Source organism: Falco peregrinus, chromosome 4 (assembly GCF_023634155.1).
Source record: "Falco peregrinus isolate bFalPer1 chromosome 4, bFalPer1.pri, whole genome shotgun sequence".
NCBI classification, from domain to species: domain Eukaryota; kingdom Metazoa; phylum Chordata; class Aves; order Falconiformes; family Falconidae; genus Falco; species Falco peregrinus.
Window position 1 is genome coordinate 104392399 of NC_073724.1, and position 142749 is coordinate 104535147.

General features: G+C 41.9%; 2 protein-coding genes across 16 annotated transcripts; one reads left to right on the forward strand and one right to left on the reverse strand.

Moving 5' to 3' along the window:
- Window positions 1-2743: 2743 nt before the first annotated feature.
- Window positions 2744-67232, reverse strand: ELMOD1 (ELMO domain containing 1). Of its 9 annotated transcripts, XM_055801630.1 has the most exons (14): window positions 67111-67232; window positions 65024-65071; window positions 39946-40040; window positions 28406-28542; window positions 24720-24865; window positions 24539-24567; window positions 23247-23344; window positions 18874-19003; window positions 15704-15837; window positions 13827-13895; window positions 13520-13543; window positions 11343-11393; window positions 9709-9842; window positions 2744-4125 (listed from the first exon to the last, which is right to left on the reverse strand). In XM_055801630.1, exons 5-14 carry the CDS (start codon window positions 24862-24864, stop codon window positions 3953-3955), a joined length of 987 nt encoding a protein of 328 aa, XP_055657605.1. In that variant the 5' UTR covers window position 24865; window positions 28406-28542; window positions 39946-40040; window positions 65024-65071; window positions 67111-67232; the 3' UTR covers window positions 2744-3952. The 9 variants fall into 9 exon arrangements, with proteins under 9 accessions (XP_055657605.1, XP_055657602.1, XP_055657606.1 ...); XM_055801627.1 differs by lacking the exon at window positions 28406-28542; XM_055801631.1 differs by lacking the exons at window positions 65024-65071; window positions 67111-67232 and adding an exon at window positions 55795-55965.
- A 222-nt stretch (window positions 67233-67454) lies between these two features.
- On the forward strand, window positions 67455-117384 carry ALKBH8 (alkB homolog 8, tRNA methyltransferase). Of its 7 annotated transcripts, none has more exons than XM_055801621.1 (12): window positions 67455-67699; window positions 72345-72485; window positions 75230-75470; window positions 76510-76641; window positions 78056-78151; window positions 79513-79617; window positions 82658-82728; window positions 102004-102110; window positions 106233-106387; window positions 107166-107431; window positions 115312-115461; window positions 116686-117384. In XM_055801621.1, the coding sequence occupies exons 1-12, from the start codon at window positions 67550-67552 to the stop codon at window positions 117253-117255; spliced, it is 2184 nt and encodes a 727-aa protein (XP_055657596.1). In that variant the 5' UTR covers window positions 67455-67549; the 3' UTR covers window positions 117256-117384. The 7 variants fall into 7 exon arrangements, with proteins under 7 accessions (XP_055657596.1, XP_055657597.1, XP_055657598.1 ...); XM_055801622.1 differs by having other exon boundaries at window positions 76582-76641; XM_055801623.1 differs by lacking the exon at window positions 67455-67699 and adding an exon at window positions 67884-68095.
- The last annotated feature ends 25365 nt before the right edge of the window (window positions 117385-142749 follow it).

A 142749-nucleotide genomic window follows, 5' to 3' on the forward strand; every position in this document is an offset into this window, starting at 1 on the left:
CTGTAACCAATTCCTACCTTGGTCAGTCCCTCCAAGTGGCAGAGCTGCAGGTCCAGGTTTCCTCTAGAGCTTGTGCAAGAATGACTCCAACCTGAAAAATCCCACTAGTGGACAACCCTGCAAAGCTGGTCACCCCTGTGGAAGGGTCAAAAACTTCACGTCACATTATGACAAAAATAGACAGGTCAGCAAATGAAATGTTAAAAGCTCACCACAGCCCATGAAGGGCAGGATTAAGAAGGAAATGGCGATACCAACTGCATAAAGGAAACCAATGCGTGTATGATGCTACCGGTGATTCTCTGATTCAGTAGCAGCATATCTGGGTGCATTAACCTGAGCATCAGCACCGTGTCCACATACATCCTGCTCCACCTAACGGCACTTACTCAGCTGGGAACATGCTGAAAATCTGCTGTTCGCAGTGAAGCGCTTCAGCCAGCACCTCTAAGCCATTGTCACCCATCTGTGCCCCACAGGACACACAGCACAGGGCACACAGCGGGTACAGTGCTTTTAAAAATTGCTTTTCCATTAACAATGACAATGGATTAATTCCCTTTACCCTCTACACGACAGGAAATTTTCCAGTCCAGCTTCAGTGCTGCTCCAGGAAACAGCCAGGAGATGCAATTCTCCAAGACAAACCGCATAGATAACATGGACTTTGCTTCTAAAAATAGTGCATAGAAATACCACCAGCACCAGCATTTGAAAAAGTAGCTTCCAAAAGAGCCAGTAAGAACCTCGACAAAAATAATTCTCTCTTCCCCAAAGGAAGAAAAAAGCTTCAAGCCCAAAAGCGATGGGAAGCTGGAGCAGCACTTGCTCTCCTCCCAGCTGTAAGCAACACCCCAGGCGCAGATCCTGCGGATGCTCACAGCGGGTGCGGATGCTGGCGGAGCACCAGGGTTGCTGAAGACAAATCAGTGCCCACTTATGCTGTTGAAGGAGCCATGGCAACAATTTAAATGCACGTTGGCTGAGATAAGGAAGTGCTGTGCTATGGGAAGTGGCTGAATCCGTAAGAGAGAAATACCTGCCAATATTATACTTTCATCAATTATATTTTCATCTGTCTGCCCAAAGCAAGACATATTCTGTACAACATCAGTATGTTATCTTGTATTTTATGAAGTAAATTAGCAGCTTAGATTTACAACGTGGCTGTGCCTTTTTAAAACACCTGCGTTGCATGGCACGCCCATGTAAGTTCATTGCCTGAGAAAAATACCTGTTAAAAAACTAAGGTGCCTAAGAGCTTTACAAGCCGGGCAGGCAGCACTTGCTGCCAGAGCCACACAGGGCCAGGGATGATGTTTTCCCAGCAGCGGGAGTCCAGTGGGCTTCATGGGAGCCTCTGGGAGAGATGTCAGCTAAAGTGCAGCAACCGTAAGGCTGTGGAAAGTTTTTTTGAAAAGATCCAACCTAAATTTTCTCTGCCCTTAAATAAACCAAAATCTGTACCTTGCAGTGAGTGCAAATATTTATTCTACTTTCTTGAAACAACTTTTTATACTTTTTTTTCCTGTTTCTTTCATTTTCTCCTCCCTAGGGAAAGCAGCATCCAGTTCCTCACAGGTCAGTTTGGAGATTTATCAGTAACAGTGTAAATTTTAATTTTTCAAAGAGAAATTTGGGTTTGCATCATGGTAAGAGGCCATTCCTGAAGGGAAGGCAGTGTCAGACACACTGCCTCCCTAAGCAGCACACAGCCACTTTGGCAGTCACCAGGGACATCCTCTGCCCCAGGTTTGACAAGGATTTTGAGGGCAAGGATGTAACAGACCAAAGCTGAAGCACAAGCGGGCAGGATGGTAAGATCCATAGGCATCGGCATGCAAGGGCTCCACAGGAGGAGGAATTTCACACTTAGCTTCATTAAATCCATCTCCCTGCAAGACAGGAAAAACAATCACCCAAACCAGCTAGATTATAATGACACAATCTGACACGGAGCCAGATGACTTTTTCCAACTTTATTTGAAGTTGACACCTTGAGACAAGGCATAACAACTGAGAGGATCACACCAGTAAGAAGGTAGCAGGGACCCTCATGCCTCCTTCCCCTGCAACTGCAGTGCAGAGTATTAAAAATAAACCAGCGTAGCCTAACAAATTGCAAAAGGTATTTAAGTCAGAGTGGGGCAGGGAAAGGAAGCAATAGTCTAAGGTTTGAAACAATGAAAACTGTTGCTAGAAATTTATTTAAAGTGTCGTGATGCAAAGAAGTCCTCAATATCTAATGATTATAAATAACCACCTTCCAAAAATTAATGGTAGGAAGTTAAACAGGCAGTTTTTATTCCTTGCATTTCCATGCAAAATATGCAAGAGTTAATATTTCCAGTTCCATACTTCCAAGTTCATTGGAGAAAACTAATTGTCACAACACCCACAGAGCTTTCCTGATTAACTCCACGAGTGTGAATTTTCAGTACTGCAGAGAAGTCCTGATCCCCATATTAGATTTCTGTCCTCTCATTCTTTTTCTTAAATCCAAGGAGGAGTTTCTCCAAGAACTTCAACCACTCCCATTGCTTTATTTTTTAACTTATAAAGCAATAGTCCAAACTGCAACTAGAAAAGATATAAAGAACCTGACCCAAGGAAGTTCAGATCACTCCTCAGACTAGGGAAGTACCACAAAACTGTTACATCCCCTTTTACCTGACCCATTAGAGTAAAATAGCTTTCATCTGTATTCCTGCATATCTCAAAAATAAAACCCACAGTGCTTCAATTTAGAATGACATATAATTTATTCATATAATTCACAAGTAGTTGGACACTACTCAATTTAATCTCCATATGCAAGTGATTTACACAAACATATAATACTAAAATTGATTGCTTAGAAGGTAAAAAATACCATGGGTATGAAATGCCATGGTAGATGCTGTTCAATATACCACACAATCTCAGTGTCAGACACTTATACTCATTTATGTTTTTAGAAAAAAGCCAGTCTGCCATTTTATATTTTTTTTTTATAAGTAGTCTGGGAAACTCACATGGTTTTGCTTTAAACCTTCTAATTAATTATTCCTCCCAGTTCTTAGGAGCTGAATTGACAACCAAAGCAACATTTTCAGTAGTTCAAAAAAATATACAGATTTTTTCCCCCCTGAATTCACTAAGCAGAATGTGACCAAATCATGTTGCCTTCCAACATGCAACAAAATAGTAAACCCTGTATATTCAAAGGAATGTGCAGGAATTTAGACCATGCTTCAGCGTGGTGGTGACAACAGTCTCATGATACAATTTTTGGCCGCTGCCAGGATGCAGTAGTTGTGACTCTGTTTGTAGTTCACTGTGAATGTATTAGCATCACCAGACCATTTGGTATTCATGCAGCTGTGGAGTCTGATTGTAATTCTGCATAAACTCTTCTCACTGAAACTTGTATCTCATAAGCCTCATTAATTCTGCATTAAGCATATAATGGCTGCATGGAGAAAATTGGACTTTAATGTGTTCGCCTGCATCAGATTAAATTACACACATTATCTTCTAGATGAGGTCCAAACATGTATTTCACTTGAAATGCCAGTAGTTATCTTAAAACATACCAAGAAGTTAAAAAGCTTTCACAATACAAGATCCAGCTACTTTTTCCACATATACAAAAACACAGCTAGAGAAATACAATTCAACTGTCAATGCTGAATTATGAGGAAAGTCTAAAAAAAATAGAAAAACCTCCGATAGCTGGACATCGATCCAGAATGTAACACTGCAATAATGAGGCAATATGAGCACCCATTTAAAATGACAAATCCCCAACAAGAGAAGCAGAAGGGGACCTAGTACGTGTGACAAAGATAGATGAATACCGCACCGGAAACATGCATACAATCATCATGGTCATTCAGTATGCTAGCAATGGTCTAAACAGTGATCTAACACAAGAGTGAGACAGTGTTTCCAAATAAAATCCAGTGAGTAACTACATATTGATTAAACTTTCTGATGCAGCAAAATGAGGGCACAGAGCCATCTCTGGGTTCTGGAGCTGTTTCAAGATTCGCTTGTGAAATTTCTCTCTGACACGATTGAACTCCATTATATCCAGTGGATCCTCTTCAATCCAGAATTTGTGGAATTCATGCATTAGGTAGCCTACAAAATAATAAAGGAGAAGTAGAAGAGATAAATACAGCAGATAATGACCACATACAAAAATTGGAGAGAAAACTGCAATTAACAATTATGATTTCCACAAAGAATCCTGGTCACTGAGGTCTGACACCTTACAACACTATACAGGGACAAGACTAAACCCATTTTGGCAGCCTCCAAATCTGACTGTTATACATCGGCAGAATTTTTCACAATAAATACAAGGAGTCACCAGTCTTGGCATATAGGTACATATACTAAAACATTAAACTAATGCGTATAAAAGCAGGGGAAGATGCTGCTGACACTGCTCCACCAGCCTTTTAGTTATATTCAAGTTCTGCCTCACAGGTATTTCCTCATGGGAACATTGCTTACTCTCCATTAAAAAAAAAAAAAAAAAAAAGAAGGTATTAATTGGTAAAGTTATCACCATGTCTGCCTTTATTAACACTTCCTCCTCATGCACAATTTTACCTTACGTGTGAGTGACCTTGCTGGAAACGTTGTTTAATAGTTATGCCTATGATCCTGAAAAGATGAATGATATGGTGATATACAGAACCACTAGCTTTGGTAAGACATCCCTGTTATAGGAACAAACTTGATTCCAAAGTGATTTTAATATACAGGCTCTGATTCAGTCCTCTACCCTCTCAGTTCTGTGCTGTCCTTGGACTCAAAGACTTTGACGGCGAAAACATTACATTCAGAACTAAGACTTCAGTGAACTGAACCCAATTGCTTAATCCCAACTTCCACAGCAGATGAAGCACTGAAGCAGTATAATTTTTCATCCCAACACAGCAAAATGTGCAAGTACCCCCAAAAGTGAGGGCATTTATTGTAGAAAAGGCTTGATTGCTTTTACACATTTATTTCTATTGTATAACAATTACAACACACATATCTAACTTAAATTTCAAGGTATATTTGCATAGTCTTATTTTTCCTCCATCATCAATTTGATAGATGTCACTTAAGAGGTACTTTAAGTACCTCTTCAAATCTCTTCCATACATTCCAACAGCCACAGGCTGTTTCAATTCAAGAGATTTTACTTTCAAAGAAAAGCACAATAAAACCCCTTTACAAAATAATGTATCACTATATAAAATACGAAATATTTTAGATCTTCACCACCAAAAATCTAGATTTCCAAGATGTATCTTCTGTACTTCAGGAATGACTGTGTTGAGCATGCCATTGAGCAATACAGTTTCACACACTGCTCGTACAATAAGAGAAGGCAACAGAGCCTAAGAGCAGTGAGCCAGCTGCAGTTCTCAGCTTCATGTTATGTCCTCATGGCCAAGAGGGCAGAAGGGTGTAGATGAGGTGACGTGGTGGATCAGTATTTAGGAGGTCCATGTAGTACAACCATTGTGTTCCTCTACCAGTTGGCTAGGCAACATAATTTTGACTTTCCAGTTCAGTCTGGCAGCCTGTAGGCATTTAATGTCACCTAATGATGTCTGGGTTTGAAGGAAATTTGAAGGAAACCTAGGATGTCTGCAGTAGGGAGAGGACAGAAACTGGAAGAGCATAAGAACAGGGATTTGTCAGACTCAAATAAATAATCTCTGGATGAATCATCCTTGTTCCAGGAAAGTTTGTATGTTAATGTTTTCTCCACAATAAAGTCCATTTGATTACCAAGTTTTTCCCAGGATAACCTCAATTTTTTCCTAGGATGGCAGGCAGGGTGCGTAGGAACATCCACCACCTTCACTGGCCCATTACTACACCAGAGACCCAGGCAAGTTTTATCCCATTTCATGAAACTCATACATGCATAGGCTGTAGAGGGAAGAGCTGTCAAAATCAGCTGTCCCTCCAGTCATTACGAAGGACTGGCCATACTGGTACACAGACACACAGGTCCTAGGGCACAGTTCAGGCTCAGCCAGCAGAAGAGTCCCTCCTGCAGCCAAGACTTTGGCAGTAGCAACAAGACACAGTCAAGATACTAAAACATGTCTCTTACTCCCCCAAATTTAGTGGTGGGGGATATGAGATATGTCAAGAAACCAGAAACAAGAGGAAGATACAGAATCACAGAATTGTTTAAGCTGGAAAAGACACTTAAGATCTTTGAGTTCAATTATTAACCCAGCATTGCCAATTTCACCACTAAAGCATGTCCTTAAACACCACCTCTACACATCTTTTAAATATCTCCAGGGATGGTGACTCAACCACTTCCCTGGACCACCTGTTCAAAACCTTTCGTTGAAGAGATTCTTTCCTAATAGCCAACCTAAACCTCCCCTGGCACAACTGGAGGCCATCTCCTCTTGTCCTATCACTTTTTACTTGGGAAAAGAGACCAACCCCCACCTTGCTAAAACTTCCCCTCAGGTAGTTGTAGACAGCGATAAGGTCTCCCCTCAGCCTCCTCCTCTCCAGGCTAAGCAACCCCAGTTTCCTTAGAAGACTTGTGCCCCAGCCCCGCTGCCCTTCCCTGGACACGCTCCAGCCCCTTGACGTCCCTCCTGCAGCGAGGGGCCCAACACTGAACCCAGGGTTCGAGGTGCGGCCTCACCAGTGCCCGGTACAGGGGGCGGTCACTGCCCTGGCCCTGCTGGCCACACTGTTTCTGACACCAGCCAGGACGCTGCTGGCCCCTTGGCCACCTGGGCACACTGGGGGCTCATGCCCAGCCGGCTGTCAGCCAGCACCCCCAGGCCCTTTCCCACCGGGCAGTTCCCAGCCCCCTGCCCCAGCCTGTAGCGCTGCCTGGGGCTGGTGTGACCCACGGGCAGGGCCCGGCACTGAGCCTGGTTGAACCTCACACCACTGGCCTCGGCCCATCATCCATCCAGCCTGTCCAGATTCTTCTGCAGAGCCTTTCTACCCTCAAGGAGATCAACACTCCCACCCAACTTGGGGTCCTCTGCAGACTCAGGGAGGGTGCACTCAAGCCCCTTGTCCAGATCATGGATAAGGATATTAAACAGAACTGGCCCCGGTACTGAGCCCTGGGGAACACCATGTGTGACCAGCCGCCAGCTGCATTGAACCCCGTTCACCACCGCTCTCCGGGCCTGGCCGTCCAACCAGCTGGTTACCCAGAACAGACTGCTCCCACCCAAGCCACAGGCAGCCAGGTTCTCCAGGAGACTGCGTGGGGAAACCGTGTCAAAGGCTTTACTAAGGCCCAGGCAGACAACATCCACGGCCCTTCCCTCATCCACAAAGCCCGTTACCTTGCCGTAGAAGGAGATCAGGTCTGTCAAGCAGGACCTGCCTTTCATAACCCCCTGCTGGCTGGGCCCGATCCCCCGGTGGTCCTGTACGTGCTGCGTAAAGGCACTTGAGATGACCTGCTCCACACCCTTCCTCTGCACCGAGGTCAGGCTGGCAGCCTCTAGCTCCCCAGATCCTCCTTCTGGCCTTTCTTGCAGGTGGATGTCACGTTTGCTGACTTCCAGTCACCTGGTTAGCCAGGACTAATGATAACTGATGGGAAGTGGCGGGTCAGCACTTCTGCCAGCTCTGCCAGCGCCCTTGGGTGGATCCCATCTGGCCCCATAGACTTGTGTGTACCAAAGTGTTGTAGCGGGTGCCTGACCCTTTCCCCTTGGATTCTGGGGGCTTCATTCTGCCCCCTGCCCCTGTCCTTCCGCTCAGGGGGCTGGGTACCCTGAGCACAACTGGTCTTGCTATTGAAGACTGAGACAAAGGTGGCATCGAGTACCTCAGCCTCTTCCTCGCCCTTTGTCACTGTGGTTTCCCCCACATGCCATAGAAGACAGAGATTCTCCTTAGCCCTTCTCAAGTATTTACAGAAACATTTTCTGTTGTCTATTATGGCAGTAGCCAGATTAAGTTCTCACTGGCCTTGGTCCTTCCTATTTTCTCCCTGCATAACCTCACAGCTTCCTTGCAGTCCTCCTGAGTTGCCTGCCCCTCCTTCCCAGGGTCATCAACTCTCCTTTTTTTTCCCCCCTGAGTTCCAGCCAAAGCTCTCTGTTCAGCCCGGCTGGTCTTCTACCCCACGGGCTTGTCTTCCAGCATATGGGGACAGCCAGCTCCGGTGCCTTTAAGATTTCTTTCCTGAAGAAGGACTGGCCTTCCTGGACCCCTTTGCCCTTCAGGGGTGCCTCCCAAGGGACTCTGCCAACCAGGCTCCTAATCAGACCAACGTCTGCCCTCTGGAAGTCCAAGGTGGCAGCTCTGCTGATCCCCCTCCTTACTTCTCCGAGAATGAAAAACCCTGTCATTTTGTGATCGCTATGCCCAAGACAGGCTCCAGTCATCACATTCCCCGCCAGTCCTCCTCTGTTCACAATCAACAGATCCAGCGAGGTGTCTTCCCTAGTTGGCTGGCTCACCAGCTGTGCCCGGAGGTTATCTTCCACACACTCCAGGAACCTCCTAGACTGTTTTTCTCTCTACTGTACTGTATTTCCAGGTAAGGTGAAGTTTCCTGCAGAACAAAGGCTAGGAACTAGGAGATATGGGAGCCAAACCAATCATACTATATACATCAATTCATAAGGCCACAGGCATGTCAGGTACATGGTGAAAAGACAATAAACTTTCCTATCAAAAGATGACCTGAAGACGTGTAAGTGCAGATTTAGGTAGGTACTTACCTGTCTTTTCTTATTTTTCAAGCCAAGCACCACCAATGACAAAAGATTAGCAGCTGAACTGCCCAGAGTTCATACCACCAGCCTACCTAGGGAAGCAACCCAGAAACAACTGCAAAAGTGTGAGCTCTGCTACAGTATGGTATCTGCCCACATAAGATTTTGGGTGAATGAGTCTTATTAATAGCATCCTTATTCTGAAAATTCAGTACTGTTTTAATGGAAGAGATGCACAAGACACTAACATTTGCTATTTATCCAGTTAAGCAATAAGAAAATATTATAGCTGCAAACAAAAATCTGTTATCCAAGTAGCCAGACTTAAAAAAAGAACACCCACACCAAACAAAACCCCAAAAACAACAAAACCTCTGCAGTTGTCGTGTGGAAGAAAGCATGTCTTGACATCTTATTATCAGTTTCTTGCCTATACATTGAAAAATATTAGAAGTTTTGCTCTCAGTTTGCAAGGATACACAGCTAGCCTGTGCTGTAGAAGGGGTACTTAATACAGGGGAAAGGACTAAGAAAGCATTATTTTGAGGAGGGGGCAACTCTACTGAAGGGTGGAGGCTAACTCTTGAATGTAGATACAAATACCTTAAAGACAGTTGAATTCATGGGGAAGCAATGTCCAGAAGCTCTTTAAAGTACATTTAGTTTATTATTATTATTTAAAACCACTCTATGAAGACAGGAAGGTCATTTGTTCAGGCACTTGGTGGGTTTTTTTTTGTTTGCGGGTTTTTTTTGGGTGGTGGCAGTGGCGTTTGGTTGTTTTGTTTCACCCCTTCATTTAGTAGTGGCATCCATCACAACTAAGAACTGAATCCAATTATCATAAATACATGAGAGCAAGACTAGCATGACAGTCTGTGCTGTGTCAGCAGATTATTATTATTTTGTAAAAAGCATGGGTAGTAAAAAAAGTGTTAGCAGAAATAAAAATTACCTATTTTCCACCCCCTGCCCCCCTGCCACTTACAGAATGTCTGCTGAAAGTGAGTTAGTGTTGGTGCTTCTGGAGCAACATTGTAGAAATGGGTCTTCAGAGCTCCACTCACAAGCAGGTTGTATGCCAGGTCTGTTATGTTAATGCCCACAATAGCAAAGGAATAGCTGTAAGAAAAAGAAGCAGCAACATATAAGAAAGAAGTGAACTACAAAATACACTGTTGACACTGACATTGCAGTTTTTGCCTGCTACTAAGGTGTATTAATTCTCTCCTTTGTAGGTTTCCAAGGTGGAGGGTGTGAAAAACAAGAAAAACATCCTGCCAGCTTTGTATGCTCTAATGGCAGTGTTTCCCTTGTGAAACATATGGTTGCAGCGAAAACGGGAGTTTTATCACTATGCCAGGATAGGATTTTCAGTGGAGCCGCACAGATTAATTCCTATGGAATAAGAACAAGCCCAGACATCCCTGTACTCCTACACTTGCCTCTGACACAGGGCAAGCACTCCACACGGTGGCTGTGTCTGCAGGGTGACCCATCATTTGCTATTTTAATCCATCTGTCCCACTGGAATTCATTACCTACAGTTAGGAGCATCAGGTTTCAACGAGTCCTATACAGGCATTCATACAGCTAAAAAGCCTGTGAAAAAGATCCAGCTGAGTCACCTCCAATTTCTTCCTAACAGAGAACTAGACACTCAGGCCAGAAAACAGGCAAAAACCTAAATCAGAGCACACTGGAAACAGAAATAAGAAAACGAGACTCATGAAGCAAACTCCTGCTAAGAGATATCAACAAGAAACGTATATTAAGGCAAATCAGAACTCAGAAATCTGAAGTTATTTCTTAATTTGTGAGCCTGTTGCATAAAGAACTTGACATTTCTGGCAGTGACTATTTCCCAAGAAAACATATAATATCCCACACTGACATTTAGAGATAGAAGCAAACTTGTTTAGTTGTTCAGCATTTTTTCCCCCCTCCTCTAGACACAGCTGTCTAGTTCTATAGATTGTCCTGGATATTTTTTCAACTGTATCTATCATGCAAACCCAAATACTTTCATTTTCTTTAATCTTTCATATATTATAGGAGGAAAAAATAATAAAAGGTCCAGAAGTTAACTGCATCATGAGGCCCACTGGCAAGTTTCACAGAAAAGTGAAAGCTGGGCATTAAAATGTTGTATTACAGATTTTCTGATACACCGAGAAGGAACATGCAGTTCTATACTCATGAATACTGCAACTGTACCAAACCTACTAAAGAATAAAAAACCCCTCACTACAATTTCTTCTGTATTATACCTTCCTGAAAGCAGATCAGAACCTGGCTGTGACAGTAAAAAGTAAGACTCTATCACATTATGTGTTAAGAAGATTAAACAGTTATTCATCACTGCACTATTCATAGCATAGAGAGAAAGCTTCTCCTTGCTACGACTTTTTTGGGTTACTTTTCTCTAATACATACTTCAAACTCTTTTTTTCCAGTAATCTTTGATCAAAATCAAGGTGTGGTTAAGACAATACATGTTAGTACATACACTGAAATTTCCTTTTAAAAGTAACCAGGAAATATCTTTCTCCCCCCTCAAATATACAGCATCATTGTTAACTGTTGTGGTTTTGGCAACTTTAAGAAGATTTTTCAACTTACCCAATTGCCTTATCAAACTTTTTCTTCTCCCATTCAGCTTTGCTGTATTGGCTGAGTAGGGAAAAAAAAAATATTAAATCCAGATATTGCCATGCATTACTAAGTGACAAATATTTTCTTTCCATTTCTTTGATATTATGATATTGACTGAACATGGTATTTTAACTCAATTGAGACTGCTAATCAGATTTAACTCTGCTTCTGACTGAATGCATTTTAGTATAAAAAGACTTGAAATTGTTAACTGGCTTTACAATATTGCTGATAAACTTGTCCCATCATCGCAAAGTATGTGCCTACAACAATGCTCTCAGTAGAAGCCAGTTATTTTCTATATTGATCGCAAAGATGATCCACTTCAATTAAGTCTGAGCTATTCAAAAAATTGAAAATACTACATTTCTTTTCACTAACCAAAGATAGGTTCAGTTTGTCTTTTCAAAGATATACATGACACTCATCACTGGAGGCATGATTCACCTGAGGCATCAAAAATTAACAGTGCTCCCTTGATAGAAAATTTTTATGTCCAGCCAAATTAGAAACCATTCAACAGCCAAAAAAATAAGGAACAGTATTTCCTGTTTGGCACAATAATGCAGAATGTTTCAAGGACACAGAAGGTCCCTCCCTTAAAATAAAATTAGTTGGGAACAGATTGATTTCAGACTAAATTTCTGCTGTTCAACAACATTTTTATTTAAAAGAGTTGCTGCAACCAGCCGACATCCCACTAAACAGATTTTAACATGCTCAAATGGAGCAAGTTTAGCAGAAACCACTGCCTGCATTTACCATCAGCTAAAAGCAGGCACAGAACTGACCCTAACCAGTGGGCTACAACTTAAACATTCCTGTGGGAGTTTTGCCTTGGTAAGGCAGATCAGAGTTTGCAAGCTCGAGATCCCAAATTATAGTTACGCGTGAAAGCGCTGTTCTTGGACTATACTGAAACTACAATAAGTATATATTACACTAAAAACAATCCCCTGAGCTTCATCTAAGTATTGTATTTAGAAACAGCTGCCATTAAGTATTTAAAGTGCCAATAGGTTCACACCCATCCTGAGCTGAGTGTTACCAGGTGGCATACGCGAGGACAAAGCTTAGCATACAGGAATACATCAGTCTTCACTCATTCTCTAAAATCTTAACCATCTTTGAAGGCTGTGGCATAACATCAGTTACAAAACCCCAAGCAAACGCTGAATAATAAAGGTGGCACATGTACACATGTAGGATGTGTACAAGTTCAACAAAACAGAAATTACATTGATCATGAACACATCAGAAACCAGCACGGCTGCTAAGCAACCATACCAGGAGGAACACCATGGGCACCACCAGCAACATCTACCTTCTACTGAATGCTCCTTCAAGAGATAGAAATTGCACATGCTCACACTCCAAGACAGTCTGGTAATCAAACATGTTAATGAAGAACACTAACGTGTTCCAAGTGCTTTTTGCCACAGAATTACCATTGTAAACTGAACCACAAAATACTGAGGAGATCAAAAGCTTCACAGGATTCAGATGTGCACCTGCTATATAGATATCCAACATTACTGGCAGAAAAAATGTGTCTTTTAAAGCAACTGATCACTATGTAACTGGCTAAGAGTTATTTCCTCCCCACTCCCCCAACAATTATGGAATAAATCTTCTACCCACAGATCATTCACAACACAAAATTCCTGCTTCTTGAAGGTACCTGATCTCTCAACAGTTAGGACAACGGACTAGCCAGATTAGACCCATCATTAGTCAAGGCATACAGAGTATGTGACTAGAAATAAAGGGGCTCTTCAGCTGTGCTAAGTCCTTGGCCTCAACTACTTTTGATTATCAAATTAGTCACAGCTGTTGTGATCATAGTGGCACTGCTTAGAGTTTTTTCCTACATGTAAAAGTCACACAAATTTTGTTCGTTAAGCCTGGTACTAAATAGGTCTAAAATACAGTGCTTTAGCTACGTCAAGCAAGCTTGTATACAAGCGTCCTCACAGGCAGCCAGTGCTGCACCATCAGCTACGTTTGAGTTAACTTTAGAGAAAGGAATGTGGATCTCTGTGTTGCGACAGAGACTTTTCAGTTTAACATGCCAAATTGCAGTATGGTTTGAACTTTATTTACATGTATGGTATCATAAAACTAAGAAAAAAGAAAAAAAATACCTTAGTTCCTTCTTAGTGACTTCCCTTCATTATGAAAAGACAAAAGAATTAAAAGAAAGGTAAATAAAAACACAAAATCACTTGAAATTAGAAGACTAAGTGAAAACATTTAACACTTTATTTCTAAGATTTGATATACAAGTTTGCTTCTTGAACTTGATCAGTTTTCTGGATCAGTACTTGAAAACAGAGATCATGTGGCAATACCCAAACATAACCCAACTAGAAGATAAAAACCCCAGCCCCCTTCCCCAAACACCAGCCAGCACACTGCACTCAAGTTATTTTTTCTTGTTGCCAGCATTACCTGTATTTAGGCTGAAGAGAATCACAGAGAACTTCCTGAGCTACCTCAGTGTCCCATTCTGCAAAATACCTGTAGATATATATGGTTAGAATAAATTGTTAAAGAAACAATTTTTAAAAAAATCATTTTAAGTCATACCAAGCTGTCTATGCACACCCTTCTAAATAGTCACTACCTGCGTTATGCAGTATGAGGAGCATTTAACCAGTTAAATTCACTGAGCTACCACTCTGACCCCAAGATGAAAGTTAGAAGCAGCCTCAAATTGCAAGTGCAATCCTGTAAGTGCTTAGTGAATGCGCATTACTGAAGTTCCCTTTCTACCCACCCTACAGAAAATCAGTTGCTTATTACCAGAACATGTTCGCTGCTTATGAGAAAGAGAAAGCTCTTTCTCATCTTGCTCATGAGCTCAAGAGAAAGCAGTTGAGGCTTCTTGACCTGGCAGATTTATTAAGCAAGATAAGAGTTATCACAGGAGACTGAGAATGAAATACATGATAGGGATTCATCTCCAATAGAAGTTCAAAGCCAGAGTCAAGAGTTCAGACCTTCAGCTGAGCTTTACTAGAGAACAACATACGGACAGTAGATGATTTATATCCTTAAGTCTGTAAAAGCAGAAAAGTATTCTTTTTCCCCCTCATTGGGAGATGTTATTTTACCAAATGGTTCTAAGTTATGTAATTACCAGCAGCAGATACAAGGGCTGGAGGAAGTAACAAACATTGACAGATTCCCAAATTACCAACCACAGATACCAACACAGGTACCAACACCTGGTGTGCATCAGGCTGAAAAGTGACGTAAACTCAGTGCTTCATTCTGAATGTCAACAGAAACTGAAGTAGTAGTCCAACTACAGAAACCTGCCATCAGTGGCTGATTTTCAAGTGTCTTTCTGTCCTGGTTTCAGCTGGGACAGAGTTAATTTCATTCCCAGTAACTGGTACAGTGCTGTGTTTTGGACTTAGTATGAGAATAGTGTTGGTAAGACACTGATGCTTTGGTTGCTGCTAGGCAGCGCTCACTCCGAATCCAGGACTTTCAGTTCCCCATGCTCTGCCATGGAGCAGGTGCACAAGAAGCCGGGAGGAAGCACAGTCAGGGCAGCTGACCTGAACTAGCCAAAGGGATATTCTATACCATAGAACGTCATGCTCAGTATATAAACTGGGGGGAGTTGGCCGGGAGGGGCTGATTGCTGCTTGGGGACTGGCTGGGTATTAGTCAGTGGGTGGTGAGCACTTGTACTGTGCATCGCTTGGTTTTCTTGGGTACTATTCCTCTTTTCCTCTCTCATGACAATTACTAATATTTTATTTTAATTATTAAACTGTTCTTACCTCTACCCACAGGTTTCACCTTTTTCTGATTCTCCTCCCCATCCCACTGGGGGCATGTGTGTGCGTGTGTGTATGAGTGAGCAGCTGCGTGGTACTTGTTTGCCAGCTGGGGTCAAACCACAACATTTGCTTAAGAATTCAGCATGAAATTCCCAAATAAGAAAACTGAGCAGTAACATAATCCTCCCACCTACCCAATTCCAGGACATTTTGTTTAATGAGATCTAGATATTGGTGAAAATATACTTTACAGTTTCTTTCTTGTGGGAAAAGTGCCAATTTAACTGTGTCACAGAGAAACTAAAAAAAAAAAAAAGTGCAGTATTTTCAAGTTGAATTAGGAATACTGAAAGAAAAGAGACCCCTTCAAGAAGAGAAACCCTCCAAAAACTGGGCTAGCAAATAATTTTTTTCTATGAAGACCCTAACATTTTTTAAGTTATTCCCACAGACTTGCTAAAAATCTGCAAGTAATGCTGCTTTTCACGACTTCAGACACACATAAACCCATTCACAGAGGAACATACTTACACCAAGTTATATAATCCCAGGAGACCCATCCCTCTAAAGTCTGTTTTAGGATCATCACCTTGGAAACCAATTTCACACCACTGCTTTGAAATCCGAGCTTTCAGTGGGGAATTGGGCTTCAAGCATTTCCACAACTAGGAAGATTACAGGTAAAAACATAATTAAACATCCACATGTTAGTACATCTTTTTCTTCTTTTTAAACCAAGCTGTTACATCACTGCACTGCTATGCCAGCAACCCAAACAAAATCAAATTAAATTCTTGGGGGTGAGAGGGTGGGGGGAATCCCAGACCACTCTGAAGTATTGCAGATGTTTCAGCCATACAAGGCTCTTCCAACCTTATCAGCAGCTGCTGGAACATCTCACACAAGGACTTGTTTTGCTCATGCTTTGTGCATCAAACTAGCCTCTGCCTCCATAAGCAGAGACAGGAATGGACTGGAATTTGGTTATAAATCACTGACAGAAGCAGGCAATCATCTCTCAGTCCCTGAGGCTCTGCAGCAATCTTTTCTCCAGCATCTTTTGCAAGTCTCTGGAAAGGTTATAAATCGAGAGTGCTGACTTGGCTACCACAGTGCTGAAAAGCAAATCTGAGCATGTAAAAAAAAAATAAATATCCATACAAGAATAGTATGTGCCACCTTCATATTTAACTAAGGGGTAAATCATTCATTGATCTTGCATTAAAAAAAAGGACAAAAAAAAAAAGGACAAAGTGATTTAATAAGCCAGATGCTCAGCTGGAATAAATCCACTTAGTTGCACTGGTCCAGCAACTTTAGCGCCTAAATATCATGTTGCTAGGCACCTAGAAGCAGCCTAAATTGACACATCTGACAAATCAATACCTTTCTGTACATCTCATGTGCCATATCACAAACTCATCCTTTCCAAAGTGTGTTAAGAAATCAGGTGTTCTCTGTAAAACATGAGTTGGTGAGTCTCAAGAAATGCACTTCGACAAAACCTACCCAAGGGAAAGAGCTGTATGCCTATTTTCCAAATAAAACCCCCATAAATTTTATTAATTTTAGCAATTCTAACTGCATTTAAAATGAAGTGCCTTAGGAAGGCTAAAATTTTAATGGTTCTCTTTGTAATGACTGCATAAAGCATCGTTGTTTAAATCCTGTTTGCATCTTGTTCATCCATCAATAGTAAATACAGTATTATTCATTAGTTGAAACACATTAAATTAATCTTTCTCTCATTCATAAAGTGCCCTCCTGATAAACATGAATAAATGATAGACACTAGGAACTTGAATTACCCATTGCAGGAATCACTTAGCAGAATGCCTAGAAGGAATGAAAACCAACTGACCTATTCTTCCCCAGCCTGGGTTGAAAACCAAATGAAACCTTTGGACATATTTCTATTTGACATGAGAATTCACAAAAGCAAAATGCCTGCTGTAAAGAAGTGCTAATACACAGGTTACACTGGAGGCAGATGGTGAACTGATACTTTCTTCAACATTATGAATTTTACAGCATAAGCTGCACTGTTTAATCTTCCCTCTTGAGAAATGCTCAGTTTCCATTCTGCTTTTATTCTCACACAGTTATGTTTTTAAAGCACTCACATGACCACACATAATTTCTGACATGACTCTCAGGAGCATCTAAGAACCAGGACCTGGCCCTCAGGCTGAGTGGCCAGGAAGGAGACCACAGCCAGCTCCTTGCTTCTCACCTGTGATCCCATCCTCAGGCCCAACTTTTGTTCTCTGGGCAGTCCAGATGCCCAGTGTATTTAGGAATGTTTTCCTGGAGCCAAAGGCGATCATTAAACCTGCAGCCAGGTACCTGGTATTTTCAGGAACCAATATTGTATCCTGGAACCTTGGAGGTCCCACCTCCAAGATACAGGCTTACTGAGTAAATCTGTGTGTCCTTTTAGTTAAAGCCCACTCCACGCCCGGAGGAGTCCATCTGCTCCATCCTACCTGGTGACTAGAGCAGTCCTTCAGGGATAGCTCTGGATTTTGACTCCTCAGCAAGACCCCCACCTCCCAGCAAGGAGCCAACTTTAAAGACAGCTTTCCAGACACCTACAAGAACTCTTTGACCATTTGAAGCATTTTTCAGATATAGTCATTTGCATCCATAAGTGCTTATGTATGATGCCTACTGGGATTTTTTTTAAAGTACCCAAAAGCCCAAGGAACTAAGGTAAATTTCTAGAATCTCCCACTGTAACTTGTGCAAAGAACTACACTGCAAGCCAGAGCGTGGAAGACAGCTTCATCATCATGTGCTCTAAAAATCCCAGCCAAGGTCAGATGGGGACAAAAGATAAGAAGTGTTTGAGTTTTCAACACTTTTTTTGAAAATATTTTAGAAAACCCAAAAAGGTGTTATGTTTTTATTAAAACCTCTGAAAATTCTGCAAGATGAAATTTTACTTGTAGCTAAGCTCATTATCACTATTTTATGTTTCTTGCCATTTCTCTGAAGCATCTTGCACTAGCTATGGTCAGAAACAGGATAAGAAGAAATACTGGGACTTGCTATTAAGACTATTTTCCACCCCCTTTATTCTTTTCTCAGTTCCTTTCCCATATAAGAGCTCTCTAGCTCTCACTCTGCTTATGACTTCAAGATCATCTTCCTGAAAAAAATAATTTTATCATCTGCTCCAGTGCAAGGCTTTCCTGAAAGCATGAGGTAAGTAAAAGCATTAAGTCACCCTTCCATCCCACACAATGAAAGCTAGAGGTTTGCCATTGGGATACATAGACGGTATCTTCAAAAAATAAAAGAGATTGAAAGGGGGGGAGGGAAAAAAAAGAAAAAAGAAAAAAGACAAGTTTATTCCAGTTAAGAAAGAAAAACACTGTCCTCACACTGAAGAAAGGTGTACTGAAGTAGAACATAGGGCTATTTTTCCAGAGCTTACAGTACAGAGCTATTATCTGCAGTAAGAGCTTGGTATCCAGTGCCTAGATACAGTCAAGACAAGGGACACACATTCATCAACCAGGGAGTAAGCTGCTTGCTTGTCAGGTGTTACACCCAGACCAGATTAATATGCTGTATAGCCTTATCTTAAAACAGGTATTCGATGGAGGAAGGTGACAATACCTCTTGATGTTTTACAGACCTTTATAAACCAGGCTGTTTGGAACCAACATGAATAAAGGATGCCCTTAAGTGCCTACCTTCACAAGCATTTCCTCATGTTGCGGATTCTCTGAATCATATGGCTCTCTGCGCAGCTTTTCAACCTCTGCAATCAGATTTCTGTACCCCACAATCTGCAGCAGGCATGCCTGAAGAGATACTGCCAACCTCAGGGGGAAAAGCAGCAACACAATCTAACTCAATCACATGTAGCCATGAAACAGCACAACCATGTACATACCTATTTAATATATGTTACATACATTATACAGATACATATAATATATGTTACATCAATGAGTTGGTACTCTAACAATTTCATTACAATGGGAGAATCCCCAAAAGATCAATATTAAATTAAACAAGGCCTTGTGAAATGCACAGTGTTATTTAGTGCCTTCCTCAGATGATAAAATTTAGATTTTTTTTTAAACTTTGAACAGTGAATTTTCACATTGAAGTCTCATTATAACTACACACAGCAGCACTGAATGCCTGCGTCAAGCAAATCACCGAATCCTTTCCCCTATTCAAACGGCAGGTTCTCAAACAATGCCCCAAGACCAGAGACACAAACTTAAAAGCGGGGGAGGGGTGAGGAAACTCTGCAGAAAGCTAAAAAAATTCATTTTCCTAGCATGCCACAAAAGCTAGCATAAAAAAGCCAAAACCCCAAAGTAACATAGTTGAAAGATCTGCCTCTAGGCAGCATTTTTTTCTGGTCTCCTGTTAAGAATCACTATAATGGCTCTCTTTCCATTGTAATGCAGATTTTATGTTTCCTTTTTACTTTTCCTGATGCATCATTAAAAAAAATCCACCAAACACACCAAAAAAAACAACTCTGAAAAAACAACACAAAACCCTCATATTTGATGTAGCTCCCAAGGCTCTAAATTACAACAGCTTACTCAGTTTTAGGTTAAGCTTTTATAATATTCAATAGAAGTCATGCAGTACACAGTTGCCACGCTCATAAGAATATTTAATTGTATATGGGAATAAATCCTTTCATTTTTACTAATTTCTGAAATTATATGAATGCCTAATATTAATTTGTAGGGCACAGCTAAATCTATACCCTTGTTGCTCTGTGGAACACAAAGCACTGCACTGATACTAAGCTGCACAAGTTCCTCATCTGTCCTGTTTCATATACAGAAACATTTTGTTTATTCTGTAATACTGTTAGATTTTCTAAGCAGAAGGATTTTCACTACTTATCTTTTTATATTAATCTACAGAATCAGAGATGTCATCATTAGGCCATTTCTCTTGTGGCAATTTTATGCTATTTAGGGTTATAATCCTTTAAGAATAACCTATGCAGTGTCTTCCCTCCCTTTGGTTGTTGGTTCCCCCCCCACGCATCACTCGCTGTACCCTACAGTTTTACAGAAAGGCTGCATTTCAAAGAAGGCTGAAAAGCCTGACAAGACTGCATGTCAATTACTGTAGTGCATCACTAAACCACAGCTTGTAATGTTTTTAACTATTCCATGACCTCAGAGTAGTTTAGAGCACAACACCACAGGCAGTAGCAAAACAGATCAGTTATACTTACTTTTTAAATATTAATCTAAGTTCCAAGTTGCACAACATATACAAAGCAGGCCATATTTGCACTTTATCTAAAGCCAGTGAAATGCTCCATGCAATGTTATTCATGGGTGGTGGGTGGGTGGTGGGTGTGGAATTAGCTTCCCCACTCTCCTATCAGTTAAGCTTTTACTCTCCTTCCTGCCAAACAGAGGATATGCGTGAGCTGCTGATGCCCCACACCTCCTCATTGACATCCCTGTGCTGGTGGCAGCAGTTCTCGAAGCACAGGAGCAACCTGCTTGGACTTGCACAGCCATCACACTCTGCTCCAGGTGCTCCACCAGATGGAGGAGAGTCCAAAACTGGGAGTATTTCACAGACTGCTTCCATAGTTAGTGCACGTGTCACCACCTGGTTACTCAGCCTACTTGTTCCCACCACTAAATATACACATTTATCTCAGAGGCATTGATAAAGGGAAATAACTGCGGGCTGCCTCCTCTTCAGGTCACAGCAATCCCCAGCCTTTAGGAACAGCTCAGTGCAAACACCCCTGGGATGCTAGTTCAGCGCTGCAAAGATGCTACATTAACAAAAATGACTGCATACAGATTTGCAGAAACACATACAGCATGACATATGTCCCCTTGTCCTTACCCCAGGAGATTTCAGTTCTCTACTATGCAAGGGAAGGCCAGAGCTTCAGAACAAGACAGTGTGGATGCAGGGTTTTTTTATGTTCAAGAGTAGGAAAGCCAATGAATTTCCCTTAATCCTGGCTAAAGAAATAGCTGACCGGCTGAAACTTCTCCAAAAAACTTTAGTAAAAAATAAATGGCTTTTACATGTAAACTTTAAGCATCTGCACTGAAGTTTTAACAGAACTGTAATAAATTTAATACAAGGAGCAATTTAGTGACAGGGTGTGCTTCTCTGTATGCTGCACTACTTTTCACAGGCCCCCATTCCTCACTGTTTTGAGAAAATATTTCACCAGACTGCATGGAGTGTATGAGGGGGAATGGGGATGAAAGCTTCAGTCCAGCAAAATGTTGAATGCAAGGGTTCTAGCCCCAGAGCAATTAGGCATTTGTTCTGAGCTAAGCACATGAACACCACTAGCATTAAACAAAAAAAGATAGTTCAGTCGTGGGGTTTTTTTTGTTGTTGTTTTCTAATATTAGGACCAGATCACTCAAAACATAACTTCAGGTTTAAGGGACTGATTCAAGCAAGCATAAATCATTTGCACCCTTGCACTGTCTCTTCTGGAAGACAGCATTTCTTCAGACACCAAAGGCAATGCCATGAGAAGAATCAGGTGGTGATCTCCAGTGTCATACAAAATACCATTTTAATGAATTCCTTGTTTTTCCTTGAATTATTCCACCCAGTTACCCAGGGGTCCAACACTGAGAAGTGAGTACTTGAATCAGCCTGATTGCTAATGCTGCAGTTACTGATATCCACAGGCCAGGCTCTGAACTGTGCACGTTTACATCCTACAGTTTTTCCTTGTATGTCATCTTTGCTAATTTTGCCGTCACTGATATTTTTTTCTGAATTTCAGCTATCTGCATCCTGTGCAATACAAGAGTACCAGAACTGCGATACCCTCCTCAGATGGCCAGCCTTGCAGCAGGGCCTTGCACCTACTTGAAGCAGTTGCTTTTTCATTGCCCTCCCTTTGAAAGTTGTGTGGGCAAGGTCCTGTGAGGAGACACCCCTGGAAAAGCTCTGCGCCCACTCCCAGGAAAACCTCACAGGGCTTCTCATCTATGAAAATGAGGTGCTCTCTTTGTTTTGTTTCTCTTACTTTCTTCCCTTCTTTAATGGTTGGGCTGCTATTTTTTCCATCCAGGCAGACAGTGGTGATGTCCACAACAGTTGTCTCTCAAGTCAGAGAGACACTCAGTGTACTCTGTTTCCTTTATGATCAGTAAAGCCTCATTTTAGGAATACAGAGTTACTGTCTTTTTCACTGGGGGGCAGTGCTGGGGGGTCATTTCTGTAATGAAACAACAAAAAACTATTATATTTTTCCAACTGAGATTTTGGGTTTTGTTGTTGCCTTAGGACCACCTTAACTGTTGATGCTGCTGACCACTTAAAGAAAAGCAGCTATCAATTTATGGATGCCTATGCTGGATTATGTATATCTATTTCAGGTTTGGGAAGAGGAGTGAACTTCAGACTGATCAGCTGAATAACACAACCCTCAACATTTCTCACACAGATTCCTGACCTAGAAAGTTTTGTGCCTTAAGCTAGGGGCTGAGAGGTAAGGCCACCACAAAAGTGGTATCACCTACTTTTGAAATATATGCTTGTAATTACAAAGGTTTGTGTCAGTTTCTTCTTACCACTAACATCTTGTGCCATTAAAATACCAGCTGTATTGTATTATTAAAACTTGTGTTTGGATAATTAAAGGCAGTTTTCAAACATAAAACAGTATACAGTTTATATCAGTTACAACCAGATGACTTCTTCCCTACTCAAAAAGCCACATACAGCCTTGCCAAGAAGCCACCGTTGCCGCTGCCAGGACCCACCTGCCTTGGAGGTATGGGTGCCCTGGGGAAGTGGCCCCCATAAAAATCAATGCATCAACAATATACTAAGAATGATTCAGGAAACAGCAAAATATAAGAGACTCAGGACTTGCCTATTACAGTCACCATACAAGAGCATTCATTTTTCCATCGGCTTTTCGACAGCAAAGCTTAAGTTGGAGTTTTATGCTGAAAGACAGAATTCATCTTCAAATTTTGTGCCACAGTAAGTATAGAGCATCAGTACTCCATAGACCTAGGCACTAAGAAAATTAATAATTCCTGTTTGTTATGTAGGGAAACCATGAACTTACTGTGGATTTATATCTGGATTAATCCTTTTCAGTTCCATGATGTCATCTATCGTTTTCTCAATAGCATCAGGGTGAACACTTACTGAAGTTTGCAGCCGCTAAAAAGAGGTTTTAAACACATATTAATTCTTATGGAAGCTATTAACCAATGCAAGTTAAACAACAGTAAATTTGATACCCCAAAGCTTCTAAGATTAAGAGCCCAGAAGACCCAACTCTCTCTCTATATCCCCCCCCTTTCCAGTCTATTCAACCCTACTGACTAGTTTCAGAGTACTAGCCCCATAAGAACTTCAATTGCTTTACCATGCCCTTGTAGTCTGTCTATCACAGTTCTGTAGCAGCTGCCAGTAAAGATGATCTGCACTAAGGTGTTTGATCACGAAGCAGCTTCAGACCATTCACCCAATTACCCTGGAATTGATAGCCTTCATTTGATGTTTCCTCTCGCAGCACAATATCTTTCCTTTCTCTTGTATATCATTGCACTTTGTAGATGTGCCCCGGAAGTTCAGTATTCAAAAATCAACATGTCTTCCAAAAATTAAGAGTTTGAACTTTCTGGTGCTTAATCTCAGAACTACACAATTGCTTAAAGGCAAGCTTTTAAGTAACATTCTGCCTTTCTGTTTGTGCTAGAAGTACTATACTGAGCTAGAGGACATTGTTTTTGCTAATGCCAGGGTAAGCTTTTCAACATCACTGATTCTCATGCCAAAGAGAAATGGATGACTAAATGATGCTATTTAACATATACACAAATGCTTTGTGAGAAGAATTTAGGTTAGCAGAACCAGTGCCACAGTGAAAGGATGAAACTACAGAGGCTCTTCTCCATTAATATATTTAAAAGGAAAGCAGAGAACAAAGTTGTCTTGGCTATCTAGGTACTGTTGCCTTCAGCCTCTTTTATCCCTGCTTTCCAGACAAAAAAACCCACTGATGTGTAAAATGGGTAAAGCGACTGACTGCAGATTACAGAAAATTTAAGACAGGATGAGGAATCAAGCCAAGAAACCCCTAATTACAACACATCACCCTCATCTCCACCGTGTCCTGTTGCCCCCTTGACTCTATCAGTGCCATGGCATGCCTGTCCCTGGAGCACAGGACACTCTCTGACATTGCCAGATCACCTGCTATTGTGAAAACACTTCTCTTCAGTAGAAGATAATTTTAATGTAAAATCGTATCAAATCTTGAAGTGATTTTGGGGGGTGAGAAAATAGCAAACTGAACAAACCAACTGCACAGGACAACAGAAAAGGTAAACGATTAAATCTTTCACTCACCTTACTTTTTGAACCTTTCAGTGACGCCTCTGAAAGAGAACAGTGTTTGAAAGCACCGTATCAGACAAGCTAAATTTATATTGGATTCATTGAACAATTTATTTATAAGAATGAAGTCATACTATTTTTAGCACATGCAGAAAGGTACAAAGGCATGCAGAACTAACTATTTTGCGGTTACCTATTTTCATAGTTCGGGCAGCTCCAGGTTTGGTATTGTAACAGATCCTTTGCAATTCACATTGACCTGTTAGTTTCCTGACCACAAATTTCAGGCAGCGCCACAAGCATTTGCAGTAGAAGTACAGGCATACCTGGAGAAACATCCTGGCAAAAGAAGAAGCCTGAAAATAAGCATCTTGAGCGGAGTTCACTTCAACAAGGTCAGTACCCAAATAGAAGGCACTTCCTCACCCGAAATTCCCATTGCCTAAGGGCACCTTTAAAGCAAAGCAGCATTCACACTGCAACTCTTACTCTGGTAAGTGTTAAATCATGCTTTTTAGTCTTAGCCAACATGAAAAACCACACACAAAGCACCAGAACTGAAAGCACAGAGTAAGTCAACTCCCGAGTTCTTAAAAGATTATTTCTAAAAAAATTTTGTTCCCTTGAAATAAAAGACCATATAGTTTCCACTAATGCTTTGGGGAAACAGGACCACATGAAAAGGGAGCGTAGTCCACCCTGTTACCTTGGCTGCTGAGGATCCAGGGAGCCACTACACCAGGGGTCCTCAAACTTTTTAAACAGGGGGCCAGCACGCGGATGAAGTGGCAGGCAGTCATCTGCGGCTGCTTGGTTTCCCCCCCCCCAACCCCGGGGGGTGGCAGGGGGGGGGTGGCAGGTGGGTTCTGTAAATACCAGGGGCCGGATCGAGGACCCTGGGGGGCCATATCCAGCCCGCAGGCCGTAGTTTGAGGACCCCTGCACTACACCCTGGCTTAGCTTGGCCTCTGCATCCAGCTGCTGCAAGCAGAGCGGCTGGTTATCCCAACAAACATGAATCGGCAATCATGCCAGGTCCCCCAAGTGAAGAGTGACAACTAAGGAAACCAGAGCTTCCCCTCTTTCAAGAAGGAAGGTGTTTGAGAACTGTCCTGAGGACTGCCAGTTCTCCCAAGATCAGCTGTTATACAGCACTGATGCTGCGCAATTTCTCAGAGTACAGAGCTGACAGTAAGCCAAGCCAGCCCTTATTTAGATACTGTATCTAGCTCTGAGCCCCAGCAATACAAGACAGACTTTGACAAACTGGATGGATTTCAGTGGAAGGTCCCCAAGACTGTGGAGCACAGACCCTGTGAGGACAGGCTGGGAAAGCTGGGCTGTTAAGCCTAGAGCAGAGATAACTTCAGGGGGACCTAACGGCAGCCCCCAGTGCCTGTGTTAAGACCGTGCAGGACACAGAGCTGGGCTCTTCACAGTGGTGCAGGGCAGGAAGGCAAGGGGCAACAGTCATAAACTGAAACATAAGAAGTTCAGCCTAGACATAAGGTGAAACCCTTACGTTCCAAAGCCCTGAACAGCCCAGTCTGACCTCAGAGTTGACCTGCTGTGAGCAGAAGTTTGGATCAGAGACCTGCTGAGATCCCTCCCAGTCTGAACTATCCTGTGGTCCTATGAAAGCCTGAAAAAGGCTGCATACATTAGAAATGCTCTATTTTAAAGTCTGTTAGCATTGCAGCTGCTACCAAAGCCCACATACTGCTACCACAATTACATAACACACCCCAAAAACAGATTTCACGGGCTATAATTTATTTGGACACAATTTAGCTTTCTTGTTTTTACAGCTATAAAGGCACAAATCCTGCCATGTTACTCAATTGCCAACCTCCACAGGGTGCACCAGGTCTTCAGGTGGGGAAGAGGATCCACCAAGGGTCCTTGGATTCAGAAGCACATCTCAGAAAAGGCAAATTGCAAAGACCTGACAATGGGAACATTGACACCTGGATATGATCCTAGGCAACTGGCTTTAGGTGGCCATGCTAGAGCAGGGAGAGGGGACTAGACGACCTCCAGAGCTCCCTTTCAACTTCAGCCTCTCTAGGATTATATTATGGGAGAACATCAACACAGCTTCGATATGTTAGCTTGCCATCAAATGGTCAAAAATAATTTGGTCCATTATGTTCTAAGCCTCTGTGTATGCATATATCATTAGCTCGTTACTTCCTCCACGTGCTGTTGTTGCTTTCAAAAGCAAGTCATTTGTTAGGAGGCTCTGTATTATCTTTTTCAATGGAGTGCAGTGGTTATTCTGAAATACTGAATTCCAGATACTCAGTTCAGTTACAGCTTTAATAAAGCTTGAAGAGCTCCTTCACTTCCTAAGAACATTCTGAAGGGCATGGTGTAGAAGGACATTCAAGGAAGGGAAGATAAGTTAACTCATGTTAATATGTCCACACGGGAGTTTAATCTGCTTTATGTTCACTTTAGTCTAATCGCCTTTGAAGGGAGATTAAGCTAAGGGAACTAAAGCCATTTTATGTTTAAGTGGAGAGCATCCACACAACTATTTAACGTGCTTTAAAAGCATCCACTTTATCTTCACACTTTCAGTTAATTCACTTAACACTCTAAAACGCCTGCATGCAGGCAACCCCCCTTGTCTTTATGCAACAGGAAGCCTCTATTTTAGACAAAGTGAAACCTAAAGAATGAGGAATCACTCCCACGCTGGAACCAAGTTTTAGACAAGCAAAAGTTTCAGCTACTGACACTAAAATATTTGGGCATTATCGTCATCATCTGTCTGTCCTGTGTTCCCACCCCCATCCCAAGGTGGGCCAGAACACACTACTGTGAGGAGTTCTTATGTGCTTCAAAGCAGGTTATCATCTTCAGCACTAAGAACAAGACCAGTTACCAAGAGGCAAGTCCGTCCTCAACCAAGCTGCTATTCTTTTAAGTTCTTAACAGTCAGAAGTGTAAGTCAGTCTCATATAAAGTCAACTAATGCCTGCAACTGCAACCTTTAGTAGCAGCTTGAAAAACCCACAGGCTAACATCAGGCATCTTGGCTTTCCAGTAAACATTTGATATCAGCCTTCACAGATTTTACTAGTCCATCATCCCTGAAGAATCCAAACACAGCCTATTCCTCAGCCTCCTCAGAACATCCCAACTCTGTAGTCAGGCTGAAGGCCCAGAGAAATTAATACAAGAGGTTAATGACAAACAGGCAGGTAGAGTGCAGTAAAACAAAATTCTGGGTTTTCACCATACATTTATAGTAGAAATGTATGGTGCTTTCTTTTGGCTTCCTTTGTTTTCCAAAGGTTAGGTCTCTATTAGAGCAACTCACTACCCAAAGAGCTCATTTATATGAAAGAAGGGAGGAAATACTCAACTTCGTGTTAACAGCCTATGTAAGAAGATTTTCTTCTTATGAGCAAGATAGCTCCCATAAAAACCACAAGCCCTTTGAGAAAGTTCATGCCTACACTAAATTGCCTCCAGGGCTGAAGCATCACAACCCATTTCATTACTTAGAGCCTTGTTTCTTACTGCATTGTGTGATGTGGGTAAAGTTGCAGAGTGGGGCGAAGAAGCTGGGTACCTTTGAATTATATGTTGCCTTTAGGCTCAATGGCAGATTTGCAAATGAAAGGAAAAACTCTAAATGGAATAGAGCTGTGACCACATGGTTGCAACCACCTTCCCCACTAAAGTTTTGCTTTGGCTGCGGTTTCACAAAGATTAATAAAAATGCATCTACTAATAACGCATCACTACAGCACACAAACACTACATCTGTGATACACTAAAATATACTTAGCAGCTATTACTAATAAAGCAAACAAACACTAGTTTTGACTAAGTAACTGATAGAAGAAAATTAGCCTTTGTGGATACCTTCAGTTTTCTACTACTCATCCATCTCAAGCTTACAGTTGAAATCTTCCATTAGTAACATGAATGACAAAAAGTAACACAAGTTTGGTTTTCAAAGGGTTGTTCTTTATAAAAAGGAATACTTGCTTGCAGAAGTCCTGTAATAAAAGCATACTAGTGATTATGTAAGTCAAGTTCTATGTTAGCCACTACACACTTCAGTTCATGTAAGCAAAGTAGAGACAGTGGCAGCTATAAAATAAAACATAGCTTATTGTCAACAAGAGCCTACATGAAGCATAGCTTGAGCCATGTGTCTGACCACAACACTGTGGCATTCATTTCTGGTTTGGTTTAGGAGACAGTTCCAAACCTTCTCTCTGCTCAACCTCTTCTGTGTTTTTGGGTTGTTTTTTTTCTGCTTGCCTTCACAGGTTTTCTCAGTACAGAAAATAGTGTGCTTCACCAGCAGTTTGTGTAATCACATACAGCGATACTTAAGATCCCAAGGTGACCTTTAAGAACTGAAGTATTACAGAAATGAAGGTGTTCCTCAGAGACTTGCACTTTCCTCTTCCTCGTCCTGATACAAGCTCCTTCTCCACCTGTATTACATGCTGCTGTACAGACCTATAGATTTCTGCCTATACAGGCAAAGTGCATTACAAGAATTCATACAAACACCTATTCAGGTAAACCAAAGAAAAAACCTGTATAATAAGATGTTCAGAATAGGTGCACCCCTATGAGTAAAAAAAAAAAAAATAAAATCTATGAAAGGGGGCAGGAGGCCTGCATGGACGAACAAGGAGCTTCTGGTAAAACTCAAACAGAATGAAGTTTACGGGATGTGGAAAAAAGGACAGGCCACTTGGGAGGAACATAGGGATGTTGTCAGAGCACACAGGAAGGCAACAAGGAAGGCTACGGTCCATTTGGAATTAAATCTGGTGGGGGAGGTCAAGGACAACAAGAGCAGCATCTTCAAGTACATCATCAGGAAAAGGATGACTAGGGAAAATGTGGGCCCATTGCTGAATGAGGGGGGTGCCCTGGTGACGAAGGACACAGAGAAGGCAGAGCTACTGCACGTCTTCTTTGCTTCAGTCTTCACTGAATGTAGCCAGCCCCAGGGGTCAGTGCTGGGTCCAGCCCTGTTCAACTTACTCATCAATGACCTGGATGAGGGGACAGAGTGTGCCCCCAGCAAAGTTGCTGCTGATGAAACACTGGGAAGAGTGGCTGATGCACCAGAAGGCTGTGCTGCCATTCAGCGAGACCTGGACAGGCTGGAGAGCTGGGCAGGGAGGGACCTCATGGAGTTCAACAAAGGCAAGTGTAGGGTCCTGCACCTCAGGAGGAACAACTCCGTGCAACAGGGCAGGTGAGGGCACCTCTGCAGAGAAGGACCTGGGAGTTCTGGTGGGCAGCAAGTTGCCCATGAGCCAGCAGTGTGCCCTGGTGGCCAAGGTGGCCAATGGGACCCTGGGGTGCATCAGGAGAAGAGTGGCCAGCAGGTGGAGGGAGGTGATCCTCCCCTCTGCTCTGCCCTGGTGAGGCCACATCTGGAGTGCTGTGCCCAGCGCTGGGCTCCCCAGTTCAAGAGAGACAGGGAACTACTGGAGAGGGCCCAGCAGAGGGCTGCAAAGCTGATGAGGGGACCGGAGCATCTCCCTTATGGGGAAAGGCTGAGAGAGCTGGGCCTGGTTAGCCTGGGGAAGAGAAGAACGAGAGGGATCTTATCCATGTCTACAAATATCTTAAGAGCAAGTGTCAAGAAAATGGGTCCAGGCTCTTCTCAGTAGTGCCCAGCAACAGGTCAAGGGGCAACAGGCACAAACTGCAACACAGGCAGTTCCACCTGAATATGAGGAAGAGCTGCTTCACCTTGAAGGTTACAGAGCACTGGGACAGGCTGCCCAGAGAGGTTGTGGAGTCTCCTTCTCTGGAGGCATTCAAAATCTGCCTGGATGTGATTCTGTGAAACCTGATCCAGATGAACCTGCTTTAGCAGGGGGGTGGACTAGATGATCTCTAGACATCCCCTCCAACCCTGAACATTCTGTGATGCACACAGGCCCAATCAACAAGCAGTTCAATTGCCAAGGATGCTGTATGAGTAGAAACACATGCAGCCATCCTCCCATAAGTCAGGGTTACACATTCCCAGTCATTGATGCCAGCAGTCACTTAGACATCAGAAGCTGCCTATTAGCTCCTGAGCAGTAACCAATGCAACTCAGTATAGTTCTCCCAACTGTGGCTCACAGAAAGTCACTGAGCTCTGAGAAAAATATACTTGTTACTTGGGTTCCAAGAAGAAAAAAGCAGAAAAAATGATCAGAAATGCAAAATATTCTGTAGAATTCACTTGCATGTCTTGAAGAGACTTATAGAATACCACCCAGCACTTAAAGCTACCACAACAATAGCCTGAAGTGCCAGGAAATGTAAAGGTTTCTTCTGTGTAATTAGAAAACATCACTTTAGGGCTGGGATATGCACTTATTTCACCTCTCCTTCTTCCCTGCTCTTCTACCTTTAACTCCTTCATATCTTCCCTGCTGTGTGTCACACTGTTTCTGAGCTCTAATTTTTTGCTAAGAACAGCTTTAACAAATAAAAAGAAATGAAACAAAAAAAAACCCCAACAACAACAGAAAAATTAGGTAGTCAGTACCCTGGCAAGGACTGTCAGGAATGCTGCAAAACCAAAGAAGCAATTGATCTTTATCAGCAATAACGGGGCACAGCAGAGGTTCTGGAGTGTTGGTTTCCATGAGGGAGCAGATGAACAAAGGTGGTTCTACAATTGCTGGGATCCTTGCAAGACACAGAGAAATTTAGAGCCAAATAGAAAACAAATTAAGAGTATCACTGCTGCAGTCACACCACTTCTATTCTCCACAGCACGTGTTGCTTTGCCTGGGGTAAAAAGCACACTGCAACAAGAAGCAGAGAGAACTGAGCATGTTGTTTCACACCCTGACATTGCAAATGGAAGGACAGAAGTGGTTCTCAGCATGGAGTCTCATGGTTTGCCCTTGTCTAACCCAACTGATGTTGGGCCAGTGTGATGGGAATGGCATACATGATGGTTATTAGAATTTACAACTCTTCCCAGTGACAGTATGACATCACGTTTTCATGAAAGCTGGCTTTTTATTTAAAGGTCACTGGCTCTAGACAGCCTTTTCCATGATAAACAGGCAGAAGCAAAACTGAGCAAAAGGTTTCCAAAGTTGTGAAGCTCATTCCTGATGTGAAAAAAATTAAAGATTGATTACTGTGCAACATTTTTGAAACTAATAAAAGTGTTTCATCCCCTCACTAATTTCAGAACCTTAGTATTTTCAAAGCTAGTAAAAAACAGAACAAATACTTTGGGTAAAATGAAAACTTCAACTAAATACTCAGTGCTAGTGACTACACCTACAATTGGGGTGGGGTGGGGCGTGAAAGAAGCAAAGCCCAACAAAATATTTTAAATACTTTAAAATAATGAAATAAAAGTCACAATCTACTTACACATTGTTTTCTTTCCTGTATGTACTCTTTTAGGTCCTATGGATAGGAAAGATTCTTACACAACTATCTTTCCTGATGGACAGACTCAGCTCAGAGAAGGAAGTATTGTACACAAATATTTCCCTCCTTAGAATTCTGATTATAGCTTGAGAAATCAAGGATGCATCAGTTATGGATGACAAGCTATCAACATAGGTGAGTGAGCAAGTGGCACTACCCTGCTAGGAGCTAATTAACCTAGCTATCTTTAGTTTATTTGTATAACTTACAGTGTATATACAAGGTCAAACAAGAAGTAACATACAAACACACCAATCTGCCACAGGCAAATCTGCTATTAGCTCCTTTACAAAACAAGAAATTTTTTTCATTCTTTGCCTTTGCAGACTTGACAACTGAAATCCATCTTATCTCTTCATTTAGACATGAAAGCAAGTCACCGTGGCAACGAAGGAAGACATAAGAGTAGTTTTTAACAGCAGCTTTCCACACATTCCCTACTCTCGCTTTTTGCTTGCTTGATTTTCATTTCATCTGATGTGACTCCAGTAAGACAAATCTTATGCTTAAAATCTGCTAGTGCTTACAGACTGTTTTGCAGTTGATCAAGAGAAGGTGTCAGGTTTCTAGAATTAATGGAAAAAACCTAGGTGTCTGCTACAGTTGGTTCTCCAAGTTGTTATTATTTCAGATGTTTAAGATAAGTTATAGTCAAAATGAAAGTGTCACTAACAGACTCCTCAAAACCCCCATACAAAGATGAAAGCACTGAAAGATTAAATATTTTACTGAGAAACAGTTTTTATGAAATAAGATTTATTTCAGACTTTAGTTATAATTCATATCAGAGCAAGCTGAGAAAGAAAAGAAACCTAGAACAGCTGATTTTATTTAGACATTGCCTTGGAACAAAGAGTCCTGCAGTTCGCTGGCCAACAGCACTCCCCTGAATTTAGCAGTTTAGAGTTATTCCAAGTACTGGACTGTTTTTAAAAAAAAAAAAAAAGCTTCTCATTCCACTGGAAAGCAGCAGCTGTTTAAAACAAGTAGATGAAAACCCGTAGATGAACTTCTGTTAATTAAGGATCCTCCAGTCTAAAATTATATTCTTATAAAAGATCTAGATATCAAAGTAGCTGCTGTTTGTGGAAGCACAGCCCCTTTCTTCACTATTCAGATGTGTAGTACAATCCTGGGAAAGGCAGGAATAAAGAAAGCAATTGAGACTGAGAAATGAGACTGCACAAGCAACTGATTCAATTTAGGACTTATTCTGAAGTTTTGAAATGGTTCAGATACTGTAGGACTTCAGTTTATTAAAAGCAGTCTTACTGCATGGCACCGCAACATGTACCTTCTCTTATCTTTTTAATTGTCTCATTCAATGGCTGAACTTTGTGTTAGAAATGTATTGAGACACATTTTAAATTACTTTTACAACAACAATTTCACTTCCCAGTTAAAGTAGAGACGGTGACTGTCAGCAAAGGTAGGTAACTTCAGAGCTGAGCCATTTTGCAAGAGATAAAGGGTGCCTTTCAGAGTAAGCCTTAAAGAGAAAACACACATACAAACACATCCCCAGCGCCAAAACTAAGCCACCTGCCCCATGGGTCAAGTAAATACACATCAAAAGCAATAAAACACTACGTCATAAGTTTTAAAAGGGATATTAAATACTTGTCTATTGTCCTAAATATCAGTAGGAACAAATTTATCACCTTCATGTAAAACATAGTTTAGCCAGTATTGTCAATAGCATGAAGCAAATATTTTTACTTCCTTTAAATATGAGGATGTACAAGTGTTACTTTGATAAAACTAAGCAATTGCTTCAATTGCAGAAGACTAGTCAATGCTCAAAGTTTTACCTTTCCCATTGCTTTTTATGTAAGGCCCTTAAAGCTCCATATGTTTGTGGATGATAATACAGATTGTAGTCTATACTCAGCCTCAGTGAGACACATCTGGAGTACTGTGTTCAGAGCTCCCCAGTACTAGAGACATAGGCATACAGAAGAGGTCCAACAAAGGGCCACAAAGGTGATAAAGGGACTGGGAGCATTTGTTGGAGGACATACTGAGAGCTAGGGGCTCAGGGGGATCTTACCTATGTGCATAAATACCTGTTGGGAGTAGCAAAGACAACAAACTCCTCCCTGTGGTGCCCATCGACAGGACAAGCAGCCATGGGCACAGACAAATGCAGGAATTACATCTAAACATAAAGGTGTTCTTTTAATTTTTCTTGTTACTGGTTTTAAATTGTAAGAGTCACTACCTAAACTCCAGGTTTGATGTTTTGATTGTCTAGAGCTTAAGAGTGGTGACAACAAGGTTGAGTGTTTATCGGTAAGAATCAGGGGGATGGCGAACAGGGCAGATATGGTGGGAGTCTGTTACAGACTGCCCAACCATGATGAAGAGGTAGAAGAAATATTCTTTAGAGCAGCTGGTAGATCTCACAATTGTTAGCCCTTATTCCTGTGGGGAACTTCACCTTACCAGGTGTCTACTGGAAACACAGTCTAGGAGGTTCCTGGAGTGTGTGGAAGATAACCTCCGGGCACAGCTGGTGAGCCAGCCAACTAGGGAAGACACCTCGCTGGATCTGTTGATTGTGAACAGAGGAGGACTGGCGGGGAATGTGATGACTGGAGCCTGTCTTGGGCATAGCGATCACAAAATGACAGGATTTTTCATTCTCGGAGAAGTAAGGAGGGGGATCAGCAGAGCTGCCACCTTGGACTTCCGGAGGGCAGATGTTGGTCTGATTAGGAGCCTGGTTGGCAGAGTCCCTTGGGAGGCACCCCTGAAGGGCAAAGGGGTCCAGGAAGGCCAGTCCTTCTTCAGGAAAGAAATCTTAAAGGTGCCGGAGCTGGCTGTCCCCATATGCTGGAAGACAAGCCCGTGGGGTAGAAGACCAGCCGGGCTGAACAGAGAGCTTTGGCTGGAACTCAGGGGGGAAAAAAAAGGAGAGTTGATGACCCTGGGAAGGAGGGGCAGGCAACTCAGGAGGACTGCAAGGAAGCTGTGAGGTTATGCAGGGAGAAAATAGGAAGGACCAAGGCCAGTGAGAACTTAATCTGGCTACTGCCATAATAGACAACAGAAAATGTTTCTGTAAATACTTGAGAAGGGCTAAGGAGAATCTCTGTCTTCTATGGCATGTGGGGGAAACCACAGTGACAAAGGGCGAGGAAGAGGCTGAGGTACTCGATGCCACCTTTGTCTCAGTCTTCAATAGCAAGACCAGTTGTGCTCAGGGTACCCAGCCCCCTGAGCGGAAGGACAGGGGCAGGGGGCAGAATGAAGCCCCCAGAATCCAAGGGGAAAGGGTCAGGCACCCGCTACAACACTTTGGTACACACAAGTCTATGGGGCCAGATGGGATCCACCCAAGGGCGCTGGCAGAGCTGGCAGAAGTGCTGACCCGCCACTTCCCATCAGTTATCATTAGTCCTGGCTAACCAGGTGACTGGAAGTCAGCAAACGTGACATCCACCTGCAAGAAAGGCCAGAAGGAGGATCTGGGGAGCTAGAGGCTGCCAGCCTGACCTCGGTGCAGAGGAAGGGTGTGGAGCAGGTCATCTCAAGTGCCTTTACGCAGCACGTACAGGACCACCGGGGGATCGGGCCCAGCCAGCAGGGGGTTATGAAAGGCAGGTCCTGCTTGACAGACCTGATCTCCTTCTACGGCAAGGTAACGGGCTTTGTGGATGAGGGAAGGGCCGTGGATGTTGTCTGCCTGGGCCTTAGTAAAGCCTTTGACACGGTTTCCCCACGCAGTCTCCTGGAGAACCTGGCTGCCTGTGGCTTGGGTGGGAGCAGTCTGTTCTGGGTAACCAGCTGGTTGGACGGCCAGGCCCGGAGAGCGGTGGTGAACGGGGTTCAATGCAGCTGGCGGCTGGTCACACGTGGTGTTCCCCAGGGCTCAGTACCGGGGCCAGTTCTGTTTAATATCCTTATCCATGATCTGGACAAGGGGCTTGAGTGCACCCTCCCTGAGTCTGCAGAGGACCCCAAGTTGGGTGGGAGTGTTGATCTCCTTGAGGGTAGAAAGGCTCTGCAGAAGAATCTGGACAGGCTGGATGGATGATGGGCCGAGGCCAGTGGTGTGAGGTTCAACCAGGCTCAGTGCCGGGCCCTGCCCGTGGGTCACACCAGCCCCAGGCAGCGCTACAGGCTGGGGCAGGGGGCTGGGAACTGCCCGGTGGGAAAGGGCCTGGGGGTGCTGGCTGACAGCCGGCTGGGCATGAGCCCCCAGTGTGCCCAGGTGGCCAGGGGGCCAGCAGCGTCCTGGCTGGTGTCAGAAACAGTGTGGCCAGCAGGGCCAGGGCAGTGACCGCCCCCTGTACCGGGCACTGGTGAGGCCGCACCTCGAACCCTGGGTTCAGTGTTGGGCCCCTCGCTGCAGGAGGGACGTCAAGGGGCTGGAGCGTGTCCAGGGAAGGGCAGCGGGGCTGGGGCACAAGTCTTCTAAGGAAACTGGGGTTGCTTAGCCTGGAGAACAGGAGGCTGAGGGGAGACCTTATCGCTGTCTACAACTACCTGAGAGGAAGTTTTAGCAAGGTGGGGGTTGGTCTCTTTTCCCAAGTAAAAAGTGATAGGACAAGAGGAGATGGCCTCCAGTTGTGCCAGGGGAGGTTTAGGTTGGCTATTAGGAAAGAATCTCTTCAACGAAAGGTTTTGAACAGGTGGTCCAGGGAAGTGGTTGAGTCACCATCCCTGGAGATATTTAAAAGATGTGTAGAGGTGGTGTTTAAGGACATGCTTTAGTGGTGAAATTGGCAGTGCTAGGCTCATGGTTGGATTCGATGATCTTAAAGCTCTTTCCCAACCTAAATGATTCTATGATTCTAAACAATCATAACAGGTTATTCAGAGAAGCTGCAGAGTCTCAATCCCTGGCGATTCTTAAAACATGACTGGACACAGCCCTGAGCAATCTGTTGTGACTGATCCTGTTTTGAGCAAGGGGATTGGACTTGATTTCCATAGCTGCCTTTCAGCCTCACTAACCACAGGATCACAGAATGGTTGAAGGATAAACATACTCTCAAATGGAAAGGTCTGGATGAAAAAAGAGAATTCAGCGATATTAAATACAAAACAGACTTTTTAAAAAGTTGGACAGGAGATATCAAGCTGGTAAAAAGTCATGTTAATGGTCCAACAGATAAATAGTAAGCACAGCAGAAGTAGCACACAAGTTACACCAATTCCTCATTACCTGCACTCACATCTGCAGTATTTTGTTTAGAAGACAAACTGTAGTAGCAGAGCGCCCTAATGCAGCATGCACTTTGATAGTAGCAGCAGAGACTGCAGCATGCCTCCAATGCACAAACCTGACTCACAGCTGAGTGCCAAGTCTGCCTACATGTGAGAGTCTTCCCTTACAAGCTGGATTTTAAAGCTGTTGAAAGTCCTTCTTGAGTCTCCAAGTGAATACCTGTTGTGTGAAGTTACTGCAGGTAAACTACCATCATAACTCAGAGAGCAGTTAAGGTTATCTTAACTTTACAGATGAAAACCCTGCTCCTCTCTATATACATTTTATGGCATTTTCTATGACACAGTCAACAAGATGACTTGCAGTTTGTGTAGACTTAACTCATTGGTTTTAAACACAGAGAGATCTATGCCATTAGCATCTGCTGCTCCAGCGTCTCCTCCATGTTGTGCAACAGCAAAAACACTGTGCCACTGACCAGTCCTTGCCATCAGTACAGCATGTTCAGCCCTGCATCTGATCTTCACAAACAGTTAATCATGCTTTTAGTAAGCTCTGGGGCGGCTGCTGCTATTAGTAATGGACAAATGCTAGCGGACACAGCATACATTAACTTGTTTCCAGCTATTTCCAAGTTGGAAGGCTTAATATCTTTGTCTCACATGTATTATCTCCACGCAGCTCCAAACTTCACTGCCTTATTTCCTATCATATAAACCTGCAACCACAACATATACAACAGAACTCAGTATCCCCAGTGAAGTGCTTTTCTTGGAGGATGACCCCAGTTTATTTCATCTCCCCACGTCTTCTATACTCACAAAATATGAGCAGTACAGTACTCATATTAATTCATGTCAAAGGACTGACGTAAAATAAAATGCCTCTAAGTAACACAACAGCTTTACTGTTTCAACAGTGCTTTCCCATTTGAGGTGCTCTGTATTCCCCACCTCCCAGCCATCTGACTTTCTGTTCAGCATTTAGAATACTGGATTTACCATGACAAAGTTTTAGATTGTACTATTTAGATAAGCAATTGCTTATTGATAAATTGATCTACCTTGGCTACTTAAAAGAAGCTACTACCATCAAGATCTCTCAAATCTTTTAGGATTCACTGACTTTAGAAATACTATGGCAAAAAAAGTAGGAGATAGTTCCTTCAAGACAGCCTCAGGAATCCAACTATTCAGAACAGCACTCTTTCTCCAACATGGAAAAACACCAAGGACAGCTAAAGGAGGGCAGAAACAAGCAGTTTCAAGGTAAAAGCAAAATGTTTACTGTAGTCTGGAAAAGCTGGCAACTTAGAAGTTGTCAGCAGCTCAGTTTCTCCATCATGAGGAAACAAAATTTCATTAGGCTCAAAAGATACCAGGTCATTATGGGAGCAAGCTGTAACACACTCCGTGACCCCACCTGGAGGCTCTCACCCCACCCACAGTATGCTAAAGTCCCATTTGTGCAAGATTCATGACCCACATCCCTTATGGCACCAATCTGTGACCTTGGGTCAGGCTGCTGAGCAAGTCTGCACAAAGAAACAAAGGTAAAAATTGTAGGAGGCAAGACTGTTGAGATGGCAATTACTAGCAGGATCCAAGAAGGAAGGCTCCAAAATGGGGATAAAATTGTGAAAGGAAAAAGCACTGCAGGGATTAGCCTGGCTAGTTGCAAACCATAAGGTCACCAGACCAGTATTGATAGAGTTTGTGGAAGACTGAGGCCCATCCAGGATCTACAGAGCTGCAGGGGCCAATCCTTTCCCTCCTGACTGGTGCCTATCATGGTGGTGAGCATACTAATGCTTTGCCTAATGGCTCATTAAATCTCAGCTGTCTTTTGTGGGTGTTAGCAAATAAGTAATTGCTTTATGCTTTTAACCTGCATATGTTCTGCTTACAGTGTCCTTTTGCAGCTGGCTCAAGATACCTGAGGAAACTGACCCAAACACTCCACAGAAATGCTTAAGCCAAGGCTAGCTTGGCAGCAAAATCATTACAGATGATCAGCCTAGAGATAATGATCCTGATAACCATAACGTATAAGATTTTTTGCTATAAACAGTCTAAAAAGAAAAATATAGTGACAGATGCTCTATACAGAAACATATGTTTCATCCCTCTTGAAAGGTTTTTCCCATCCAGACAGAATATGATTTCTTTGGTTTATAGACAAATTAAGCTCTTGATCTGTATTGTTATTCTAGGAGTGCTCAACTCTCTCCACTGACTATAGAACCAAGACAACATGAACTCTCTGCACCTACAGCTGTTGTCTGCAAATCCCTCATTCTATCCCTAGTTTATACAGAAAGAGCTGCAAGTCATACACAGGAGCAAGGAATAGGCTTTTCTCCCCAAATTGAGTACGATCAGCTTCAAAAACATTTTCACCTTTTCACCAAGCATGTCCCCTTTTGCACTTTCACAAATAACACTCCAAAAATCCAGACAGCAGACAAGAATGGGGAAAAAACCACCCAACATTTTTCAAGTGCTATTGTATGTTACTATTTCTGCTATTTTTCCCCTGATTTATCAGGCACAAGTGATTTGATACATCACTACTCCAATCCCACAAGACAATTCCCACATTCTCTACTTCTATAAAGAACTGGAAAGGAAATGTTAAAATAAAAGTTTTAATTAAATAGCAAAATCTAGGTGAACAGAAAGCAAACTAGTTTACACCACGTTCTGTACTACCGGTAACCACTGAATCACTTAACTGACTGCCGCACAGAAGTAATTAGAATAATGTAACACTTTTGAAAAAAATACAGAACAGTTACCTCAGGAAGTGTTTCATGGTGATGGTTTGGTTTATGTTGCTGGAGTCGTACCCTGTTGATCACCGATGACGTCTTCTTTCCAGGTGATATCAGTGCTGTAAAAATAGAATTGAGATGTATTTACTAACAGGGGAAAAAAGAAAAGTTACTTCAGTTTTCTAAATTATTTTTGAAACAAACATCTATGGAAATTCATAGCAAAGATGTTAAGGAATCTTATGTCAATAAAAACAGACTGAAAAAAACCAACATAATTTGTCCGCACTCCTCAGCCTGAGCATATACTTTGACCAGACTGTACTACCCTTGTCTCTTTTCTGAGAAGTAAAAATTTGAATAAGAGTACAGAAATAAGTGAGAAAACTTGAAGAAAAATCTAGACAGTTTCAAATACTTCTTGTGTTCTTCAAACACATGTCTGGTTCACAGCAGCTTCCAAGCAGCAGTTTGAAGAGACACTAGGCTCACTACTGTTAGAAGCCCTCTGTCCCCCAGAATTTGCAACAGTGCTTAGAGACCTTGGGTAAAAGTAGTACCTAAGCAAAGAGCTACTAGTGGGTTCTGATTTAATTCACTACAGTAGATGTCAGGTAATCAATTTTCCTGGTGACCAGCTTTATTAAATGACACATGAGGTCCTAAAATAGATACAGTTGACCAGGTTGCCCATCTGTCCTGACATCTGGTGTCCTACAGTTAATATTCATTATGATTACCATCTAGCTCCAGTAGAGGAGAGGAACAGGAAGAAACATCATAAATATAACCCTGCCCAGGCACTGCAGACTCTCCCCAGTCACCACCCCCTTACTTCAGGTTTCTAAGATGGAGTATTCACAAACAAGTGATATTTGACTAAGAGATGTAGACTTCTCAGATTACTGTACTTCATTTGCTGCAAAAGGCAACAAAACATCTTTACTTGCTGCCAGAAAACAGGATACCACTACACACCTGCTAGTGGGACAGCTTAATCCAAGACAAAGGCAACAAGATCACACTTTCAAGCTCTATACTAGTACAAACACACACAGGCCTGAGTGAAAGCTATGCTGTTAAGAGACCATTTAAGAGCCCGGGTTGTTTTTTTTTTTTATTATTAGCATTGCATGCAGCATGCTGAAAAGCACCTGAAGGCCTTAAATAACTAGCCTCTTTGGTCACAAAGTTATAGATCTAGAGAACCTCAAATCTATTTTCTTTCACAGGGCCTATCAACACTGAAGAGATAAAAACCTTCTCACCCTACCGTGTTCTCATATTCTTTCCCTTTTGTAACTTGTGAGTTTTATATCATGCTGTTGCCTGCTGACAGGAACAGAACAAGTTTAGAAAAATGCAGCTATCTTGTTGGATTACATCACATACATCTTGCTAAAAATACATAATCCCCGAACAGTGGAAGCTTCATTCATTTATATTGTTTTTGACTGGCTGAATCATGTTACTGTCCCCTGAATACAGCTGTAATTGGTGCTGACTGCAGTGACGCCTGCTTGCAAGGGCAGAGAGATGCTAATATCCAACTCCGGTTCATTAATGAACTGGAGTAGGCAGGCTCCTAACGCTTCCTGCTGCAGCCTTTGATAGGTCTTCAGTGACAGCAAACATAGGAGATAGGCAAAAACTGGAGGGGATGTAACCTGCTCCCATTTCTCCAGTCTAATAATTTGCTGTTCTAAAGATACAGTTTGTGAAAGATTCTCACAGCCGAGTCTCAGCTTTTTAGCATCAATTTGAGCAAAGGAAGCTTCACCACAGTATTTGACCTGTAAGGGCAACAGTGTAAAGAATACACCAGAAGTGCCAGGAGCTGTCAAATCAACCTCCTCTGAAAGTATGTGCCAGCCCCAGCCTCTGAGGTCAGCTCCTTGATTCTGATCAAGGCTTTTGCTGAAAATGATGCTGCTTTTTTACTACTGCTTTAAAGAGAAGAGAAATTCCACTTGCCTGAACTCCAGAACTGGCTTACCCAAATGTGGCATGGTAGGAGCTTCAAGATACTTGCCCTTCAAGAACAGCTACCAGCTATAGCCAATTATAAATTTGTTTTGAATACTCATTAAAAATTAGACTGTTTAAACCCCTGTATTTTAAGAAGTCAACATTGCTGTTCATAAACCCTTGCCTTCTACCCAGAAAGATAAACTCAAAGGAACGTCATTGGTTACACAGAAAAAAACATAACTAAGTGACACCACAAGCATGACAAGTGGTTAAAAGTGCCAATTTTGAATCTCTTTATGAGCACACCCTTGGAATTACAAGAATAATTCTCCTTGCTTTCTCCCTTTTAATTGAAAGGGGGCAGGGTGGGGAAGTCACCAAAGAAACTTTACAGCTGAAGTCCTGATGCCACAGAAGGCAACATCAAAGTTCTCCAGCTTAGAGAGGAACAGTTCACCCTGCAGGCTTCAACAGCGAGTCCCGACAGCACAGGCCCAGACAATAACCAGGTCCACAGAAAGTCTATGGCCTCAAAAGCAGTTTCCTCCACTGGAACACAAAACAATCAAATTCCACCTGACTCTACCAAGAAGATTTCAAGGCCTAGAGGCAAGACTTCCAGCACAAACAAAAGCACAGAAAGCCTATGCTGCTGTCTTCGTTCGTAAGGTAAAAAGTTTAATGTCTGGCAGACAGGCTTTGTAAACGCTGTCATCTGCTAAGTACAGGGATAGAAACTGATGCCATGCTCTGCAATTCTTGCAATAATTCACTTACGAGGACACACACACGACAAAGTTATTGACATCTAGGCTAGATTGGGAAGCCAAATCAGAAGGTGAGAGTTTACGGTCATCTTCAAACAAGTAGGACTGGCAGGCAGCATTCCCCCATTTCCATATACCTCTACTGAATTCCTCCAGGGGAAATCAGTAAAGATTTTCTGTGAAGAAAACAGCCTTTAAACTCTTCAAAAAGACTGTTACCACAATTCACAGCTAAATTCAACTATGCATAAACCTGTAGAGCCACAAGACCTAATTTCTGCCAATCTCTTTTCCTCTCAAAATAGATTTAAATGAAAAAAAGAAATAAAATTCCATACAAAATAAATGAGTACTCTATCTTCCAGTAAAGTTGTTACAGCATCTCAGTGAACAAGAGCAGCTATATAGCTTTGGATTGCATGAACACCACTTCAGAGTTTGCCCAAAACGTTTCAGTCAATTGCCATTACATGTGCTGAGAAAAAGAAAAAAAAAAAGCATTTGTGGCTAGGGAGAGGGACTTGACCTCTTGTCTTCTTAAGGAAAGAGCTTCCTTAGCAAGTTGGACATCTGCAGATCAGGAAGGCTTTAAGGTCCACTTGCAGGAAAAGAACACACATATGTGAGTTTTCTACAAGTGATAGATAATCAGGGTAACAAATGTTTGTAAGCTTTTTGAAAGAGCAAGCACAACAAGTACACAATTTAGCTGAGAAGCTGACAGCAGTTATGGACTTGGGGAGACTGAAATACAAGTTTCTGAAGACTCAACTTCCTGCGCTTCTGTCGGAAAATACTAGACTCTTAGCAGGACACTCAGAGCCAGCAGGTATCCAGTGGGGACCAGCCTGTTGGCCACAGCACCCACCCACCACTGAGGAGCCCGAGTTTGTGCTTTTACATAGTTTCACTAATGTGAACTTGCAGCTGTGTTTTTCTGCAGACTAAGAAAATGCTTCAGCTTTAAGCTATACACATTCACGTTTTCTCAACAAGAAACCTGCGAGAAAACTTCCCCTCTTCTCCTTTTGTCAGCAGCTTTTCAGCCCTTTCTGATTTTAAGTCATGCAGTTGGAGCAAGCCTAAAGACAAGTAGGTTTGACCTTGTTAGCCATCCTTCATTAATTCCCTAGAAGTAGCTTAAGCCAACAACACAGTTCCACTACTGAAAACCCCTTGGCCTTATGTAAAAAGTTTGCTCTTTGGCATGAAACAACTCATGTTCTAAGGCTCCAAGACTGAGGGTGACAGAGCAAGGATGCTGTTTGGATCTCCCATACACTCAAGTTTCTCAGCTTGCAGGATTTTATCCTACACCACACCACTTCCACAAATCAACCTCCTCCTCCCTCCAACACCACACCCACATACCCATTCACTGCCAATTGTTTCATCCAGTTTATCTTCAACTAGACAGGAGTTTCCCTTCCTAAAACTAGCTCCAGCTTTTCTTGGAAGAGAAGCAGTACTACTATTATCACATAAAACAGCAAAACCATCCAAGATCTGTCTCAAAACAGAAATGAAGCTTTCCCTAAATAAAAAAATGTTAACTATTTCAATTCCTGTGACTCTATGATCCTTTACATAGTATAGCAAAACATGCATCAATGTGAAAGGTGAACAATTGCTGGAGGCTAAAAGAAGTCAAGAGTAAGCCTTAAAAGTCGCCTCTATCTGAAACAGAGGGTTTGCTTTGTTTGTCTTCAAGAGACCTGCAGATACACCTGAGTGAAAAAGTTGTGTTATTTAATAGAAATCACGATATTTGCAGAGTAAAATATAAAACCAAACTAGTTTTCTTCCCAATGTTTGTCTTGTAAGCTAATGGCTCACCTGGCATGTTGTAAACATTTTAGAAGGTTTGTATTCTAATTATAAAGAAAAAGTAGCTATGCTGAAGAGGCAAAATCAGAACCATTAAGATGAGCAGGCTGAATATAAGACTTTGTTTAGGTGGATCATTAGATGACAGTTCATCCAAACTTTCCTCCTCACAAAAAAATAAAAAAAGGACGTATGTTTGAAATAGCAGGCAGTAATTGCAACAGTCATCATGAGTGCGGGGGGGGGATAATTCATTTATTTTTAGGTTTAGTTGTTTTACTTTCAGAGTAGGTGCTTTTGAGCTGAATGCCACTACCATGATAAAATTGATTTCAGATTGCAACTTTTCAGTAGCATCCTGGGTTGCCACTTCTTATCCCTCATTCACCTCAAAAGCCTACGTGTACTTATTTGTGAGGGACAAAAATCTGAGCCTTATATCATCAGAAGTGTTTTGCTACCCTACGTTCTTTTATTTTATTTTTTTTTTTTTTTTTGCTGATGGGAATATTGATGCTTCTCTATCCTGAACACTAATCTGCAATAACTAGAATTAGAAGGGGGAAGAATAGCTGATACACATTATGAAATGTCCCTTGAGGTCCTGGTGGATAGCAAGCTGGCTGCAAGCTGGTGGTATGCAAAGACAGACAACAGCACCCCAGGCTGTGTGAACACAAGCAGAGCCAATAAGTAGATTGAAGGAAGGGATTATCTTCCTCTGCCCAGCACTCTTTGGACCACATTTACACACTCTTTAGTTTGGGCCCAAGCAATACACAAAAGACACCAATAAACCGTAGAGAGTTAATCAAAGGCCACAGGTGATGAGGGAGAGGCTAGGGGAGACAGGCTTGTTCAGCTCAGGGCAGAGACAGCTTTGGGAGACCTAGCAGCACTTCCAGAGACTAGAGGGAGGACACTGAGAAGTCTTTGATGGACTCTTCATAGCGGTACAGGGCAGGAAGGTGAAAAACAACATGCATAAACTTAAACAGAAGAGGTTCAGCCTAGATGGGGAAAAATTTTTCCCCCCCAAGAGGAAAGTCAGGCAGTGGCACAGGTTGTCCAGACAGATTATGCAGACTCCATCCTTTGAGGTTTCAAGCCCCAAATGAGTGAAGCCCTGAGAAACCTGACCTCAGATCTGACCCTGCTGTGAGGTTGGGGTGAAGACCTTCTGAGGTCCCTTCCAGCCTTTGATTCTCTTCCCCATAAGAGTGACTGTGGGGGAAGCAATCTCAGATACCCTGAGTTATACTCAGAGTACTCTATATAACATACAGGGAGCTCAAGTCCTTGCTATTTTATTAGTTTAAGAGCTACCAACCTCTCACTATGATCCTCTCTAATTTGTAATATTTTCCATGAAACAAGCTTAGCCTGAGGATGGAACAAGATTACTCCCTCTACCTCATCTCTCCTGACCACTCCATTTGACCATAAACAAGTCATTTTAAGCGACATAAAAATCAAGAATAAGAGTGCACAAGAGTCCTGCCAGTATCAATATAACACACAAAACCCCCAAATACACATAAAACCCCAACAACTCCAGGACCTCAGTTTGGTGAAGCCACACATTCTCAGCAAGTCTTGTTTATCAAGCTATCCCACAGAACAGACATATACTTACTTGCACCTTCCAACTTGCATTCATGCCCAAAGCTGGAATAAAAGTAACTTCAAAACATATTGAAAAACACAGTAAAAACAGAGAATCTTTGACCATCTCAATTACAACATAGTTGCTTAAGTTCTTTGAATGTTATAGGAAGAACAGTGCATAGACCTCTCCAACTCAGAACACATCCTTGGGAAAAGGCTCTCAGGAACAGATTGCTTCAAACCTCAGTTCCATGGAGTTCAAAAGCACTCTGCATGGCTCAGAAGCAGTTGTGCCTGACACCAACAGGTACAGCCCCTGGAAGGACCCACCTCAAAGATCAACAGCGGGTGCTTGTTTTTGTGAGCTCAGTTTCCTGTCTCAGTACAGAAAGGTATTTTCGTTTCCATGTGCCCAAGACAAGGCTATATTAAATTTTAAGCATTCTTTAGAAGAAAGTCTTGGAACAAAATGTCACACTTGATTGATGAAGCTAATAAGCAAGACCTGACTTCAGTCACACTGTCACAGGTAATAAGATTTTTCTCCCCTCTCCTAATCTCCATCACATTGACATTTTAGGTTTCTCTGTCTCACTAGGGGAGTGAGGGAAAGGCTAGGTATGAAGTCAAAAATCATCGAATTTTAGTCCTGTCTAAAAAAGCCTGTGAGCATGAGCACATACAACACAATTAAGCAATATAGAGAAAGAGCCCTGAATAAAAGTTTAAAATCACAACAGAGCTGGGGGAGTGGGAAAGCACAAAAAACCCCTTTCTTCCAAGCCACAGAACAGTGCTTTGAAAGTGTCTAATTCTGTAGTCCTAACTTAGCGCTTCACTTCAGTCCATTACTGCCCCTTTAAAGTGGTAAACAGCATCACAGACAAGACAGAAACAAGCAAGCATCAAGAGGATCTTACAAAACCTGTAAGACAGTCACATAGGACTGCATTTGGGTTTAAGAGAACTTAACTCATTAAGTCTCACATGCCAAATTACCTCTAACACCATCCAGTTCAGCCTACACGCTGCAACTCCTCAGTAGATTTTTGTTGAGCCGTAACCCAGTTTGATGAAGAAAACATCAAACCAAAACTCAGCATTGTAGAAACGTTTCCACAGTTTATTCCTGATCTCTGCCCTTTAAAAGAAAAAGGCTATGGTTATGTACCTGTTTGAAGCAAGATAAATCCCAGAAATTCAACAAAGGAAATGTATACGTACGTAACACATACAGGCATATTTTGCATGTAGAACTGTAGCTATAATCTACTTTTACCAATTTCTATCAGCTCTGCTCTACTACAATGTTGAAAGATGTTGAGGACAAAATTATATGAAGTCACGTCAGGTCACTGGTGAAGACTTCACTGGGTACATTCTATTTCTAATACTAAATACAAAGTTAAAAAGAAGAGGAAGCTCTCCACACCCCAGAGTACTGTGAACTTCTAGAAATGTAATCAGATGCTTAACTTCAACAGGAATTAAACTATTCAAGTACTGTCTCTGTCTATGTTTCCATCCTTAATAAGCTTACTTTTCTTATTGAGGAAAGTGTATTTTATCCAGAAAAGACCCAAGTAGATGATACCTCAGCTGAAACTGAAGTCTCATTTTTGAAAAAAGCCTTCAACCCACAGCAGCTTCCCTCCAACCACTTGATGCATTATAAAAAAGCGTAATTTTTAGCCACTTCTCATGAACTTTCGCTTGACCACTGATGAATACACCCAAGAGAACAGCATCACCATCTGGGCAGCTCATGTGTTCTACATGGTTTGTGGTGCAATGTTTCTGGCCTACTTGACCTGTTTCCAGATACACTACACAACAGCTTGTAGCGCAAGGAAGCCTGTTCTAAATGAAACATCACACTTGGTAGCAACATTCCTTCAGGTTTAGAATAAATCCTATAAGACTGGATGCATAAAATCCAAAGATACTGCCTGGTTAGCTCCCAGACTTAATGCTCCACAGAAGCTCCATAGAAAAAACCCAAAATTACTCTTTCCAAAAGTGAACGACTGAAGCTGTTGGTTTTGTCTTCCCTTCTTAGTTTCCATCTCATCACCTAGATGATAGGAGGTTATAAGAGAAAAGGCAAAGATGAAGTATTAACTTGTCACCAAAATTAACTGAAGTCTAGATTTGCTTTAGAGCCCTACCAATTCCTGACATGCAGCAGTTTGCAAGGGAGGAACATCATCCTAACAATGGGTCACAGAGACCTGCAGTCTCAATAGAATTACAACAGAGATGCTTGCTCTTTCTTTTCCACTGCCTTTCCAACATCTTTTATATTTGCTTGGACCACACAGAGTTAATTCAGCTGTCAGATCAATACAACCTCACGCTGAGCAACAGCCTGAAAGCATGTAGAACTAAAGACTTTCATATTTTTTTTGTTAACTGACAAAAAAAATAATTAAGGACACTAGAGGTGTCAAGACAAAGGCCAAACAAAGCTTTCAAGCTAGAGGAGCATAAAACAATTTATTTACCCAGGAACTTGGTGAAGATTAGACACCATTCATACTGATCTAACAGAAAATTGCTCCATGTGTTGCCTAGTTTTCCTGTCACTGCATCCAGATTACTTTGGCATGCAATCAACAACTTTTCCACAGAGCTCTCTGAGCTAGACAAGCAAGAGTGGGATACATGAGAGCTTCTGTATGTCCTTCTGTAATTTTACAGACATGCTCTTCCCCTAAGACAGGACTCAAGGACAAGGGCCTCCCGTGCAGTAAGCCAGTCAGATAGTGTCGTGAAGTTCCACATTTGAGAAACTGTAAGCATCCTATAGAAAGCGTTATGCACCAGCTGTTAGCTGCCTGCAGTCCTGCAGTCTGCTGAGGGACCACAATAAATGAGCAACATCCTTAATCTGCAGAGAAGAGGACTAAAAATCCCACTGCAGATTTTTTGCAAACCTCATGGCCTACTATTTTATCTCCTGCTTGCTGCTCAGCGAGATGCTCTGCATCCCAAGAGGCAGGAAACCAGGACAGCTCCAAGTACATGACCTTGCTGGAAGCTCTGGTTATGCACTTGCTTCCCAGAAGAATCTGCACAGGGTAGGTTGCTCTGATTTTACCAATGTCTGGGGTGAGGAGAAGTGGAAGAAATAATCTATTTGCTCATGGAAGCAAAAGTTTCCTTAAGTTTCTGCAATAAATATTGCAAACTCCATGCTTTGGTTGAAACAGGTTTAAGCCCTTCTTTAGGGAAATGTTTTGAACAGCAAGATGGTTAAAAAAATAAATATCACTTTAGGGGTATCTTCCCAAAGCTGTTGTTCAGACAGGCCTATACACCAGCAGCTACCAGTAGACTCTTCAACTTGGAAGTCACAGGCATCTTATCAAATTTTAGCTTCCATTAAGAAGAGTTGTGAACAACTGTAAAAGTGACTGTATTAAGATTCACTTCACACTTTTGTAGCTTAAGCTAACTCCAAGCAGCACCAAAATCTAGCACTGCTTCTGTAAGTAGTGGAGAAAGCAAGCTAGGATAGAGCTTGGTGACAGGGACATCCATAGCAAGGAGGGATGCAGCAACACAAACACCCCTCTAACAGGATGAAGCGAGAGGAGAAGGTGATGAAGATCTACAAAAGGTAAAAAAGGAAAGAATGTTTTGAAGGGCAATCAAGTTATACCAGCTAGTAAGCAAGACTTATGAAATACACTTTCAGGCATGGTCCAAGGAACCATCCTTATGGGGTGATTGCACAAGATGCCCTTTCTCAACCAAGTAGGAGAAGTCAGTGGCAAGGGAAATGTGAGGTGCCATGGTGCTCTCCTTCCCTCTGCCACTTCCTGCTCAGTCCTACCAGGTGTTTGCTTTCTTTTAGGTGCCCAGTTTCAGATAAAAAAAGCATGCTGGCAAAGATTTGATAGCAGAAAACTGGAAAGAGGGGAAAAGACAATATGGGAAGAGATGAGAAAGAAGAGACATGAAGACCATTAGAAACTGTTCCTGACACACCATTACCAAGCAGGGAGAAGAACAAAGCAAAGCAAGAAAGAATACAAACTAGGACAGGATGATTGACAGCATTGCCGTAACACACTTATTCCTAATGTAATGCAACACTGAAAGTCTTCCTTCAGCTTCTCTTTCTGCTTAGAATAGTGGGGCATACATTTTTTTATGGTCCTACCCTTTACCTCATAAGTGTAAAGTGATAGTTAAAAAAAATATTTATAAAAGAAAATAAATAAAACAAGTTTCCAGAACACTTGCATCAGATACACCCATAATAAATCACTAATATGAACTGTTCTCATCCTTGAGATAGTAACCTGATGTGCAGACCAAAACTTTCTCCAGGTTCAGTGGGCTGGTTGTTTTCAGTGGTGGATTTTTGGCTTTGATTTTTTTTGGCGATTTTTTTTTTTATTTGGTTGGTTGGTTGTTTCTTGAACTGAATGGTGACCACAATCTTTCTCCCATCTTTCACACTTTAGATCTAGTCCTGAATTGCTTGGTTTGTGTATGATGTTAGCTGATGCTCAAGATGCACAAGAGCACTCCCTTGCTCATGCTGCACCACTCAATTTCCACTGCTGGAAGGAAAAGTACCCCCCAGAATTTCAAATAATCCCTACAACAGAATAAATAAAGGAGAGTTAGTAATAAAAGCCACTCCAGCTAAAACAGTCTATAGTATTAAAAAAACAAACAACACTGCTGAAACATTTTTCCCTTCCAAAAGGAAACCTCAATCCAGCAGTTCTAGGGCATCTTGTTCACATAGGTGCCTAAAGACTCCAAAGATTATGTATAAAACCAACAAGCCCTGACCCAAAACACCATAGGTTGTCAGGTCAGACAAGACTCAAGGAAGAACAAGACTATCTCAGATCCTTGGAGATATTGTTGTGGTCCCCCACCAAATAGTTGTGGTAGATTGCATGGCCTTTTCTTAATTTGTGCATAGGGTATGTCCTGTTTTCCGTATCTTCTTCTGGGAGCTTCCTTTCTCTGCTCCCTTCCTCAAATGGTTCAGCAAGAACTCCTCTTTTCCTCCTTCAATCCATCTGTTCTCCTCACGCTGCCTTAACACTGACAACATGAAGGCCTAGCAAGCCCAAATTTAACAAACCCCACATTGATCTTAGTGTTTCAGAGGTACAACCTGTTTGCTGGCACACAACCAAGCCAATGTTGATATGGATGTGGCTTTGTGAAAGCAGAGTGGGAGAGGGAGTATGAGACTTGCTCTTATAACTGCCTACCAGAGTTATGGAAGAGAACTACATTTTCCAGGACCACAGGACTGCTTTATAGTAAGGTGCCCAATTCCTACCACCTGCATGCCACCTGATCATGCAAATCTTATGAGTGCAGTAACAAATTGTTGCTACACCATAGACAAGTCTCAATACCTGAAGCATCCTGGAGGACAATGAAAGGTAGGGGTTTATTTTTGGTTTTAAATATACAAATAAGACTACTGAAAAAAGGAAAAAAAGTCAGTGACAAAATCTCTGTCTTCAGTACAAACCGGAACTGGCCACAGGAGCTCTTGCTGATCCCAGCAGCATCAAAATTTTGGGGTTCTAGGAAACTTCTCAGTTCACTTTTGGCAGACTCAGACGCAAGTACACAATATGGGCTTATGTGACAGATGGTGTATACACTAAGGAATAACGCCTATGTTTGTGAAATTGATAGCCAGTTGTACACAGTCCTAAATAACCATTTGTTACAGAAACAGCCTTTCTTCCTTATGCACCTTCTGAAGACATCAGTTAACTGTGAGTGGGTTAGCAATGTGATATAGGGAGCTGGGAGACAGTACCTTGTATAACTACTTTTCTTGGTTTTGGTCCTGTCCGTTAATCTCTCTGCCTGAGCATTCTTCCATGGAGAAGCAAAATACATACCTACCATAGGAGCCACAGCTACATCAATGCATAGCACAGACCACTAGAAGTGGTTTCACCGAGGAAAAAAACCCCAACAAAATAGTGCCAAGCATCTGAAATTGAAACTGCATAGATGGGAGAAAGGTGTTTTTAAACAAAACACCCAATAAGGATGCTGGAGTGGCTCCAGCGTGATCCCTGGGACTGAATGTCAGGCCACAGTTGGTATGCTCCCAAAACAGTTCCTCCTTTTTATTGTCAGGTACTCCAAGACTAGCCCACAAGTGAGGCAAAAAACAAAAAGGCAGGGACAACTGAGGGATTTACTTTGAAAACACACGATCTCAGTTAAAACATTAGCGCAGGCATGTATATTAAGACTATGAATGCCTGCGAAGTCATTCTAGGTACAATACCACCAGAGAGGGGAGAGCTCCCAAGTACACACAGTTTCCTACAGACACAGTCATGAGGACCACAGCAACCTGTGCCTCCTAACTCTGCTCTAACAAGTCACAATTTTACCTGCTTGATCTGCCAATTGTTTTCAATTCCAGTCTTAGTACCTCCTGTATTTCTCCTGATCTCCAGGCTCCTTTGTACATCTGTGACTGTAAGCTGGCTGAACCAGAAAGCAGTGCTCAGCCTGAGGATGCGCAGACAGATTAGGACATGTTAAAAACACCACAGCCAACCACTTGGTTCTGCTCAGGTACTACACCTACTATAGGTGCTGGAAACTATCTTCTTGAAGAGCCTCTCAGCTGTAGCAGAAAGCTAAGACGTGTTTGCTCACATTTTGCAGCAGAGTAGGACCTGGCACTCCAGAGCAAACTGCCAGAAATGTTTGAAGCTAACAAACTTTATATAGGGCTCTTCATTGGTTTGATGCTAAAGCGGATGAGAACTGCTCACTCAATTACACCTCAGAGGTACTTCTAAGAAACCCGTATCTTTCATACAAGACTTCGCAATTGACTGGGAGTGCTCCCAGAGCACTCCTGGTTTAATTTCATCAGGAGAGTTCAGGTCTGTTGTAGCAAGACTGGTCTGAGACCTGACCACTGCAAAGCAGCTAGAGAAGGTCTCCAGAGGATGTGTCAGATACTTAAGCTGGATGTGAGCCAAATCGCTTGTGTAAACATATCCATAATTTGTTTCAAGGCAAAGTCAAACAGGTCAGTTTAGCACTAAAATGCTTTCTTTGCCTTGAAAAGGGGAGCTCATGCAGTCCCATATACCACTGACACTTGACTCAGGAAGCTACTCCCGCAGTCTCTGCTGTCAGGCAACTCTTCCCACTACCTGGCAGGTACAAGCAGCATTTCGACCTCTGGCTCAGGCTTGGCAAATTCTGTGGTGCCACACAGCTCAGCACTCAAACTCAGTTATGTGGCTGAGCTCACATCATGTTACATGGATGCTGAGCATGCTAAGCCCGAACCATAGCCTCAGTCCTGCACTACCACAACCACTCTTCACTTTCTTTAGATCAGTCTAAGTTTTAATTTTATTTTTCCTTACTTTGTGCTTCTTTCTTGATTGGCATCTCACCACCTGGCTTCCTTTGCAGTATTCCAGCAAACCACACCCTGGAGGTTACTCTTCTTGCCTCCTTCCCAAAGCTTGCATTCAAGAAGGGTAACACATTTCATGTTGTCTTTTGGCCTACATCACTGAGCAAAAGATTTCAAAGGAACGTCAAATAAAACAAGCTTTCCAATCAAGAAGGCTGAGCAGATGTTCACAAAAAAAAAAAAAAAGTAGTCTTATGAGCCAGAGGGCATTAAGCCCAACAAGATTTGATCTCCAGGCAGCCCAGGCTCGCTCTTCATGCAATTTTCTACTAACACTTCAAATGACCCCTTGGGAAAAATAAAGCTTGCCTGGCTCTGTATATCACTTATGCCCTGTCTGTACAACTAAACAGAATTTTTGTTAACATTGGTTACAGCTGATCACAGCTTAAAAGCCCAAGTTCTCTGGACAGTTTTAAATATAAGATGATTTAAATACTATCGTCAGTCTGGAGCCATACACACGCTAGCATTTTTGCAACAGCATTTTCTCTGCTTCCATCACAGCAAACAGCAGCAAAGCTCAGTTTGTGCATGGGAGATGATGGATAACAAAATAACCACCTAATGCAACATAGCCCCAAAGTTTCTCTGCTTAAGTATAACTTGGCTCAAGGAGCTGTAATTCCCCAGAAAGAGTAACAGAAAGATGTTTGACCAGAGGAAGTTCTTGGGTTCAAGTGTCACTGCAGCTAATGTGATCCTGTCCCACGGCTAATAAAGCCCTGTCTCAAGAGCCGAGCAGGCAAAAGATTCGTAGACACTGGTTACACACTTAGTCCTACCAGGTTTTTACAGTAGCAGAACATTTTTTACTGTATATCAGTGAACCAGCAGGAAAGTTCACAAATGTATTCTGTTACATTATTTTTCTATTGTTTAGTGCTTTCCTGGAAGTATTTTCTGCCAGTTTTCTCTCTAGAGTGATCCATACAGCATCTGATAATGTCACATGATTTCACTCCTGAATTCATAGATGCTCAGAGACAGGAAGCCTATTAGGCTTGGCAATAGATCAATTGCTACAGCAATGTGGGTTTGCATTAGTTTTAGTTGAAATACTGCTTAAAATGATATACATATTATAGGAACTTAACAAGTCAAAAGGTATTTCTAACTCCACCTGTTCAGTTTGGAAAATGCAATGGTCCACTTTAAGAAAGTCAGAGAAAAGCAGGCTCTCTTAAGAATCAGTAAGTCTCCTCTGTGCTTCCACTTTGCTAAATAGGTTAAATAGACTTAAGTACGAAACACCTACCAAATTACTGCACATAAGTCTTTTGCTGTTCTCATCTTAGGGAGGTGAGCTGTTCTTAAAAACAGGCACACTCAACTGCTTCAACTATTCATGGATCTACCAGTAAAAAATAATGTTCTTTAAAAATGCATAATGAAATGTTTAAAACAGAAGACAACCAGTAAGCTTGCTGTAGTGCATAGAGATGATGCAGGGTTTAAGAGATACTATTTCTTCTATTCTACCTCATTTCAGGATAAAATAGGATGGGGGTGTGTGCAGCGGGTAGGAGAGAGAAAAATGAGAATTTACCGGATTTACTAAAGCATGCAAGCCACAAAATACATTTATTTCAGTTTCTAAAATGGCTCCTTTGTTTCAAACGCCTTTGTCACAAAAACCAGCTTCTTGTGATCTGACTGGTGAGTTGACTGAATTGGGACAAAGGTGTTGTTCTCCCCACCCACCCACACACTCTGACATACACTTTAGCTACTCTCTTTTGGCCATTTTCATGGGAATGGTAAGAAAAGCAGAAACAGTGAGGACAGGGAGAAACATAAAAGACTACACACACCAGTCCTAGAGTTAACTGAGGAATAAGTGCAACTTCAATACACAATGACCATGCGGGGTATGAAGGGGAGGTAGGGAAGAGAGTACCATAGAAGAAAAAAAAAAAAAACACCAACCCCCCCAGAAACCATCATTATCACGTCCATACGCCGGTGTACACGAGGTGCAGACCTGCGGGCAGCTGCGCGCCGCGGCGGCGGGGCAGGCGGCGGCCCCCAGCGCAGGGCGGGCTGCCGGGGCAGGGCGCGGAGCCCACTGCGGAGCCGCAGAACCGTGCCCCTGGCTGCCGCCCAGCGCCAGCCTCCTCCAGCCACCCCCTCGAGAATTACAAAAGGTGGGGGCGTTAAAAAAAAAAACCACAAACATTAAAGACCAGCAAAAAAACCCAACCCAAATGCGCAAACCACCCACCGACCCCGCAGTTTCCTTACGCCGCAAGGTCTTCCCAGGGAGAGCCCCTCATTCAAGGGGGCAAAACTTCGCACCCGCGGCCGGGCGGGGGGGGCTGCGGCGGGCAGCGCAGGGGGCTGCGGTGCGACTCCAGGAGCCGCCTCCCGTCGCTAGGCGACCCGCGGGGCCACCGGCAGGGCCCGCCGCCGCGCACTCACCGCTCCGCGCCGCTACATCCCCGTGGCGCGGCGCAGCCGCCGTCCCGGGCCGTCCTTCCTCGGGGGCGGGTGCGGCGCTGCCGCCGCGATGTGGGTCACCCGGCGCGGCACCCGGCGAAGGTGAGGAGGCGGCGGAGGCAGGCGGGCGGCGGTGCCGCCTACCGGCGAGCGCGGGGGGAGGCTGCGGCGGGGCCCGAGCCCGCCCCGCGGGGAGGGGAAGGGGCCGGGGAGCGCTGGCTCCCTGCGCGCCGGCTGCCAGCGGTCCCCGCCGCAGCAGCACCTCTCCCCGCTCTCCGACCTTCCCCCGTCCCAGAGCGAAGCCGGGCGGGCTCCCGAGGCATAACGGCCCGTCCTCCCCACCTGCCGCGGAAAGGCGATACCCGCCTGCGCCGAGCGGAGCCCGGCCACAGCGGTACGGTTCAGGTCCTACAGGAGAGCGGGGCACGTCTCCGAGGTGTTAAGGTCCCGCTTAGCTAGGGTAGCGTTCTGCCTCTGTATCCATCCCACCAACCCGTCAAGGAGATCAGCATCCTTCCTACCCCAGCGGTATATCCCGAAGGCTTTTGATCTCCAAAGTTTAAAATTTGCTGATCAGGATCGCAGGCACGCCAGTCTATTTATATGGCTCTCCCCTCCAGGAGGATAATAACCTGTCTGAAGCAGCTACAGAATCATTTACAGTTGCCCAGTGCTAGTACTGCCTGTAGGCAGTCTGCACTTCTGCTCTTCCTTACTGCTGCACACATCTGTCCAGATGTTCCTCTGAAGCTGTAAGCCAGCTGTCAGGCTGCACTGGCATCCTCACATTGTCCCCTAGTCTTGGGGTTTCAGACATCCTTTGAAAAAGCCAATTAACCTCTTTTCCAAAGTGAATTCTACGTCTAACCTGAAAATAGCTTTCTGCATGCCCGTTACAGGGACATGGTTTAATTTCTCCTAAATCTCCTTTTGCAGTCATTTTGATCGCATAACTAAGTGTCACATTCAAGAAGTATGGTGAAAACACTAGGGTCACCAAGTTAAACATTTAATGACTAGGAAATGCTATTCCTGTTTTACACCCAAGGCAAAGCAGACCAGTACTTGACCCTCCCCCTAGCTAGAGCTATGTAGCTCCTCATCCACTTTTTGACATCACTATGCCCAACACACCTGGCTGGCAGATGCTGTGATCTGCAGAGCTGACTGAGCGGCAGGGACGGGTCTCAGCAGCCTCCACTACGGCTGTGCTGTCCATCAGCAAACAAGGTCCAGTGCTCAAAAGAACCCACTAAATGATGGGTATCAGACTACAGCTTTACTACTTCATGTCTTACTATTTGTGCCATGTTTTGCACATTGCAGTAAGCTTTCAAGCTTAATTCCTTGCATCAATGCTACTAGAAAAGCAGTTTTCTCCTGCATTACAGCAGTGTTTCTTAATACTATATCCCAATGATTTATACTCCAAAACACTGATCTATGCTCAATTCCTGAGCCTGTCAGGAACTGCTCTAGCACAAGGCTGGAGGAGCCACCACAAGTCGCTACAACTCTGAACAGAGTAAATCCAGTATTGGGGAACTTTTCAGGGGCTTTGGGAGCATAGTTCAGTTATGCTTCCCAAAATAAGTTTGGGAACAGAACTTTATGAGACAGTTCATTTATAATTATATAACATGCATCACGAGCAAGAAAAGCCAAATCCATGCTACAGAAGCAGCCTTACCTTCCCAGATGCCATACTCTCGTCCATGAATGTGGAGGAATTTAAAACATAAGCTGGAAAGACTCTGTGACTCTAGTCCCTTACTGTTACAGCAAATTCAGACCAATGGGGTAGGAGTTTCCAGATGGCCTCCTGCCCGTTCTTTAGCATCATGTAGCAGTATACAGCTATACTGTAGTCATGCAGTGCCATTTCAGACTCGACTGATTTTCACAAGACGTTTGTTATCAGATTGCAGTTTGATGTACCCATTCACTCAATATCTTGGGATGGAAGTTATCTGGATTACTATGCCTCCAATGTTCAGCATCATTGTTCTCATGGAAAGTTGAGACAAAACAGCATTTTAAAACTAACAGGAGCCTGGTTTAAAAAGCCCCCAGCACTTTTGATTATAAGCAGTTGCTAAACATTTTACTATGCTGTACTTTCCTTCTAACAGCATAATTATTTTTAATTTATGGCAAATGAAAGAAACTGTGTATGACAGCAGAAATATAGCCTGTACTTAGAAGTGGCAGTGAAAAACACATTAGAAAAAATAGGTACAAGACCCCACTAGTTGAGCAATGTCACACTTTTCCAGCAATAGCTCATAAAGCCTGCTGTGCGTAATAAAAACCAGCAAGGTCACCTGCATGATTAATTTAGCATTGGAAAGAAGGTGACAGAAGCAGCCAAAAAACAGATAGCAACATACCTAGCTCAGATAATGGTGAAAAAAATCAAAAGCTCAAGCCCCTCATTATTTTGGATAGAAGCTCTTGTTGTTGCATAATTTACTGATGAAGACAAGACCGATGAAGAGTACACATGCTATGTCCTTGTAAAGAACCTAATGTGCTTTGACACCACCCAGTACTTTTCTCAGAAGACATGCCACCCAAGCATTATTAATTGAATCACAAGGAGTTACATTTTAGTTAATGCTTTTATAGTGGGTTTTTTGTTTTATTTTTAACAAACAACATCTTTCATTTTGTGACAATACAGATGGTAGCAGAAATACTTTACCTATGCTTGTATTCCTTTACTTAAAACAAACATCAGAAAGAATATATTTTACCTAACAATCCTAGGACTCCTAGAACAGTCTTAAAAGCTGTAATAAGGAATGATAAGGAAGGAATAAAAACAATCCCCCCTATTTACATACAAAACTTTCTTACCTGAGTTTTCAAAATCTATGTTCTACATTATCAACCTGCTTAGGTTTTACTCAAGATGAGGCAGGCTACTCTCAGCATAAATTAAAACCTTCTCAGGCTGCTATCAATCTTCTTCACCTGCCCTGGGTATCCGGGGACCCTTTTGTCAGCTGGACATTATCAGGGTGTGACAAACCACACCCTTGCCTTAATTCAACTAGCAGTTTTCCTGAAACCTGTGGATTGGCTAAGATTTTTTATTTTTTATTTCTTAGTGTTTGATCTTCTGGCTCTATTAGTCCAAGTGTGATTGAAGAGACCATAATACATTAAGCAATGAGTGACAGTGCCATGCATTTAAAAGAAAATTGCTGTAATGGAAGCATACTACTAAGTATAATGATACTTGTGATATCAAAGGAACAATAGTGGATTAAGTACTGCAAGACCAGCTGCTATGTTTCTTTATTACTTTGACCGAGCTGATCAAACATCTTTGCTTGTGGGGACAAGTTTTGCATAAAAAATGCTATACCTTTCTCCTGGTACTCTCTCCTACTGGAACACATGAAGTCTGATTTCATTTTAAACAGCTATTTGCACTCACTCCACAGGAAATGGCATCTCACCTCCTGTCATTTGGAAACCCATATGTTTATATGAAACTGTATGGGATCTTGGTGTTAGACCTCTGTAAGAAATGACCAAACACTGGTATGTGGTGAAATAGAGCCTTTCCAAAGCCAGTAGCAAGCAGATGACAAAAGAATGCTGTGATTAGTGAGTCTTATGGTAACTACAGCTTTTGTTCACAGAAGAATCAAGCTCAGATTACCATAGGTGTAGGATGTCACCAAGCAAACATCCAGCTATGTCTTTTGGGAGGTGTTACACAGTCCAGGTGAATGGGATGCTCAGGTAAAGGTGCAGATGTGAGGACCGTGTTTGTCAGAGCACAGCTTGTCACCATTCTGCACACATGGAGCACCTCCCATATGAGGGAGGCTGAAAGAGTTGGGGTTGTTCAGCCTGGAGAAGAGACGGTCTCTGGGGAGACCTTGTAGGAACCTCCCAGTACCTAAAGGGGGCCTACAAAAAAGCTGGAGAGGGACTTTTTACAAGGGCAAGTAGTTGATAGGACAAGGGGGAATGACTTTGAACTAAAAGAGGGTACATTTTGATGAGATATTAGGAAGCAATTCTTTACTGTGAGGGCGGTGAGGCACTGGCACAGGCTGCCCAGAGCAGCTGTGGCTGCCCCATCCCTGGCAGTGCTCAAGGCCAGGCTGGATGGGGCTGTGAGCAACCTGGTCTAGTGGGAGGTGTCCCTGCCCATGGCAGGGGGGTTGGAACTAGATGATCTTGAAGGTCCCTTCCAACCCAAATTATTCTATGATTCTGTGCATTTAGGGTGTAAGTTACTTGCTGAAAAAAAAAAAAATCAGTAAGGATCATTGCAGGGGAGGAATCCAGTCTTAGAGGCTGCCAGTGGGAGCAGGAATCACATGAGAGGTATACTAACAATAGCAAGCTCTGTAGTGAAAGGTGTATATAGTAAACTGATTCACAGTTCTTGGACAGTACTATGTATGCAGCTAGACAGGTGCTCCCAATATAGTTCTTAGTTCTATGTCAGCACAGCCACAAACTTTTATGTATATGCCTGGAGCTTTATAGTTTACTTCTAATAGATAAAAAAAGACATAAAAGATTCAGAAACAGGCCCTTTTGGGGATCCACGATAATCCAGAAAAAGAGTAATAAACATCTACAGATTTGCTTATATGTAAGAATTATTGCACTTTTGGAGTCATTCGTCTGAGGATACTCATGCACTAGCATGAGTTAATACCTCTGTTTCATGTTTGATACTGCACAACACGTGTAGGAGCCATTTGTTTTTACTCTATACCATCATGCACATCCACACTGGAATTCAATGCGTGGGATCTAGGGTTTATAGTTCATTCCTCCCCATTCCAAGCAGAGCTCAGGAAGTGAGCATGATCCTCAATTATGTGATTCAGTCATGGATTCCTCTATTTGGTCTCCATACTTATTCAAGTAGGTGCTGATTCCATTCCTAGGACAGAGTCCTGACTAACTGACAGGTGTATGGGGACTTCCCTGCAGCTATCCTTCCCCCAAAATGCATTCATTCCTACAATTGAGCTGCTGAACACTATAGAAGTGTGGTGGAGAGAAGGATCAGGCCTTCCATTTCCAGCCTCTAACTTCTATAATTTGTTTGCTTAAGAAATCTGGTTCCCCAAATTAAAACCTACTTTCTTGCTATGTCTGAGTATCCCTTTCAAGCAGCACAATGATTTCATAACCATTGTGATGCTTCAAATCTGTGTCAACAGTCTACTTCAAAACATTGAACAGCTGGCAGTTCCTTATGCCTAGCTCAGGACAAGCATCGAATACAGAATTGTCCTGAGATGATGTATTACATGGCTCTCATGCACTGATATTAGAACAACTAAAGCAGTCTGCACACAAGCTGTATGATCATTTCTTAAACCTCTCTCCTGGTTATTTTGTTCATTTACAGTGCCACACTTCATTTCACTCGTATTCCTTTGACTGAAGATGCTGTAAAGTTTAACATGGGAGACCATAACAAAAGCATGTAGATGATGGCAACGCAAGAGATGAAGGATGTCAGGCTTACTCATATAGCCTTGGAGAAATGACAGCTAAGTGAAGCAGCCAGTATGCTCACTTAGTTTACCTGTCTCTTGAAGCAAAGAATTTTGCCAGAAAGGACTTTGTCTGGGTATGAATTAAGAGCATTTTATGTTACAATGTTTTAATTTACAATGTTCTGTTTGATATTTCTATATAAAAAGTAAAATAAAGTGATGTAGACATGAATTTCAAATATTGTATGTTAACAATGCCTGCTTTTTAATCTTAATAAGTGAAAAAAATTGAATATGCTGATTAACATCAGGCTGTGTCCTAATCTTCTTCACTAAGATGTGTACCAACCATATCATGTCTGCATGAAAAAAAAAAAGATTTGCATTTTTAATAATTTCTTTGAAACTGATTTTGAACAAGGGGAAAAAAAAGTGATGCGATCACTTTTTATCTAGTCTTCATTTATCCTCTGCCATTAATCAGATCCATACTCTGAATGCATATGCTACATGTCATTCAAAGATTACAAAAGTGTTACACAAACAATGATTCACAAAGATTCACAACCCTTGGTGAGTTGGGTAAATATTTATGTAAATGTCATACAGATTGGCAAACTGAGTCACAAAGAAATGGTGTTTGTATAAAAAAATCCACTAAGTTTGGATGCTTTTTTTTTTTTTTTTTTTTGCCTATTCAGTTGAAAAACTTACCACTTCCATTTTTCAGATGTATTGAGGGTACATACAGGTCTAAAGAAGTCAATGAAAACTGAATTGCAAGAGAAGCAAGTGAGGTGACCCATGCTTTTGTGTGGAAAATTTTAACTTACGGTTACACAGCTATTCTTCTTTCAAAGAAGGTGAATCTATTGCATGAGCAACAACTAATGAGACATCCTGAAGATGATGCCTGAAAGGGGTAAAAGGATAGAGTCCCAGTCTAAGGAATACACAGCAATATTCTCTCCAGCCTCACTGGAGGCATGGAGGATCTCATTTACAATGGAAATGTAATCTTTAGTTCTCTGTATGTAAAGAATACTGTGCCTTTAAAAATTAACTTCGCAGATTGTGTCTGGACTGCAAGGCCTGTATTCTTAAAAATGTATTGATCGATGAAGTAGACAAATCCACGGTCTGATATTCCATGATTGTCCTTATATTTATGCCCTGAAATTGTAACTGTGAGAAATTATGGTTTCTGAGAATTTGCAGGAAAGCAGACTGCCTGCCTGGTGTAGATATCAGGGAGGATCCCTGTGTAGGTGTGCATTGCTTTCTGAATGCCTACCAAACTCTTAATTGCTTGTGACAGAACTCAAGTTTTTCCAAGTTAAAGATTTTGACTTGTAGGGCCAGAATAAAATAAGTCCATCAGTAATTAAAAAAAAAAATAATATTGAAGAAGAGATGATAATTTTCCACCTTTGTGCCAGAGAAAACAGAAATATTTTGTCTGAATCTTTCTAACAATGTTGCTTTCAAGGCTAAACTAAACCATGTGTTGCTGGGTTCAGTGATTTGGAGGGAAATCAACAATTTGCACGGTTCTTTCAGCACTTCATACTACTTTTCTGACACCCTGGAACGTGTACTAGACTGGGACAAGAAGATCTTCCCTACACTCTGCCTGAATTGCACAGAAAGAGTCACTTGGGCAGTGAAAGCAGCAGTTCCTCTTCAGCAGAGAATTATCTCCTTTTTAAAGCCTGCATGGTTTTGGAAAGATTTAAAGTCCTACGTCTCAAAGATTGCTTACGGCCAGAGAAAACTTAGAAAATTAAAACTGAGGGCAAAACAACCGCCGGCAGCGTATGGTTTGTTTAGTATTGGTGCATGTGGGACATTGAAGGCTGGGGACCATTCACTGACAGGTTTTATGCGAGCAGAAAACACTGTCAGAAACTGCACTGGGAGCTTTTAGTTGATCTTCATGGAGATTATACATTCCAGTAATTGCTCCTAGGGAATTTACATCCCTTCTTCCTTCATCAAAGTAGGAAATTCTCTGTTGACATCTGTGTGCACATGTTGCAGGAACTTCACAAGAGCTGGAGATTTGGACTGGCAGTACTGATAATGAAAGGTCTTCAGAGTCGCAGCATGCACATCATAATTACAGTAATTTCTGTCTTGTGCCTGAAAGCTCACAGGAATTTTCTGAGGACTCTCCAGGAAGGGATCAAAGATTTTCTGTTTATTGAAGCCTACAGAACTGTGCTCCCAGTTCTAGTGTGATATTAATGGTGAACCAGCAATGTAGGCACACTTTTGCAGCATCTCTGACAACAGAAGTTAAAGCTGTTCCTCGCTGCGCTGACAACACAGGCTTGTACTTCATCAATACAATCTCACAGCATAGCAGAAGTGCTCAATTTAGCTAACCTCTGCCCAGTCCTAAACATTCACGGACTGGGTTGTACTCTGGATGACAAGATCTGTAGCTGCCCCTATAGAGAACTGAAATCTCCCTGCTCAGAAAAAGTTGTGTCATCATGCTAAAGAAACTTGCTCCGCAAGAGGATCGTACCTTGTAATGATGGAAGTGAATCTGCCAATAATTGTGCCTTTGTGCCACAAACAACTGCTGCCAAATCTTACAATTTTATCATAAGATTTACGCTACTTAATGTATTTCTTAAAGTTCCAGTACCCTGAGTCTAGAATTTTCAGGAATTTCAGCTTTTATTAAAGGAAAGTGGATAAATATGTACTCCAAAGTCCTGTGTTTGTGGGAAAGAGCTCGGTGGTATGAATGGAGTGTAGCCTAAAGCTCAGGAATCAGAAAGCATACCAATATTACTTGATGTTTTAAGACTCTTGAGAATAAAAGATTTTTGTTTGCTAGTGTTTGAAAATCCCACTGATTTTACCAGGGCCTAGATTTCTCATATCCCTTTTTGATCTAATGCTGTTGCTAAAAATTTCTTAAGTGGTTTTTTTTTTTTTTTTTGGCTGGTTTTCTTTTTTAGGCAGAAATATGAAATCTTGCATTGAACAGCACAAATGCAGAATCAAAATGACATGCAGCACAGAGCCATCCTTGCTATCTTCCTGAAAAATATAAGCCTTTGGCATTGCAGAGGTTTGTTATGGAGAATTTTTCTATCGCTAGCAGCAGCAGCAGCACAGTTTTGAATTTAGGTCATCAGATATTTGTCAAAGTCCTTAACTATTACACAAATGCTATCCTAAAACAATTCATCTTGTGTCTCATCATTTACTACGGTACTCCTCTACAGTACTAGTCATGGGTGATTTTGAGGTGGATTTTGTGCTATGAGCTTTCTTATTTCTGTAACAAATTGCCATCCTGAAACATATCCAATTTGTCATGATTCTTAAACTGCAGTTTCTTAAGTCAAGAGATTTGATACAGCAAATCCTACTGTCTTCCTGCAATTTTCTTTTAATTGGGTTTGAAAGTGGTGGAAAACCAGAGTATCACATTAGGCTAAAGCATAGCTTGGCTTGCTTTGGTATAAAAGGAAGTAAAAGGACCAGTAACCTCTAGTTTGTTGAAGGAAATGCAAGTGTTTACTTACTATCATATGAAGTTGATTCCCAGGGATTGACGAATGCCTTGACTCCCCCTGAAAACGTGGCAGACAGAAAGGTAGCAGCATAGTGATTATTGTAAATTGCTCCTGGGAGAAGTCAGCAGCATTTTATTTCTCACCCATGAGTAAAAGGGAGCATGACAGTCTGCTTTAGAAGGCGTTTCCTGGTTATCAATTAAAAAAAAAAATAGAGCCAGAACCAAGATTTTCTTATATAAACATTTTTTTTTGCTTAAGAAAACTATGAAAACTTAATTTCAGAGTAGAATATTTTCTGACTTTCAAACCCAAAATATTATCATTACAAAAATGGGATTTTTTAAAAAAGAAATATTGAGATTTCTGCCAAAGCACTTTTAATCAGGGAATATACTAGCATCAAATGCAAATGTATTTGAATCCCTACTTCTGTGAAATATTTTGTGGGTTAGTCAGTGATATTGTTGTTAACCATATGGAGATTTATTTTCACTTGTGGTTGATAATCACTGTGGTATCTGTAGGAGCCTCTACCTGTGTTATCTAGCATGAGAATGGATTGTGCAGTGCTTCAGGGCTTAAATTATAATGGGAATAACTGTTCTAGTTTGACCAAAATAAATTTGTATTAACCCCCCTATAACCAGCCTTTAAATGTTTTCCTTTTAATTGGTGGAATTTTCCCAGGTGAGGATGCTGTTTATTGAAGTAAAATCTTGATGCATTTACAGAGGAAATGTTATTACAATATGCATCACAAATTCTTTACCAATGCCAATCATACAGAGATATTTCAAGGAGCAAATGCATGGTGAGTCTCTTCTCCCCCAGAAAGCAATTTTCAAAATAATAAACCAGAATAAACCCAAAAGATGACTGGTGAACACAGGGTCAGACAGCTGCCAGAACCTTGTGGTTTGTGCTCCGAGAAGTAATGTTCCAGTAGGCCTATGTTTTACTTGTTACCTACCAACAATTGCATCCCAGTGAAATAAATCAACCATGGACAGCCAAGTCAAAGAATGGAGAGTCCAAGGAATCGGGGCTTTGAACTGCAACACGTGCAGAACACAGACACCTTTGGGCAGGTATTTTCCACTTGTCAGAAAAAAAATGGTAATGAATTACAAACTGGTTTCATTAGGATCATCCTTTCAGTAGCTTTCAGGTTTTGTGGTTTCCAGGGTTGCAGTCCTCAGATAACATTTTAATAGAGACAGCAGCTGTTGATATTGCCTGTTTGTTCTTTTCCTCCATTCATTCTGGCTTACAGAAAGACCAGATGATATTAAAGCTTTGCATTGCAGAGGTTAACAAGCTCCGTGCTATACTCCTACTAAGTAGGCAGTTAATATTCACACTTTACATATAAGAAAACTTAAGCAAAAGATCTGTGCTATCACAATACCTTGCTACCCATTGCATGGATCAAAGATGAAGAGTGATAAAATGCCACAGCCTGTGGTGGAAGGACAGAAGTAGGATCACCCTTCTGACCAAACACTGCCTTCACAGGCTGGTAGATGTGCCCCATCAGCTGTTGTAATGAGTTGTGTGCCCAGAGCTCACGATTCTTAGTGTGTTTGTACCTCCTGCACATGAGGCAGCTACGTCCCTGGCACAGGGTATTGTATATGCTTCAAGGGAAAGATTTCTTTTTTTTTTTTTCTCTCCTCTGGGTAAGCACAGCCCTACCTAACAGCATCAGTAGATGGGTAGACTCCTCCGGAGTGTGGATCTGGGACAAAGTTGAGGAGCTGACTTCAGACTATAGGTTTACAGGCTCATCAGTCACCTTACATATCTACCACCTGGGAGTCCCACACCTAACTGATCTTAAGAAATGTTAACTACCCACAAGAGTCTGAAGGAGAAGAGGGAAAAAAATCAGCTCAGTATTTAAATAGGGGGGGAAGTCTTTATGTAATAAGCTACAGTGAGAAGTAAAATATTTGTCAGGTTAAAGCCAGTAAAAGGTAGATAATAATGAACTTCAGTATTTTGGATAAAAAAGGGGGAAAGGACTATTTTAGGGGCATAATATGAAGCTTGGTTAGTCTATGATGACAGAGAAAAACAAAGGGAAGACTTACATGCTCCATCTCTGATTTAAGGGATCCCTTTCTTGCACAGGGAACCAGTGAACTGTAGAGATGTTTCAGTGAGGCAGGTCGCTCAGTAGCCTGGGTTTACTAGGCAGCCTTAGTGGGGTTGCTAGCGTGCTGAAGAGTGGCATAGGGAAATATGCACCTACAACCAGGGACTCGGTCTTCACACGGCCTTGGCTGAATTGGCATGGTTTGTCCTCCTCTGCCCCTAGTGTGGGGCATGCCAAAGGTGGCCTGGTCAGCGATGGCTGCGATGGCAGCCTGTCTAGGCGATAGCCTTGTCAGGTGAGGCCTGGACAGTGCTGTCCTTAATCCACGGTGTGGACATGGCTCCCACCGGCTGGTTTTGGATTCCCCGTGCTGGAGGAGGCTCTGCTGCAAATCGCTCTCAGTGAAGCAGCAGAGCCCGGTGTGGGTCCGAGGGATGGCGCCCCACGTTCCAGCATTGCTTTTTTTCCTGTTGCTGACTCGGAGGAAGGCGGCATTGATGGGCTGGAGGATGGCAGGGAGCTGGCTCTACTTGGAGAGAAAAGGCGGCAAGTGGAGGAGCCCAGAGGAAGCTGGGCAGCATAGGGTGAGCAGAAACAGAGATGGCACCGTTACAGTAAGCGTGTGCCGAGGCAGAAGAGGGCCGGGGGCACCCACCGCCTTCCCCTCGTCGCACCGGCGGTTTCCCTCGGCGCCGGGAGCAGAGGCCCCGCACCCACCCGGGCACGGCCGTCCCTCCTCCGTGCAGCTCCGGGAAAACCCCGCCCTGGTCATCAGGAAAACTTGGCCCAGACCACAAGCTGGTGCCGGGTTTCCTTCGCCGTGTGATAACGGCGCAGGGGCTCTGTCCCGGCAGGGCCCCTCCGGGCCATGCCGCCCACTCCGCAGCGCGGCCCCCCCCGCGGAGGCGGGGCGCCGCTATGACGGCGCGGCAGAGGCGGGCGGGCTGCGCGCCTGCCCCAACATGGCTGCCCCCAGCCAGGTAACGTGCCGCGCCGCCCGGAGCGGGGCTGCAGCGCCCGCGGCTCCCGGCTGGGCCAGGGGGAGCGGGCGGGGGCGGCGGGAGCGCGGGCTGCCCTGCCCGCGGGGCCGGGGCCTGTCGGGGCAGGGTGCTGTGAGAGGGGGACAAGGCCGGGTCGGCCCCCGCCCCGCTGCCTTTATTGTACCCCGCGGCTGCTCGGGGCAGGAAGGTGAGCGCACGGTCCTGTCGTTACTCCCGTTGTTCGTGTTTGTAACGAGTGCCCGAAGCTCATGAATTTGAGGTGTCAAGAGCTGGAAGGCACTGGCAGAGATGGGCTGGGGGTAGCCGCAGGACGTGTTTGGCCAGTTCCGGATCTCTTAAATCGCCCCATCAGGGCTCCTGAATTTTGGGGTTTTTGCTACGAGTTTCGGTGTCTGTGTATACGGCGTCAGCACGTTTATGTTTACGTGCCTGCGGCACACAGCCAAGGCAAAACTGAGGAGCAGGCTGCGAGCCTCCATCGCTGAGCGTGGTGCTCCCTCTGCTGGCAGTTGCCGGTTAGCGCTGCTCCGGGAACCACGCGCTTCCATTTTCTCAAGTGGCTTCTACTGCAAATAAGGTTCAACCGTGACATCAAAGCTTTACGTTAACCTTTGCAGTAATTTCAGCGCAGGCAGTGCTGTTCGAGAGGCCTTCAGGGGCTGGAGCTGGGAGGCACAGCACGTGGGGAGGGGCTGCAGCTTCTTGAGCAGCCAGCGAAAGGCCAGACAGGCGTCTCTGCCGGTTTTAAATGTCGTTGTTTAGGCAGTAGTCTCGCACCTCATCTGTCCTGTGTTCTGTTGTTTAGTTCAGGGGTTTTAAAAGGATGGAAGTAGTCTTTGGTCTTCAGTTTCTGTGCTAGCTGGCCAAATACTGGGCCACAACTTCTTGGCTTTTGCATGGAGGGTGTGGGAGTTTGTGAGGACCTGCCTAAAGGCCTAACTAAACTTGGAGCTGCTTTCCCCTGAGATCAGATGGAGTCTTTGAGGGTGCAGAGGTGTAGATGTTATGGGATGCCTGAGCCTTTCAGTTTGATATCCTTTTTTTATGGCTGGGTTTGTTCTGCAGAGGTTGTGTGCCAGTGGTCTGACTGGTATGGGTGATGTCTACATAGTCTCTGTGCTTCTCCATCTGAACCAGATTTTTATGTTTTCAAACACCCCAGCGTGTGTTTTTACTCTTTCTGTAACCCCATCTCATTAAATCAAGGGTGGGTCTTTCTGGTACTTTCCTGTGAAGTAGTTTGAGACTGTTTGTGCCCCTCCCCAGAAGATAAGAACCTGCGTGTGGGCCATCGGTAAAGCTATTGGTCTCTCTTCACCTGTATATGGTAAATAAAGTTGGGCATGCCAAGCTTTTTAGATCACATTTGTTAATTGGACGGCTTGGTCGTGGTAAGCTTGCTGAGCAAGTCTGCAAACAGGATGAATCCTAGTAAGGGTAACCTATTAGATGCACTTGGGGGAATGTACTTAATGTGCACTTTTTGTGCCTCTTGTGAGGCTTCCTCCTCCGCTGCCCTGGTACCTTTTGCTTCCATTTATCTTGTGTTGTTGTTTTGTGTCTCGCTGTACGTTTTTTTGTCTAGGCAAGTTTGAGATTTCTTGATCATTATTTAACTAATGAAGGTTAAGAGGACTGTTGCTCACTGTGTGTTTAACCATATTTGGAGATTAAATGAAGAATCCTCAATAAGAAAACTATTTTGAACTATTTGTCTTTAGATGCAAATGAGATTTTGTCAGAGAATGAACCATGGCCTGTATGCAAGTCTGCCATCAAGAAGTGAGAACGGGAAAATGATTTTTTAAGAAAGTGCCAAGAGATTCAGGGAGGGAAGGGAGAAAATTAGAATATAAGATATGCAAAAAGACCTTAGTGAGCACTGTTGCTTTGAAGGAAAATGGGAGACAGTTGCTAACAAATCTGTAATAAAAATAATTTTACAGAAATGAAGATTGGCTGTATAACTCATTGACCTTTTCAGCCTCTACACTTTGTTTCTAAAGTCATGTGAAATAATTATTTCAGTAGTCTCCTTTTTCTGAAACTGTGCCCTGTCAGGGTTTTGCCACTTGCAAGATTTCCTTCTCATACATTTTGCCTCCATTGCATGTTATCATGGTTATGATTGAATTAGCTCAGAGTAAGAGATGCTAGGAACTTGCAAGAGTCTGATGGCAGTAAACTGGATCTTAGTGCTTAGTCGTTTATTACTTTTTTTTGGTCAGGCTCAGATGTAAATGTGATCTTTTATATGGCCAGGATATGTATAAAAACCTGAATAAGGCTGTTTGCCCGGGGGTCAGGGTTCAAACTTACAGCTATGCGTGTGCCATCTCCAACTTGATAGCAGGCATCTGAAACTGTTTCAGGATAGAATTGTTGGAGTCTGCCATGCTAATAACTTGGTGGGATGGCTTGAAATTGTTGTTGCCAATTCATTTTCTTTGACAAGTGCTCTAATTCGAGACTGCTTTGAAATTGGGTTTGGGAGTGGAAGAGTAAGGGTAGGATGAAGAACCAACACATGGTAAGTAGTGGCAAAAGACTGAGTTGTCTTTGACAGTATTTATTCTGCTCCTTTTTTGAGGGTTAGAATCTGTTATTTCCACAGAGTGCTTTTGTCATTCTGATTTCCTTAAAAGATTTTTCTCTTTTGGTGCAGTTCGTAGTTTTTCATGTTGATGATAGTAATGCTGCAGCTGTCACAGGGAATACATATTTATAGCTCCTATGCAACTCTCTTAATACTACTTAAACAATTTTACTAGCATATTTACATTTGTTTAAAAGAAAATATTTGCTAAGTCATTCAGTACAAAGTTGCATCAAATACTAATATTAACTTTTTTTTTACTTTTACAATTTTCCTGTTGTTCATTGTCATCTTACTGTTATTGTGTCTGCAGTAGGTATTGGGAAGCAGCTATGCAGTCTTTGCAAGCCAGAAGGAATGCAAGTGGATGGCTGACTATTAGAGCAGTTGACACTTTTAAATAAGTACATATAGTGGTGATTGTCATTGGTTTTGTTGTGTGTTTTGTTTTGTTTTGTTTTTTTAAACAAAAACATTTTTTGAGGTGAAGAGAACATGAGGTGGGAGGATTGTTATCAGACCAATAATAAAAGAATGGAAAAGGACAGACATCTGCAGTTGGATTGTCCAGCTGTACTGTTAGGAGGATTTTTGGAAAAGAAGAGAAGAAGCCCCCAAAATATGGGTAAGGGCTTATGTTATAGAGAGAGAAAAAGAGAAGAGCAAAGCTAGCCATATCAATATGTGCTTTGTTATAGTCCTACATGAGGTCTGAACTCTTCCCTTGGATTTGAAGGGAGGAAAATAAAGTAGGCTCAGAGGCATGTAGGAAGGTACTGGATGGTTGCAATGTAGCAGTAGACCAGAAGTGGCAAAAGATGAAAAGAAAACCTGGAGGAAGCCAGTGACTCAATTAACTCACTGGTAGGTAAATGCTGTGTTGCCGCTAAATTCAATAGTTATTGTACGTACACAGTTTTCTGTTTGTTGCATGACAGGAATGTGATTTTTCTGAAGTTGGCCTTGGGAGATGTGCTAAGTGAGATGTGGAGCATCCTGATTACTAGTGCTTGGATATCCAAATGTTCAACACATTTATCTACTCTCAAAAAAGCAATTTTTGCCAAATGTCATATTCAATTGGAAGTGGCAATTAGGAAAAAGGAGCGAAATAAGCACGGTTGATCTCCAACTCAAGTATTTGGTGAGGCATGAATAACTTGGAAGCTAAGATGATACAAATCTCATGGCAGTTTCACATACGTTTTTTTGTTGTTCTGCTCTAGAGAGACTGCAGAGAGAAGGAAATTAATTGCAACTGCTATGTGAAAATCGGAGGGGCAGGCAGGTTAAAAACTGGAAGCTAGTGTAATGATATTGTGGATAAGAGTGAAGAACAAGAAAAAAACCCTGGAAAATTAAATCTTTATAAAGCTCTATTTTTGGGAGGATAAAAGAGAGTTTAATAACAACTTCAGAGATGGGGAAAGCCATGCTACCGAGTGAGGAAGAATGTACTTTGCAGGCTCTGTTTTGTCATCCTCAGATAATTCATAAAATCTGGTATTATCTGATGGCCTATCACTATCATAGAGATGATGTAGGAGATGGGGAGGCTATCTCTAGGGCAGACTGAAGTATCTAATTTTTCAAGGAGGATAGTTACTATGTGTTATTACTTCTGCTTCCCAGATCACCGGCATGGAAGTTAAAACCAGTGAAGATCATTTGAAAGTCCGTAAAATGAAGAAGAAGGTATTGAGGAAGCAGATCAGAGCTCAGCATACATTGATGAGACATGAAGGCATTGAGTGCATCTCCCATGCCACACAGGTGACTGGTAGTTCTGATTTTGATGGTAGTGTGAAAATCTTTCTTATCTGTGTTCTATTCTCACTTCTGTTTTGTCTAGAATGCAGTTCTCCAAAATACACTTCCTGAGATGGAGTGTTTTCTGTGCCCCTTTGGTTTTGAAGAACTGTACTTCAACAGTTTAATGTCTGTGGAGAGACTTCTATGGCCTTTCGATAAGGTTGTTTGGTTTTTGTTTTTTTAATATCTGAAACAGTAGTTCTTTGGGTTGGGGAGGTGGAGGTAGTAAGGAAGCATGGGAAATGTTACCTTGTTTAAGTAGATAAACTTTTCTTCTCTTTTTCTATGTGATTTCCTTTCTTCTCTGGCTTTTAGCTTTTGTATCTTTCTTTCCTCTGTACTGCTTTATCAAATTAATTTGTCTCATCTAAACTCCCAGTTAAAAACATGTTTATCTTAGAAGTCTTTTCCACATTGTTTTCTTCACCTAAATTGATTTAAGCTGTGTTTCTTGGGGAGTTGAACTGATTGACTGACTTGCAGCTGTTGAAAAGGTGGCTACTTTCCTGTCCCTTGCACAAAAGGGGACAAGATAGGAGGGAGTTCTGCTTTCTTGTGATGCTCAATGAACTTTACCATAAACCACTTTATTCGTAACCTAACAGAAAACTACTCGGCTTTTTAATTTGCATTTTTTTGCTGTCCTAGAGTTACAGCAGATCAGAGAATGACCTCGCAGATACTGGTATAGCAAAAAGTGAGTGACAGGAACTTGCAGACAGGGAAGAACTAGTTTATCATTTCCCTCCATCAGCTGTGGGGAGATGCTAATGCCTTGAAACACTGTAGAGCAGTGTCATTTACTCTAGCCTTATTCATTTTGATCCTGCAAATTCTTCCTGCTCGGATATGGAAGCATCAGTTAGATCTTTCTGCTTTTTTGTAACAAAATTGGGCTTAGTCTTCACTCACATCTCACTCCACGTGGACATACACTAAAATGACCCAGGAGTCTTGTATATCTTGTAAGCTTCCTGGAGCAGGCACTGTGTCTATCTAGTGTTGCTTGAAAATGGGTCCATAATCTGGGACTTGTTCCTCTCGATACTGCCCCAGATACCAAATTGTCCATCTGATCCACCCAGAGAGTAGTTTTGGCGTCCAGCCAGATCCTCATCAATGACAGAACATTTGAATAAGCGATGCATGAAACAAAATCATAGTACTGGTGAGAAACTAGTGTCAAGAATACAGAAAATGCTTTCAGGCTTTCTGCGAGAGTCTGGTTATATTGAAATTGCTCAGGAGAATTGCTGTACCTGCTGCTGTTATGTAGTGATTGTCTTTGTAGATGAAGTGCGTATAACCAGTGAAAGTGCTGGTTTGAGTCTCTGCACTTCCTCCACACATATGGGCCTCTCCATTAATAACATTCTAGAAAATAACAGTAATTAATAATACGGTCACCTTTGAAAAATGGGATCAGTAATAAGACAGCCTGATGCAGTGCTAAGAACAAGCGTTAAGAGCTGTTGCAATAGGCGTAGTCGCAGCAGTACTCACTATATAATTTATTTTCTTTTAATAATCTTTCCCTTCAGCTTTAAACCTAACTTTCTGTTTTTTTGAGGAGTGACATGCTGTCATTTGAAACAATTGAACGCTTTCCCAACTGCCTTCAGAAAAGGTCATAGAACAGTTACAGACTTCTAAGAGAAAGACTGTCTGAAAGCTTTCTGGAAAGGTATTACATGGAGTCAGTCTGAGTAAATTGTTGCTAGCTTTTTGGATTCACTGGAGCTCAATCAAAATTTCAAGATTGCATGCTCATTTGGCCTTAAAAAGGGACTTAAACTTCTTTTGACCACCATGATTAGATTTAACATCTTGTTAAGGCATATAGCTATTTAGATGTCAAAAGAACTTATTTTGAAAAGGCCTGTGTTTTTCAAAGGATATTTCTTGAATAATAGTAATTTGAAAAGTTCTATTTTGTTGGTTTTTTCTAATATTTGGCAAACCAGCAACAGTCCTCACAAACTGCATACTTAATAATTTTGGACATAAATCAGTATGAAAGTATAGAGTTAAGCAATTAGGCATTGTGCATGAAGTAGTCTGTGTTAACTAAGGATGGGACATAAATCCCTTTTGTTTATAAAAGCAAGAGGGAGACTTTTCAATAAGAGTGCTGGAGCAGAACTAGATGTTCTTGTTTCTAGATTATGCTACTTTTTTTTTGGTGAATCTGATATGTAGGGGACATGAGGTGGAACTGGGAATATTAATCTCTCTGCTTGGAGAGACTTCTTGGCAAAGATGAGAAAACCTTTCTTGGAAAAAAATCACTGTCTTGAAAGGTTTTTCTCTTTTTTTTTGTTAGTCTGCAGAAAAAATCCATTTTAGAAGCCTTCAAAATTATGTGTGTCAGTGTCACTGTTTGCTTGCAGTACACTTGATGCACACATGCTGGTTTGAAGATTAAGTGCTCTTGTAATAGTAACTACATGCATTAATTGAGGAGGTACCTCTGACAGAGGATGCAGGCCTTTCTGCCAGAATAGGTGCTGGGCAAACAAAGGTTGCCTTAGCCTCATATATATACCAAGCTCATTGAAATGTAAATATCTTGTGTGGAATACACAAAAGTGTACTCATGGGCTTACTTTTTTTCTTTATAGAGCTGCTCTCTTAGTAGAGTGTTGGTTTTAAAGTAACCAGCGGTAATCACTAATTCTCAATTTTTGTAATTCCTCTTTGATTAGAGCCTGGTTATTGCCAATGCTGGTCTTGGTAATGGGATGAGTAGACACCAACTGCTCAGGATAGTAGAAGAATATGGATTGGTGGAAACGCTCTTAATGCCACCAAATAAACCATATTCATTTGTGAAATATGGGACAACAGAAGAAGCCAAGAAAGCTTTTGATGCCCTTAATGGAAAAGAAGTAACACTGGAAGACTTTGACCAAAATATCATTCTATACGTTAATTTTGTGGAAAAAGGTATGATTTTTCTGCTCTCCTAGATACTTCCTGCATCCTGTTTTGCTTTGCTTTCACTTCCTAGTTTGTAAATATAGCTAAAAGCACACTAGTCTTTGTAAGTAGATACAGAGAATGAAAGCCAGAATCTGAGATTCAGGACATAAACCAATCTTTGCTCCTTCTATTACATGATAGGATACTCTAATTTTAACTCCTTTACTTGGAGGCAAAAGGGAAAAGGGTTTGGGTAGTTTCCAGACCTTTCTGTACTTCTCATGAAGGTTTTGTGATTAAGGAGCTAAACTAGGACCCAGGAGATCTCTGGACAGGTCATTGGATTACTTGCGTGACCTTAGTCTTGCAGTCTTTATCTCAATTCCAAGAAGGAAAACAGTCACAATAAGATTTCTGGCTTTTCCTCCTCTTCTCTCCAGGCTTTTTTATGGCTGACTATAAGCTGTTTAGCACAGTAACTGTTGCTCTTTCTATGAGCTTTTATATTGTCTGCTGAAAAGTGTTCCTGGTGTTGGTCTGTACATTCTGCAAGTGAATAGTTTTTTATAAACTGTTAGGATAGCAAACTGAATGTCTCTACATCACCAACATTTTGTGTTCACCTAGCTATTGCATTATATTCCTTCGTATTTGATTACAGGTTGCTTCTCTGGACAGAGAGTAGTCTGGTGATTTACCAAATCACCAAAATTCTAGAAAACTAAAATGATATGCAGGTAGAATCCTGACATGATTGGGAAATTCTCTTTACCATTGTTTTGACAGGAAAATGAAAAGTAGTTTTGCCTTTGAATAGTGTGTAATCTTGCTGGTCTTATGCAGTAGAATGTTTAAAGAGTGCTTTGCGTCATGAAAAACTTGGGCCTTGCCTTGTTTTGTCATGCCAAAACCAAATAAGATCACAATGAGTGTTCTGTTGTATCGTTAAAGTAAATATCTGCAGCTTTATTATATTCTCATATATAGTTGGTATTCCTGTAGGGAACACATGGTTTTATTTTCTCTAAACAGTGATAATATTCTCTTTTTCCATACACCCTAGTTTTGTGGCAGAATGTTGTTCCTACAAGCTTGCCTCCAGGCCTAATGATCATTGAAAAGATTATTTCTCCAGAGGAAGAAAGGAGGATGTTGGAAAGTATTGACTGGACAGGAGATGAAGATACTCGAAATGGTGGGCAAAATGATAGAAATCCAGACCTTCCATACTTCTGTGCTGTTTTTTCCTACGGTTTCAGTTTACAAGATGTCTACATCTTGGTAAATGTATTGTTTGAAATCATTGTGTATTCGGTTTTAGTATTTTAGGAATTGGTCTTATATTGCAAGTGGTGGCAAGTGGTCTGAATTGATATTCTGGTATGGGTTTGCTTGAATAATATTCCTGCATCCAAAACCAACTAAAGTCTTCTTTAGGTGTCTTACGCCAAGCATAAAAATGTTCAGTGAAGGTTACCCTTCCCATCTGATGTACAGCTGAGGAGCTGTGTCTTCTTTTAAATCAAAAAGAAGTCACTGAGACATTCTGGATGCTTTTGTGCTTTCACTTGAGCTCTGTGGATTTAGATCTTTTAATAAATGAATTGTTCTTGTGTGGTGGGTTGACCTTGGTTGGGTGTCAGGTGCTCACCTAGCTGCTCTATCATTCCCCTTCTCAGCAGAATGAGGTTGGGCGGGAGAAGATAAGATGCAAAAAATATATAATTGTGGGTTAAGGTAAAGGCAGTTTAATGAAGCAATAGCAGAAGTTGTGTGTGTGGAAGCATAGTAAAACAAAAGATGTTATCACCTGCTGATGGGAAGTAGAGAATGTTTGGCTGCTTCAGAGGAATAAGGGCTTCAGTACATGTAGTGGTTGCTCTGGAAGACAAACATAAATAATGAATGCCCTCCCTTCCTTCTCTTTTCTCTTAGCTTTTATATCTCAACAGACATCATATGATAAGGAATATCCTGTTGGTCAGTGTGGGTCAGCTGTCCTGGCTATGTCCCCTCCCAGGATGTTGCTCACCCCCAGCCTACTGGTGAGAGGAGGGAATGTTCGAGAGGCAGCCGTGATGCTGTGCGAGCACTGCTCAGCAGCAGTCAAAAAAAAGCCAATACAAAGCACAGCACTGTGAGGGCTGCTATGGGGCTCAGCCAGACCCAGTACATCTTGGAATTAATTTCAAAGTTTCTGTGTAAATTTTATTCCTTGGAACAGCATAAAGGGTTATTGACCTTAGCTAATGTGAACTTGGTGATTCGTGAAAGTGAAGGATCCTGCTGTATCAATTGCAATTTCAGAGATTGATCAAGAATAAAGATGCATTAAGTATAGCGAAAGAAAATTGGTACTCTCTACTTTTTGCATATACAAAACCACCATCAGTTTGACTTCAGACAGCAGTGAATGTGATGCTTGATGAAATACAAAAGGTGATAAGGCAGAAGTGTGAGCCATGAAGGACAAGGGTCACATAAATTGTTTTAACTGTTAATTAAAAAATGTTTTAGGTTTAATAGGTCAGATGACAAGGGAAGCATAGCAAATTGTTTGGGTTGTTTTATGTAGTCTAATCTTACTTTAAAATTGTGTGGTTTTACAGCCCAGAAGACTTTAAAGTATAGAAGAGTGAAACATTTTGGATATGAGTTTTGCTATGATAACAACAATGTTGATAAAGACAAACCTTTACCTGGAGGTGAGAACTTCCCTATTAAATCATACTTATTTTGTACTGATGTTTGAATCATTATATAAAGCCTTTAAGTCTTACTGAGATATGGATGTGAGATTCTAATAAAAGAAGATCCTTAACTGTATCTTAAACACATACATTTGTAATCTGTAATTTGAATGAAATTGTTCTTTTGAATGAGATCCATTCCAAATTACTGTGAGTGCTCAAAGCTTGTTTTCCAGTCACTTGCAGGCAGGCATTGATGCCCATTGAGGTGCAGTCAAATAAGGTTTTTGGGATTGTAGTTACCATTCTTTTTTAGTTTTTGTTTCATAAAGCAATTATGTGTTACAAATTACATATTCATTTGTTTGGGGGTTGTGATGTCTATTGCTGGGTATATTTATCTTGACTAGCTTGAAACTTGTTGGATGCACACCAAAATAAAAATTCCTTTGGACTGAAAGCAATTTTGAAAAGGTTTGTGTAACTCTTATTTGGAGTTGAGAGCTGTGACTCAGAGGAAAGCAAGTGAGTCATCTTATAGTCTTAGGTTTAAAAATAGTAAAATAGGGGAGCTAAATTCCTGTAAAACTTGAAGGTGTTTAAGGTGACGCATGTGTCACGGGGTGGATGTAGCTTGCAATGGAAGGATTCTGGTTACGTTGAGGTTTTAACAGTGAAGCTATGTAATCATAAAAGCATTGACATTTCAGCTGTTTTCTAGTCTCACAGATAGTCTATTTTTTGTGAGAAAAGCATAAACACTTCATTGGGGGAGAACAACTGAAAAATAAAAATCAATATTATCATGGAAGAGCTATTACTACCATGTTTCTGGGTGTTACCTCCAACAGAATTTTACCTGAGAAGTCCTCTGGTAAAATAACAAACCAAAAATTCAGTGAAGCACTGAAACTTTCAGTCCTGTTTCAAGAACAATTTAACTTCCGCAGATATTTTTGGTGATACTTAACCTCTGCACAACTTCTGAATTTCTGCATAATAATTTTGCTTCTTAACTGCAGCATTTTTAATGTAGTTGGTGGAAGCATTGCCTGTGATTTGATATGCTTTTATTTATGTGTAGAGATGATGCAGTTTGCATTTGTAAAGAGTGATCTGCTTCTGAATGTCGAGGTCTTGGGGAAATGGCCTTTTGAATGGCAGGATGTTGTAAATATATTGGACTTGCAGATCAGGCCCCCAGTTCTGATGTATGTGTTACAGAAAATGCAGTGTGTTCATTATTGAAGATGGGCTTATGTTTCTGTGAAGTTGTTTCTATGTATTTTGACCAGTTACTATATTTGTTGTAAAAAGAAAGGATAAAAATGCAAAAATCTATCCCGTTTTGCTTACTCTTTTGTTTCTGTAACTAGGTCTTCCTGAAATTTGCAACCTATTGTTGGATAAATGGTTGAAGCAGGGATATATCAAACATAAACCTGATCAACTGACTGTAAATCAGTATGAACCTGGACAAGGTAAGTTTATTTGTCCTTCAACAATGTTGAGCTCTTTACACCTTACATTGTGGTTTAACACTGGTAGACAGCTAAGCACCACACAGCCGCTCGATCACTCTACCTCAATGAGATAGGGGAGAGAGTTGGAGAGAGAGAAGTGAGAATACCCATGGGTTAAGATAAAGACAGTTTAATAAGGTTTTTTTAAAAAAACACCAAAGGAAAAACCAAAGCAACTCCCACCATCAAAATAAAAAATGAAAAAAAAAGTGAGGCAAAAAAAGTCCCCAAGCAATTGCTCACTACCAGCCAACCAATGCCCAGATAGTCTGAGTAATGGCATCCCTTGTAAACTTCACCCCTAGTTTTGTTTCTGAGCACAATGTGATATGGTATGGAATATCGCTTTAGTCAGGTGTCCTAGCTGTGTCCCCTCCCAACTCCGTGTGCATCCCCAGCTGACTTGCTGGCAGGGAAACATGAGAAACCAGAAAGGACCTTGATGCAGTGTAAGCACTGCTCAGCAATACCCAAAACATCCTTGTATTACCAATACTGTTTTCATCACAAATGCAAAACCTAGCACTATATGAGCTACTAGGAAAAAAAATTAATTCTATCCCAGCCAAACCAGTACAACATTACTGAAAATCAGAAGTGTAGCATCTTAAGTGTGACGTGTAGGGACAGGATTTCAGCGCCTGCTTAGTGTATTTCCTCTGTGACCAGAGATGCTTTGAATCAGAACTAAAGTCTTGATACTGGTTTCTGAGCCCAGGAAGCTTGTGTTTACAAGTACAGTTTTTGATACTACTGTTATGGAAATTGATTGTGTTTCAGAGTCTGAGGATGTAAGATGGAAACTAACCATAAAAAGATATAGGAATGAATAGTCATATTTGGTTTTGTAGTAGAGTGCATTTTTTCACTCCAGATTCTTCTTTCTTCCTGTACTATGCATACAGTCTCCAGGAAATGGCGCTTGCTGTTAGTCCATAGGATATAACATTAGTATATGTGACTCTTAAGTATGATGCAAGTAGTGTTCCCTTATCTGAGGAATAAGAAATTACTCTGTTACTGTAATCTTTCCCAAACTGGAGACATTTGAAGAAAAAATTGTTTCTAATCACACTTCTAGGGAATAAATCATGTGCTGCGCTTTCATCAAGGCTAAGAATCTGGCTTGCTTTCTAGAGTGGGTATCTCATGCGTCCTTGGGAAGAGAAGGACAACAGCTTTTCTTTCAGAATTAATGTCTGACAGTGTCTGCCAAACAAAGGTCTGAAAAGCTGATCCTATTAGTTTATGTATCTGACAATCTGTTAAATTGGTACAGTTTTGTACTTCTGGCTGGATCATCAGAGGATATTAGTTAGAATTCTAGATTTCTATCAAGAATAGAAGCAGTTTGTTTAAAAAAAAACAAACCAACCCAAATCTAAACAAAATACCCTTTCTTAAGAGCAAATTGTTAGGATATTAACAAGCACAGAGTGCAGTCCAATTAATACCTTTAGTATCTGTGTTCCAAGCCAGATTGTCATTGGAAATTACACTTGAGATTTTAGAAAGTGACTGATGACTTGGGGTATCTAAGCTGTAGAAGCCACATTTAAGACACATTAAATAAATTCCTTTTTGAGGGTGCTTTTTTCATTCAGGGTCCTAATAATGTTTAAAGTTGTATATTTATACTTGAAAGTTAGCATCCACTTTTGAATGCTTAGATGACTCTTACTATGTGCTGCATATATGGAGTATAAACAGCAGGTAAGCAGGTCATTGTGGTCTTGACTGAAATGTCTGAGTGATGCTGAAGGGAGTAGTTGATGTTACCCTGTTATACAGGGAATTGAATTGCACTGATTTCAGTGCATATCTGAAGGCGGAGCTTCAGTGCTTTATACGGAGGCAAAAAGTTACAAGCGAGCACAAACAGATGCATGTCCTTGGTTTTCAAGTCTAATGGATTTTTCTATCTGGTTAAATGCTGACCTCATAAAACACTTGTATTGCTTTCACTGAAACTAATGGAATTCAGAATACTTGCATCTGAAAGTAAAATCTGGCATATAATAAGGATGCTTTATAGGGCTGACTGACTGTTAAGAAAAAATGTTTTTGGCTTAGGAATTTGATAGTGTCCAAAATGAACTTGGGTAGAGTTTTGTAAATGGTTTGGTTTGGTTCACATAGGATTTACTGTATCTGTCTGGGCCTGTTGTGGTGTCAAAGGAAGGCATGGTTGCATTCTCCAAAGTGGTCTGCTGGCTTTGCTTCACTGTTGACTGCAGTTCCCCACATGAAGTGAGATCTTGCTGGGATATGCACACTGCTGTTTCAGCACTTGATGATAAAATATGTGGCACGAGCTGTGGGGAATGGCAGTTTCTTTCCAATTAGCAGATCTAAAAGAAAAAATAAATTTGCTGTCCCTTTGGCAATTCTCAACTCCTTGTGTTTACTCATACATGCACCAACAGATGTACTACCCAGGGGTTAGCCTAGCAATGGTGTGTGGAGTTCTGCTGGGAACATTTGTGCTAGTAGGTCCTAATTCTGAAGCAGAGACCTTTAGCAGTCATCTGCTTAGCAGTAGAGGGAGTATTTGGGATGACTACTCTCTGAAGAGTGAGTGATAAATATGTGATCATGGATGAACTAAGGCTCAAATCACCTAATGCAGCACAACTGTTTGCATGAAGTGCTAAACTGCCTAGGAGGAGAACATAGTGATTTCTACTGCTCTCTGCGGCAAAGAGGCATTTGGAGTTTTCATAGGGTGAGGCCTTTGGGTGCCCTGAACTATCTTCTAGATATTTCCACTCATTATAAAGGACGCTTGTGTTACATGCCCAGATTAGAGGCATAGTTAAATCAGACAACTGTCCTGAATTCTTTTGGACAGCAACTCCCTTGTTTATGATGTTTTGTTTGTTCAACCGTACATCCCAGTTTTCTATATGGACATCCATGGAAACAGGGCTTGCTAACAGAGATAGCACTCTATTATTACTATACTGATCTCTTTTGTTGTTTTTTTTTTTTTATGCAGGAATTCCTCCTCATATTGATACACATTCCGCTTTTGAGGATGAAATAATCTCTCTCAGTTTAGGAGCCAAGGTAAACTTGTTTGTATGTGTTTTGATGTGCTTTACTGAGAAGTTTCAGTTTTGTATTGTTTAATACAAGTTAATTTGATTTTCCATGGTGTCTGTTCATACTTACCTGAGTTTAGTATCAAGCAAGTCAGGTAATGTGATATGCTGATTAAATAAGTAACTGCATTGAGATGTTGTCGCTGGAAGATTTCAGTGACAGTGATATCCTATTTTTAAATCTTAGCATCCAGTTCTCCCATCGACCTTCCTTCATTTTCTATTAATCTTAGAAAGTGTATCACTCCTGTTTGTGTTTCTACTTCCATTTTTCACTGTCATTCCCTGTTCCCTCTGGTCTGCATAAGCCTCCCGTTATTTTTATATTCAGTACTTTTACAGTAGACTAATGTGTATATATTACCTGCAGAAGGTTCAATCAGTGTTTGAACCTTACTGAGCTAGTCAGGCAAGCAGAGGTAGACGTTGATCTCATGAGCTTCCAACATACGCAGATGATGTAGACAAAGAGTGGGAAGAGAAATGGAAGAACAGTGGACTAGCACAAAGTCATGCAACATATCAAGAAAACAGTCCATATTATCTAGTCTTGGTGCTCTGATTACTGTGTTTACTTTTACTCTATTTGCATTCATCTGGTCCATCTGTGCTCATCCATGTTCTACAAATTTAGTGTTATCTTCTCTGCCTGAAGCACTACTGTGGCACGTCTTTGCTATTTGACCTTATGTATTGGATTTGCGTGGCAAGGTTTTGGTAGAGGGAAGGCAACAGGGGTCCTTCTGTGAGAAGCTCCTAGAAGCTTCTCCTATGTCTGACAGAGCCAATGCTCTGGGCTTTGGCATCAGCTTCCTCTTTTGCAAGTTGTGTAGTGGAAGTGGAGCTCCTGGGACTAGGAGTGAGTCTAAGGAAGGTTAGATTTTTCCATCAACATGTGTGGCAGTGGCGCATCTGTGTTCTTGGTCACTTGAAAATGGGGTGCTGGTATTGCCAGTCCTCTCAGCCTTACCATGGATATATTTGTTCACCATTTGCAAAGGCATCCACTCTAGGGTAGGAACATCTGGCATTAGTTGTTTGTGTGGTATGCACAGTGGCAGTTGGATTCCTACTATTCTTTTGGAATCTCCCAGTCTAGGGGCTACTTTCTCATGTGGCTTTTATGCTTAGCCTTGTCTCAGAGATAGCATGTTCTCCCCTGTTCAACTGTGGTGTTGTCTTTAAAAGTGCCAACACCTCCATGCTAAGTAGCACATGGGAACGTCTGTTTCTTCCATGTCTTTTCTCTAGCAAAAGGGCTGTAATTGATCTGTGCAGTTTACCTGTCCTAAGTTTAATTTTTCTGATAGATGCTAGGCATTCAGAGCAGTACAGCATCAGTAGATAGCCCCACTTATAGCTCTTCCTATTTTGATCTTGTAAAAAAAAGAAGGTTATTTTAGTTTACTTTGTAAAAACTGTATTGGTGATATAATTTTACATATTCTGCCTCAGTCTGCAGCCCCAGGCTTTCTTACCCTTTCCATTTCAATTAAAAGTCTGACTCTAGCACAGATGCTCTGTTACTTCGTTGATGAGGCACCATAGGCAGTGCATTTCTGGAAGATTATATTACAGCACACCTCTGTGATGGTCTCAGAGATGGCCAAAAGCAGAGTGATTTTAATCACCTGAGAAATACAAACCTTTCTGGGAAGTGGACTGCCTGGAGCATTATGATGCTGTTAAAAATTGGAATGTGTACATTTCAATCAGGGAAACAGCCAAATTTGGGCCACTTCTAGATATTTCAGGCATAGGCATTGGATGCAGTCTGTTAGGATGGCTCCCAGGTTTCAGTGCGTTTTCCTAGTGGGCCATTAATGCGCTTTCCAGGTGCAGACAATCAAAGCACATGTAGTAAAACAAGCCATTGGCCCATGAAATGCTGCATTATATAATGGCTTTTCTTTCTGGTACTTCTACAACTTTTGACGATTTCTTTAATGTGTTTTTGTGCACTTAGCTCTTCATCTGATTTTAAAATACAAGTATCAGTTGCAGTAATATGCAAGTTAGCTATTTTAGGAGCGAAGCCCCCCACTCTTATTTCCAGTAAAGCTTACCATGTACAAAATTTACACACTCTGATAATAAATAATTGGAGTTGCATATACAGTGGCAAACTTTGGTATCTGTCTCTTTTCTCTGTAGTGTGACTTTTTTTCCCCCACCTAAATAAATTAGGCTGCAACATAATGGAAGTACATAAACCTAGTCGTATGTCTTGTCCTTTCTTTATTCTCTCAGCATTAAATGCATACGTTTAAATAACAAGTGCCATAAAGAGATGTTGCAACCCAACTGTTTCTGTTATCCTATTTTGGAAGTTGGCTACCTAGATGCTTCAGAGGAGGAAAAGAAGCAGGATGCCTCATGTAGTTTATTCTTATACTAACTCATGCAAACAGCTTTTCTTTCAGTTGTTTGTATGCTTGTCTTTCCAGAACCTGTTAGGCATATTCTAGTAACTAAAATGCTTTGCCATATGAAAGAGAAACCTGTGGCAGAGCAGGGGACTTAAACATAAATGCCATCCTAGTGTGTAATGCCTTAGCTATCAGTGCAGGTTCTCAAAGTTACTGCATTCACAGAATTGTTTAGATTGGAAGGGACCTCGAGGTCATCTAGTTCAATGCCCCTGCTTAAGCAGGGTCAGCTGAAGCAGGTTGTCCAAGACTGTCCAGTTGTGTTTTGATTACCTCTGCAGATAGAGACTGTAGAACCTCTCTGGGCAACCTGTTCCAGCATTTGACCTCTGTCACAGTACAAATATCTGTTTTCTTGTGTTCAGGTGGAATCACATGGGTTTTAAATTGTGCCTGTTGTCTCTTGTCCTGTTGGTGGACACTACTAGGAAGGGTCTGGCTCCTTCTTCTTCAGTCCCTCCCATCAGGTATTTATACACATTGGTAAGAGCCATCTTATCTGAGCCTGAGCTATTTTTTCTCCAAGCTGATCTGTCCCAGCTCTCTCAGCATCTCTTCATATGAAGATACTCCTTAATCATCTTCACAGCCCTGTGCTGGACTTGCTCCAGTAAGTACATACATTTTTTGTAGTGGGAAGCCCAGTCTCAGTACTGGACACAGTACTCTAGATGCATCCTCACCAATGCTGAGTAGAGAGGAAGGATCACCTCCCTTGACCTGCTGGCAGTGCTCTTCCTAATGTAACCTAAGAGGCTGTTGGCATTTTTTTCTGCAAGAGTGCCTTGGTGGCTCACATTCCACTTCTTGTCTACCAGGACCCCAAGGTCCTTTTGGGCAAAGCTGCTTTCTAGCTGATTAGCCCCTAGTGTATAGTGATGCATGTGGTTATTCCTGACCAGGTGCAGGACTTTGCACTTCCCTTTGAATTTCATGAGGTTCCTGTTGCACCAGTTCTCCAGTCTGTCCAGGAGGTCCCTCTGAATGTTGGCACAACCATCTGGTATGTCACCTGCTCCTCCTGGTTTTGTATTGTCTCTAAACTTGCTGAGGATGCACTCTGCCCCATTGTCCGGATCATTAACGAGATGGTAAACAGTGTTGGCCTCAGTATCTTCAGTACCCTGGGGTACTCCACTAATAACACATCTGCAACGGCACTGTGTGTCACTGCCATCTTCAGTGATGCCTTGCAACTTAGATCGCATTTTTGAGAATCAGTCTTTTCCTCAGCAGTGAATGAATTTATCCAGTAACAAAACACTTTGTACTGTTTTGTTAAGAGGAATCATTATGAGTCTAATTTGTTTTTGTAAACTTGATTTCTGTTGAAAAGGGAATACTTACTGGCATGTGTCATTTAAATATCAATAAACTTGAGAAGAAAATAAGGGCATGATTCTTCACAACGCTGCATTTATCTTGCATCAGATAATCTACAGCAATCCAAGTTCTTGCACCTCTGTGAAATGAGGCAGAAATATAGGTGTGAGATTCTCTTTCCTATTTCAGTCACATGAAACAGCTTTGTCAAGAAGCACAGGGAAGCCAAGTGGCTCAATTTTGTTCTAGTTGGTGCAATATGTTGTGTTTTGGGGAGTTTACAAGACAGATTAAACTTCATTTGAAGGAGAAAAATCTCACTATTACTCTGTACTACCTATTTTGTAAAAACCACTGAACAGTATGTAGGCAGAGCAGTGAGACATTTGATGTATTTTGTCCCATGATACTCCAGGAAAAGCGAGGGTCTCGGACTAATCACTTTTGGTTTTGACCCATTTCTTTGACATCTCTTGGGAAACGGCAGAATAAAGTGAGACTTTTAGAATGTCCTGTAGGCTTGTAATGGCATTTTATAAATCACCATGTTCACCCTTTCTTTATAGGAGCTGATACACTGAAAATATTAATAAATATGAGTTCCAGTGTTGTGTTATTGAATACAACTTTATTTAATTCAGAAGTTGTCATAGCAGGAGAAGAAAGGCAATGGAGTAAATTTAGTTCGGAGTGATTTTTATTAAGCTTAATGGCAAACCATATTTCCTGTGTCCATGAATTTGAACAAAGTACTGCAAAACAGGGAACAGTCCTTTCCATTGAGAATTTTCTGTTTTGAGTTAGGTGTTATTTTCAGTGCCTCCATTTGGTGTCTCTAAAGATATGTAATTTTACAGTATTTCATCTTAGGAGCCTGGACAAGTTTGCAGCTGTCTCAGAAATCTTAGTTAAAGCCTGCGTCAAATTTCCTTTTGCAGGTTTGCAGTGGGAGCTTGATCAATATTGAGATTGCTGGTTTTCTGCTTTTCCTAATTTGCCGTTTTAGATGCCGTCATGTAAGCCTTGATTAATTAGAATTTTAGAAATATAGAGGTATCGTTTCTATAATGAGCTAAGTAGTGCTATGAGTATATCCAGCCTATAGCTCAAAATGGCCTGACAATGTGCACTTACAGCCCAGAAAGCCAACTGTATCCTGGGCCACATCAAAAAGAAATGTGACCAGCAGGTCAAGGGAGGTGATTCTCCTCCTCTACTCTGCTCTAATGAGAGCCACCTGGAGAGCTGCATCCAGCTCAGCACAGGAAGGACATGGACCTTTTGGAGCGAGTCCAGAGGAGGGCCTCAAAAACGATCAAGAGGGCTGAATCACCTCTGATCCACTTGTCCTGTGAAGCCAGGCTGAGAGACTTGGGGTTGTTCAGCCTAAAGAAAAGGCTCCAGGGAGACTTAATAGCAGCCTCCCATTATCTAAAGGGGACTTACAAGAAAGGTAGGGACAGACTCTTTAGTAGGGCCTGTAGCGATAGGACAAGGGGGAATGGCTTTAAACTGAAAGAGGGTACATTTAGATGAGATATTAGGAAGAAATTCTTTACCGTGAGGGCGGTGAGGCACTGGCACAGGCTGCCCAGAGAAGCTGTGGCTGCCCCATCCCTGGCAGTGCTCAAGGCCAGGCTGGATGGGGCTGTGAGCAACCTGGTCTAGTGGGAGGTGTCCCCCCCCATGGCAGGGGGCTTGGAACTAGATGATCTTGAAGGTCCCTTCCAACCCAAACCATTCTCTCATAAAAGAATTTCTCCTTCCTTGCTGCAGATCTTGCCCCAGTAAACAGTTAGTGACACCCTGTCATCCTCATCATCAGTGGTCTCCTCATCAGCTCTGCCCTGTTCTGTCCAAGACTGCTGTGGGATACCCATTGCCCCATGCCAGAGGGCATAATTTTCCTAAAGGGTGTGTTGTGTTGGCACCGTGCTATGATTTATATTGTTCTGTCCCGTTTTCTTAAAATCCAGCCCTGTTGTGGAAGCCCCAGGCTTGTCACTCTCTTCTCCTTAGCTTCTGCTTTTCTTGGAATTCCTTACTCTGCCTCCTGTCCCCGTGCCTTGGCCTGGCAGAAGGCTGGTATAAACACTGAACTGCTGTGATGCTTTGGCTAGGCCCCTGACCTAATGTCTGCGAAAGGGAAGCTTTGAGGTTTTGAGTCAGATTTGTGGCTCAGGGTTTAACAGCAGGACCCTGTGTGGGTCATCCTTGACCTCTGCCTAACTTCTGTTCGTCTGAACACGTATTCATCATCTCTTAGCCTGCAGATATTGAGTGCCTTCATCTATAAAGAAAAACGTGACTCACTGAAGCCTTGAAAGCAGAGCAATGTTACAAAGAAAAACTCTACCAGTCCTTTTGATATATATATGACTGATGGTTGTCCTAGAACTGATAGAATGAGGTATACTGCTAGTACTCATTTTTTAGGCTGATAATTGACCATTTTCCTGGCACTTTTGCTTCTTATTTGTTGATCTATTTCTAATCTGTCTTGGTTAACAAACAGAGATCTGTAGCTGCTATAGGCAGCAGCTTTTTCTGTAATAGCTGCTTGGGAGATTTTATCAGAAGCCTTTAGGAAGTCTAGATTGTACCTAGCCTTTGACAGCCAGCGCCTATTTCATGTTTTGTATGAGCTCTAACAAGGTAGGCAGGCACTTGATACTGTTGTGTCAGCTTTATGGAGCTTTGTGGTCCTGCTCTTATTTTTATTATATTGGTTAGGTGCTGTTTCAGTTTAATTTACTGTTTACACTTATATTGCTTTTTCTTTTAAGGAAAGGCAGCAAGTGTCTTTATCTATTTAAGGAATTACTCTGGTAGTGGCTATACCAAAGTGTGGGTTTTTTTTTCTCTGTCCATACTAGTAGCATGGTTGTGGTAGGTGAAATAGTAGTAATAGTGGTCAATATTTAAAAAGAGATTGGATAGTAGAACCAAAATGTCTCTTAAACCAAGTGGAAGGCATTAAAATTTTAATCACTACAACCTAATGCTGAGTTCAGATTTTTGTTCAAGTGAGCCTTCTGGGTTTGCTGAAGCTCCACAGTGTGCTTTTCAGGTACGTAAGACATGTTTCTTGAGCTGTACCCTTTATATAGTTGTGGTTTAACCCTGGCTGGCAACCAAGCGCTACGCAGCTGCTTGCTCACTCCTCGCCACCCAGAGGGGTGGGGAGGAGGATTGGAAAGGAATGTAAAACTCGAGGGTTGAGATAAGAACAATTTCATAGGTAAAGCAAAAGCCGCGCACGCAAGCAAAGCAAAGCAAGGAATTCATTCCCCACTTCCCTGGGCGGGCAGGTGCTCAGCCATCCCCAGGAGAGCAGGGCTCCATCATGGGTGACGGTTACTCGGGAAGACAAACGCCGTAATGCCTCATGTCCCCCCCTTCCTTCTTCTTCCCCCAGTTTATACACTCAGCATGACGTCATATGGTATGGAATACCTCTTTGGCCAGCTTGGGTCAGCTGTCCTGGCTGTGTCCCCTCCCAATGTCCCATGCCCCTCCAGCCCTCTGGCTGGCAGGGCCCAAGGAACTGAAAAGTCCTTGATTTAGTATAAACATCACTCAGCAACAACTAAAAACATCAGTGTGCTATCAACATGTACTCACATCACAGCCAAAACACAGCACTGTGCTAACTACTAAGAAGAAAATTAACTCTGTCCCAGCTGAAACCAGGACAATAGTCATGGATTTTATCAATTCTTGAAGAATAATGATTTGCAGTGGTTTCTGTATCATTTAAATGGAACCCTAAGGGACTATATTTATAGCTGTATACCAGATTTAGTTGGTTTGTGCCATTTGAAGTGGTATTTCATTTTTGAAAACTACTGAAGAGCTTCTCCATGTAAAAGGCATCCTGAGCACTGCAAGTTAAATGCATGAGTTGTCATAAATCTGTCTCTCCTCTTTGAATTTACTCTGTATAAATGTCCTAAGTGTTTCTGTCTTTGTCATACCATAATGTACTGTCATTGAGCTTGGATCAGATACAAGACCCATCTGAATCAAGGGAGAACTTTCTGTTGGTGTGATTGAACATTGAATTGCGCCCTCTGAGATAAACATCAAAGCCTGCAGCCCTTCATGGGAATATTTATAATAGTCTTACTGTCTTTTCTGGGAAAGGTAAACATACTGTTCTGAGCTTTTATTTCTGTGCTGTGTGTCTCTTCTCCATTTGCATACAGGATTCTGTTCACAATTTCAGTGTGTCCTGCTGATGATTCCACCTGATCAGTTTTTTTAACCTTTGTAAGGATCTTGAAAGCTCAGATTTCATGTAAATTGTTCAGAGAGAGCCTGTCCTGCAATACCTAATTGCCTCCTTCCACAGCCTTGGTTGTTTATAGGCTAACTCCTATTTTAGCCAAAGGTAATAACAGCAAGTCACTCAGTGTGTGCAACTAATGCAGGCAAGCATTTGTTTCTCAAGTGCTGTAGGAATTTGCTAATGAATCTTGATTTGCAGTGAGATGCTAGAACAAGAGCTTTGGACAGAATTGCCCTCAGAACAAAGATACTTTATTTCTCTAGAAGCTGTGTGGCAGTAATTTGTTGAGAAACAAGACAGCAGCGTGGAGAACTTACCTTCTTCCCTACCTCCTCAGCTACTTGGGAGGAACAAAATCAAAGCTAAGCTATGACAGAGTCTACATTTTAAAGTTCTGTATGTAAAAATACTTCTTTTTTTTTTTCCCTTCTCCCCCTTTGTGTTGGTGAGACGTTATAGTTTCCAGGTGCCTCTTTGCATAAGTTGTCCCTGTGGTGAGTCTCAGAGGTCTGGCATTTACTACCAGTGGGCCAGTACTGGGAAAATAGCTCTGGAAATCTTTTATCTCCTGTCTCCTTTTTGTTGGATTCATACCAGCCTGCCTTCTTTTCCACAGAGGAAAGAAACTTGCTATCTTCTGTGCCTTTCCATAAAGCTGTTCCCCACTATGCAAGGGCTAATAAGTCTTAAATTGGCTAGAATCCTACTTCAGTGCAGAGGAAGGAAGGGCAGCCTGTAGTTTAATTGCTGTGGGATCTCTGATCTGCAGAATATGCTGTGACTTGTTGAGACGTTTCTCCTGGGTCTGCTACGGTGGGAAGTTGCCTTACTCCATTCTGTGTAGCACTTTTATGTTTCTGGCATGTGGTCCACTATTTTGGCTGCTGAGGGGGAAGCAGAGCTGCAGCTCGTCCTGGTTTGTACCACTTTGCTTTCTGCTTTCTTCCTAGTCAGTTGGTTGCTCTTTTTAGCATCCTGTGTTTTCTTTGAGTTGTTGGTGTTGAGAAAGGGACATGGGAAGAATGTTCTTATCTCCTGAACTCCGCTGGGCAGTTGCATCACCAGTGCGTCTGAGGTGAATGTGGAAAGGGGGAGAAAAGAAATAGCAATTAGGAAGAATTTGAAAATTAAATCTACTCAATATCACATGGAGAAATGCTATGAAAAATGTCATATAGTTCCAATTAGTTTTCTCACAAACACACCAAAATCCTACGGTGAGTGAAGCACTTTCTGAAGTGTTTTTAGTTTAGAAGTTTAATTTTAGAATTTAGAAGTTAGTTTCGTTTAGAAGTCTGGAGCAGGCGATTACAATTTTCTGACTCTGGTCATGGCTGTTAAATAATGAAGGAAAACTTCTGCATAATTCCTTTACCAAATTGATTTAGTTTTAACAGGACCTGTTGTCTCCAGGCTATTTGCTGTTTCTGTAATGTGCTTATTTTGTATGCTGAGGCAGCATCGTTCCATTTCCAATTCTCAGACGTCTGGCTGTTACAGCTTTACTGTGACAGACAAATACAGATATTAAATTTTTCAGTGGAAGCAAACGTACGCTCTAAAAAGTGTCTTGCTATTGCTAGAGATTTCTAACGGGTTTTCATGTGGTAGAAAATATGTAGATAGATACAAATCTTGGGAAAAAGTTAGATTATGATTTATGATAATTGCTCTTTTTAAAACTAAATTTTTTTTTCCTCTTGTTCCACTTCACTTCCCCCTGCCCAATTGTACCCTTCACTGTGATATACTTTTCAGTGGTGGTGAGATGAATGAACTGTTAAATATGAAGTTGTTGCTGTTTATTCCTGTGAAAAATGTGATCATTGTAATAGAATAAAACTGACAAGAGTGTTTAAATTTACTTTTAATACTTTTACAGCTGAAATGATTTTTAGGTCATATTTTAGATTGTCGCTTTTGAAACACAGTTCAGCTGGTTTTTCAAGTTGTATTGTTGTTTGCGTAGTTACTTTCATTATTTTTTTTTAAAGAATTGTTAATTTCTTCAAGATGCTTATCAGTGGAAGTTATTTCTGTTCCCCATATTATTTTTAGAAGATCAATACTTGATACATGAAATAGAATCCTGGTGTCTGTCACAAATTAACAGCAAACAGACTGAACTCTGGCGCATTAAAAAATAGTTATCTTTAGCTGTTGTATTTCAGCTGTACTTTGGTTCTGGAATTCAATAAAGAAATCTAATTTCATTAGCCAGTGATGTCATCTCTATTGTTGTAGGGGCCTATTTTAAGACTGTGGAAAATTTCATGTAGAACTGAGTAGTTGTCAGTCAATAATAATAACCACAAGTAGCCTATAAGCAAAGAAACAAACTTAACTTGTTTAGTTCCTACTGTGATGTGTTGTCTCTCTCAGCTTTGAAACTGGGCTTTTATATTACCACTAAGTGTAGCAGATGGGGTTTGAAGTCTGTCTGCTTTTATAATACCTTTACAAATGTGAGCATTTTGCATGCTGCAATGTTCTGTTTCTGTTTTTCTTTCCAGTTATGTTGAGTGTTTCAGGAGGAGTTTCTCCACAGAGCTCTTCCAGTAGAGTTGACTCTGGAAATTTTCACTGAGGAACTGGCAATTTAGAGTGGTTAAAAGCATGCTGGAGCCAGAGCTGTCAAACTTGTGATGCTGATACACTTGACAGGAAGATTCTGATTCAGGGCTAGGGGGAGAGGTGTGGTGCTTCTTAGTGGAGAAGCAAGTAGGCAGGCAGCCTCTTGGTACAGTGCAGGGGCACTGCAGGTGAAGCTCTGGTCTGTTTGCTGGGGCAACAGAAGAGTGGTTGGAACAAACCAGGGTTGATGGTGCAGCTGAAAGCAGTGGAAACTGGACACTTAATTCCTTGTAAGGTGTTCTTGTTCCTTTTCCTCTGTTATCGCGTATGTCTCTGCACTGCACGTTCATGTAAGGCATTGTAAATTCAGGGCCAGATGCTGAGGCCCTGGTAGAGCCCTTTCATATAAATTTTGGCTGCATTATGTGAAGACACTTATTGGGCTAATGAAGCAGATTGAGGGAGTGAGAGAAGAAAAAGATGAGGTTGCTTGTGGTGAAGATAAGCATTGTTGGAGTACCACCTATTTAAACTTCAAAATGTGTTTTTCCTATTTGATTGTTTTACCTTCTTTAAAATAATACATATACATCAGATGTGTGATGCTCCTGTGGGGTGAAGCATAGCAATTGCATGGGTTGATAAAGTGGTTTTCTTCAAATGATTACAAAGGGATCTTTGTGTCATGCTGTATTTTGAATTACACTTCATGGCTCTAGGAGATGTCATTAACCAAGAAGATGGCTTTTGTTCCTTCTTTGTTTGGTTGGGTTTTTTGTGTTTGTTTTCCTTTTTTTCCCTTCTTTTTTTTTTTTGAGAGCGAGATATATGCTTTTATCTGCTAAGGAATGACTTTTTCTTATGTATTTAAGGCATTTCTGTGAATTCATGCACAGATCTTTGTTCCTCAGTAGATTTTCCTTTTACAGTGAAGATGTAGAGAATTAAGAAACAGGCCATGTGGTAGTTTCTGTAGTAATAGATTTATGAACTGTGTCTTGTCAGCTCTTGTGAGGTATGATGCAAGAATGTTTGGGCAGGCACAATTTGCATGTCTTACAGTCTGGCAATTCTCTGGTACTGTAATGGTCTCTGAGATGGTTGTTACAGGGAGTTGTGAGAAGGGCTGGTTGACGTTTGTTTCAAACTCAAACTGAGTAAAATCAACATTTCATCCTTTTGAATTACAGATACTTGGCACTGGACTGTTTCCGTACTCCTCTCTCAGTACATAGAGGGCAAGATTATAGTGATGATAATGCAGGAAGAGGTTTTAATTAAGGCAGGACTGTTTTAAACAGAGTTGATGCATCTGCTGAATCCATACTTGGGGTGCCTTATTAAATAACTTGGTGTCAGTGGCATTCAGTTCAGGATTAAGATACTGAAATTTTAGTGTTTACAAGTCTGTGTGCCCTGCATGCCTGATCTTTTTTATAATCAATGGGGGTTGAGTCAGTCCAGCCTAGGGGGTGGTTCAGCTCACACTGAACTAGTCATCTAGTGTCTGGTTTCACAGGTTTCAGTTCCCTAATAGGAGTCTTAAAAATCCATTCCCAAATGTAGATGTCTTAATCTTGAACTGAATTGACTATTCCCACCCTATGACTTAGAGTTAGCTTGGATTTCTGTACAGCATTATAAGCAGAAAGCTGAGACTCGCAGAGGAGATTAAGGTCTGACGAACAACCCCAGTGTTTGTAGAGGGTGAGGGCAGACAGTTTTCCACCATACAGGATAATGAACGTGCAGCATATTTTACCTATGTCTTGAAATACCCAGAACGTGTAAGGACTTGGGCTGTTATACAACAGCTGGTGGGTCTGTGCCCCACTAGTACATGGTGTGAGTATATACCCTGAGTGTCAGCGTTCCAGGTTGTCTTTCCTGTAAACGAATGTGGTGACCATAGGTGTTTTATTCCATGTTTGGCGGTGTTACTCAACGAAGGCCTGGTTTGTCCTGTATCAATTATTGTTTGTGTTATGTGGAGGCCTTATTCACAGTCCCTTACACCACTTCTGTTGTAGAAAACTTGCAATTAAAGCTTACAGTCGTCAATGACAGGATGATAAATATACAGGTAGGATGGCACGGAAATAAAACTATGGCTGAAGAGAGTCCTGGTGCAGGTATCTGCAATCTTGGTAACATGGAAATAACTGATAAACATGTGTGTTTCCACAGATATTTGTAAATGATAAATGATTTAAAGAGGTGATACACTTTTTTTGAACCCTGAAGTGTTTCCTTTTCTACTTAAATATTGCAAATTTCTTGAACTTGCAAGTTGTTAATGTGTGAAAGAATTACAGATATGCCACAACACCATGTACGTAGATGTGCGTGCCAGATTCCTGTAAATGTCAGATCATGTTTGATACAGCATTAGACATCTAAACATGGATTATTTGCTTTCAGGACATAGACTAATATATTAAGTGCAAGTCAGAAGAGATGTGTTTGAGGATGCAGAAGTGCTTTCTTGTGATGTCTGGGGTTCATATCTTGAATAGATTGAGCCCTCTGGAGGCCACTAGGATCAGGATGTGTAAGAGTCTTCTTGTGTTCTTCCACTGAACTGTACTCTGTTAGAGAGCAAGTTCTGCAAAATTTTGGAAGTTTCCTTTCCTTTGGAAAGGAAAATGAATGATTTCATGGATTTAGGGCATGTTCTGCCCTGGTGTAGGTGGATGCAGTTCCCTGTATGTCAGTGTAGCAGTACACACAGATGTGAGGGAAGAAATATGACTGAAAGAATGGAAAATATTGCAGAGGAGGCTAAGTCAATAAAAAAAAAATTAAATGAAGACTAACAGCATTAGCCTCTTGCATTCTGTGTCCGAAAAGATTTTAAGCTAAGAGTTAGGGAGGCAATTTATTAAAGGATGAAAATGGAATGTTAGCAAAATTGAATAAACTGGATGTTGTTGAGAACTTGACTGAGTCTTTGTCTCTGGATTCACAAAAGAACATCAAGGTCATATGCTGGGATTGGATAGCCTTTTCTGGAAAAGAAAAATTCATACCTGTGGTGACAAGAGGAGGAAGCAGTGGTAATGTGACTATTGCTTTTTACTGCAGGGTTCGAAAGTCTGATATTCAACATTGAGTTTTTACACAGGTAGTGATCTGGGAAGGTACAAAGGCCACAGGTAATGTCCTGACGTACAAAAGAAACTTGATACTTTTAGAATTAGCAGAAACTTGAATATTTGATAAGTAGTCTTTAATTGATTAGGTTTGTTCTGTTCTTCCTTTTAGTCTGGCTGTTCAATCAGCAAGATTAAACAGTAACCCTGGATTTACAAAGAGGCTTTTGAAACAAAGGAGGGTCAGTCAGCTTGAGAAGATGTATAAGTGAACCATAAAATTTTGTAGCAACAGGAAGAGCCCTTGGAGTGGGAACAGCGGCAGTCAGAAGTTGGTGTGATGCTTCCAGAAGCGTCACCAGCATCCCAACCTCTGCTGAAGCTGGGTAGAGCAGCTGCCTTGTTGGATACTGTAAGGAGCCGGCATCCAGATAGTGGAGTGACTGATAACTTAGCATTGGTGAACCTCAAGAGATGCATCCCCAGGTACAAAAGGGGAATGGTGTATATTGCAGCTAGCTGTATATTCCAGCCAGCTACAAGGCCTGCAAAGGATTGGAAGCTCCTTCACCCAAGAGGACTTAGCTTGGTAATTGCAGTAGTTTTCTTCTTCTTGTGAACAGAGTACACACAACATGAGAATTTGTATAATTGAGTCATTAGCATACATAATAGCTAGAGAGATACTGGTGTGGTGTTCAGTGGATGCACTCTCCTCTTCGGAGTTACCAAGAAAATCACAACAAGGTGAGACCTCAGAGAGAAAAGATGGAAGTATTGTCCATATACTGAAATAGGTTTTAAGCTTTCATATGCTAGACTGCAATTAAGAGGAAGAAATATATAGATACTTAAAAATGACACAGAAAATTTAGGAAGATAATAGTGCATTGCATGGATAGAAAACGGAATACAATTTTTGAAGAAAGAAAACCTAGTAAGTATATTAAGCATTTGACTAGCCATCACGATATTGTGTAAGCAGATAAACAGGCTTAGCAAGAGGTGATATATGCTTTGGAGTAAATCTGATATAGGGCAGGCCTATGCATGTACTGAAAGGTTTTTGAGGTAGGCAGTGCTGAAATATTTCATCATCATGATTGTCAGCATTGCACTCATTTTCTGAAGTATGGCTAGAGACCGTGATACAGGATGTAAATATCAGCATAGGTTACATAAGATAGATTTCCTATGACTTGGATTATTCGGAGAAGATAATCCCATCCTCTTTCCCGTTAAAATCCAGCATTTTTCTGAGGTCCAAATTTTGGAATGTAGAATGTTTTTTGCAGTGAAAGGCACTGTGTATTATTAATTGATTGCCTCAGTCCTGTGATGGAGCCCCACTGTTGTTCAAGCTCTGCGTGTGGGCTTTAAACCTCTCCGCTGCCTTTGAAGTAGGCATTCTTTTTCATCTGTTTCACATGTGGCAAACTGTAGGTTGATAATGTGTATTTTCTCTCTGTAAATTCAGTAAATAATGTCAGAGACGTTGCACACTGTGGTTTTTTTTAGCTTTAGAGTATGTTTTGTCTAAGGTGGTCTATTAACATCAAATACAAATTGCATCAGAGACAAAGCTTAGAAAGGTGGTGTTTCATACTGTAGCAGTGAAATCCTTATTGACATTGGCCTTATAGCCCTGTTGCATTATTTCCGTTTTGCTTTTGGATCATTACTTATTTGATAGACTGGTCGTTCACCTTGATCCTCCTGCTCTTTCATGAAGTGCAGTACCATTGCATTGACAGGTGGTGCAGACTTCTCATTCCTGAGGAGTTAAAAACCCCATACTGTCTTCCCTTTTTCTTTTCTTTGGATTCTTCTTGGATTCTCTTCTGGGTTTTGCATCTAGCTGTGTTTTATGCCACAGGAGCAATATTTGTCATGTGGGTGTCCCTTTGCTTTGATGTTTACCCATCCTTGAAAGCTGTTTACTGCTTCATATGCTCCTTCATTATGAATGCTCTCAAATAACCTGGTATCACAAGTTATTTAAAACCACAAGTAGGTATTACTAGATGCTTGTTTCTTTTAAGTTTTTTTGGTATAGAGACACTTTTTCCATAGTACAAATAAAGAAGGTGGAAGCTGTAGAAGATGAAAGCATCTGCTATCTTTATTTTTTGAATGTAATCCCTGAATGATGTGCTGTGGGCTAGCTGGAAATTTGATCTTTATTGACTGCCATCTAAAAGAAAAAGGGTAAAAACGAAAATAGTAATTGGAAATAGCTTCTGTGGAGCAAAGCTGTCATGAAGCAGATAGATTCAGCAGTGGCAGAGTTGCTTTATTGATTGTGAATCCTTAGTAAATTAAAAAGAGGACCAAATGCGTTAATCTTGTGTGTGTGTGTGTGTGTGACAGTGACAATTTAGAATGTTCTCCCAGAATAAAGACACATATAGGAGTGTGGGAATGTTATCTACTTCAGTCAGAAATAGGCTTGTCAGAGATAAGAGCCGAGTTCTTCAAAAACCTTTCTGGGTTAAATGTTCTTACTGTACTGTAAACAAGGGATAGAAGTATTCTTGCTTGCTTTTTTTTTTTTTAAGCAATCAAGTGCATTTATTATAGATAAAGGAATAAAATGTGGGAATTGCGCTAATTTTCTTAAGGTGTTCACAGTGGGTTCTTCACATTTGATTGTCTGAATTGCAATGTCAGATTTGTTGTTAATAGATAAACAGATAAACTGCAAAATTTTAATATATTCTAGCTGGGGTTCCCTGCTTCATAAGCAGAAGTCACTTTTGGATTTGGATTTTTGACTCTTCTCATTATTGCTAATTACTTAATGACATTGCCCATTGCAAGTAAATTAATCCTTTATTTATATTTTCCTCCCTAAATTATCACGGCTTGTCATAAGGATGAAATGTATTTAGAAGGGAAGCAACCACACAGTGTGAGATCATAGTACAGAAGCTTTTCCTCCCCAGGAAAGCAGGGAGCAGGGATAGGGCTGGGATCCTGTGCTGGTGAGGACTAGACTTGACAGATGTTACATAGATAATGTCCTGCTTTTCAGTCTCAAATTCTGCACCATCAGAAATTATTTCACATATTGCTTGTTGGCCTAGCGTAGCTGAAATTCAGCCAGGGAGGACACGCTCTTCTCTTTTACTGTCTATTTTCCTGCTAGTTTTGCCTGAAAATCCAGCTACCAGGATAGTTTCATGGCCTGTCATTCCCAGTGTGCTATCTGTTATAGATCGCTCTGAACCGCTGCTGGTTTGGATGCACAGTTGTTAACAGTACAGCATTTGAAGAGCATCTTCTGTGAGGAGACTTTGGAGCCATACAGTTGGTGGGGGAAAAGGAACTGGAGATGCATGAAGTAAAGCAACAGAGAAGGCAGAGAGCTGGAGGAACTGTTTCCTGCTGCTTCATATAGAATCCCCAGCCTGCTGCACAGAAATAAAAGGGAGCAAGGTCCTCTTTCAGGCCCTGGAGGGAGATGGGAACTGGAAGCGTAGGGAACACCGTAGATGCCTCCTCATTGACTCTTGGAGAAAGTGCAGCTCTTGAACATCATCTCCGATAGACCCAGAAAGAGGGCAGTGGGGTAACTGAGCCTCTAGGAAGGAATCTGGGTAGTCTCATGTTGAGTTTTTTCTGCCATACTTCTGAAGATCCCAGACTTTATCTTGTCCTCTCACACCTGTCCCCCAACAGCAGTAGGCCAGAGGTGCAAATGACAGGCTGAGATATTCCACACGTCACCCAACCACTTCTCACACACACTGCACACCCCCACCTCCCCCCCAACTTCTTTACATGCTTTTCCTTTCCTTACTTGCTGGTCCTGATTAGTTATCCCCTGGTATCTTTGCCTTGCCAGATAGCTACATCTTTTTACAGAGGCTTGCACCTAGTCATGCTTTATGGGACAGCTTCCCCATCAGATCTATAAAGCCTCTGTGTTTTCTCCTTCTTCACCCCATGCTTCTTGGAAGATACCTAAAAGAAATTGCGAAGTGCAAGGGAAGGAGTACATTAGCTGCCATTCCTCTATTTGTGTAGCAGTTTAAATGTTTCATAATCATTAATCAGAGCTTATAGGTAGGCTTTATTCCTGTTCCCTCATCTCTCTCTTCCCCTTTCAGCCCTACTGTTTCACCCATCATTTCTTGCCTTAAATTTAGTTAGTTCAACAGGAAAAGCTGTGTCACTCTTTGTGGGTGGTACTACCGCGTAAATAAATTTTCCTAAAAACGTAAATGCCATTTTAGTTTGCTCTGCTGTGCACAACATTAAATAGTAAATGTTGTAAGTGGTAACTTTTAGTGTTTAAAAGTCTTACTTACTCAGTCTCTGTCTTGCTGGTTTTTTTGTGCTGAATGACTGATCATTGCACCACTGTTTTCTCTTTGTTAAATGCATCTGTATGCAGAAGCAAAACTGCTTAATTTGTTTCAATCTGGCATACTGTAGTAAGTATGCTTTTAAATTGCGTACTTAGTAGATTACAAATCAAGTGGCAGCGCTTCCATCGTGCTAATTCTGCAGTGTAGCTGGAACCACCGACTTAGATAGTTTTTGACCACTTCTCTTTTTTGGTAAGCCTGCTGTAACTCATTTGGCTTGTTTAAATGACCTGCTCCTTATTTTCCACAGCAGGAGTTTCTCTCGCTTGGGAAATGTAAAAGGATAACATTCCTAGCCCAAGCAGAAGCAAAATGTAGCACTGCCATCTGGGCTGTGAAATTGGAATAAAGCTGAAAGCTTTACCTCTATATATTGCCATGGCTAGAAGCCAGGTGGCAAATAATAAAAAGGATGGTCTGGGAGTTGGCATGTTAGTTAGGATCTTGGGAGACCGCATGTGCTTGTGCTGCAAACCTCCAAGAATGTAGGCAGGTTGGAAATTATTTCTCTCACCTGATGCTGGTTATGTAAATGTTATGTATCTAACTCTGACTTAACTGCTCTGCTCAATCTGCTGTGAATGGATAGACATTTCTAGAGGGCATAGGGTCATTCCACATCACCTAGTTCTTTTTTTTTAGACTAGGATGAATCACTCTGTGGAGATACTTGTCTCTCTCTGCATAGACTTCACAAAAAGGCAGTAGCTGACTGCCATAGCCCAGATACCTAACTTTCGGATGCCTGAATTACAGCAGGTGAGCCCTCTTCTACTCTTGTGCAGTTGCCTTTAGTTGAGGGATAGTAATTCTTTTCTACCTCACAGGTACACACAGAGGTTAAATGGTGCTACTGTGTTCTCACGAAGAAAGTTATTATTGTAAAAAGAAAAAAAAATATTTTTAGTAATTTAATTATATATACACATATATGTGTGACTGCCTCAGACTTTCGAATACAGTGCTGAAAAGGAGAGATCTTAAGGACAGAGACTTAGAGGCTTTTGCATCCCTAGGAAATAATGTATGTGTTTCATGACAATGTTCTGATGAACACATTGAAAAGGCAAATAAAGCTATGACTTGAGAATGCCTGGCATGTATATGAAGCTCTGTAAGTCATGCTCTTTCATGGTGGCTGGTTTTGTTTCTTTTTAGATTGTAATGGATTTCAAACACCCTGATGGCCATACAGTGGCAGTTATGCTGCCCCGATGCAGTTTATTGGTGATGGCTGGAGAATCCAGATACCTGTGGACACATGGGTATGTGTAAGAGTCCCTGAACTGCTGATAACAGAAGAATAATATATGTTGTTTTTTTGCTTTGTTAATGACATTCTGTGTTTAAAATTAGTCTGAGAGAAACCAAGTTCTATAATTGATATACAAATTCGCTCCTCTGGTCAGATACTGCTCAGGTTAAAACTGAAGAAACTGGGAATTTTAGGAAGCTAATTGCCAGTGCCTGAGCTGCAGTTTCCTACTGCTGTCACAAGTGAAGCTTAGCTTGGAAATTGTTCTTGCTTACATCTGTGGTGTGAAAATCCTCAATGATTCTGAGGTGGTGAAGAATTGATTGTAGTACAATTAGCTTCACCATTTTCTTTCTCTTTTTAACTCGCCCCTTTTCCCTTTGGATCACATATGCGAAGGGCTGGTTTAAGAGACTGAATTCCCCTTCACAGAGGGCATGAGGGTGGCAAAGGGGAGTCTTCCTGAGCTCTTCCCAGCTGCTTTAGGGACACTGTAACTAGTGATAAGGCTGTATTGTACTGAGCAGGTTTGGGATCCTGGAAAAGAGATATCTTGAAATATGTCTTTTGAGGCTTTGCTTATTGCAGAGTTTAAATATGTGCTTTTTAAGTCATGCACTGCTGGGAGATACTTACAATAGGAGCACTGAAATTGGTAAGAAGGCTAAAATCTTGGCAAGCTCTGAGAGTGACAGTAGTGCACTTCCGCAGAATATGGAAACCCTCATATTGGACAGAAATGCCCATGGTAAACATTTCTTGCTTTGACCCAAGCTGTCACTGGTTACAATAGTCAATTGGAGACAGTAATTACATTCTGTATAAATTAAACATCAAATCCTTTTCTTGCCACAAGATTTTTTGCCTTTTAATTTTACTGGTTAATTTGTATTATGAAGAAGGGTGAATATACACTCCCCAATGACCTTTACATTGTTCATTGTTATGGAATGCTTACACCACCTGTATATTCCCTCATTAAATTAAATAGTTATAAAAAGCAGCTGGTACTTCTGATGTGCATTGTTATAGAAGCCCAGGGCAGCTAAGTCCTTTGGTATACAAGACTGAACACAGATACCAGTGTTACAAGCTTCTTATTCTGTCCCGTCAAACACTGTCAGTTATTATTTGGAAAGAATATCTGCAACACTGAGAACATAGTGCAGTTTCCATGTCAGTGACGTTGCTGGCCAGGGGAGCTGGGGGGCAGTCGCCAGTGCTGGGATCAGGCAGCTCCATGGGGCTGGGCTGAGGCCAGGTTGGGGTGCATTCACCTGCATCAGCGGGGCAGTGGCTGTGCAGACAGAGCTGGGGATGCATGTGGGGCTGTAGCTGGGGCAAGGCCCTGTGAGACAGCCTCTGTTTAAAAGTAGCTCCCAGGGGACGAGAGGTGGCCCTTGCTGAGGCTTTTGGCTGTCTTTATGACAGCTTTTTCTGAGGCCATCAGCTCTGCTTTTCCCAAGCTGGCCCTGGGTAGTCAAACTCCCAGGAGGGGGCAGGTTGCATGCAGGGCACTTGCAGTAATTGCTAGCAGACATCCAAACTGGGGTAGTGTACCTGCCTACTAAGAAATGGAATGTAATTATTACTTAACTCACTTGTGTCTTCAAATGGTGGTTGTCTTTCAAGAACTGATGACAAACTACATCTAAAATGAAGATTCTAGATGTTTCTACTCATGTGTAAGTTATTCCTGTCCTGGTGCTTGTCCACTTTTCCTAAAAATAGTTTTCCTGTATATTTTTAAAGGCACTAGCGGGTCAAGATACTCAGCTGCAGTAAGCTTTCCATCATGTTAGTGGAGCATAGTATTGTAGTCAAGATTAATCATCCAGTGAGCAAGTGTAGTTAATTCACTTGCATACATAATGTCAGGATGTATTTAAGATCATCTGTGATGCCTTTTATCTATTCCTAAGTTAAATTAGAGAGCAAAAGGTTCAGCTTTGGAATTATTCAGGAAGTGTTTTCATTGTGTATATATGGATGCCAAGGGAATTAAGAGACTTCATTTTGACCCTGTCAAGAAAGTGCACAGGAAGAGGCTTTTTGTTCTGTTCACTCTGAAAGAGAAACATATGGTTAAGAAATAAACTGTACAGTGTCATCAAAGATAGTAAAAGATACGTGCTCTTTTTGTCTCATAGGTGAAAGTAAAATTACAGCTTTTCTGATGAGGTTTGGTTTTGGTTGTGTAATCTGGCAAAACACCATTCCTGACACTACAGTAGTAAATAACTCTGTGTCAAGCAAGAGAATGTGCAGCATTTTATTTTTTACATTGGGAACACTGTTTTTAGCCCAGCCTTTATCTAGAGTTTTGCTTGTAATGTCAGCAAAAGGAAATTACGTAGGTTGAAACTAGAACTTGAAAAAGAAGACTTATTTCTGAACATATTAGCTGATACGCTTAGCTTATTGCTACAGATACAAAAGATAATCAAATAGAAAATCTGCAGACTTGGAATTTGAAGCTCTCCTGTCCAGGGAGTCTTCGGAATCATCAGCTGATGATTTCATCATAGCCATCTGCTGTGAACAAGGCAGTTCTTTATTAGATTCCCTCCTTTCCATGGCTGCCCTAAGGAGATGTCTCCTTTTTGCAGTATCTGGGTGGAGTGTCAATGTGCTGCTTCCTGATTTCTAGGCAGAAGAGACCTGGACTCTTTTTCCCTGTGACTGGGTTAGAGATCAACTTCCCTGTGGTAGGAAAGATGCCGTATAGCAAAGTGCAGAAATATTAGGCAGCAAGCTGCCTTCTTGGCATCTGGATCATTCGTTGTGGTTAAGTACAGGCACTAGTCAGAAGTTTGATGTGACCTACAAAAAAGTCCCAGAGCAAACTTAAGGTGAAACCGAATGCTCTGCTTTATTAAAAAATGTAAGACACTTTTTTTCCCCCCACTTTTGGCTCAACCTACAATGATTAAGCTCAGCTAACCAGTATGGAAGTCGGTTTTATCCTGAGACTTTGTCCTGCTGGGAGTCAAGTACTTTGAAGTCAGCAGCTCTGAAGGGGCTTCACTTGAGTGGCCAATTCCTTAGAGATTTTTTGATTTTGGTTGGTTCTATGTTAGGTTGGTGGTTTTTATTATTTTATTTTAATTTTTTATTCTTGTGGAAACATTTGCATTAATCTCCTTGATGACTTTAGTTCAGGAACCATTTCAGTGTGACAGTAACAGCTTTGAAGTGCTAAGCGATTTCCCTGAAGAGTTTCCAGTTTGTTCCAAGAGTATCCACTTTTTCCCATGTGCAAGTGATGGGAAACGACATGTGGGTGCAGCTGTTTCTCTTATGTTGTTTCACATTTTACTTTCTCATTTTCCTCTTCTCAGCTTTGAGAGAGATCCATTTGTAGAGCTTTTAAAAATTCTTGGTTGTCGTACTTTTTTGTAATGTGAACTGCTTCATAAAATTATTTGAAACTTTTGTCACCCCAATTAAGTTCCACATCACTCTAAGTTTATGAAGTTTTCTCCTTGCAAAATGTTTTTGTGTTCAATTAAAATCCTTGCAAAATCCAGAATTATCTTAAGCTCTGTTCCCAGTTACCTTACTTGATAGATCTTTGTCAAGAAAAGATGTGCAGCACAGTTTCTCCCTTCAGGCACTTCAGCAATTTTCTCAATGCTACATAGTTACATATTCTGTTGTCAATAAAGAGAAGAGCAATTATGTTGCAAAGCAGAATTCATTGGACAGGCCCCTTTGTAACAGGAAACTTCAACTTGCTGATGTAAAGCTCAGCCAATTCTATGCTTTTATACCTATAGCCACCATTTTTAGTAGTGTATTTTATCTTTAAGAAATGTATTTATTTATATAAAATAAATATATTTTAAAATATAAGTCCTAGAAAAATAAACAATCAAACTTTATGGAAGGGAAATATAATTCCTTGCAATTAAATAACACTTTAATTAACATCATTAGTTTGTGTCAGCTCTGGTTTTTTTTTTCTCTGAAATTGAATAAGTTGAGAACTGAGAAGCTGCAGTACATTAAATAGCATGTTGTAATCATGTTTGTCACAGTATGGAAGAATTGCTTTCTTATAAAGATGGATTTCTGCTTTTTTTCTGATGCAAATTGAATTATTCTTCTATTTTGTGTTACTTTGTTTTAGGATTACACCCCGGAAATATGATGTCATTCAAGCATCTGAGCTTGGGCAAAAAGTTAGAAAAATCACTGCTGATGTTGGAGATTTAACACTAAACCGAAGGGAAACAAGGACCTCATTTACATTCAGGAAAGTGAGGAGGAGCCCTTGCAACTGCAGTAAGTTCCTTGAGGTGATGTATAAGTTAAAGTTGCTATTTATTGTCAATACATAAGTGGTTTTTTTGAGCAAACTGGTTTATTCTTTTGGGTAGTCTTGGCAGTCCTGCTAACTGTCCCTGAATGACTCTGGGTCAGGCATGCTATATGGCTTGAATTGGCTGCATCCATGTGGTTGCTAGAGCTTCTCGGTACAGGAAGGCATTTGGCTTGCTCCAGAGCCAGGCAAGTAATCTAGAACCTTGGATTTCATTGGGACCACAAGTGCTGAAGTAATAGAATAGAATAGAAATAGCTACTGTTTGTCAGGTTCCTGTCAGTTTTGGTTGTTTTTTTATTTGAAGGGGATGTAACATTGTGAAAAAAAGTGCATTAGAGAAGCAGAAGCAGTCAGATCTGCAGTGATAGAGCCGTGTAAGTGCCTTAGGGCAGTACGGATAGTAATAATAGGTGGCTCAATGTTTACATGTAATTGAAGTCCATTTATGTCCTCAGAACAGAATTTCAGAGGTTGAATTGCTGTGATGTCATGATCTTTGATATTAGGGGTACTGTCTCAGTTTTAAAAACATAAACCTCTTTAACACAGCAGGATGAATGATCACTGTGAACAGCCTCTGGTACACATGGGCAGGTTGCTTGTTTTAAGGTCATAGCAGGAGGAATGAAGCAGTTTCTGCATGTTAATATTCCGGGTTTTATTTTATTTGGCTAAATTTAACCAACAAGGAATTACTTTAAACATATTTAATTTTTGTGTATCTGTTGCTATATCTAGTTTACCCATCTGTCTGTGACAGCCAGAAAGGACAGCAAAGGCAGGAACAACCTTCATTTCCCCACAGTCAGATGGAGGCCTTGAAGCTGGAGCAAGAATATGTACACAAGGTGTATGAAGAGATTGCCACCCACTTCAGCAGTACCAGGCACAGCCCATGGCCCCGAATTGTTGAGTTTCTCAGGTCCCTACCAAAAGGGTCGATAGTGGCTGATGTTGGTTGTGGCAATGGGAAATACCTAGGCATCAACAAGGATTTGTACATGGTAAGTAGTAGCTACTGTCATTTGTTTTCATTGGCACTAGTGTTTATTCCATTGTGAAGTTGTAGCATGTTAGAGCTTCAGCTGTGGGAAGAGAGCAAAGAACAGAAAGCTGCTTCCTGATCCGAGATCAACTACCAATTGTGTTAGGTTTCCACCTCTGTTCACTATGTGTATTACCTTTTACTTTTCCAAAGCCACTTGTGTTTTGCAAGTCAAAATAATGGTAATAAAAAAATAGTAATGGGTGCAGTGGATTGCAAAATTGTAATGGATGCTTTTGCCGTTGTTGTTGTTGAATAAGTTTATTAAAAGGAAAAATGGTGGGCAGTTTGAATACTTCCAACAAGTTTTTCATTTGGCTGGTGGGTGGGGAATGCAATGTACATGTCCTTGAAATCTCCACAGGCACCACTACTTTTCATATATCCTCTTCAGTTCCCTTTGCCCTGGTGGTATGACTTATTTGTGAATGATGTCTCGTTTGGCTGTCCCACCCCTGGCTCTGTGCATAGGCTCAGTAAATACGCCAACAAAATTCTTGGGGGAGCCTCAGCTTCAGCACAGATTTCTGGCCTTTCCCTCACTCCCTTTTTCTTTACTTTTAGACAGTTCTGACATCATTCTTGCTGATGTTCTCGTCACTTTTCCTGTCTCACAGTCTGCACTTAGCCCAGCTTTACTTCTTTCCCTTCCTGTCAGGGGGACATGAAGCACATGCAAGTATGAACCAAGAGATAGTTTTTATTGCAGATATTTCGAAGACGTTTTTGAAAGGGTTAAACTTCCTGTTATTTTTACTCAGAAGAAATCTTAGAGGGGTGTGCATTGTGCTATCTGTTCTCCCTGTTCTAGGGTTGTCTGACGTACTTGTATTGTGAAACACTGAAATCCATCCAGCTTGAAAACTTCTAAGGCAAAGCATTCATTATTAATAATAAAAGTCAGACTTGTTTGTCTGTTTCAGGAGTTTCTGTCTTGCTATTTATATTCAGCTATAAAATAAAAGTTATTTACAGCCCTGTCTGTATTAGTAATGGATTTATTTCCATTACTGTTCTTATAAGCTAGAACAGGATCAACTGATTTATAAGTCGACATCTTTATGCCTGACTGCTGTAGCCTGAATACAATTATTAATGTTCTGTATGTTTCAGTCTTTCACTTCTGACTCTGGTAAGAAAAATCGACAAACCTGACTAGAGAGGAGAATAGTTTATCAGGGTACCATGAAGGTCACCTGGTCCTGGAATGAATTTGGTAAATGCCTGTTGTGTATGTTTGTGGTAGACTTCTAAGGCAAAACCTCTGCAAGACACTATTCAGAACTTGCCACCACCAGTCATTTTGCTGGACCCCACAGTTAACTGACTAAGGGAAAGATTTCGTATCTATTGGCAGTCAAATGAAAGCCAGCCCCTCTCCTCTGTTACTTTGGGAGTTATCTCATTTCATATGTACCTGCAGGAGAAATCCAAAATGTGAAAAATAACAGTGAAAGGGAGGAAACTTTTAAAGAAGCAGTTGAAACACTTGAAAAACAGAATCTGGGAGTTGCTTCATTCAGTAGGCCTCCCTTGACATTTTGTTTTCTATTGGTGACAACTAGTTGTTCTTGGTTGGAGAACTCTAGACTTTGAGTTTGCTTATTTTCATCTGCAAGGCAACACAGAGTCTCAGGAGGATGGATGTGACTCCTTCTTTCTACTGTATTTTTTTTTCTGTGTCAGCCGAAGTGTGGTTAAAGAAAAACTGGTGTATATTGTGTTTACAGATTTTTAAAAAACTTTTGACAAGGTATCTCAAAAAGACTACTGTGTTACTTCCATTTACTGTTGGTTGGGCATGGAGCTGAGGGTGAGGGGTTACAGAATATGCTTCACTTACAAGTACATTGCAGGGCATCAGCTTCATCTCTTATTTACTCCTTTTGACTTGGGGGCATAAAATCCAGGCATAAACTTAATCAGTTGCTGCCCTTCACAGCAATTGCTGTGACTCTGGATAAGTTTTCATGCACAGTGCACTAGAGCTCGTAGCCTAGGTCCCATTGGGAAAGAAGCAATAAAGCATTGCTGTGAAGCTGGGAGTTATTTAGGGGCTGGGTAGAGCACTATTAGTACAGCTATGTAGCTTGGAGTGTTTTGACTCAAATACTGAAAACATGAAGCAAGCAATGTGCTGTGAAGGTTACTGTATGTATTTAGGTAGGGTACTTTAACTAGCAGTGCTAATGGTAGATCAAAGCTAAGGCAGCTCTCTTGATGGTTTTAATCTTCAAGCGCTGTCTGAAAATGTTTCCGCTGTGGCCTGTGCTATTGTATTTGTTTCATTTTCTTTGGATTATTACTTATAGTCTTATCTACTCAAATACCATGTGACAAGGAAATGCACGTGTCCAGCTATGCTGAGTGAAAATGACAGTGCAGTAATAGCTGCGTTATTCTGACATGGTGGAAGAGCAGCAATTCCGTGTCAAATTCAGATTAAGAATGTTTGAGTGAAAGGTGGAATCCCTGTCTGATGTAGTTAAGACAAAGATGGGGCAAAGATTGAATTTAATAAAGTTTCAGATTACTTTTTCTGTCTTACACAGCTTTTTTGTTTGAATGAATGCAAATAGATAAATGGTTTTAGGGTTCTTTTAACACAGTCCCCTCCCCATGCAACCTCATTTGGGGGAATTATTTTAATAGTTTAAGTGCTTTCAAGTTTAATATCCATATCTGTAAGCAGGGGTTTTATTATTACAGAATGCTACGTTTCAGCCTTACCCATTCCCCCCATCGCCACAAGGGTTTCATTCCAGAATCAGTTGACATCATAGCAAGGTATCTCATCAATTTTTATGAGCTTTAGCTCTGTCTTCCAGTTTCCAGTGTTCAGGTAGGTGTGGTGATGTGTAAATCCCACAGGAACATTCAGCATTCTCACAGGGCTAGGGTGTGAGGGAAAGATACTGAAGCCTTTGAATTTTGTGGTTTACATTTTTAATTGAACTGATAAACTGGTGGGAAATCCGGTTACAAACAACTGAAAATGCTATTGGGTAGATATATTTTTATTTATTTATCAAGAAATGACTCCTTGCTAGAATACTGATGATAGAAAGAAAAATTATGGCAATGCAGAAGCCCAGATAGTTTACTTTAATACAGATAGGCCTGTTCATGCGGTGTATGTCATTCTAAGGTAATAACATAGCTTGTGTTTCACATGACCTTGTAAGGCGCCCTTTTGGTGCAAGATGTGCATCTGTTTTCTGTATTACTGTGCCAAACTGGGATCCACTAGAACTCTATAAAAGTTTGATTTTGCCAGGGGGTGGGAAAGAGGGAGGATGAATCTTTGCTGTGGTATGGTTGCATAATGGGTAGGTTTTAGTTGCACAGGATCCACGTTGATTGAGAACAGATTCCGATCTGAAGGACTTTGTAGTAGTAGTAGGTAAAAGCAGGAAGGGTAAAACTAATTGGTAAAGGTATACCTGGAGCAACGTCACTGTACCTTAGTGATCAGAGGGTGAGGCAGAGGAAGCTTTCCTGCCCTTTTCTCTCAATGAATAGGAGTCATTAAAATTATGGGAGATCCGGGAAGAGAGCTCAGATGGAACTGGGCAACAGCAGCACAAAACCAGAATGAACACTGAATTACTTAGCTTGGTTCTGATGCTGTGTTACTGAGAAATTAACTTCACATTTTAGACATAGCACTTTGTTTCCACAAACACCCTGGCTGTATGCAGTGGAACACCAAAACACTACGTGAAGGGAATGCTAAAGGCCTGACTAAGACCACATGGAGCCAAGGAGTTTTGTCTGTCTTGCTGTGGCTGTGCTGGTGTCTTTTTTTTTTTTTTTTGTGTGTGTGTGTGTTTGCTGGAATGTAATTTGGCTCCTTGAGGTTCTGGTGCTATTAGTTATAGCTGAGATGTTTCTCTGGGGAGCCACATAATTCCATTTCGCAGCTGAATTTCAGAGTTAGATGTCGTTTTCTTCATCAGTTGCTAATGTGCTGAATCAATCAGGTTTCCAGATACTTAAATGAACTAATTCTACCAGGTAGAGTTAGTTATAATGAAAACGTAGAAAGAAAATAGATAATGGTGGACAACATTGACCTGTCTTTACCTGTCTTCATTTAAGCTTGCAAGAAGATGTATTTCTTGCAGATTTGCAGCATCATTACAAAGCAAGTTATTTAGTGCCTTTTGGCTGCTAATAATCTGTTACAAACCACTGCATTAACTATATTTTATAAAACTTAGTTCAGCTACTCCTGGCTGAAACAGTGGACATGAAGGTGCCTAGGAATGCAAAGGAGTGGGACAGGATACCTGCTTGTGTTTTCCTGTTCCCAGGAAGCCAGTGCAGAGCTGCTTCAAACTCAGGCAAATCACAGGAGTTACATTTGTTTCTCCCTTCCCTTGTCCTCTTTTAGTCTTTGTTGGTATTTCCGTTAGTCTAAAGGTTTGCGTTACCCAGTGTGCCCTAAAGAGAGGGTGCTGTATGCCAGAATGATGACATGCTTTTGCCTCTTTCTTACGTTTTTGCTGGGGTTCTAGTTCTAGAGTTACAGGCCTCTGTACTAATACAGATTTCCTGACTTAAAACAGGAGTTGGATGTCAGTGTTTACCCAGATAAAATTAGTGCCTGAAATCCCTGTTAAAAATGTCAGTGGATTTTGGGCCCCAGTACATTGTCAGTGGCCACTTTGGACCTCCTGTGAGACATTGCCCACATCACAAAAAACAGTGAGAAGAGGGGCGGAGGTACCTGCCAAAAAGGCAAGGATGTGGGAATGGCTGCCTGGATTAAAATCTGAGAAGCTGACCTTCTTTGGAGAACTACTAAAAGGTGTAGAGCAACTTGCTAAGAGGTGGATTCAGCTGAATAGTCAGCCATGCTATTTGAGAATGTATGAGAAATCGGGGGTGGGGTTGGGGGTCCAGTAAGGAATTTTATTTGGAAAATTGGGAAAACAGGTGTAAGAAATGATTGAGAAGACTCACAGATTATAAGAAGTAGGGAACCTTAAAAGTGTATACAGCTTGGCTCATCGAGAGATGTGCTAGATTCTGTTTGTGTTGGGCAGTGAACTGGTAGTGATTTATCTGCCTTGCTCCATTCTTCTAGAAGAGATGTCAGTAAGGACAGTAGCCTGTGCTGAGCATCAAAGTTAGAGATACAAACTGGCAAAACTTAAAGCATTACAGTTATATTTTGAGAATGTTTTAAAAATGTTTTGATTACATGTTTAATTCGAGAAAAATAAACCTGTTCTAAATGAAAACATTCCTTTGAAGTGTTTTCTGTAAATGGAGCTTCATCACATCAAAACTTTTATGTGCTTCAGAATGTAGAAATCAGTGAGTAACAGTATTGGGAAAAGTTGAGTTTGGGGTCTCTGCCCCTTGCTGTAAATGTTTTCTATGCTTGTAAAAATCATTTATAAGCTCATTTTTCATCTGTAAGCTGGCATTGCACCACTGAAGTTAGCTGCATTTTGCTAGCTTATTGTTTTCTAACTGACTGTAACCAATGTGTTTTTAATGAATGCATGTTTCTTGTAAGCTACAAAATGCAGGAATGTGGTGATTATAATTCTTCTAAAAATATCATGTAGAGGTAGTTCTAGTAAGATTCTGAATTGGCTTAGCTTCAGCACCAACCATATCTATGGTGACTCCCTGTGTTCAGCATTTATGCATAGCACCTACTAGAATGTTTACATTTAAAACCACATATAAGTTTTAGCCTAATACACCTATTTTAGAGCAGCTGTACATTCAAAGTGATCCCTTTCAAAGTCTCCATTTTTACCGTGAAACCATCTTTTTGCCTTGGGTTTAGATTCACCTTATTATGAAGTCAGGCTTACTTATATTGTCATACTTAATTATTTGATATAATTTAGATGCAAATGAGGACTTCACATTCTGGCAGTCATGCCTTTGTTCTCGTTCTCAGTTCATTGGATTTCATCAACATACAGTGCAGTCCTTTTCAAGGTCATTTAGGGAGGGGAGGATTGAGTTCCGTTAGCCATTTATCCATCCTGGTTTTACTATAGATGCACAGGGCCAAAGCAATTCTTTTGGGGAAAGCATGTTGTTAGTGGAAGTTGTAAGTATTCTTCTCCCTCCTTCTGCCAGCAGTGAACTTGGTCCTTTGAGTTTTATTAAATACTGCATGCTAATGTCTTAATTGCAACAGTAGTTGAGGGCACTGGTAATGAGGCATGGAATCTCTAACATGCAGGTTGTCAGCTAAATCCATTCCATGATGAGAGTAATTTAAAGACACTTCAGTTGCCTTCCAGCGTGAAGTTTGTTTACTTCCAAGTAAGCAAGAGTTTCCTTTTTTTATTTATAAATAACACTATTCACTCAGTGCTTTAGTAAACACAGAAACAAAGCCAAGGAATAAATGGGAAGAAGGCAATGCTAGGATTGGTATTTTCAGGTCTGTTTAGAGCTAATTGGCAGGACAATATGTACATATTCATAATACTGGTTTTGTGGAGGATTATCTGGGGTTGTCAGGTTGGCATTTTCACAACTGTTTTATTTACTTTGGACCAAAAGTCAGGGACCTGACTAGAAAGCAGCTTTCAGAACATACTGCTGGAACATAATCCTTGTTTTCTTCAAAACTGTGATGGCAGACTGAACGCTGAAGTGATTTGAACTGATATAATGAAAAGTTATGATGGAAAATACATTTATTTTCATTAATTGTTGCAAAAGAGATTTTTAATTTTAGCAGTACTGTTGGCTCTGCTGGGTTGATTAACCAGAGCAAGTTATTTGCTATTCTCGCATCAAGGATATTAGTATTCTTGCTGTGTCAAATGCAATAAACCATGTCAGCAGTAATTATTAAGGATTCTGGATCAGTCCTCTGGTATCTACTTGTTGCTGATCATTGAAGAAAATAAATTCAATATTCTCGTGCAAGCTGAGTTTCATATATGACTTGGTAGCAGGGCTTTGGTTTGAGTAGTCAATGTGTGCAGCAGACATGAAAATGAGGGTGGTGCTTGCCTCGCTTTATTTGTTCTTTCAGAAGGGTCTTCACCAGTTTGTATTTATTGCTTTTATGCAAACGCATAAAACCTCTTTTCTAGATGCTTTTTCTTACCATCTTGGACCTGGATACTGAGCAAGGTTCAAAGTAGAAAACCAGAAACATTTTATGAGTTGTCCTGAAATGGTTTATAGGGGTCACTTAATTTGGACTGTACAGAACCATGGAAAATTATGTTGTGCTTAAATTTGTGGATTGTGATACTGCAGATGAAGGGGACTGTACCTGAGCACTTCCTTACTTACACTGAAATGATGAAACCTGGGTGATTAGTGAAGCTGTGCGACATACTTCAGTGATGCCACCAAAGTCACCAGATTTCTGTTTATACTTGTAGATTCAGCTTTTGTGAGTTCAGTATTTGGCTGCTTCAGATGTTGTCAGGTTACAAATGCCAATTTGAAAGGAAAAGGAAGTACTGAGGTTAGGTCACCTCTGGTTTTGCTGGTTTCAAGTTACATTAGGAGCCAGTTTTGAAGAACAGTTAGGTTGAAACCTGTTCTGTCTTTAGCACCCTGACTTTGAACCAGCTTTAATGAGCTATCTAGTGTCTGGTCTGCCATCTTTGTTTTAATTAAGCGTCACAGGTTTTTTCTTTTTAATCTATAACTGAGGACCATATATCCCTCTTACTTAAGGCTATTTTCTCACACTTTCTCTTGTTTGTATTTTAAACTAAAATGTGTTACCTCTGTAGGAGACTGATCTATTACTGTAAGCAACAAGTGAAAATAATTTTCCAGTCTTGTAATTATCCTCTCACGAAAAGCTTAATGAAGCACTTTATGTTGTAGGTTGGCTGTGATCGCAGCAAAAACCTGGTGGATATTTGTGGAGAAAAAAATTTCCAGGCTTTTGTCTGTGATGCCCTGTCAGTGCCAATCCTCAGTGGTTCTTGTGATGCCTGCATCTCTATTGCTGTAATCCACCATTTCTCAACAGCAGTAAGTCACTCTTGTTTGTGCTCCACTGTACTGTTGTATTGCTGTGTAGAGTTACTAAAACTACAAAAAAACCCTGCTGGTTTGGGCTTATGAAACAAAAGGGGAAAACAAAATGGGGAGAAATCGAAGGTTTACATTTGCTATAAGCAGTTGTAGGAGCAGAGTAAAGCTGTCGTGCTGCTGCTGCTTCTTAGACTTTCTCTTCACATTCCCCCTCTGCTTGTCAGGTGCCCTTGCACCTCCTGGCGCTTTGATCTAGGTGTTTGTGTGTTTGTGTTTTATTTTCATCTGCTTACAGTTAATGACACTGGAGAAGGGGCCTCTGCTTTGGGAGTCAAGAGGGATGTTACTTCCTGGCTCAGATCTTGATTGTTTGTTTTTTTTTTTTTGTCTGTGCCTTCATTTTTTGCCTTTTTTTGTCTGCAGACAAAAGGGACATTACTTGCTAGTCTGCCTTATCTCTGGGCTGTGTAAGCTTCTCTTGGCAGGAACTGTGTGATTCTAACAAGCTTCTAGACCACGGAGCCATAATCTTAGGTGAGGCCCATTGGTCTATCCATACCAGAAATACAGCAAATGTTTCCAAACCCAATATAAAAAAGTAGGAAGAAGTCTGTTTTGGAGAAGGCTGACATATCTTTGTTTGTGTGTCGGAAGACCTGTTTTTAAGCCGTAAATCTGACTCCTTCAGCTCAAACTTAGGGTGTGTATCATCAGGTATGGTAGATTTGAATTTGGGATTATAGATACTGAACAACCTTCTTGAAGAGGCATTTGTCATTTCCAGCTGGGCTCATACCGCACAGCACTGCTTTCAAATGGAAAGAGAATCATTCATGTTAGAAAAGAATTTTATGATTGAGTCTGACCACTAATCTAGCACTGCCAAGTCCACCACTAAACCATGTTCCTAAGCACCACAGCTACGTGTCTTTTAAATATCTTCAGGGGTGGTGGCTTGATCACCTCCCTGGGCAACCTGTTCCAATGCTTGACAACCCTTTTGGTGAAAAAAATCATGTTTCAGTGAGAATTGTGTTTAGGAAAATGTCTTGTCATAGTGATGGTCTATATTATAAATGAAAATGAATAGTGGAAAACAATTCCTCTGATGTTTATTGTATCTTGGGGAGAACAGGAAGAACAGGATGAATTGCTGCCATTCCATTGTCCTGTCTTTTTGGTTATGTATAAGCGCTTCCCACTTTTGCCTTTTCTTTGCAGGAGCGGAGACTGGCTACTATCCGTGAACTAGTGCGGCTTCTAAGACCTGGTGGAACAGCACTCATTTATGTCTGGGCAATGGAACAAGAATACAAAAACCAGAAGTCTAAATACCTTAAGGAAAAGAATGGTAGTGAAGACAAAGAGGAGGAAATTGATAGTGGCACAGCCCAGAGACCACTTTGTGATCCAATGCCTGATAGCAGCAGCCAAGTCTTGGCACGTTCTGACCAACCCCTTAATGACTCCAAGGATGAAGGCTGTGATGCAAAGCCAGTAGCGGATTCCAGACTGCCTGTTCACACTAACCGAACCTCCTTTCACTCTCAAGATTTGCTGGTTCCCTGGCACTTGAAAGGTGGCACTAAAAAGAAAGGGGAAGGTGTTGATACAGTGCTGTTACCAGCTGGCTCCAAGGAATCACAAGAACTCAGCCCTGTTTTCCACCGCTATTACCATGTGTTCCGTGAAGGGGAGCTGGAAGCAGTGTGCAGAACCCTGGATTGCGTGAGGGTTCAAAAGAGTTACTATGATCAGGGAAACTGGTGTGTGGTTCTAGAAAAGTTGTAGCTTGTGATGTTTCCTCCACCATCTGTGGTGTTTTGTTTTTTTACAGCGTGAAAGGTATTTTTAATGCAGGCTGCAGCTATTACCTCTTTTAAAATAGCAGAATAAAGATTGTTTATTGAGTTAATAACAGTAATTAGCACTTTGTGTGTATGTTAACAAAATAATGGCCAAACTCAGATACTACCTCTGCAGAATGTTTATTTTAGTTTTGTGAATTACAGTGTAGAGAATTCGGTGGGGAAGATGCTGGCCATGGAAATCTGTAAGGCCATTGTTCATATTTTAAAGACGAAGGGCCTGGTTCTCCCTTCTCTTACACCAGTTCATGCCTCTCTACAGCCAATTGTAGTTGAGCTCTGGGCAGGAAGGATAGAGCTGTAAAGGACAGAGTTTTTCTGTAAAACTGTGGGTCAGGGAGCAGGGACCAATGGTATGTGAAGCAGTTTAGCTGAAGAGTTGAAATGTTGCTAGAAGTATGGTCCTGCCTATTTCAGTGTCTGTCAGCAGTCACAGATATTTCAGTTTGGAATTTACACTCTTGGTTGTGGTAATAATGATTTCCTCAAGGTGAACTGGAAAGCCAGTACAGATATCACAACCTTTTGCTCTTCCTTGACACTCAAGAACCCACAATTCGTGCTGTTACTCCCCAGATTTCTTTAGCTCTTCATTGTAGCGTTGTTAGAAAGCTCCTCTGAGGTGCGAGGTTGCCCAGTTGGAATACCCTGACAAGCTGTGCTAAACGCCTGCCTTACTGTGAGCGCAGGGCTCTGTGCCTGTAGGACCAGCGCTCATGGCACGGGGTAGCAGCTCAGATGCCCTTGGGGAAAAAAGACAGAAAAAAAGACTGAAGTGAAGGCAATAGTGGTGCAAATTTTCTGCAGGGTAGTTTCAACCCCTAGATGTTGTTGGTGGAACAGGTTCTGTTTATTGTATTACAGAAGAACAAAGAACTGGAGGGGAGGGGTACTGATGCTGGGCTGGCTGACTCACAGCAGCCATTGCTGCTATTGCCTCCAATGACTAGCACAATTTATTTAACACAGCTCTTGTACTATCAAAGGGGCATGCCACCTGCAGTGCGTTTCCAGAATTAAAATATAATGGACTGGCTTTTACAGGGTGAGTGGCTTTTGGTGCCTCTGGAAACAAGTACTGCTAGGCTGTGCCCTCGTTGCCCCTTTTCATTGACTCACTGCCTGTAGCTGTAGCAAGATCTGTGGTATAGGCAGGTGATAGCTGCTGTAACTAATGCCGTCTGAACAGAAGTGCCTGTCCTGAATCATGTGGGGACTTTGAAGACAGCTGTGTGCCCTTGGCCTACTCCTGCCTGCTTCAGATTTGCAGGTTAAAGGCTGCTGTGCCAGCAGCCTGCTCCCAATCACCATTTCTCCTAGGCTCTGCCATTTCTCCCCAGCATATACTGGAGAAAATCTGAGGGGAATGACAGTGGTAAAGAGAGGAGCTTACTGCCACAGTTCACCTGTGCCTTGCTTGCCACTTGCTTCCAAAGAGCCCTGGGGGAAGAAGATCTCATTCCTCAGCTGCACATGTTGTCTGTGTAGGGACAGCCCTGTCCTACCTGATTTATTTTCTTTGGGCCACAAGGAGGCATATCCACGGCAGATGAGCCTTCTGGGGCGTGTTCAGGAGTTGGTTTGCACACACTCAGTAAATACCGTATAGCTGGGAAGTGTTGGACTTGCCATACTTAGGTGGTTTGGCTCTTTGGTTTTGTGGCAGCTGGTGAATTTATGCAGGAGGATCCTTCCCTTCTTGATAACATCTCTGGTCAGGCATGGCTGTCCAGAGCTAGTGATGTGAGCAGGCCCTCGTGTCAGGGGAGACAGTGCTGGAAAGTGAAGTACTGACACTGGTTCTGAATTGTGCAGTTTCTATCAGGAGAGCAGCTCAGTGAACAGTGCTTTGGGTGTGCAGGCACACAGGGGAAGGCAGTTGTCAATCCAAGCCTTGATTTAGGCAAGGAAGTCCAAGATGGGAAGCAGAAACAGAGTCCAAAGAGTGAAGTGCTTGATGCCATAGGCAGAGATGGAAATGTCATCCATTCCCTGGCTGCGTTACAGAACCAGGCTGCCTCCCTAATCTGAAAGCATTTATGTAGAAAACCGGTCATTTTCCACCTCCAGACAATTGCCTTCTCCCTGCCCTTGCCCAGCATGGGGCTTCCCCATGCTGTCAGGGTGAGGGGCTCATCATGGCTCTTGCAGTCAGTATGGAAGTTCCCATAGACTAAAGTGTAGCTCACAGGCAGCGATCGCGTGTTTGATATTCGGTAGGGCTGGTACCTCCTCTCTGGCTCTGCTTTTTGCTCTTCCTTTGTTCCTTGTTTGTCTCTTACTGATAGTTCTTGCTGTTTCTGATTTTCTTCCTCTTCCTTTGGCCTAGACAGCAACTTGCTTGTGCTTGGCCTTGCTTCTGCTCACAGCTGCAGCATGGGCAGAGGGTGGCTCTGGGAAGATGTGCTGGAGGGTGCTATGCTGATATTTATTATGAGTAAATGGTGACACTGAGTAATATATTTTCAAGATAAGAAAACTCAAGGAAGCAAATCAGCTGTGAGACATGGGTTGTTATTTTACTTGTTATTATGTACTGCTGAGAAACCTGCCTACCAGTTAAGAGTGCATGGTGTTTTGCAGGGGTACCTCGGCACGTGCGTTCCCCTCTGGGACGCTTCCTAGAAAGTGGCATTTCTTCCTGGGGACTGGTGTTTGGAAGGGCCATGCATGACACTGTTTTGCATCCAGGCCCCCAAGCTGGCTTCAGTACTGGGACGCAGTGTTTGGGTGCAGCAGTGCACCCAGTTCCCAGGTGGGCTGTGGGACCGGAGCTAGCCCAGATGGCTCCCTGGCACTGTGCCACACAGTGTCATCGTGTCACTGGTGACACAGGGCAGGGACAGCTTTTGCTGTGTGTCTGTGCAGTGACTAAACTGGCCTGCCTATTATTTCTGATTACTGTGGATTACATTCATGTAGAAGAAGTTGGGAGGGCTGCATCTCTTAATGCTCTTTATCTGCATGGCCATGTGTGTGTTGGTGCCTGGATTCCTGCTGAGCACCCAGCAGCTGCTGTTACATTTGCCCCTAGGTGCATTTTCTGTAAGGATATGCCATGTGCTGGCAAGAAACACTAGCCCTCTTGAAACACTCTGAAGTGTTGCTATATCTTGATTTTGAGACAAATTAGGAATCAGGTCTGCAGTAGTACTTGATTAGTCGATGTGCTCTTGCTCTAACTGGAGAGAGCTCAGAGGTGCTGTCTTCAAATGAACCACTGGCTTTGAGCTGGGCATGGAGTTAAGCATTGTTCTAACCTAGGGCTCGAATGCACCAAGTAGACTTAAAACCTGAACAGTCAAACGTGGACTTCATTTAACGAAGTGTTCTGTTTTTCTCAGGCCCTGTGGCTCCCCCAGAGCCCTGCTGCTTCGCTTTGCTTCCCCAGCAGAAGCAGCATTAGGCATTTCTTGGCTGCCAAGGCTGCGTAACATAATTTCTTGAGGTCAGATTCTCTCTTCCACCACTTCTACGATGAACCACGTGGGCTGTCTGGGAGAAGAGTCAGACTTTGCTGTCAGCCTTCAGATACCACCAGTAATTCTGCTGCAAGGTATTTCTTTCAGACAACTGCTTTTAGCTAGGTCACAGCAGCATTCCCCATCTGTTTCACCCTGACCCAGAGCAGAAAGTGTTGTTTTCCCTGCCCCAGGCAGCCTGGTGATGATGGGTCTCAGCTGGTCCTGGTTCTGCAAGGAGGTTCTGGCATGAGGAACGCCAGCTTGGACAGCGCTGATGTATGGGTTGAACATGCAGTACATAACTCATTACCAGAGAGGTTTTCCTGGCATTCCCGAGGGCTGTGAGCCGGAGGCCAGTCCCAGGAGCACATCAGCTCTTCAAAGACATTAGAAGAGACTGTCTGACTTTAATCAGGGAAATATTTCATAACATTTCCAGACCTTGACATCCTCTGAGGCCTGGAAATGTTATGAAGTATTTCTCTGATTAAAGTCAGGCAGTCTCTTCAGATGCTTGGAGAGGAATCAAGTGGTGAAGGAGAAAAATGATAAGTGGGGACGGCATATAGATGTTAACAAATGTATTGTAGAGGTTTATTGAGGAGCTCATTACAACACAGAATTACGTGCCACCACAGGTGCCCTCTGTAGTACTCGCTTGCCTCTTTTTGCCTCCTGGAAGTGTAATGAGCTGAAACTCTTTAAGGTCAGTAGTTGGATTTAAATGTTACAGGTTTCATGGTGCAGTGGTTTTCATAATAATTATGTTCCTTTTTTGGCCTTATTTAAATAACAAATGTGCATAAATGGTTATTCATTTGCAGCCTAGAAGATAAAGGGAAAGCAGCGCTCCATGTGGGTGTGACCTGTGCTGTGAATGCCAATGCCTCTCCTGCAGCAGTCCTCCCCCGTGTCCCAGCCATCCTGAAAGTGTACCTGGGAGTAGGGAGGTGGGAATTTCTGCTCTTGCCCAGATAACCCATGGTTTAGCTCTGGGCACATGCAGGCAAATGTCTGGTGGTGTGACCAGAGGTGGCTGTTTGTTTTGGGGGTCGCTGTCCCCCTTGTTCCCAGTCTCCTGTTCCAGGGACCACCAGGCCACCCCATCTGATCCTGCATCAGACAGACCTGTCTACTGATGTGTTGTACTGTCCTGTCCTGGCAAAGCAAGTGCTTCTCAGCATTTGCGGGCTTAAAGCAAAGTGTACAATGATGTGATTTATTGTCCCAGGGGCAGACAAAAATGACACCTGCAAAGCATCGAAGGTTTCTCATAACTTCATAGAGGTCCTTCAGACTGACATCCTGGTGCAGCGATGCCAGTGGCAAAACTCCCCCGGGCCTTGAGACGCAGGATTTCCCTGGAAGTGCTCAATTTAAGCTTAGTAGGGAGAGGCTTAGAACAGTAGATGACAAGGGTCAATATGCTGGCTGTGTTGTTTTGCTGAGATCTGTGAAAAGCTGCATGGGGACCACAGCTTCTCTTCAGAGAGCTTGAAGGACTGGCCTCGGCACAGTGAGCAGAAGAGTACAAGAGCATTTGTACTGTTCCTCAAGGCTGTATGAAGTCAGCATAGAGGAGGCAATCTTCCCTGTTGTGGAACTTCTCCAACAATTTTAGTATGATGGAAGAGTTGTTGATAGACTTATGTATCAGTCCTTGATCAAAGCATCAAAATCTACTTGAGAACTTCTTTCTGGTGAAGCTTCCAAATGATCATTCCAAGAGAATATTTAGGTCTTTCCTGACCAACTGAAGTCTCAAAATTGCTACTTGCCTGGGTTTTTTTTTTCTGTTTAGTATTTTATTTGTTTTTTTCAGAAGTGTTTCTCTATTTTTAGTGGAGTTTGTCATGATCTGTATTTTTGTGTGCACAACAACTTCCAACATTATTTTATTGAAATTTATGATGAAAGATTTGTGGATGTGTTTAGTGAAATTCTGCATGTGGAAAAAAATGCCATTTCCATATGCAAGAAGCAATACAAAAAACTTTCAACTTTCATTTTAAGTAAATTGCTTGTTTATCAAACATGAAAATAAAAAGCCAGTACAGAAAAATCCCAAGTATTCTCCCTCATGGCAAGCCATGCTTCAGCCATTGGACTGGCTGGTTAGTCTGTTTTTTCCCACTTCATGTGAATCTGGGAGGGTTCTCAATGGGCAGCCCACAAATTTCCCTTGTTACTGGGGTTCATATTTCTGCAACTTCCGAAAATGGAGTTTGGTTAACTTTTCTGCCTTGTCTTCTGTATGGTTAACAGTATGTACTGTCTTGTCCCCTTATTTCTCTTCTTTGCAGTGATGCATAGAAAACACTGGAGCAGTGTGCTTATGAATAGCTACTGCCTGTCCCCCAGCCAGATGACTCTTTGCTCCCCTTGTCTGTATCCCTATTTCCTTCTGCCTTATTTTGTACGTTGTCTCAGGCATGTGCTCTTTGTGTAGTGCGAGTGCCGCTAGCTACTCCTCTGCAGCTGTATTTCATATAGAGTTTGGTTCCATAGGTGTGTTCCTCACCAGCAGATGAGATGGGTCTTCTCTTAAGCTGCAGGTCCCATTTCTCAGCTGTGCTGAAAACTCTGAGATGGCTGCATGGAGAAAAAGTTACATGAGATACATGATTTGTAGGAGAAAAGAGACCTGAGACAAATGAGATTGCCCCAGCTCAGGGTTCTTCCATGGACCCGTGCAGGTCTTTACGGAGGGTCCAGATGGCAGGAGATGGTATTTGACCCCCTCTCAAGCTTTTGTTTTGTCTAATCTCTCTTTACAAGTATATTGACATGTTTATAATAATCTTTTTGAAGAAGTGACAGCTGAATTACAAACCATCAAGACAGAGAATTCACACATTGCTGTGTTAGCAAACAGCATTCTAATTTTTTTCTTGTGGAAAAGCTATTGCGTGGTAGGAAATGTTTTGAAGCAGGATGAGGATTTAGGATGATGTGCAGTTCAGAAGAATTTGCCCACATATTCAGCCTTTAATCTTGCAAACCATCAGTCTGCTCTTGGCAGACAGAGTAATTAATCTGTATGAGAGATGCAGGTACTTGGGTCAAGGTCTTTTCTCCCCATTTATGTACTCAGAGCAGTGTTGCAGGTACAGGAACAAAATGTCTAGAGCTGAGGATAAGTCATCCGCGTTGCAGATACACTGCAGACTTGTTCAAAGGAGCAGTATTTTAGTGAGGGTTTGACAAACAGAGCTCTAATCTGATGCTGATGTAGAGAGAAGCCAGTGGTAGTTCATGTTGAAAATAAAGGATCTCCTGGGTAGAATGACACTTTTTATACTGTGTGTGCATGATGGGTCTAAATCAGGCCTGGCTGCTGATACAGGGTGCATCTCTCTAACCTGAACAGAGCCAGGTCTCTTGTATCTGTCCATGCTATGGCTGATTCATGATTTGATGCAGACAAGCCTGAGATACCTGTGAGCTTCGAGGAAGCTGAAGACACCTGCTTTGGTGTTCTTATGGGCACAGCCATGGCCTCAGCTCTCTGCGGCTCAGGCAAATCATAGGAAGTCAGTTCCTCTAAAATTATTCTGTGCCAAACTTGTAGGTAACTGAGCTCAACAGCTGAATTTACAATCCTGCATATCCTTTTGTGCTCCCTCTGACTCAGAGGCATGGTTTCAACATGAGGGGTGGTGGATAGGCAGAGTATACTAGATCAAGATGAGTGTTTACGGTCAAGACCTCTTGGGATCTCTTGACGTGGGAGCTGTCTCCTGGCATGTATTTCTACAGCATCACACATAGTGACAACAGAAGTGGACCACACTTCACAGGAGGGGCTTAGTCCTGTGGAGCTGTGATGAGGACGCCTTGAGAAAGGGCCACCTCCTGAGGCTCAGACACAGCTTTGAAATGTAGATAGGAGGCAGGTGAAGAGCTGCTTAGTGATGGGAATACACAAAGCAGAACTGCAAGTACCTTGTGCAAATGCTTAGGCCTACAAGGCTATTGTGTGGGAAGTTTTCTCATTGCGATTTTAGATGTGCGTTACTTTATTTTGGGCTGTCTCCACCTTCCCTGTTTCCATGCTGCTAGCAACTGCATGTTGCACTGTGATTCCTAACAGGACAGCTTGTTCCTTTCAGGGTCAGGTGTCCTTGGACCAGCTTTTGTTTTGTTTCAGTTGGAGGTGGTCAAATGAAAGGCCCCAGAAATCACACTTGGGCTCTGGAGTGGCTGTGAAAAAAAGGCTTTAGAAGAAGGAGCACATCATATTTCAAAACTTACAGAAGGAAAGGGCATGGGTATGAGGGCTCTGTGGAGTTGCTTTGCTATGATGTTTTCTGTTTAAGCGTTGACAGGGAGGAGGACCTGCAGTATTGTGCATGGAGAGCTGCGCTTTTTTGAGCTTGCCGGAGAGCTGCCCAGTCTGCGTGGGGCTGTGGGGAAAACCACTGTGCCAGTGTCTGTGCAGAGATACAGAAATATAGTAGATATTTTTGTGATGCTTCTGTCTCTGCTTGGAGTCAGGTGGTCAAGAGGGATGTTTGCTCACTTTCCAGCTGTACAGGGATGCAGTACAACAGAAGGGGCAGGACTGCTGTGATTCCTTGAAAATGAAGCAGCTTGTAGAGAGGGGCTCCCAGCAGGGTTTGTTAGCTCAGTGGTCTGGGAGTGACTCTGAGACAAGGACTTGCCTGCAGGATTGCATCTTGGATTTTCCTGGAATATTTTAAAGACTGAACTTGCAGCTGAAGTGGTCAGGGAAGTGGTGTGCTGCTATCGGTGGGAATCCTTTACACGTTTTGTGAAGGGGAGGACTTGCCTCCAGGTGTGGAAGGAAAAATAGAGTAGTGGAATTTGGAAAGACAACTCCCGCTACTGCTAGGTCATCTGACTTCAGTACTTGAGTTGCTTTGTTCGCTGGTGTTAAGGGGTCATGAACAGATGTGCCCAACAGGAACGGGTCAAGTTTAGCAAAGTCAAATGCAAAGTCCAGTTCCTGGGGCAGAACAACCCATGCGTTGGCACAGGTGAGAGACTGACTGGCTAAGTGGTATTTCTGCAGAAGAGAAGCCAGGTTGCTGGCTGACAACAAGCTGAACATGTGTCAGTCCTGGGACACGGCCCAGAGAGCTTGTGCAGTCTCTGTCCTTGGAGACTTTGAAAATTCAGCGGGCCAAAGGGCTGAGCAACTTGATTGGACTTCGAAATTTGTTCCACTTTGAGTGAAGTTGGACTATGTGAGCTCTCAAGGTCCTTTCCAACCCAAATTGTTCTGTGACCACAACTAACCTCCAGTTTTTCCTTGATATTTTTCCTCTGACCTTTGCCAGCAAATTGCTGACCTGTGTGGTTCCCTCACTGCTCCCTCTGTCTCCACATCCTCTGCTTCAGACTGAGAGTCCTGCAGTGTCTGTGCTGCCGGCATGGCCACACTGGCTGTTTGCTGCAGCAGGGAGGGGACAGCACAGGCAGCAGCAGAATGGGGCCAAGAGCTTCCTCTGCTGTTCATGGTCTGATTCCCTGCAAAGGTCCTTCCCTGCTGCAGGGGACAGGTGCTGGCAGTCCAGCAGAGGACCAGAGTTTGAAGGGGATTGTTCTGAAGTCAAGGAAAAGGAAGAGAAATATCATGGAGCAGTGGGAGGGAAGAGGTGACGCCTTCTCTGTTTGCTTCTCTCCCTTTATACTCACCTGCTGTCACATTCCAAGCCTCTGGAACAGGTAGGCATGGGTGACATGCACTGTGCAAAGCAGTAGAGCTTGCTGCGGTTTCGTCCTGCCCCTCATCATTGCATTTTTCTCATGTGGAAAGGCATCCAGACTTAAAAACTGTAGAAAGAAATGGCCACTTCTAATATTGCTAAATGCATCTTTCTCTGAAATTAATTCACAAGGGTAAAGCCAGCAACTTCTGGTTTTACCTGGATCTCTCTAATTTCCTATGGGTGTAAATGCCTGTGATAGCCCTTGTTGCAGGGGAATTTCACCCAGTACCTTGTCGAAGTGCTTGGGGTCGGCTTGGATGCCACCAGGCTGGACCTGTGTGCCTTTAGGTTCCTCCTAGACTGAGGAGGCTGATTTGTAGTAGGGCTGTAAGCAAGCCCTCCGCTGGCCCTAAAATCACCAAGCCCCAAAGCAGCTCTGTGTTAGTGCAGCCAGCACGTGTATGCAGTGAAGCAGCTTCCCAGAAAGTGCAGGATCTGCCTCAGCCAGGCAGCTGCCGTGCTAATCCTTCTGCCAAGTCAGGCAGGTAGGTTTGAGACCAGCCTGGCACCGCCTTCTGCCCAAGACTGCCATCCGCAGTGCTCTGCCAGACGCCTTCTGCCTGATCTAACCCCAGGAGAGGGAAAACAGCTCAAAATACCACAGGAAGGAGATGTCCCATATGGCACTGCTAGATGTCTGTGTCTCAAGCTCGGGGTCAAGATACCATGTGAATTCAGCCCTCTGCTATGTCTTTAGGAAGCGTGGCCATTTGCCGTGGGCCACCAGGGTTGTGCTGTGTCTCTGGAGGTGGCTGGTTCAGGACTTGGTCTTCACAGTTTTTCTGCAGGGACATGTGGTAGTTCAGGTAACAGGGCTACAGACTTTGCAAAGGTTTCTTGACCCCCATGTTATGTTGAATGACATGAACCTTTCACTGAACAGCACTTTTTCAGAATTTAGGGCAAAGTCCTCTGGAATGTCCTCTGACAGGAAAAGCTTGCATGGTTTTCTTCTCTACAGAAACATGTCTGTTTCTGTGCAGACAGAACCAGCCTGCTGTGCTGGACAAACACATCCCCTCTCATTCCCAATACCTGATCTGAATTGTGTTCAAGGCCAGGTTGAATGGAGCTTTGAGCAACCTCGTCTAGTGGAAGATGTCCCTGCCCATGGCAGGGATGTCAGAACTAGATGATCTTTAAATCCCTTCCAACCCAAACCTTTCTATGATTACAAATTCTTCCATTACAATTTGATTCCTTGTTTTGCTTCTGAGGCGACTCTAGTACTCCTGTCCCACTGCAGGAAAGCTGCAACAAAACTGCTTTCCTTCTGTTTCATCCCATTTGTCTGGGTCTGGTGTGTGTGCCCGTCCCATTTGTCTGGGTCTGGTGTGTGTGCCCGCTGATGACCATCAGTTACTGCGTCCTTCAAACAGACGCAGTGGTGCTGCCCTCCAGAAAGAATAAAGCCACCAGGACAATGGTTAAACATACAATGGATTTTTAGAGCTTAGAATCTGCATGGTGTCGTGTTCCCCAGACCCTCCTTGTTACCACCCAAACAAATGAGGGGACAGCAAAGAACTTGGCATTTACATCATCTAATACAGACTTCAGGTTTTGTAGACTAAGGTAAAAACTTTCAGTGGGTGTTTGTGTGCCTATGTTTTTCTTAAGTGGTTAGAGGAAACATCTCTGGCAATTCTTACCAGGTGTGTTTACAAGATGCTGTGTCAAAAGTTACTGCCACTTCTGGATGCTGTCAACTGAACTAGACTTAGCACTTTGCATTGCAGCTCCTTGCTTCAGCGGTGTGATGGGTCTCTGTGCCGTTTCAGGGAGATTCAAAGAAAGAAATGGAAGTTGCTCAACTACGTGCTTGGGTTTTAACTTAGGCATGTGGTTGTAGATCCTTTTTTAAAATTCTTCAGGTTGCTGATGCTTACTTTCTTGTACAATCCCCACTGGGGGTATGTTTTATTTTTTAAAGACTGTCTTTGAATAGAGAATAAGGAATGGACAAAGATTCTGCTAGTCTGACTTAGTTTTACTTTCTGAAGTGCAGCGGAGGATTGTGTTGCTGCAACTTGAGGGTGAAAGAGATAAAAGAAGGTAGTTTTATGCTATATTACTCTGCTCTTTCCATCCCCTTTTCTTTATTCTTAAAGGGCTATTTTAATCAAAGAATCGCAAGATTGCTACAAAGCCATGATCTCCAAATGTCAGTGTCTTATGGCTGTAAAAATGAATAAGTCATTTGTTGCAGCCAGTACTGTACTTTGCTTTTCCTCCCTGTCCAACCTGGACTGCAGTGACCATGGGGTTTTGTGCCTGCGAGCTGGTCTGCGCGATCCTGTGGCCAGCCTGTTCTGTCTGCAAAGCCACAGCTGGGGGGAGTTGGTGCTAAATTGTCCTGGTTAGCAGGAGCTTTGGTAATGCAGACATGCAGCCTATCCCTCTGAACTTCCCCACATCCCTGCTCTATGGAAACTCATAGGACAGCCAAGGATTCTCCTCTTCTGTTGCAGTTCTGGACTATTTATAAAATCAGGTTTTAGGATCTCTCAATACCAGAACATTTCAATACAGCTTCAGTGAGCATTGGAGATCTCTGCCATTTAACACAGAAAAGGCTCCAGTGACACGTCCTGATGCTGTCCAGAATATGGACTAAGAGTGTGTCCAGCACCGACACATCTCCCACGAGCCTGGGCAGCTGGGTGTAGAGAAATCATGGTTCTGGTCACAAAAGAGAGGATTTCTTTCCAGCAGCTTGGCAACGACACATGATGTAGCAGTATCCCTCACAGCTGACCCCCCCCTTAGATCTTTGTTGTGTTGAAAGGCATGCCCATCTCAGGCTGATTGCTATATAATACGGTAAGCTTATAAAGGCTGGGTATCACTTGATCAGCTGTCCATGTGAGATCCTAGAGAAAGCAAAGAAAGGTGGGGAAGGGGGGTACAAATTGATAGACCCTATAGGAAAATAATTTGAAAGAGGAAACGGCAGAGAAATTGTTTCACATACTGTTAGTAGCGAGGTTCTTGTGCTGGGAGAATATGAAAGAGAAGTAATAGGCTCAGGTAGGAGGAATAATGACAAGTGGAAGGTTGAGAGTAGGCAGGCTTGTTTAAAGAAGCTGCAGAGGCACCCTCAAAAATTGCTAAGCAATGGAGTCACTGAGGTGGAAATATCTCAAGTGTTGTCCTAAGTGTAATGGGCACTTTGTGCTTGAGAAGCTGCAAGTCAGAAATTCGAAAGGAGCATGGTCAGGATTGGTCTGGGCATGAAGAGTGATGCTGAACATACATTAGTGGTCTCTTCTTGCCCAACATAGTGTAGCAAAGCTGGGGAGATAGGGGTGGAAAAGGAGATGGAGAACTGAGTCAGCGACGGGAATGAAACTTGTGTAGCTGGGAAGGTAGAAATAGGAGAACAATGCAAATGTCGTCTGCGGGATGTTACTAAGTGCCCAAGGGTCAGGCATGGGATCATAGGAAGAATCAGGTTGGAAGGTATGTCAGGAGCATTGTAGTCAGACTTAATGCTCAAACCAGGCTTAAATTCAAAGTTAGAGCAAGATGTTCAGGGCTTTATCCAAATAACTTTTTTTCAAAGATTTTTTCAAAAGTTGTGATACTATTAGTTCTGTGGGCATTTCTCCACTAACCTTGGTGCAGGCCAAGGAGGTAGTCTTGCTAGTGCTATCATTAAAAAAACTTCTTCCACGGAGGCGTTTGTTTTACCAGTTACTGACATAATCCATGCAGCTCAGAGGAAGCATGTTCTGTTACACTGCTGTATATCCTGAAGGGCAGCTGGTGTGGGCGTCATGAAAATGTTCCTGTTCCCTTGTCTGAAGAAGAGAATGGACTGTAATAACTCGGTGTTAGCTATCTACATTGAATTCACCCTTAACTCAAACAGCATTAAGGGAGGGGGAAAAAAAAGTGTGTTTTTATAAAATCTAGACAATGAAGATGTTAATGCCAGAAAGAAGAAACCATACTCGATGTGCTTCCCTGAACTCAAACCTGAAAGATTTCTGTCCTTTTATCTTGGAAGTGTTTACCTCACCCACATGACCATGAACCACTTGAGTTCTGAGTTTTCTTTTTGAGGAAAGAACTGTGAAGAGCAGTCCTAACTTTTATGCCCCAAATCTTACTTGGGACTTGCTTTGGTCTTCATTGAAATAATTTCCCTCCCTGAACTCACTGAACTTTTATCTTTTTTATTTCCCTAACTTTTAACATTTGTTCCTCAGTCTTTCTTCATGCCTTGGAAAATGGTGATGTCCTGTCCTTATGTAAGGACTAAGCATCTCCTTCCCTTGACCCGAACCATTATGAATATGAAACTTTTCCATGTGCTGAACCTTCTGGTCCATATAAATCCAAATACAGATGTGCTTTATATGTTCAAGTGAGATTAAAGTGTGCATCTTGCTAGTGGCTTTTGGCTGAGGGAGTTGATTTCCATCACATCCATGTTGATACTGGATATAAGGTAACTAACGCACATTTCAGTCTTTGAGGGCTGTAAGGCAATGTAGGTTTAACATACTAGGAGGTGGAAAAGCAGAGATTATAACAACAGGTTATGGGGAAAAGCTGGGTGAATAGAAACTACGGCTTAATAGAGCATGACAAACGAGAGTGGAGGCTAATAGTGATCAGTTGGCATGATCCCAGTGGGAACAATTAAATGTCTATCAGAGATATTAAATATAGGCTAGAAAAACAGCTATCAGTCTGAGTGATAGCAAGCTGCTGGTGTGCATACAGGATGAAGAGAACTTCTGAAAATGCTCCATATAAAGTGAACAGCGATAAGCACGTTTGGGGAACTGTGTGCCAGAAACTAATGTCATGCAGCTGTCACTGCATACAGCAAATGTTCTGAATTGTACAAAGTATTCCCCTGACAGTATGGGAAATACTGGGTGGATGGGTAGCAATCCCAAACACTTACATTATGAGAGATTTAGAGTGATAACATTTTCCATATGTTACAAGATTTTCAGATTTACCAGAATCTGGGCACGTTTTAGTCTCAGAATTACAGTTCAGATATGTTAGACCTGTAAATATCACAGAAACCATTTCCATTTGCAAAGGGAAAATGGTAACATTTGTTAAGAAATACTGAAGAAGATTAAGAGTTACTGTCTCTAGCGTGCTTCGTTTTGTGTATACTTCTGCTACTACAATTAAGGATTTCTTTATCACTTTCTGTGTGTCACTGGTTTTCTGTAATTTATTGGGGAGAAAAGAGGTAAAGACATTTCATTCATCATTGCAGATCTCTTCTATGTGTGTTAATGTGCTTTATAAGAAGTGATTACACTGACAGCAGCAGCATTTGGACCCTAATGTATTATGCAAATAACTTGCCCTGTGTTACTTAATATGTGTCCTCCTGGGGCATAATCAGAATTGCATGGCTTTGTCCAGACTGTTCTGAAAGGCCATACCTGCCATCTCAAGTGGCCACAAATGAATCATTTTCCTTATGTTGCCTGCTGCCTTCACCAGCTGTTTGCTACAGAGATGCTTGTTGAATGCAGACAGCTTGTGCCTGTGCTTGATGGTGCTCTTGGCCACAAGGTAGGTACAGATTTCTAGGCTGAGCCACCTCACCTGACTTTAAAAGGCGTCGATATTGCTGTGTACATCTCCGGTCAACAGAAACCACTTTGAATAGTTACCAGAGAAAAATAGGCATTTTATGTTATTTATCTGACTTTGTTTCATATAAAATATTCAATACGTCTCTTGTCAGATGGTTACAAAATTGAGACTTTTTCTTAGCCAAGATTTTGATGCCTCATCTTCACTGACATTCATTTTACCTTTGAGAATGCCAGCTGTTCCTCTTTTGAAATCTCATCTTGCCTTTGCTCCTGTGATGCTGCTCTTCCTTGAGTTTCCTGCATTTCTGATCACTCTGTGCATGTCCTTGAGTGAGTTTTCCTTCCCTCCTGGTAGACTCCATAAGGCTCTGCCCTTGTTCCTCTTTTCTCCATATTTTGATGTAGTGTCATCCACAAATAGAAAATGAATTATCATTGGTATGCAGACAGGCTGCAAGTCAAACTCTCCATTCCAGACCTGTTTCCTTATGACAGATTAAAATTATGACTCTTTCCCTTGGCTATCCGGCAGATACAACTGACTGTGGCTAAAATGAAGTTTGTTAGCCTTTCTCCAGCTGTAGGTGTTATGGCTTGCTTGCCGCAACATTTATTTTCCTTTGTCTTCAGCAGCGTAATTTTACCATATAGATATGGTTCGAGCTGGTGTGCTACTGCAGAGGTTGTCTTCCCAGCTTCTCACTTTCACTGTCTTGCCCCTCTCATTGCGTTCTTCGACTTACCCTCTGTTTGTTACATCCTGGGTATTTTCCCATTGCTTTCAAGGTCTTTGGGATGTATCGTGAACAAATGTTTAGTGAAGGCTAAAGGAGATCATAAAAAGTCCTGCAAGTGTGGGAAGAAAAAAAAAAATAAAGTGTATGTGTGTCCTGGTTTCAGCTGGGATAGTTAATTTTCTTCTTAGTAGCTGGTGCGGTGCTGTGGTTTGGATTTGGTGTGAGAACAACGTTGATAGCAGCAAGTAGAAACATCAGTGTGCTAAGTAATGTTTATATTAAGTCAAGAACTTTTCAGTTTCTCAGGCCCTGCCAGCGAGGAGGTTGGAGGGGCACAAGAAATCTGGGAGGGGACACAGCCAGGACAGCTGACCCGCACTAGCCAAAGAGGTGTTCCATACCCTGGGACCTCATGCTTGGTAAGTAAGCTGAGGGGGATTGCCAGGGCCTGCCGATCATTGCTGGGGGACTGGGTGGGCATCGGTCAGTGGGTGGTGAGCAGCTGTGTTGTGCATCTCTTGTTTTCTGTTCTCCCTTCCCTTTGGATTTCATTCCTCTCCCCTTCTCCCTTTTCCTTATGACTGTTATTATAATTATTACTATTACTATTGGTCTTTTATTTTTACTTTGTTTCAGTTATTAGATTTTTCTTATCTCAGCCCTCGAGTTTTAAATTTCTTTCTGATTCTTCTCCCCATTCCTCTGGGTGAGGGGGGAGTGAGCGAGCGGCTGCATGGTACATAGCGGTTGGGGTTGAACCACGACGATGTGATGCAGTGGCCAGCAATACCAGCCTTCTGCGTCTAAGCCTTCCAGGGGTGCTCCTGTTCTTGCCTATCATGTGTGTGTGTCTGCACACAGGACCCTAGATGAGGATGATGGGCTCCTCTAAGCTCATCTGATCCCTGCTTTACTTCAGACCGCTTCTTACGTCCTCGTCCTTTTTTGGGCAGTGAAGGAAACCCTTCAGTGCTGCTCCCCTTGAGCTTCTTCCTTCACACCTTCTCAGGAGCTGCTCTTAGACTGAGAAAATGCCCGTATCTCTCTCACTTTCCCAGTTAAGGGGAAGAGCGCTCTACTCTTATTTTTTCAGTGCCCTGATGCACCCACTTGTGCAGAGGCAGCTCATGTTTTATAGCTGTCAGGGACCACCCTGCCACGGTTAAGGGCTACTGTGCAGGGCCAGCATGTGTCAGTTCAGAGTGCTGTGCTCTTGGCACGGTGTTCGTATGAGCACTTGCTGCAGGAGGTTAAGACTCTGAAAGGTTTTACTGATGGCTTTGGAATTCTGGTGGAGATGGACCCCACTGTTCCCAAGGTATGAGACACCCCAACACTGGTGTTACTTCTTGCTGGGCTGAAACTGGGAGGAAAGAAAAGCTGAGTTTTGAGCTGTGAAACAAGCAACTTGCCCTGTGGTCGCCCTGATTCACCAGATTGTCCAACCTGCATGTGAACAGTATGACTGTATGGGCATACCTAGGCTAGATGATATCTGAGCTATAGTGAAATATAAATATACTTTCTGTACAGGTCATCTACGCTCCAGTTCTCTTAATCTAGCAAGCTGCACAGATTATAGTCATTTGTATCATTGCATTTGGTCACTGAAATCCTGGATTTGTTGTTTGCTTTTATTTTAATGGGAAGTTCTTGCATGTGGGTGGGTTGCTGTGGTTAGTAGCTGAGCTAATGTAACTAGGGATAAGAATCACAAGTAAAATCATGGGCTGCAAGGAAAACTGAGACCTTTTGCAACATGTCATTTGTTTTTCATTTGTTCAGAGGAAGAGGGGATTTAAGGTTGTAGTATCCCTATTGTAGTTCTGTGCTTGCAGTAAGCCGCTACTGGGGTGTAAATACTATATTTTTTTTAATTTTTATTTTTTGCAATGATTTTAATCTATTTTAAAGGTAGACTTTTTGAATTAGTCTAACCTGTGACTTTGCCATAATATCAAGTATCTGGTATTGTGTGCGTTGACTCTCAAAACTAAACATTTTTCCTGTCAGCCATAGCTGTGTCTTTGAAAAGCTGAGGGTAATGCAAGGAGGAAGCTAGAGACAATCAGGTCAGATTTCTTGTCCTGTCTGTTTCTTCTTCTCTTTGCTTCCAGTGAATAAGTTGATCTAAACATTTTATTTTAGGACTTCATCTGATCAGTGGAGAGTTGCCTGTCTGACTTCTGTGAGCTCTGGATCAGGCTCTGAGGAAGGTGGCTTAGCCAGCAGGGCTGGGCATGCCAGGTCTGACATAGCATGAGAGGAGTGGAGGTGCTTGTAGATCTGAGGACGTCAGGACCTCATTGTAGGCAGCCCCTCCATATAGGCAGCATTACGGAGATACACCTGGGCACTGACTGGATCAGGAACACAGAGGCAGCTCTCTGACATGAAACTTATCTCTCCCCCTTAAGCAGACTATGCCTATGCTTTACCATTACAAAACAGCAACCCCAATGACGGAAGTAGTTTTTCCTTTGATTTCACAAAAGCAAAGGCAAGAATTTCCAATTTACAGGCAAATAAGGTGGAGAGATATGTCATTGCAACATTAGTAATTAAATTTCTCCTTCCAGTGCAGAAATGGTATTATCCCTCTAACATGATGGCAAGCTTACCTTTTTTGTAAAACATGCCCTTTATCTAAAAAATAAAATCAGTCTTCTATCACAACAATCTTAGATATCGATGTATTTATTCTTAGCTATATCTTTGTCTTATATTCCTATTGAAATTTTAAAAGGAAAACTACTGATCCAGAGCATAGCACAGTAGAATAAATTAGTGTGAAATATAAATTTTTGTAAATGACTTTATGTTGCTTCATGTGATATGTTGTTCAGAATCTAGATCAAAAGTGAAATAGTGATTCCAAGGCCTGGACAGAGTTTAGAAATTAATGTTAGAAATAGCTCATTGTCTGTTGCTGAGCCATCCTGTCTCCTCAGCTTGACATCTTGTGCAGAGCAGAAGATGAAGAAGCACATTTCTCATCACATTCAACCATTCAAACACATACCAGTTGATGTGGACAATTGCAGTGAATGCTGCATTCCTGCTATTGGAAGGCAAATCCTGCCTTCAGTCTTCCATTTTCAAAGCTCTACGGCTTTTCACACTGCCTCATTCTTCTAGTTAAAGATGGCAAGGATGAGAAACAGAAGAGGTTGTTCATTCTTTCTTTATTTTTTTTTTCTTTTCCCCTTGCCTGTGGCTTAGTTTCTAAAAGTGATTTGCACAGTATATAGTCTTGATACATTCTTTTGTCCCAAGTCTAGCAACACAGATCTGCTGGTTTTCTTTCCCTTTTTCTTCCTTTCCAAATCAGTCTTCTGTGCACAACATCCCTTTTTAAGGCCTTGTTTACGTATACTGTCCATTTTTTCACCTTCATTAATGTACATGTTTCATCTTTCTGGCCTCGTGGCCTCTAAACTCTCACCCACATCAGATTTCCTAATATACTAATACTGAAATAATCGCTTGACTCACAAGTAATGCCATGCCTGAGTCCCTTGAAAATCCTAATACTTTATATTTCCCATTCAAATACTCTCCTCAGATTATTTGCTCCTCACTGCAGGACATAATGCAATCTTTTGCATCTCTGTGTTTTTTTACTTCTAACAATGTCCTTTTATGGCTCTTTTTTTAATCAAGCACCGGCTGCTTTTATGAGGATATTGGCCATCCTGGGGAGGGCTCAGTGTGAAGGAATTATGTGATGTGTGAACCCTAAAGCCTCAAACAACAAGCCAGCTCATCATTGGGTCTGGACTTCTCTGGGGGGTGGATTACTCACAAGCCTCAACACTGGCTAAATGCTGCTCACTTTTTGGATGAGTCCTTGAACCCTCTGTCTGTCTTAGGCATCCACAGAGGAACAAGCATGACCAAAGACCTGACTTCCTCCGAGCTTTAAAGAAGTTACTCTTAGAATTTAACAATTAAGTTTAAGTCTATGTGAATTTTCTGAGAGCAATTTTTGGTTCCTGAAAAATAGATTCTTTTTAAGCACCTCAGGCTGGGAAGTTTTGACCTAAAGCCTTTAGTAAATAGGTTGTCTCATAACTAACCTGATGCTGTTTTTAATTTACCATAAGAACCAGTTTTTAGCAGTTTCTAGCATGACCCTTTTCTTGAAGGGCATAACTCTTTAAGAGAGCATGGTTTCTTTGAGGAATGCTTCCCGTCTCATTTTTTTGTATTGCTACTCTAGTGATTTCTGCTGCATGTACTTACTTCACATCTCACTTTCCTCACTCTGCATGCCATATTCTGAGGAAGAATCCGAAGATGCTTATTTAGAGTTCATCACTGCCTCTCACCAGGCCACCAGAATGAGAGGATATATTTCATCTGGCCCAACTCTTTGGTTCCCCCTCTTCCTTCAGCTTGCTTCCTCTCAAATTTCACTGAAGTTAAATTACTGCAAGGCTACTGGAAACTAGTATCCATATTCAGAGCACAAGAAATATTTTTGAGTCCTACAACCAGTCTAATATTTTTTTTTTAATTAACAAGAAATTAATTAGACTGTCCTTGAGTATCAGCAGTCTCTGCTTTGGCCTTTGTGAACTGATTTGCAGAGATACCTTCAGATGGAGCATTAAAAGGCATCTGCTTCTGGTAGGTGGTTTGGTTTAAGACCTTCTGTGGCACTGGCAAGAGAGAGCTGTCACCTGCGGCTTTAAATGCTGCACGTGGCCCTAAGGCAGCGCCTGTTACAAGCCTCCACAGTGGAGGATGGAGGAAGCAGGAAGCCTGGTCATTCACTGTGTGAGTGTCCTGTCTGGTGAAGTGCAGCCAGCACTTCTGGTGGTACCCAGGATTGGGGAGGGGTGCAGGAATCGTGCCCCTGGGCCCGCCTTGGTTTCAGTTATGCAGACCAGAGGAAAACTGTTACAATACTTTCCCCTCTGCTTCCTCACAAAGTGTCATGGTCTCATTTCTCATCTAGATTAACTTAAGCCTCAAAGAAAGCTTCTAAGGGAGTCAGAACATCACGTTGTCTGTATTAAATTAAAATTAAACAAAAAGAGACTGAAATGCATACTAAGGTATCTCTAGCCCATATCACCTTATTCTACATTGCAAACATGTTCAGGGAAAGCATTGATTTACCATGCATTCATTACAGCTGAACCTTTCCTCACATTAATGGTTCTTGTGTCAGTGTACAGGAGACACATTTTTGAACTTTTTTTTTTTTACCAGAAAAGATCTTTAACCCTTCTTTCTGAGGCAGTGCTATTAAGAATACGCTAAAAGAAGCATGTTTATTTATCATGCAGTTTTGGCCCTCAGGCTGTATGTGGCAAGGATGAAAATTGGAGGGTGATCCACAGCAAAACACCTTCTCACTGATTCCTTTTAACGAAGATTATGAAGATTTAGCTTATCTATATACTTTAAGTTAGAGGAATTACTGTGATTAATCTGTCTCTTTCTGTTTATCTTGCAGATTAAACAGTTCTGCAACCTATGCCACTCTCTGTTCTCTCTTATTTCTGCTACAAAACCTGAAAGATGTGGAAGCACCTTGTAGGCCACAGTTATGTTTATCACACCAAGATCCCCAGCAGGAGCGTTGTTAGGATGCCCAGAGCTCTTGCCTCACCTCTGATCTTCCCAGATAATCCTCTCGGTTGAGTCAATCCACTCAGCCAGGCTGACATGCCAGGTAGTCTCCTGGGGGAACAGGCAGAAGGAAATACAGGGGCAGAAATCACTTCTTACCCCTCTACTCTAATACATGCTTGGCTTTATAAGGCACAAAGGCCTTGCAATAAGGCATTACCCTGTATGAACGATCCCTTTCTGAACTCACCATCCAGGCAAGATGTGGGTTGTGTGTATCTCTGCCTCTCAGCCTGCAGAGCTGTGTGTACCTCTGCCTGTGTCAGCAGTTCCCTAGGATGCTTCTGACAGGCAGGGTGAGCTTGAAACAACATCACGCAGAAATACAGAGTGGATCTTAACTATGAAAGGTACTATGTTTGGTCTTTCCACTTTGAAACTCCTAGGACAGAAGAGGTCAAAGCACATGTAAAAGGAATGCAGGGTCCTCCCACTGTATGGTCTCTTTTCAGACTCGGTGGTATCCAACACCTTGACATATGCTTGAAGGTATGCTTGCTTGGTGTTGCCCATGTGTTCGCAGTAACAGGGGCCTGGATGGGCATTTGAGCTTGAAAATGAGGTGAGCAGCCAGACAAGCTGGTAGTGTTACATTCTTCAGAGGGTTTGCTGTCAAGAACAGTGACAAAGACAGTGGCATGGGATGTCAGGCACATCTCTCAGTATTTACAGCTATTTCTGGGTCAAGGGCTGAGACAAGAATTGGATGTAAAATTATCCTTCCCTCTTAACACAGTACTATAAAGAAAAATGAAAAGCAATTTCAGGAATTGTGGGGTGAAAATTGGAGAGAAGTAAATTGTTCAATTTGCTGCCAAAAGAGACAATTATGGACACACTTTGTGGCAGTCAAATTTTCTTTACAATTATCATTACAGTGCTGTAGTGCCTTGGAGCCCTTTCCACGGAGCAAGACTTCACTGGCCTCAACAATTTTTTTCCCATTAAGTGTTCACCATTTCATTAGAGAAAGACATGCTTCCATCCCCATGACTTTTTTGATTTCCTATTGCAATGAAAGGAGGAGACTCTCCTACAATGCTCCACACGCAGAGTCCAGCTGGGAGTGTTGTGGCATTTTCCTTTAAGTCTGCTGGGTGGTGCCCATGTGAGTGTACATTGGACAGTGAGCAACAGCACTGCAGGAGAAAAGGGCAAAGACAGCCCCAAGGTCCCTGGAGCAGCGTGGTTTCTATGTACAGAGTGTCTGCAATATCAACTCTAAGATATTGCTGCTCTTGTAAGTAATGGGCTGATAAAACTCCCTGTGGGACTAGGCTACAATGTCGCTTCTACAACTGACCTACCTTTAAAAGGCAGAAATATGCTTTAATCTCACTTTAAAACCAAAACCAACCCACTGCACTGAAGCTCTACCTAAGACTGAGTTATTATTGCATTGGTCTGACGCATAAAGACTGATAAATTAAAACCCCAGGATTTTAATTCCTGCCCAGCCAGGTGATTTGAGTCAGCATTTGTCTCACTTTGAAAGTAGTTGCTTTGAAGCTCCCTGACACGAGCACATCTGGACCTCTCCAAGTTGAGCAGGCACCAGAAAAGATGTACCCATTTCTTTCAAAGAAATTATTTCTAAAAAGGTGTGTTACCAGACACAGCAAATCAAGGACAGGATGGATGTTGTCACTCCCCATCTGATGTAAGTCTTAATTTTCAACTTCCCAAAGGAAAAAAAAAAGGCCCACTAGAAATGAACTGAACGACTTAACATTTCACATGTGTAACAGCTTCCTCACAAAACATTTACTATTAGTAGATGTCACTAGAGAATTTCCCAGATGAATGATTCTCTGTTAGACTCATGAAGCAGAAGTGGGGAGAGGGAAAATGGATTTTTCTAAACCCCACCCCCCGGTCTATCAAACTGCTGCTGAAGAGATCACTTGTTTTCAAAGTAGCTAGGCAAATTAACTAACTATTGCTCAGGGGTAGACAACACACAATTTGCTATTGAATATGGAACAATGGATGAATCATTCTTCGATCCACCACAGCTGCCTTATTTGTTTTCATTGCAAGCTGAGCGCTCCTTTCCAAGGCAGGCTGTCAGGATCCTCAGTGTCACCGGGGCTCTTTGTTGCTGCCAGGAGCACTTTTTTTGATGGATAGTAAAAAGGTGCCTGGTTTTTCAATTCAGGTGCTCACAGCACAATTCAGGCGAGAGCAGCTAATAACCTAGGCATTGCTGCATTGCATTGATTTTTGGGCAAGGTGTTATATCATTTTATGGCATCAAGTTTAGACACAGTTGCTTTAATTTTCTCCTGAGGCAACATAATGAAATTTCTATGAAAGCAATATGCTTTTCCCCATAATTGCATCATCCTTTGTCCCCCCTCCCCCCGCAATTTCTCCAAGGACTGACATTTTTATTTCTTAGACAAGTTGTTGAAAATTTCCATCCCAGTCTAAGTAGTCCTGTAGAATCAAATGTAAATGACTGCTCAGCAGTGCCAATAGCAAGGTTTTAAAAATGGACAGAATGAGAATTAACTGAAACTAAGTACATTTTGACTTGGGTGTACCCCCTTTCTGTCCTCTCCCCAATATCCTATTAGATAGTGTGCCTCTATAGCATGAAGACTTCAGAATGTGTTGTTAAAATTGAGGTAAGAAACTCTCTTCAGCAGCACTGCAGAAAAAGTTTCATATTCTTGAAGTAAAGAACCCTGTTTCTCTAGTGAAACATAGCCTTTTGGTTAAAGGAAACTGCACAGGATCACACTGGAGAGGATTTTTCCCAATTTTTTTATATAAAAGTAAAATCTCAAAGCACTGAAGGTAAGCAGTGGAGGTTAGCAGCATAAAGGTTTATAACGCAGGTCAGTTGGACAGTCACCAGCTTCTTCCAGAGGAACTGTAAAATGTGCCATTAAAAGGGAAATAATACTTCACTCTGCAAGGTCAGTGCCTCCCTCTAGGAGTTCAGCAAAGATCAGTACCTCCAAAGCATTATTGTTTTATTAGTGTCTTTAATTTTGGCACTGAAATGAGATGACTGAAGAGAGGTGCCCAGCTGACCATGTCAAGTGGTGTACCAAGGACGACTTCTCTAGGCTCACTGAAGATTTCTGAGCATGTGAGGAGCTCTCAGACATATTAATATCTTGAAAGAAATAAGACTAAGCTTTCATTTTTGTCTGTTTCCTCTGAGAAAATACTTTTCTTGGACAAGGAGAGGAAATAAGATTAACTTATGTCATCCATTCCCTAACTGTTGACTTAATTTTAAAAGTCAGCTTTCAAAAACCCCAATGGCAGAATGATCATATTTATAAAGTAGCTTTCTAGTTTTTATTGTTCTTCAGTTCTTGAGATTTTAGAGTGTATTTGCATCATGGTTTCTCTCCTAAAAACAAGAGTACTGGAGATGTGTTTTTAAATGAAAATTTACAATAGTGTCTTATTAATGATGTAGAGGGTTACAGATATCCAGAATAACACCAAATACTGCAAAAGCTCATACCCTGCTTTGAATTCCCTTTGTCTGTAACTTCCTGCTGTAGAAAACTTATTCCCTGTTCTCACTCCATACTGGAGGAAGAAATTGTCCACAGCTGTTGCTGTCCATATTCTCATTTCCAAATACTTCCTAAACCAATTCAGTGACAACCAGTCATGTCAGGTCACGGACTAGAAATTTGTTGTTTGGATACAATAGAAATTATTAAACCAATATACCTGGCTATGTGCGCTAAGTGAATTAGGGAGCACCCACCTGAGATGCTCTGCTGGCTGCCTGGAGCAAGTGGTAACACTGGGATGGAAAGAAACCAGTTTATAAGAGGAGCACACCATGATCAAGAGAAGAGGCTTTCCTTACTGGGCTAAACACGCACTTTTCTTGCTTCTCTACTCCCAGCCTGTGTACTTTGCTGCATATAGCTAAGAACTGAGCATAGCATTAGTCAGTCCTGCTGGAACATCTTTTGTATCCACGCTTGCTTTGTAAATGGCTCCCCAATGGGTGTTCACGCGCTGCTTTTCCAAACTGTGCCTGTGGAACTCTACCAGTTTTCATTCTCTACCTAGTGCTGATCTACAACAGTTTTTTCCCCGAGATGTTTTTTGTCATAGCATATATTGAACAAAGATAAAAACGCAATTTACACGTTTAATGCCACCATGGAGATGATGATTAAATTACCATTATCACTTTGGAAACATACTGTCCCATGCAAATAGCTAACAAATTACCCAACTGCTTCGCTCAGACCTTTACCTAAATAATGTTA

Bases quoted from the DNA above. Each gene is read 5' to 3' on its own strand.
- ALKBH8 (XM_055801621.1), top strand. From the start codon at position 67,550: ATGGCGCCCCACGTTCCAGCATTGCTTTTTTTCCTGTTGCTGACTCGG. The intron at 75,471-76,509 runs GTATGATTTTTC...CATACACCCTAG, and splicing joins CGTTAATTTTGTGGAAAAAG to TTTTGTGGCAGAATGTTGTT. The intron at 82,729-102,003 runs GTAAACTTGTTT...GTTTCTTTTTAG, and splicing joins CTCTCAGTTTAGGAGCCAAG to ATTGTAATGGATTTCAAACA.
- ELMOD1 (XM_055801627.1), bottom strand. The intron at 24,568-24,719 runs GTAACCGCAAAA...GTTCTCTTTCAG, and splicing joins TGCCCGAACTATGAAAATAG to AGGCGTCACTGAAAGGTTCA. The intron at 13,896-15,703 runs GTAAGTATGTTC...ATATATCTACAG, and splicing joins CTGGGATTATATAACTTGGT to GTATTTTGCAGAATGGGACA.